The following is a 144179-nucleotide window of genomic DNA, read 5'->3' on the forward strand; positions in this document are numbered from 1 at the left end:
GCATACATGCAGGTCACATGCTGTGACTGAATTTCTTGCAAAAATAAAAAAAGATGCCTTCAGAAATAAGCAAGCTGGCTAGAAAAAGTATTTGATGTCTTCTGTGTTACTAGTAGATAATTGGGGAGGATTCCTTTAACCACAGAAGACTCAACCACAGAGACACTAAGACATTCAGAAAGGCCCAGTATTTTAGGAATGGACAGTCCCCCAAGAAGTACTGCCAACCTCTGTGTTATACTTTTTCTGCAAGAAAAGTTCTGTTGTTGCTGACTTCATGCTTAAAACACACACTCGATAGCAGGCCTTCTGAAACAGCAATTTCTTAGAAAGAAGAGGTATTAAATACACTGGACTGCTCACATGGCACAAGGAGGTGGTGTGAAGCAAAACAGGTCAACCCTGCAGTCCTTTTTGTTAAATAATGTGATCTCTAAGTGAGTTTTAAGTGCTAAAGGAGGGTTCATGGTGAGAAAAGGTAAAAATGAAAGAATGCTTTGGTAGAGCTTGGAGCCTTGGCTAGTGTAACTGTTGCTATCATTGTATCAGTCAGTAAGTCCTGCAGTCTGCAGCTGTTGTCTTGTAGAAGGTTGTGAATCAGAGGGTTGGTAATATTAATGATCATAAGCATGGGGGCTTACAGTTTTCAAAAATATAACCAAGGTTTTTTATGACATCTTCTCTCTTTAAAGAAGCAAAAACCGCTAGCTGACCTTAAAATTCTAGGTAGTTAAATGTCTCTAGCAAGGATGCAGTGAATAGATAACGATTACCTAATTAATTGTGGGAATAGACAAATAATAGTGAAAAGGACAAATTACAGGATAGGGGTCTATTGCTACATCCAGAATACTGGACAGATAGATGAGTGAGTGTTTGCCAAAACCTCTCTTCTGACAGAAGAAACAACCCAAACAATGGGCATGTTCCTGAACGATCTATGTTTAGGGCAGTAGGCTGAGACACAAAACCCCTCTATGTTTAAATTATAAATTAATTTATGAAGATTTTTAGCTGTATTGCCACAATATTTTTGTAAAGGGAATTGCATAGATATAGCTTCTGGTTGTTTAATTCTGCCAACCCCCAGATGTCACACCTAATGTCTTTTTCCATTTCAACAGAAGGGAGTTAGTGAAAGATTAAATGTATTCTGGGAATTTTTTACATAGAGAGGTTTTACAAACCACATACAGAACTATAAAAAATGAACTAATAATAAGGTCTATTTTGTTTTTTCAAAATAAAGTATAACACATAAGTAGATACAGGAACACTTGTTTTCTGAAATTAAGAGGCAAGAAATGGACATTCAGTGCAGATGTGAAGTTTGCAAATTGAAGACTGATGAAAGCTGTTGCTTTCTTAACTAAAAATGTAGGTAGCCTTTGGAAGTTATGCTACAGAAGGTTTTTGATGCTGAGAATATAACAACATTCATAAAACATTTGATAAAATTACTGAGTTAATAAGAACATCAGGGTTATGGTTGTTAGTGGTTTAAAAAAGATACAAAAAGATCAGAATGCTATTAAACCACATCTTTCTGGGGTTGAGACAGTATCTGTTATGAGACAGAAAGACACTTAAACTGTCTGATGTGGTATTTCTTATTTTTCCTCTGCAGTACCCAATGCTTGTCTGCTACTCAAAAAAAAATTATGCTGCCCCATTGGATAGATGCCAGACTGATTGATTTAATGATTCCTTTGCCCTGTGTCTCTATGTGTTTTATAATTTTCACATACACTTATTTAAAATGACACCTGAAACAGTTCAATACAGAAGATTTGAGTCCTTTTTCTTATAGGGGCATTTATGTATGGGTGTGTAATGTCTAGCATGTGATGTTCCTGTTAGCATATTGTTCTTTGCCAGACCACTGTCACAGTAAATCAAAACGCAGAGCTCATCTCATATGCAAAGCTTAGAGCAGTGCAAAACCCAGATGTCTGTCTGAATTGCTTTGGCCTCTCATTTCTTCTGTCTTTACTTCTAACAAATTCCTGAGAAATAATTGATTGTATGCTTTCAGTTATTTCATAGATCCCCAACTGCTATATAAATTAGTTTCTCGCTAATGAAAATAGTGATGAGAACAATTTAATGCTGAGTGTAAATGGCTTAAATAATTGATTTTATCTCTAAGACTGAAGATTTCTGAAAGGAGCCCCAGGTGCAAACATACTCTTCAGATGGTTCTGTACATTTTTATGGCTTTGAAAAACCAGTGAAATACAGTCTTAAAGTTTACAAAGCTGAAGCAGGGTCCACATCTATGGACTCTCACAATCTGTCTCTGCCTCTGGTTCTCCTGTGTCTGTGGGGTAGTTAAGAGCATAATTTCAAATTAAGACTATACCTTGTCAGTCCTGGATACGAAAAGTAATTTCCTGCTTGTTCTTTTCTACTCATCTTTCTGTCTGTTCCTTGAGGCATTTAATTATGTTTACCTGATTGGATTCTTCTGAATCCAGGACTTCTTTCAAAGCCCTGTTGCTGTAGGGAGGTCCCCTCCCACCCCTACTATAGAGACCTCAGTGTTTCTTGTTCCTAAATTTCAATCTTTTTGCAAGTTGTTGAAGCAATGTGCAGTGGGTCATCACTACTCCAGTGTTGTCTTTCTTGCAGGGTCTGTTTAGTTTGATTTCACTGACATCTGTCCTTTCATCTGTTGGTTCAATGCAAGTACACCTATGTGGGGCAGAGAACCTGGATGCCAGATACAGCAAGGGATAAACTGAGCATCCCAGGCTTGCTTTAAGGTGCAGCCGTGTTGCAGTTAAAATCACAGCGTGGAACCTGAGCCATGTACTGGTTTAGGAGTGTTCTCTGGCCTTACATTTCAGTCATGAGCAGCTATGGCTCTTGACCTGTATCTCCCACAAAAGCAACTCTTGAAAGGCTACGTTAGGCCTGTAAGTGTCTTCATGATCAGTGTCCTATAATATGAAGTCAGAGAATAGTTAGTATTTTGATTCATGAGGCTGACAAACCCAAGCAGTATGGAATTTACCATTTCTATTTGAATGCTGTCTTTGTCAAGGAATTTTTAATATTCTATAATTACCATATTCTTGCATTATTTCTGTTGAGGGATGTTACATCTCCAGCACAGTTAAGGCCAAAGGATTCCTCCTGCCCAGGCCTACCAGGTTTGTGTTTGTGTCTCTGTGTGTCCTATATGGCATTGACAAGGTCCTTGATCAGACAACCTTAATGGCTCGTAATCTTATTTGGCACCTTCCCAACACCCTTGCAATTACTATTTTTTTTTTCTTTCTGATCTCATCCTGTTAGTTGCAGAAACTGGCCGTTTTAAAAACTTATATAACACTATTATCAACTTAAAATTTGAACCAGGTCTTCAGGCAGATTTAAAAAACAAACAAACCAACAAGCCTGCTGATAAATGTTACAGTTTATTTTACAAATAATCAGAGATAGCTGCATAACTATATGTCAGGAAGTGGAGCATTAAAAATCAGTAAATACCACAAGAGTTAACAACACTGAAATGGTGTATCTCCTGTTAGTAAATACTAATATTTCTTCCTATGTTACATATACAAAGCTCTAATAGTTTTAGGACCATGCTCTTTCTCGCAGTACTGTCTGCTTTCATTCCCCCTGTCTTTTTTCAGAATAATGTTTTTCTCCCTGGACCACTCTGATTTGCAACACTAGAAAGCTGAGGCTCAGAAATGAGGATTCATTTGTGTGGCAGTAGAAGCCATATGCTTACAGTGGGGCCATAAATCCTCATGGCTGCTACCCGATCCAGAGACAGAATGTGCATGTTGGCGCTGACAAATGTGTAGGGAAAGGAACACAGAGAAACCAGCATCTCCTTGGCCTGCCTCCCTCTCCCAGCCCCTCACTACCTCAGGGGTGTCCTAGTGGGAGCATGAGGGGTGTGGGGGGATGTGTGGTCAGCACTGGGGCACCTCTTTGCACATGGAACTCCAAATTGCATCTTGGGTCATCTTGGGTACCATGTTGGGATATGAAGTCTCTCTACTTCACTATTCCTATTACCTGTTTGTGTCATACAGCAGTGCTGTTACTGTGTCTCTTTTTTATTGCATGCAGAAGTCTTCCACATTACTTCCTTTCCTCCAGATGTTTATTTCTTCCAGACCTGCTTTCACCAAGTTCTCACCCTCTGCTTTTGATCAAAGTCTCTTTGCATGATTTCTCCCTTGTGACTGGTCATTGACATTCGTCCCTGTTTAGTAACACCTAAACATGATATTTATGTGGTATCTCCTTTCTTCTGCTGATCCTAAATGCATACTTAAAATAAAACCAGACTTGCACTGAATCCCTAAATCTTCATTAGCTGTCTTCCCTGACCTCTGTAATTAGCTATTTATCATTACCCTTTGCTTATGCTCATGGAGTTTTCAGTCCACATGACTGTTTTCATGTTCCCCAGCCCACATTAATTTTACAAGTGAGTTATTGTAAGATAGATTGCTGTAATTCAGGAAGGTATTATTCTCCTGCATTCTTTTCATCCACTAATCTTGTATTTCTGACAGAAAGCTGTCACAAAGAAAAAATTAATGTAGTGCTGAAAGACAGAAGGTGCAGCTGAGTTGAAGATGTGCAGCATCAGGAACTCACAGAGTAATACAGTAGAAACACTGTTTGGAGCCGAGGCTTCCACTTACACGCAGGCAAAAGTGTTTTCCTTCTTCTATTTGTCTAAATACACTCTGCCTGTGTGAACTACTGCAAATATGCCAAACAGCAAGTAGAGTCGAGGAAGATTTATAGTTCCCCTTGCCAGATGGAGCAAGTATGTGTTTACAGAAAGGGGAAGAAAACGATGTAACTGAAGTTTCAAAGGTGATGGATGGATGTTGAATGGGAAAACTCTGGGCTTAATGCTGTATGGCAGGTCTTTTGGAAATGCAGAGAGTGGAATTATTTAATCTGATTTTAGAGGTCTCAGCTGTCACTGGAGAAGATAAGGATTTGGGGGGGAAATTAGATTTCCACTTCAGCTGAAGCTGAATCAGACCTGTTGACCCCAGGAAGTTGCTTGGATGCAGATGTCTGCATTTTATACAGTTGCTTTTGATCAAATGAAGCGGCTTCCTGATGTTATTAGAGATGAAGAGCTGGAGTTGCTTATTTTACCCTGTGCTATGCCAGAACAGAAAGAACAGGAAGCCTCTCATTTCTTAGGCCCAGGGATACCTTTCCAAAGGTCACTTCCCACATTAGGTAAACTGTTGGTAGTATTACAGATGTTGCTTCAAAGTGCTACCCAAGCCAAATAATCCTGTCATATTTGATGTGAGAGATGAATTGTCTTCTTGTCAAAATGCCTCTTCCTGTGCTGGTGAATGGTGCACGGTCTGGAGGGGCTGCTGCTGCTGCCACCTCCTTCATATATGAGTGTGAGATAGCTCTGGAAACGTATTTCCACAGGGTTCTGGCACAGAGCTGAAGCTGCTGTTGCCACCACTGTGAATGTAGTTAAGATTTCTCTTGAGGATGGCACAGAAGCAGGTGAAGCTTGGGAAATCCCTGTCTTCATGGTTTTGAGGGATGCCATTAAAAAGGAGTTTAATGAAAGCCTCATCACCAAGGAGAACACTGCCTTCTCCAACTCCTTCCCTTTTGCAGGGAGTGTTGCCAGGTCCTGCAGACTTAATGCGAGGGGGTAGACTACTTGACTTTTCTTTTAAAGCCAAGTTCTGATGCTGTTTTCTCCATCCAAAACACTCTCCCTGCTTTCTGACTGCTATGCCACAGAGGGCCACAGAGATCTGTCTTACAGTTTAAAAACAATTCAGCAAATCAAGATAAGAGCCAACTGTTTGTTACCGCAGAATGGAGCCAGTTTTTTCAGCTTAAGTGCCATGGGAGACTTTCTTTGCCAGAAAAAATTGTTGCTTTGACTCAGTTTATAAAAGTGCACATGACCTTCTGCATTTTTCATAGTTGATAAGGTCATTGCCAACTACACTGTTGTCTCAGTGGAAGGACTGTATTAATGTTCATTAATTAATCATGACCAGTTAATAACTCCCTAAAAACAAACATCACATTACCTCTGATATAAGCTCATTCCAGGCACCCTTGCTGCATGCCATAAGGCAGCCATATACAGCTCCTTCATCTTTATTCCCATTTATCTGCTTTGCAGGCATATATGGCTCTGTGGTTTTATTATTTTTATTAAGAATAACCTTTTTGGGAGAAAGAGAAGACAAATGCACCATGAAATAACATTTCTATATCTACTACTAACATTGTAATAAGATGCCTTTCAGTTTTTCATGAGTTCTCTTATGTGTGATGGTTGAGCACAGACTTCTCATTGTTTCACAGCTGTGACGCCTCCCTTTATCTATGGGAAAGGCACTTTGGGTGTGGGAACAGCTCAGTCCTCTTAATCTTTTTGTTCAAGCTGGCAGCACATTTCCAGTTGTGATAGTGGCTGGAAGATGTTGGTATCTTTATCTGCTGTGACTGAGATTTCTGTGTACCTCCCCATAACCCCTTCAAAAACCTGTGTCACTGACAGACAGTGAAAATCTAAATCCCTAAATGCCAAAGAAAGAATGAGCTCTGTGTTAGAGATCCTTGAGAGGTAATAATAATGACCAAGGTTGCAAAGGTAACACGAATTTGGCTGCACTGCATTTGCCTTGTATTTTTGGCTTTATAGTCCTTTTTTTGTCAAGGTAGTGATAAGGTGCTTTATGTCTCAGTCTTTCATCAGAGGACAGTGCCTGTGTGCAGCTATAGTATGTTGAACACTTAGTGGTTGTGTCCTGTACCATCAACTAAATAATTTGTTTTGACTCTGGGGAAAAGGACTTTGGCTGCCTTCCTCTCAGAGAATTGTGGTCCATGCAACTTAATTTATAGCATTTTATAATAGAGAATAAGACCATGATTTGGCACCAAGATTTTTTATAGATCACCCTTCCCTGACGTGCTTCACAATTGCCTGGATGAGTGTGGTACAGACAAGGGCAGGAGTCCACACTATCAAACCTAAATTCAGGTGGCATTGAATAAAGCCTTCAGTGGTAGGCAGTTTTGGTTACATAGAGAGGTACATTCCCAGTATAGATTTTGCTATCTGTACTGGGGCACAACACAGAAGAATGTGTAGATAGATTTAAAAAACCCGTCAGACTTGTATCTGCTCATACTGTTCAGATTTCATGTCCCTGCTCCCTCTCCAAGACCAGATGCTTGTTCTCAATGGGTGTCTTTGAACCACGACAAGGAAAACAGCAGCTGCCCAGCCTACAAGCAAAGCATGAGTTGTGGGGTGGCCTTGATCGCTTCTGACAAATGGCCACTGAAGGGTGGGTATTTATACCCAGGCTCAGTAGTTTGTTTGTTCAGTGATCTTGCTATTAGTTCTAAGGAAGGAATAAATGAGAGCAAACAAACATTTGGGTAGGAGATGCATTTTTATGAGGTTAACTCATCCTTGGGGAAAAGGGGAAGGCTTGGATCAAAGCATGGCCTTATGGCAGAAATCTGACTGCAGGGGTAGTTTTGTTTGTTGAGCATTCAGTCTCTAGCAGGCAGCAGCGCTGAATGATTTAAGAGACTGGCTCAACTGAAAAACAACACACAGGAAGGGGTTACCACTGCTGTGAAGTTTAATAGTTCTGAATTAAATGGGTTCATTTTCAAAGCAGGAAATTTACTACACTGTTGACATTCAATGCCCTCTGGCAAGAATGTAGTAGGTCCATGTGGTAGGGTTTTTTTTTTCCCTCCCTAATAAAAAAGGGAGGAAACCTTCTCTTTTTCTTTTACCATTTGCTTGTCTTCATCAAATCTTCAGCCCTTGGAAAAGATCACAAAATAGGGGAAAATAAGGGACAGTAAACAAATTATTAGGTCCGTTAATAGATAAGGAGGTGTCTACCCAGCTAGATAACTGGCAGAAGGGCTGGATCTAGAGCCTGATCTCCTGATTCGCTGCCCGCAGTGCTCTTTTCAGAACCACCTTTTTATTGGAGTTTGCTATTTTTAAAAATATCCTCACATAAGCTTCCCTGAAAGGATACTCAGTCACACAATGAGAGTGTACATAATCAATATTTTACAGTATTGTTAATAAAATCAATTGGGAAAATATTACTGTTGTATGTTTTCCTGTATTTGCATTCCTAATGATACAGATCTCTTTACCTGAAAAATTTTGCTGTGAAATTCTGTCTTTCCTGAAGTCAGCATATATTTTTTTCTATCAACAGATGAAGAAAATATTCAATGTATACTGCCTGCCTGAGGCAGGTGACATTCAGATACAATCTGATTGTGTTCAGAGTTGGAAATTAAGTCATCAGTCCTCATTATAAAAATAAAGTTTCTGGCATTGCTCTTGCCTGTGCACAGAGGAACATTTTCTACTTCTTTGGCATTAAACTCTGTAAGACATCTGTACCCTGTAATTGGCAGGAAGTCTTGTTTGCTGAAGAAGGGATGAGGTAATCAAGTAGTGAGTAAACAGCTGAATGCGCACCAGAGCAGGCCTAACAAGGCACATACAGAAGAAAAGCATATAAATAATTAGAACTAGTAACTAGATGAAAAATTGCTTAGTACGTAGAATCACAGAATGTATTAGGTTGGATGGCACCTCTAAAAGTCATCTAGTCCAATCCCTCTACAACAAGCAGGGGCAACTCCAACTAGACCAGATTGCTCACAGCCCCATCTAGCCTGGCTTTGGATGTCTCCAGGGATGGAGCATGAGAAGTTGTTGCTATATAGGGCATTCAGAAGCCTGTTCATGACCTTGCTGTTTGAATTTATTTTGATACTAGCATACCAGTGCGGAGTACATGGAGTAAAAGAACCCCTGCCCTCTCCAACTGTTCCCGTTTGCCCAAATTTGAGGACTTTCTCTCAAATGCTGAGGGAGACTTCCCTATGTGCCTAAAAGAGGCAACCTGGATTCCACCGTTCACTACAGACTGGTAAGTGTCAGCCAAATGCTGTGGTAAACTGAAACATCATTGGTCTATGATAGCTCACTGTGGCTGCTCTCTGGGTTCCTGTGAAGGATGCCTGTGAAGATAGGCAGCTTGACATAAGCTAAAATTAAGGTGCCAAGATTACACTTAGTGACTACAAGCCTGGTTGGCAGCCCCAGTTGTTCATGTACACTTTCAATAGTCTTACTCATTCACCAATGGATTGGCTTAAGAGCTCACAATATTCATATCCAGAATTACTAGTTTACACACGTTCACATTGCTAAAGATTCCTTCACTCTTTCTTTGTAAACCATCTACTTTCAGGCACTTTCAGAATGATTTATTGGAGGTCAGTGGAGTGGATTTGTTTCTGTGTTTTTCTGTGTTTCAGAAAGCACCTGAGAATCTTTGGTGGTTGGGGTTATTAATTTCACCACCTTTATTTATTTACTTTTCTAAAATTGCATTGACTTATACTGAGTTGCAGAATTCAGTAAATGCATTAAAGATATAATCTAGTGTAGTAAAATAATGTGGAAAAAGGAAAAAAGTAATAAAAACATCCTCTTTTTTTCAAGAGGACTGTTTTGCCCTAGTGGAACAAGTCCTCTCCAAATATTTAGCACATCAGTAACACCAGATGGAAATAAGTTTTAGCATATTTGGGACACAAAGCCAATGGAAAAAGAAATACAAGGCATCAGCCCTGTACTTTGCTGTGAAAAAGCCTTGAAGCACCAGCACCAAGTGAGCAATCAGAGATGTTTAATTGTGCAGAAAAACTTGTGAGTCCTTCACTAGCTTTATAGTAAGTTTTAATATGCCCTTTTTGTAAAATATGCTGCCAAAATGGTATCTAAAGTTGGCCAAGATACAGAGAGACTGCCCTTCCTATCCCTTTGGAAAAGGATTGGACTTTAAGGGAGACCATTTGTATCTTTTGCTAAGAACAGTAAAACTAATAAAGCTCTAGGTGCACTCACTGTTCTTTTAAAGACAGTTCTTAATTCTGCTACCTTTTAGTTATCTTGCATTGATGATATTAATGGGTTATTTTTTCACAGTTGTTTTACTTATAGCTTCACAAATTGTTCCCTTTTCAGTTCATATATGTTCTTGTGTTTGCTCAGGTGATAAAAAAGGATCAGAAGAATATTTTCAAAGAGCAATTAACAGTCCAGCTTTAATTTTGGAGATTTTATTATAAATAAGGCTTAAATTAATTATGGGTTCACCAGTTAGTCTTACTACACAATTTTTTTTACCAATAGCTAGGAGTGGTTATATGTATATAGAGCACAGGATTAAAAAAACTTTCTTTCTATAGTAAACTATATATACACCATGGTAAACTGTATATAAACTATAGCATAATAAATATAAACTATATATAGTATATACTGTAAACTATATGTAAACCATAGTAAATGACAGTGTTTACAGATTGCTTGGAAGAAATGTTAGTCTCTCCTTGGATATGCTAATGTACGTGTGTGTGTGTATGTGTGTATGTACCCTAAAACTAAATGGTTGTGCTTTCTACTCTGGAATATTTGTCTCAGTCCTGTTAATGCTGGTCAAGTAACCTAATCTCAACAGTCACATACTTTTTTGGACATTTTAGCAAGGAAATAATCAGTTGATTTGGCATGGAGACTAACCTTTCACCCCTTGGGGTGGTCCCTTCAGAACATGAGAGGCACATTAAGTGGATTAGAGTGTGGAGCCTTATGTTACTGACAGTGATTTCCACAAGCATCACATTCTTCAGGTTCTAGAAGTAATACAGTCCCACAAAAGTGAAACTATGCAGATACTTCAGTGTTTTGTTTTGTTTTTTTCCTGTCCTGTTCTGTTGTCTTTTCAAACTAAGGTTTTCTGCTGCATTTGTATCCTCAGTGCATAGTAAGATCATGTGAATGTGACTAATGAAGAGCAGTATCCTAATGGTGTTTAAAGCACTAATGGCCAATGAGTTGGCTATTTCCTGGCAGTTAATGGCCATCTGGAGGAGATCTTAATCCGTCTGGTCATTAACTGCCAGGAAATTATTGACTTTGAGGTTGTTATTGCTCTCAAAATGAAATGGGTTTTTTCCTTCTCTCTCTCCTCCCCATCATGCCACTGGCTTGCAGTCCTTAAATACTGTCTCCAATTTGAATTTTTTTCTTGATTGCAGAAGTCTTTTAGCTGTTTTTCCCAGTTCACAGAATCATAAAAATGTGACCCCTGTCTGAAGCAGTTTATCATCTGAGACATCAACTTTGCATTTGTATCTACACAGGGAAAATAATGAACTGGTGTGAAATTATGTCTAACTGAAGGAAGCTCTATGTGTAAAGAGAGGTTTTGATCTTTTGTATGCAATTGATTGTCTGCGGCCTTGGCAGAAAGGATGTCTGCTGCAAATGCAGAGAGCAGAAAGCAACAGGAGAATGATAGATGGCAAAAAAAAAAATTGTTACAATGATCTGTCTTAAGAAAAAGCAAAAATTAACATGGTCAAAACCAAGAGTTGGCCTTGGCTATCTTTACCTTCACCCTACGTTTATTTATCTGCTATATGTTTAGATACATTCTAGTACACTATTTCAAATTTTATCTTCGTTTATTGTGATACTTATTTAGGGAAATCTACGTTTCTAAATCTCTCCGTAATAACTTGTTTTGCCACATTATCTACAGCAAGCTTGACAATAACCTGAGGCTTTGCTGAGCCCACTGTCTATTATAATGAGATTGCCTTACTGGTTCTTTTACTCCTCCACTTGTCTCTGCTGATCTTTGTCCTAAAATAAGTTGAAGCCATGCTGCAAGTAGTTTAGGATTTACAGTCTTTTTGTTTTGTATTTGTACAGGATGTGGCAGAGTTGTGATTTATGGAGAGAACAGAGAGAAATTAAAAGAAAGAATGATTGTAGAATGCCACCTTAGAGTTACAATTCTTTGACACTGAGAAGAGAAGGGGAAAAGCTGGATGTGATGTACAACTGAAAAACAAAGATAGGCAAAGATATGTGTCAGGTAAAATAAAGTTAGTGCTGCTATAAGTGATTCAAATCAACATCACATATTATTATCAACATATTGTTTACTTAAAAAAAAAAAAACAACAAAAAACTTAAATAAAAACATTACATAAAAACATCTTTAAATATGATTATTAAATGGTTGTTGATACTTTTAAAGCCTCATGTTGAAAAATTTATGACTTCTCTGGTGTGAAGACCTCACTCTGTTTCAGCTTCTCATTTTTATTTAACATTTTTTTATTTAGGGTTAGTTTGGCAATAAAACAGACATATTAAAAAAGGCTGGTAAATAATTTCTGATCTCTAAAAGGGGAATTTAGTGTGGGCATGCATATTCTTGCCTTTCATACTTGAGGTAGAAACTCCAGTGCTTCCCTGTTGGAACAGCTGTAATTTCAATAAGCTGTAGAGCTTATGTGTGGCAATGTTGTTTTTTTTTTTTTTCTTGTAATTAAGAACACATTTACAAATAAAACCCAGGAAGGGAAGAAGAGAATGTTAGAAGGGATAAAATTAAAAGAGTTCTAAATGGAAACCCTTCGAAAGGCATACAGTATAATTCTTCATTTCAGAGAAGGAATTTATAAGTTTAGTTTAGTCCTGATCTATGTGTTTTGAGATTGTGCATTTGGTTACAGTGTGAGATGGCTTGCTAAGGGGCCAGCTCCTCAGCTGGTTCAGTCCTTAATTACAGAATTATCTAATGGTGATAACAGAGATTGGTAAAATTACAAGAATAAAAAGAACATCAAAGATACTCAGTTTTTAATACTTGCTTAGAAGGCAGCCAGCTCCCTCATTGTCTGCCTGGACCCAGGATACCCTGTGGCCTTTTCTGTTCCTTGGCAGATTCTCAAGCTTGAAGCAGTTCTCTAAGACCAAGGCAGACCAAAACATTTGTGAGTAGTGAAAAGTCTGTCAATCATCTTCATCCCAAAATAAATGCTCTGGAAAGTTTGTATGCACCACATGAGAAGGAAACATACCTCTGTATGAAAGGTGACCTGTAGGACCACAGCCTAATCTTCTGGTGTTTTCACTATAGAAGTTTTATTCTTAGAAAATACAAGTCTGGCTTTCTTTGGTCTGTGTTTAAAATTAAGGCTTAGGGTGTGTAATAAAATGTGTTAACCAGCCATCATTTTAGAGCAGACTAGGCTGCATGAGCATTAAATACTAACAGAATAGGCCTTTTCTATTTTAAATATGAATGATAAGGATATACTGATTTTCTGACTGTCACGTGTGCCAGAAAACAGAGATCAATTATTTGACAAAATCTAGAAATTCTCAGTTAAAAAAAAATGTTTTGTCAGGCAACTTCTGACATTTTTCTGTACCTCTGTATTTTGGGGTAGTCTCTAATCCTCTTCTCTGCAGGGCAAGGAATGGTTCTGTCTCCTGTCTTGTCTTATTTTGATGTCCTGGTATAAATGACCATTATATTAACTGGAACAGGTGGCCCAGAGATAATCTGGAATCCCCACCCTTGGAGATACATACTCAAAACATGACTGTATGTGGCTCACTGTATGTGGCTCTGGGCATTGCACTACCTGCCCTGGATTTGGGTAATCTGCAGATGTCCCTTCTGACCTCAAAGACTGATTCTGTGATTCTATTCTGTACTGTAAAGCAGATGTTCAGTATAATTCCTCCTGAGTTGTTTTGTTTGTTTGTTTGCTTGCTTTTTGTGTTGGTGTTTTTTGTTGGTTGGTTGGTTTTTTGTGTTTCTTGTTTCCTCCCCCCCCCCTCCCCCCCTTTCTTTATTGTTTTACGTTGTGAAACTTCCCTTTAAATGCATGTAGACCAGGCTCAGACATAAAACACCCAACAAAATGCCTAGGTTGGTACTTATGTCCTCTAAGTTTAGAATAACATAGCAGAGGTATATGCTGCAGAACTGGTAACTCAAAATGCTCCTTTCAGTAAGTGGACAGATTTTTAGGGTTATGTTCACAGGTGTATTTTTATTGTTTATTTTAAGAGAAGATGAATAACTTTGTGAAGGGTCTGTTTCTCTCCATCTGCTATAAAATACATCCGAAAGTTACTACTTCAGATAAGCCAAGCTATTGGTGTGTTTTGGATTGTTTCATTTAACTTTTTCCAACTTTTTTTTCCAAAGTTTTAACTATCATTTCTGCTCACCATTAGTGTCTGAACTTCACTTACTGAAAAAGACAGGTGAATGTTTTGTTATTAAAATAATGAAATAGCACTGTGCTATTTTTAGTAAATGCTCATCCTTTGAGACTCTGACACATAAGACCTTTCTGAAACTTCTGTTTTGTGTGGGCACTCCTTTTCTCATGGAAAAAGTAGACAGGTATAATACAGTTGTCCACATATTTGGAAATATAACAAACCCTACCTAATAGCACTGAAATGCATTGCATATATTTATTGTATGTTTGCAGTACTAGATTAAGTCTAAGTTTCACAGACCATTTCCACTGTGAATTTTAAGTTATATTCACTTAATTTTTAACTCATGTGTATAAATAAAGATTGTACTGCAGGCAAGGTCTACAACAAGTGCTTTGTTATTTTGGTTTTGTGATTTCAGTAAAGTTATCTCTGCAGAATTTTGATGAAATATTCAATGAAAAAATAAACTCAAAGCTACTGTGATAGAGTCAAATGCATAACTTAACTCAGAAGGTATATGAGTATAGTCTCTGTGAGCACAGAGGATGACAATGTTCCTGCTTCCCTGTCATCCGGGCATCTGTGGCCAGTTCAGTATCTGCTTTTCCTTGTTGCTGTGTATGATCAGAGTGTTATCTTGTGAAGCTTTGTGCGATCTGTGAAGAGTCCTATGAGGAAAATATATTGTGGGATAGCATAAAGATGAAACAGTAATGCCTTGAGTGCTCCCCAGAAAGTTGCATGAGTTTGAATAACTTTTAGACCTTTTTGGGATTCTTAAGAATTACAGTATTTCTCTATTAAGATAATTAAATTTGTCTTGAGGATATGATTTTTCTTTTGTTTTGTATTAAAAAAAAAAAAAAAGACGTGTTAAGCAGTAACTTTTCCAGGGATAATCCCTGAATTGTTAACTTTGAAAAGAAAAAAATCTCAACCAGAATTTCAAAGTGATCAGATATAGCAGCAGCATTCCACCGAGGAAAAGGTGACAGAAAAATGTCTGTCAGCGTTTCAAGCTAGGCAGTCTTCTGCTGACCTCCTAACCCTGTTCATTACTGCTGAAATGCCTAATAATGCCACAGTCCCTCCCAGTAACTAGCTGGGCTTCTTTTATTCAGCTGCAGAGAGATGAAGGCAGGAGTGCCTCAGGGCTGTTATACAATACTGCAGAAGTTCCAAATAATCCTCATTGCTGCCTTTTTATTTGGAGAAGGGAGAGAAATGAATGGCTTTTCTTATGTACATTTGGAATTGCCTCTTAACTAGAGATATTTCCAAATAAGAGAAAGCCAAGTAAACACCCACTGGAAAAACTGTTTTACTCTGTTGCTGTTCCTAGTGGATATTTTCATTGGTTTTGTTTATTCAAGTTTTGGTCACATTGCTTGCATGGATGACATTTCAGAGTTCAGAGTTGCTGTTGATTTCTATAAATAATTGTTTTTATTATAAAACAGTGTGATATAACCCTTTGAACACTGCTGTTTGCCAGTGAGTATCAGTCTAAAGGTGGCAATTTCTCTGGTTTCCCTGTAGTCTCTGAAGACAAGCACACCATTACCAGTAAAGTGTAATATTGCTTACAGTTTTAATTCTTCTCAGTTTCCCTTAATTTGCTTCACTATGTGAGTGGCGATAGCAACAAGTCATGTCTCTATTTATGCTATTAAATTTTTGGGGGGACAAGGAAAGTGTTAGAAGAAAAATGCAAGAAACTGGGTGTGATTTATAACAGGATAAAGAATTTCACCTTTATAGGGTGAAAAAATTCTTATTTTTGCCATGTTCTATCTCCTTAGTGTTTGGAAACATAAAAAAAAAAGGCAGTTTCCTGTTCCCAAATTCTGCTTCCTGGACAGAGCAGTACAGTGGTTGATGTGACCTGGGTTCCTGTATATTGGAGTAGAATATCTCTATTGATCTAAAATCTAACTCGAGATCAGATCAAATTCCACTGACTGAAAATCAGTAGAAACTGGAAGGTGTAATCCCAGCCTGGTAAGTCTGGCTTTGAGGTGTTGGACTGGAGAATGGGAAGATACTGGTTGCCATCTCAAGGAGACTTGTTTGGGAAGAACTTGATCCCTTGGAAGGGTACCTATGGATTAACACTGGAGCTGATTTTGTCAGGTTTGTGTTGCTTTCTGGATAATGAATTGTCAAAATATATCAGCAAGAGGATTGAATTTCTTTGTCTTAACTGATGATGGACTTGGTAAAAGAATAAATTTTGTATGCTTTGTAGAAAAGTATGCTTTTTTATTTCTAGGAATAACATTTGGGTTCTCTGACAGTTCAGAAAAGCTTGTAGTGGGCCTTTGATGTCTTTGGTGAATGAAGGCTCCCCAGCTACTGCTAGTTAAGCTTAACAGTTCCACTTAGTAGGAGCTAAAAAAAAAGAAGAACCAAAGTGAAGTTATAAGCTATATAAACTTGTAAGTGAGGAGGCATTCCAAATACCTCCATACATACTTGCTGTGTTAACGTGAGGGCAGATGAATGAGTAGGTATTTGGGATAAAGAATTAAACACAGACAGCTCCAACAGTACCATTTGTCATGTGGTATTTCACATATGTTAATTGTTCCTTCTTCATTTGGCTTCTGTAGATTTGTTAATCGTCAGGCTACAATTAGAAGATTAATTTACAGATGCTAATAGTAATCAGATATTTTCATGGATAAATCTACTACAGACTTTGAAAGAGAAACAGTGTAGGAGGAGTGTACATTTACTTCTCACCCAAGTACCAAAGTATTTGTTTTAGGTAGTAAAGAAAGACCTTCCCTACATGGAACATGTCTTTGGTGTCTGTCAGTTCACAGTATAACTACTGGCCAGTTTCTAATAGAGGGACTGAAGAGGTTGCTTACAAACAATTAAGCAAAGGGTAATGCAAGGCACGGATGAGGAAGACCCTCTAGTGAGGAAGATTGTAATATGAACTCAACTCTTACTCTCCCAGCAAGAGAGAGTGTTGTAGGTGCCTTAAAACCAGAGGGAAAACAACACTCTGAATTTGCACTTCAGCAGCATCAGATAGTTCACACAGGAGTGAACAGAAACAATAAATAGACAGTAGCACACATTCATTAGAGAGGATTTTTCAGGGAACTAGTTGTTTTAATTGCCTGGGTGATTCTTTTAATCTAGACACGTCTAAGAGTTAAGTGGCTGGTCAGTTGTTTTTGCACAGTGCTAGAGCAGCAGAAGCCCATCTGGGGATTTGAAAGCAGTATGTTCCAAGTGGCTTGGAGAGAATCTGGGGCCATGTCCTGCAGCCCTCTGCCATCTGACAAGCCCTCCCCTTGGGAACAGCTCTCCACACACCATGCACTATTCACAGCAGTCAAGGGTTGCTCTCAGGATTAGCAGAACCTCAGCACTGCACAGCTCTTGCACGTCTGTAATATGGTTACTTCCTGCAAGCTGCATGAAAGGGAAGTCACTACTACCTATTGCAGTGGTTTGATTTGTTTAAGAAATTGATCTTATTTCAGTACAAAACACAGCTCTTAGCTGCTTTCATGTAAAAAGGGTAGCGGAGGGAGAAGATAAAATCAAGCCCTACAAGCATGTAACAGCACCAATGAATTCTTGTCTTTATGGGCATAGGTTACAAATTACTTACATATTAGAAGAGTAATATAGGTGGGAAGCTGGGACTAGTGAATCATCCCAAATTACTCATTATATGCATCATACAGGTGTTTATGACTAGACCTGTGGTTGAGTTGTCAGGACTGTACTCAGTCACTGTAATCAGCACACCAGATCTTGACTTTGACTTGCTAGGAGAATGACCAGAGGTGGTCATAGCATGTGAAATAACGGGAACCTAGTGAGCCAATATGTTACATTTAGCAAAGGGCCTGACTAACATAAGTATCCACAAATGACCTGGTGTTGATGAACGAGTTAGGAGACAGTGGCTCTGATTTAGCAGATCACTTTAATCACAAATACACTTGCTTACCTCTTCTTGCACAATGAAATTTCCATGTACGTTTGCACATTGCACTGGAGTTTCTAACACAGCCCTCTGTGAATCTGCAAATGCAGTAAGTGGAGGTAGCTGAGTAGTATTCTAGTTCCTGTAACATAAGTAACTTTTGACCTGTTGTTTTAGAGGTAAGCTCAACGTCACAATGAATTTGGTGATTTAATATTACACAGATACACCTCATCTTTAAAAAAAGTCACACTGTGTTCCTTCTGTCTCTGCACACATTGCTTTAAAAAACCTCAGTGAGAATTGGTGGAATGTCTTACCTTAGCAAAAGCTAAAAAGTGAGTAAGATTTTGTTTAATTAATAGTTTCTTCTGAGATTCTTTTGTGTATTCTAAAGAAAACTATTGTTATTTGGGCTGCAATATCTTAAAAAGAAATTGAATCCAAAATTTTCTTTGCATTGCAACTTTGCAGTATAGTGATTTTTTTGTTTGTTTCACGAGAATTTTTTTTTTTTTACATTTAATCTAAATCTTCCCTGGCTGTTTTATCACTCTTGCAGTACTTTTGGCATGTTTGTTACTTTTGATAGTGGATCTGGTGTATTGAAGTGGAGAAGCGTTTTGCTTTCCATTTGCCACAAGCACTCTTCAGTAAGAAATGTCCTGAAAAACCTAGTTCAAGTATTTGAGCGATTTAAAAAAAAAAATTCTTTAAATGCAAAAAAGCACTAAACATGCTCCCATAAATTTAAAAAATTATGGAGATAAGACTTCCCTGCCTTTTTGTAGTCAAAAGATCATGGTTTGCAGTCATTTCAAATTGCAGGTAACAAAACCACAGATATAAGCAAATCCAGGTAAGGCTGATTTATTGTCATTACTCAAGGTGAGAGAAATGCAAAATCAATAAGCAACCTTGTGTAAAAAATAAATAAATGTCAAGTCCTTTCAGTTTTCATAGCCAAAAGTGCTGTTCATCTGCTAGGGAAAGTGGAACATGCTTCTTTAATCAGAGTACCTTTCTAAGAGTAAATCCTTTGGGAGGATGGGGTACTGTTCTGTAGAGTAATACCATCCTTGGAGAGCTGAGCTGACTTAAGCTCTTCAGTCACTCTGGAGAATGGTATCAGCCAACTATACCCAGCCAAAAGCAACAGTGTGCAGTTTGGCTTGAGGAGCAGGTTGTGTGGCATCCAAAATCAATTTGTAAGGTAAGCATGAAAGAAGTGGGTTAGACCTGATGTAAACAGATGTTCATAAATGTGGGATTGGGTGAGGGATTTAGAGTCTGTAGTGTTATTTAGGGATCAGGGATATCTAACTGCAGATGGAGGTAAGTTATTGTGAACGGCTGATGGAGGTTCTCCTAATTATGTATTTCTAGCCTTAAAAGGGAGCTGGGAAGCACTACTGAGTTAAGCCCTTCACTTTAATAGATGATTAAGTGGAAGCACAGAAAAATGGATGGAAGGGGAAAAACAGGGATTTGGAAGATATAGAATAAATTACATGTTTGAGAATTTCAGAGCTTGAGTACTTCACCTCCCTCCCCACTCTCAGAGGTGATTATGAAGAACCAAATGATTCCATGCACCTTGCACACAGCAAATGACCTGAATGTAGAAAATGTACTCAGTGTAATTCAGCGGGATTCCTATCAGCTGATTTACTGCAGATATATTTCTGATGTAGCAACAGCTCCCAAAAAAGAAATATGATGGCTTTTAACTTATTAGCAGTTAACCTGTGTGTGTGTATTATTAACATGAGTGTTTGTCACTGGTATTCATTGAAAATTTGGCACGCCAAAAATCCTTTCAGTGCAAAGTTATAATTTGGTAGCAATATTAACTTGGCTGCTTTGAAGAGTAAAGCATAGAACAATGTGTAAAGGGCACACCACAGTTAAGAATTTGATTAATAATTGAAAAGAACATATTTCTAAAGCCTTCTAATACTAGAAAAAAGTACACCACTTGTGGAACATTTGAATTTAATAAATGTGTATGTAATATTCAGTATAGCATCTCCAGTGAGAGTAATATACATCTGAGATAGTAAACCACATATTCTATTAAATGTTAATTAGTTCTCCCAGCAGTAGTTCAGCATAGTTCAATACAGAATGAAAGCTGTTTCCTTACTTTTAAGTAATCCTCACTGCAGTCTTCATAGTTAAGGTGTGACTGTGAAACAAATGTAGTTAATAATGGAGGGAAGATTCTAAAGATGAAAGCAGTATGTTATGCCAAAAGGAGATTGAATCAAACAGGGAGTATAAGCTGATAGAGGAAAATTCTTTCATAGAGGTTAATACTACATGGTAGCAACTAAGGCAGAAAGTGATAGGTATTTAAGAAATAGACAGCATGTCTAAAAGCCTAAGGGATTTGCAGAAAATCAGGCAAGACCTTATTTCACCTTGAGGAAAGAAGGACGTAAGGTCAAACGATTCTAATCCAAGCAACAAACCAAGATGGGAATTCTGTAAGAAGTGGTAAATCACTGGTTATTTGGCACAATAATTTAAAATGTTTCTAGGAAATTTACATTTACCAGGCAGAATACAAGAAGCAGAAGAAAAAGGCATCTGAAAACCACTCTGATTTTACTACATGGCTGAAGGACACCTGAAGGAGTTGCTTGCAAACCTGAGGACAGAATCCACCCGTACCTAAGTTGGTCACCCTGGACTTACTGTGGAATTAGTTAATACAGTCCCAGGTATCAGTAATTCTCTTGGATACTGTGTGATTTGGCTCAGCTCAAGGAGTTTCAGAGGCTAAGCTAAACTTCAGATTTTCAATGCACAGGATTGCTAGGCTGGAAATAATCTGGAAAATACATGTATTTTCTCCAGCATGCTTGTTGAGAGCATGTGTGTACATGCATATGGACACGTAGGCACAAAACCAAGAAGCAGCATAGAGAGAGCAGCAGTTATCTGACAGAGCTTGCTCACACACACATATGTCTCCTTACACTGCCTTTAAAAGAGTTGCTAGACTCTCCTGGGTAAGTTGGTCATTGTCAAAAATTGCCTTGCTGACTGCAATTGAGTTGTAAAGCAGCATTACATTAAGCATATCCTGAGTCTGTTACACTGCCCCAGTTGTGTCTGTGAAGTTGGAAATGAGATAATACCTCTGTAAATCTGTTCTGATTATCCATCACTCAGATGACAACTGTATCTAAAGCTTCCAGACATTAACCAAAAAGACATCTGTGCCTGAACTGCTCACTGTCCAAGTCTGTGAAACTTCTTGGCCCAGTTCAGTGCAATCATCTCTATACATTTATTGAAACTCTGTTCACTAACTTCCATTTTTGTGTCTCACTGTTTTTCAGTGCTGACACCCCTTATTCACACCAAGCCTGGCTGTGGATACATTGGTAAATCTCTGTATTCAATTCTCCCTACAGTTTCTGTTCAGCTTTCAAAAAGTGGCATTCTGGCAAGAGACGAGGTGACAAGATTCACAAATATGTGAGATGCTGCTCTTAATAAAAACAACAGAAGTCTGTAGTTGAGCAGTACAACGTGCTGGTGGATTGACAGCTTACTGCTTTAATTTCCTCTTCAGCCCTCCAGCTGTGCTTTAAAGAAAAAATTGCACAGAAAAGTTTTATATTCTGAGATTATTATTTACATGCTCCATGTCATCTATCAGATCTGTTTTGCCACCTGCTGGAACTGATTTAGGACCCAAAGATCTCCACCCTTTTATCTCGGTGGGGGCTGCGTGCCGGCACACTGCAAGGACCACCCATGGAGAGCAACCTGAGGGGAAAAGCTGTGCCCCTGACTAGGCTTTCCAGCAGTGACCCAGAAATGGTATTGCAGCATCTGATTGCTTAGCTCTCCTATACTTTCTAAGTAGTAAATGTATGATTAGGATGATTAGAATAGAAGGATACAGTTTTTCCACGTTCACGTCTGCAGTCCTAATTTCCTTGCTTAGAGATTTAGGACAACCCATAAGTCTACTCAATACTTCCAATCAAAAGAAGAATCAGTAACCAGAGTTTTAATACGTTTGCTGGTGTTTAATTGGCCTGGTCCGTATGTATCAGCATACAGGGAATTATTGCTTAATCCTCATCACTGGAAGAAGGAAAGCAGACCCAACAGGAATTAAAAGTAGTAGCCAATAAAAGTCATACTCTATGAAAATATTGCAACTATAAATGAAAGACAGCCTTTCCGGTTAGCTTTTACAAATGTTTGGACAGCCTAATCTACCCACATATTTAGAACTGCTATTTTCAGTGAGACCCTCATGAACTGTACTGTTAGTTAGCATACTTGGCCCAGGTTAGCAATGGAAAATATTTCTTATCTGATTTGGCAGTATTTATAAGTAAAAGACATGCAAAATGTTTTTTGCCTTTTGAAACTTCTTTGATTTTAAAAAACCCACAGGGTTCATAATGTATCAGAAAAATTGCTTGTGAACATTTATGTGGTTGTCTTTGATGCTGCTTTGCAACTCATTTGTAAGCATTTTTTTGTATGCAGAGCAACATATTTTACATATATAACCTAGGTTTATATAGCCCATTTTCTGCTGTATTATAAACAAGCTTCAATGTCTGGGGATGTAATCAAAGCTCTGCCATTCAACCACCAAGCCAGAAACTGAGAGATCATCAACAGGCCATAGGAGCTACATTTCTATTTGTATGCAATTTGAATTGATCTTTCATATCACAATGTTGCTGTTTCCATCCATTTCTTCAAAAAGTGAGGAGAGGAAAAATGATCTCATATAAATCAGAAGTTCAACACTTCGGTAAACTGGTACCAGTTCTGCGTAAATCAGAATTCTCAGAAAGAAGTCAGAAAACTAAATTTTCCAGGAAGCATATGTGCCTTTTATTAAAAGGGCACTGTTGATGTGTCCAAAGTGCAGATTGCTTCATATAAAATCCTACCTGTTGCTTTGGAATTCAAGACTTGAGTGAATCGAGCGACAGTGAGGGCCTTGTGGGACAGTTCTCTGCTGACAAGAACTGTATGTCATAAGAATGTAAGGTCTTATGTGAATGGGACTATAGAGATTTTACAGACTTTTATCCTTTGGATTGTCTTCTGCATTTTCAAACACTTTCTAGAGTATTTCAGCCATTTCTTATCCATAGTCCATGCAACAACATACGCCATCCTTCTTATCCAGTGTTTGAGAAAAGGCTGGCAGCACAGATCTGTCACGAAAGTGAAGGGAAAACAGCTTGCTTTCATGGTAGAAACATTCTGTGTCAACACTGAGAAAAAGTGAATCTGGAGGTGTTCAAGATAAAAGAAACCTCCCATAAGGATTTTAAACTGATTTTAAGAGAAACATAAATATTTCTGAGCAAAATAATTTTCATAAGTGTTTTGAAATAATAATTTCAGAATATAAAACTTAGTACTTATAATTTATTTTCACATTTAAATGTCTGTTTTATTCAAAGATCCTGACAGTGCTAAGCAATCAGTAGAAGTTCACCACACAGTATATTTGCTGATGGTGACTATTGAGTTTGAGAACAAGATAAATTTGCCCTAATTATTGGAGCCTGAAGAACACTTCTTGATAAGACTTCTGATGAGAGTTACTTACACAGTTGCCATCAGCTGTAACTGAGGGCACATCACCTTCCTTCTACTTTCCTGCAGCCTTCAATGTGCCTTCAAACATGCTCTCAAAACTTTCAGATTATAAAGTTCCTCAATACTCCATAATGCTTGTGCTTTTACTAATTTCTCAACATTTTCTTACTTTTCAGGATACAGAGCAGTCCCTCAAACTCTGCCTTAGTTGTGGCCAGGAGTGGCCACATCAGGAAACCTTTCCACTGATGTCAGCAGGAACAGTTTCACCTAGGCTGACCATTACTTTTAAATCCCTTTTGCAATTCTGAAAATTTAAGTAGTCCAGAATAAAGTTGTTATTTTTTCTCAAAATAGGGCAATGGGACAATAACAATAGGCCTGTAGTACACTTAACATGATGACTATTCTCCAGGTGTGTTTGTCTTGTGTATTGCCTACCTTTCCAGCTGCAGGGATCTTCTGGTGAGAGTGTAATGGGAAGAAAGAGTGTCTCTTTGGGGAACTAATGTAGTCAGCCTGAGCCATTATGACTCTTGATGATCCTACATCATGCTGGGATCCTCTCATCCTCTGTCTCCTCTGGTCTTTTGTTGTGTTCTGCTTTCTCTTCTGCTGAGTGCTCTTTATGTATTCAGAACAACGGTGGGTGGGGTATTATGCATGCCAGAGAAATGTTCTTAACATGGAGTCCAGCTTGACTTGAATTAATAAGTAATTATCTGTTGAAATGTGTTCACTGCATTTGCTTTTGTCCCTTGATAGCAGAAGACAATTAAAATCAGGGAAGTCAATGTTGCTGGCATCACAGGTCATAGAAGATGCAGATCTGCAAAAAACTTTCCTAACAGCATACATTTTCTAAGCCTCAGGTAGTGCCTTGGACTATTTGTATAACATTGAATAAAAGAAGGACAGAGCCTCTCCCTGAGTCAAGAGATTTATGTCCAGACTGCTTCAGGCCAAAAGGCTGGGCTTGCACTTATGAGCAGGTTGGCTGAACCTGGGCTATAGTGTTTGGCCAGACATCTCCTCTAAAATCCACATGATGTTCCTGTGGCTTTAGGTCATAACTATCCCTTTTTATGACTTTTTAAACATAGTTATTCTCAATTACTTCATTATTAGACCATAATTATGTATATACCATGCCTTGGGTCACGATAGAAAGACATTTGTACATGTTTGAACATGCAAAGCCTGCTTGAAACTACTGTAAAGCTCTGTGTGAGGGGAATCAGGGAATCCCCTTGCTACAGTCTTGTTCATTGACAAAGAGATCTCTGGAATGAACTATTGCCAGAACCATACCTGGGTGTTGCCTTGGAGTGAGCTAACCAGAATGGTCCCAAACAGGGTCAGGGAGGAAGCTAACCATGAATTAAGGTGGAGGAGCAGAAGTTCGATACTCAAAACCCTCTTGTTTCTTTTACATTTAATAACCTAGAGGTATCCTCAGTCCAGAGTCAATCTTGAAAAAAATTATTAAAAACTGCTTTTTGGATTAAAACATGTTTCTTAGTGTCTTTTAAGGAGTTTTGATAATTGTTTCTTTAAAACCTGAAAATATTTTACTGCATCTCCAGCTCTTCAAGACTTGGTATCTGTCAGATAAGGACTGATCTTGTTCCTGAAGAGCTTTCTGTCAAAGTGAAGGCATTACAAGAGCAAAGTTGAATATTAAGGTACAGTTCATGTATTTTTTTTGCAGTGTTTTAAAGCTTTTTAAAAATTTGATATTAAGTAACTACTGTTTTCTAACCTGTCACCGTTGTGATATATTCCCAGAACTTTTTTACCTAATTAGAGTTTAATTTCTTTTGGACTAGTGTCTGCCTACTTTTCTTTTTCCTTGGCACTTGTTATACTTTGTTTTGTTTTTGTTTCTTTGTTTGTTTAATTTCTTGCCTCTAATAAGTAAATGCCTTTTCAGAATCTTAATTAGTGTTCAGTTTTTATATTAGAAATACTCATATCAAATTTCTCCACTGTATTTATAGGTTAACTTAGCAGTTGATATGAGTTTAAGAATATCTGATTGTTTTACTTGGTTCCTGTCTTTTCCCTTTCCTTTTAGATGGTGAAGATTTCCTTGCCTTGCTGAGCCTAGAGGATTTTGTTATAAATAGCCTGGCCAAAAGGCAGTGTTAGAGGCTCTAGTTCATGGTATATTCATCAAATACCACCAACAGAGTAACCTCCAGATGGATGTGGAGGTATCTCAGAGCTTTAATGATGGTATAATATACTCTGTGTAAAATCTCATGATTTACATGGCCAAGTGAATTCTTCTACTCAAACACTGTGACTGCTGGGTGATCCATCAGGCTTTCGATGACAGCTGAACACAGTCACAGAATATTAACTTGGGAGCAGGTGAGGGGAACAGGAGGCAGTGGTCTGCCCATAAAAAAAAATAGGTCTGCATTGGATGTGAGACCAGCAGGCTCAGAAATGAATGAATGCCAGGGTACCCTCTGAGCTGCTTCAGGCCTGTCCTGCTTCTTGTCCTTTGAGAAGCTTTGATGGCACTGGGTCTTCTGAACCCTCACGTCTGCAGTGGATAGACATTAGAGAGTAGATTGTTTCACATAGGTTACTGACCAGCTGGTGGTGGATCTGAAGTGTTAATTTGATCTTAGTATTCAGGCAGACAGAGCTGGAGCAGCACTATCAACTTGGGGATGAAAACTCTTTACAAAAATCAGTGGGCCAGACCATTTTTTTTTTGTTTTCAATTGGAAATACAGGGTGAGACTGACAAACTGTGTTTATGCTTCTGCATTATTGATAGCAATGGGATGTAACAGACAGGAAACATTAATTTCTTGGAAAAGCACAGAAGTGCTTTTGTGTCTTAAGTGTGAAAAATCATCCTGTTAGAGCTACAGCTGAACTTTCTGATACACATACTTTGTAGTACACATTTACTTCTCTAAACATCCTCAAGAGAGAGATCATTAATTCTCTCTGTTGATGTTGATTTACCCTTTTATCAGCCCAGTGTTTGTGAATCTTATAGCAATGAAACCAAATATAAATAATAAATATTTCATCTCGAAACTTTGAGTTGCACCAGATGGGTTTTGTTTTCTGATCACTGAGTTGCTACTCTAATGTGTCCTCAAGTAGCTATAGGTCCTGAAATTAACTCTGTGTATACTCTCAGGGTGTTCACTGCAAGGTCATCTATGCTGAACCTTGTACTTATTCTCAGACCATCTATTGTGTATGCGTGTACTGCTCTAAGTTGTTTCTTCAGGGTGCTACAGAAGTAAACAGGGAAATCACCTGTAAAAAATAAATATATAATTCATTCTATTGTCATTCTCTTGCTGTCACACTTCCCGCAGTGTGGTTTCAGTTTGCTTAGGACTTTTATCAAACTTTGCTCCCTCTTAACCTCTTTGCTTTCACTTCTCTGCCTGTTATCTCTGACCTGCTAGTTGCCTTTATCAGTGAAATGTTGTATGGGGAGTGGGGGACTCAGTTCAGGAGAAATGATGTGTGAAGACAGTTGTTCCAAGGCATTTTTACTGTTGAAAGTTTCTGCAAAAAACTGCTTTGTTTTTGATGAAGATAGGGAGAGGCAGGGAGGGTTAATACAGGTGTCTTTAAGATACCTTGTGTGCTGGCTCGGCCTTGGAGTTCATTGCAAGCTTTGAGGAGCAGTATGTTTTCAGAGTTTACTCTGGCCATAGCCACTGAGTCAAGGGTCTGGAACTTGGGCACAGGAATTGTTCCCAGGGGGTTGCTTCTGCTTATTTCAAGGCCTCATCTCCCTGAAGAATGTCAGAACTAGGAAGCAAGAAACATCTGAGTCTTGGAAGGTGGCCAGGTGTTTGAATTTGAGTTATTCTTTATTACTTTTAACTAAGACAGGATATGGTTAAAGTGTTCAGAAAAAGGCCAAAGGCTCAGTTACATTTTGGGTAAATACACTTGGCTGTGAGACTCTTTTTTTTTCTGTGGTCCTGTTATAATAGACTAAATCATGCCTACAGTTCCATCAACTGCTTGTCTTGGCTAAGTCTGGCTTGGTGTCTGAAGTGCAAAGATGAAACTCATCTTGCGTTTTTCACTTCTATTACAAAACCTGCCTACCTCGAAGAAGAGTTGTGGTGAGTTGGATGAAGCTGTCCAGGGGCACTTGAGTGTGATCCTGCGGCAAGGACTGCTTCAGAAAATATCTTTGCATGAATCCAGTTTTAACTGACATGGTCTGTTACATGTATTTGCTCTTTGACCTCTGAGAACGCAACAGTCACTGGACTAAATGAGTGTTTTCTCATCTAAAAGATGTTTTATGATGCTATTTTAATCATAATAAGGCTGTGTCAGATCTCCCTGATGTCTTGTAACTGCCCTGCTGCTGCCATCCACCCAACAGCCACTTGAGTTACATTGCTGTAAGACTCTACAGTACTGAATAAGAAAAAAAGGGAATATATAAAGTATATAAAGAGCAACAAATCATGTTGTTGCTCTTCCACGTGGAAATATCTAACATCTTGTTGTAACCAGAGAGTAATTAAAGTGCTGCCTTGTCCATTGAGGCAGGAGTACAGATGTGTACAACAGGAGCAAATAAGGTTCATTAACTTGCTCAAAAGTCTGTAAGGTAAGGAGGTCATCTGCAGTCACATCTTTCTTTTGAGAAATTCTAGGCTTGATGTGCATAACACAATGACTGTGTATTCAGTTATGCAAATTGGTGCAAGCTGTGAGTGCTCTTAAGTCTCTGGGTGATTGTAACAATGCCATCTATTATAATTTTCTTCTTTACAAGAACCCACGAGTTTTGCTTCCAATCCATTCAGGATTCAGCAGTCTGGATAGTCACCTCCCTTTCTTACTGTACAGTAGTAGAGGATAGAGTGTCAGATTAAATGCAGATATTGAGCTGTTGATGTTGAATTATCCTCTTGTATTTGCTTCCTGCCTTGGCTTTGTGAGCTGTTCCAGACATCTGACTTGAAAAAGTAGTGACCCTCAGATGTACCTGAACACCAGCCAGGCAGTGTTTTGCAGTCTGGAAGCAAGGCCTTTGCTACAATAACAGGTGTGAAGGATGACATCTGCTCCCTGGTCAGAATTCCCCCTCTCCCTCCTCCTTTCTGTCCTTCTTTTTTTCCTCTCCCTGTCCATCCCCCTTTTTCTTCCCTTTTTTCTCCTTAACCTTGAGGCCTCTTTTATCTTTCTGATTAGCTTGCCTCATTTCTTTTTAGAAAGAAGTGAGGACTTAGAAAAGTCACAAGTGAAGTAAAGGTTTGTGAATGCTATTACATGCCCCTGTAATTAAAGTTTGATTATCATTGCAGTTTAGCCTACATTAACTGTTATGTAAACACAGTTGGATGTGAAGACAAGCAGACACAGAGCTCCATTGTTGTAAATAAATATGTATTACAGGAATACAGAGAGAGGTCTTGCTCCCTGGATCAGGAGTGGTGTAGGTCAGGCTCCTTAGAAGTTGGAGTTACACAAACAGATGTAAAGGAAGCACTGAAACGAAAGAAACATTAGTCTCTTCATACCTGGGCTAACAAGCCATGGCTCAGCACAGCAGCCATCTCCACAGTTGTTTTCTATTTTTCCAGGCATTAAGTATTGCAAATGTGAACTAGAGAAGTGTAATGAGGCTGTTGTGCTATTCACGAGGTTGGGGCAGAGCCTTTCAAAGACAGAGCAATTGAAGGGCGTGTTCCTCACTCAAAAGTTCAACCAAAATAGTTGTGATTTTTATCTGTCTTTTGCTGACAGCACTTCTCCTGCCTCGTGCCATAAACAGCAGTGTTGCTCCTCTGAGCTGGAACACAGCGCAGTGGCACTGAGAGATGAACCTGTGGAGGTTTAGATTGGTTATTAGGAAAAATTTCTTCACCAAAAGAGTTGTCAGGCATGGGGAACAGGCTGCTCAGGGAAGTGGTGGAGTCACCACCCCAGGAGGTATTTAAAAGACATGTAGATGTGGTGCTGAGGGACATGATTTGGTGGTGGGCTTGGCAGTGCTGGGTTAATGGTTGGACTTTATGAACTTCAAGGTCTTTTCCAACCACAACAATTCTGTGGTTCTGTGATATTGTGGTTTATATTTGCTAAAGGTGAGAGTATGCCAGCCCTTCAGTCAAGGGAGTGTTTGCAGCTTGTGTAGGCATTCCCTAGTGAACTTTGAGCTAGCTAGATCAGGTATGGATAGCAGTCTAGCCACTGCAGCCTGGAGTGCAGTAGAAGCACAGCACCCAGTTGGGTTGGCCCACTTCTCAGGCAGATTTTTCAGCCTGCACTGAGCTCCAAGTTTGCTGTAGCAGGTAATAAGTTAGGCTATCTAATTTAGAGTGTAGCTAAAGAGTAACCTTATGAGACGAAGCAGTGTTCTGGCTGGTGTGAGGGCTGGCTCTGGAGGTGGGTGTTTGGTGCTGCCCTCATCAGCCCAGTAGCACAGCTTTGACAAGAGTCTTGTCATACTTTGAATCTGAGACTCTGTATATTGGATTTTGAGTATTTTTCTAAATTTTCTCAATCCAGTTTAGCACTTAGTGTGATGTTGCAAGCATTCTGCTATTTGATAGAAATTTAGGATGCCAGTAGCTGTTATACTAAACAATGCTTTATTTCAAGAAGTATTTTTAATGTAATAATTACTTGATAATTAATATAACAATATATACTGAATGACCTCGAATTGCCATGTAATTGCTATGTCATGAATGTCTTCTTGCTAAATCTAAGTTAGATTCTTATTGGCAATATTTGAGATAATTGACCAGATTTTTCTTTTTCTATGTCATTTTCAAGAAAACAAAAGTTCCTTTGTGTGCGGATTATTTAGAGGGAATGCACACATCCGCTCATAAAATCATCTTACAAATACTTACTTGATGACCTTAATTAGGAATTATGCTATTTCCCTGAACATTTATCCATGCAAAAACTCAAAATTATGTGGAGTTCTCAAATGTAAAAAAAACTGGTGAAATGATACTTTATTTGAAGGCAATGAACTGCCTTTATTGATCTACAATTTTAACATTGCATTTTGAAACGGATCAATTTAATTGGAGTTTATTTAGGACATATCCTCACAAATCTTCTATGATCTAAGTAGTCCTATTGATTTATGGCTTACTCTTGTGTTAAAAGCCTTGAAATTAGCTTCATCCTGGCTCAAACCAGGACACTTATGTGTTTCATTCCAAATTAAGATGGTTTTTGTTTGAAGTGTTTCCCTTTTAGTTTTGTCTGGCAAATAGTGACACTAGGCTGGACTTATCTGCTGGTCTAAGTTATTTTCAGATAGTTGAAGGAATTTACTGTTTCACCTAAAAGAATTTCATCTTGAAGAATATGACTTGTTTGACATTGTCAAGGAGTTCTTCTGTTCCTTGGGTGTGTATGCATGCCAGATATGTATAAGTTAAAAAATGGTGCTGTTTTTGGTGTTGTAGTCATCTGTACTGGCTTTTTTTCTCTTTATTTGCTCAGAAGCCCAAGTATTGAACTTGCAATGAATCATGATAAGCAGTTCTGGCAATTAAGCTGCACTTGACCCGCATATTCTGTCTTGAAAATTAGTGGAAAGTTCCAAGAAAGTATTATTAATCTGTTCTTAGGAACATCTACTGAGTTCTGGGATTATATATATTCTCTTCCATCACAAAAGCAGAGTATGGGAATCAGTGAATTAGGGTTTCTGGGCTATGTATGTGAGACTGTTACTTTGGAATAAAGACTTAGAGGCTTAAACATTATTTAAAAAAATATACATAATCTTTGCAGATAAATAGATCTAAACTTATTTTCATCTGTATTGTTCATCCATTTGAGACACCAGTGTTGCTCAATATTTGAAACAGACAACTAAATTTTTGAGCTCTTCTTGCAAAGAGCTGACTCATTATCACTACATTAATCTATTAGCTGCTCACTCAAAGGTGTCATAAATGTTTGAATTCTCAGTTCATTTAGCTTTGTTGATGTCAATGAAGGTGCTTATTCAGCTACAAAGGTAGAATCATGTAAATAGTTACATCAATTTTGTTTAAGTACTTTTTTACGGTGTTACATTTTAAAAGAAATACAAATCTGGGCCCTATACAGAACTAAGCAGTCGGTTCTACACTATGAAAATGAGAGAAAACAAGAAACTAGAATGTGAGATTTCTGAACTTGTGTTCATATATTAAATGAAAACAGAGGGCATAGTCCTAGGAGGTCAGACAGAAAGGCTGTTCACTGCTGTTGCATGCAGTCTGCAGTATGATCTCAACATAGTTATGAGATCCTGCACAAAGGTATTTCAATTGTTCCCAGTGCAGCAGTAGGCAGGAAAAGTCATAAGAAAGTTGTGTGAGTAGCAGGGCTGATGATGCTGGAGGGAGCACTGATTCATATCCTGAATTGGAGGAGAGAGACAAGAGCAATAGGGAAAAGGATGGGAACAATGGCACAGGTGGTGAAAATGCTATTTCCCAAAAATCCATCATCAGGGTTGCTCTGCTGTCCTGTCAAGTGATTTATCTTGTCTTGCCTTTGCTTTCATTAATTACTTTGAGCTAGATTTAAATTCCTCTGCAGTAAAGAAAACATTTTTTTTCCTTCTTTGCTAGCCTTTGTGTCTGAGTCCTAAGAGAGAGACTAAGTACTTTTAGTCTTCCACCTGTAGCATCTAACTTGCTCTTGAAATTGAGTTGGACTCAGTGCCTGACAGTCAGTGCAGCCTTTCTGCCAGAAAAACCAATGAAGCCAGAGATGGGTGAATTTTTTTGTGATGAATTGTTTGCTTTGAGAAGGATGCAAGTTTGGTCCTTCCAGATGTATTTGTAATTCAGAGTTGAATTTGGTAAGTAACAGTGATAAGTAATACACACACAAAATATTACAGAGGTGTTTCCCTGCAACATTTCCAGAACAGCCTTGATTTTCTAGTGTTAGATTGCTAAGAGTCCCATAAGTATGATTTATGGGTCTCATAAGGGCAGAAAGGAAATCACCACTCTCATGGTGAAGCTGAGGATGTGAGACCCTTGGGTTTGAAATGCTCTCCTTCTCAATTTAGAGCAGAGACCTGAGCCATGCTCTTGTTCTGAGAAATGTGCCTTCCTTGCTAATTTGCAGAACATACCACCACAGATGTTCTCAGTCTCATTGAGGATGTTTTGCTTCGTGTAAGCAGTTAAACACCCACTAGGCTGATGGAAGAAATTCCATAGCTGGTTCTTAAAAACCCTGGTGCCTCTCCTGGGCTTTCCCTTGCTTCTGCCAACTTATGCAGTGGAGAGGTGATGCCTGTAAGAAGGACGGAAGCAGCCCAGCTGGTCTTCAAAGGGATGGCTTGCTCCAGATGCCTCAGCTGGCTGGTGAAGTTTTGCAGCAGCCCTGCCAGGGTAACAGAGCAGCTCATCCCTGAACTGTGCTGGAGACAGGCTATAGAAGTTTCCCACTCACCAGGCTTTAGGGCATGAGGGCACGTATTGCGTCTTGCTCATTTTCTGAAGCTGGGTTTTGTGTTTCAAATAATGATCCCATAAATGAGAGAAGCTGATGGCCAGGTGCATCCCTCCAGCTAACCACAGGTCAATAGAAAGTTATTATCATGCAGTCCTGGGAGTATAGTGGTTACTTTTTGTTTGATCCTTTATGCTTAAGCAGTGCATCTGAGGCTGAGGAGTATTCATCTAGTTTAGCAGGCTTTCATTTCCTGCAAGGGTATTAATATCAGGAAGGAAATGGAGACTTAAATGAGGTCAAAATGACTGCATGTAAGCATTAAATAATATGTTAAATTAAAGCAATTAATGAAATAGTTAAGGTATTTTAATGGTAAACTACATTACAACATCCCTTGTAGAGTGGGACCTGTGAAACTGTGTGAATATCACTGGCAGCCTGGCTGTGGGGAAGGAACCAGGGAGAGATGCAGGTACACAGGGAGAGGAGCTTCTTCACACCCAATTCAGCTGTCCTTGTACAAACTAGTGTGGGCTATGTGGGGGAGGAAGCCACCAGCTAGAAAAAAGGGGGAATTTCACGGAGCAAGTGGCAAAAGATTAAGATAAAAAATAATGGAGTTACACATATGATTTTAAAACGTAATGGCTCAGTTAACTGACAACGGCTGGAGAGTCTGGATTCAAATAATTTTGTCTCCAATGTTCAGTTGCAATGAACACTTAAGAAGAAATTATACAAGCTAATGATAGTTACAGAAGCATGACTTGTATTTAAGACAGCTACTGCTTAGAAGTCAGAGGTAGGACACCAGTGCTCTGAAATCTTAGGAACGTGTCTGTTTTATATTAACTTTAGCGTCTGATTCTGTATGTGAGAGCGGGACTGCTCCCCTGAATACAATATATTATATTACTAAAGCAAGGTAGATTCAACACATGTAATTATTGGAAACTTTGTCTATGTTACAATGTTAAATGTTAAATCTCCATTTTGGTTTTAAACTGTGGAAATATACAGAGAACACACATGAACATCCTGAAGCAGGAATAGTGATTGTGTTTTGTTGGAACAAAAAAATATTTTTTCCTTTAATAACTGGAGCTTCATGAGCTTGCATTAAAAATATCAAAATCTTATTTGTTGTAAAAGGTAACTTTTAAACTTTCTTTTTAAAATGTGCTCAGAAAACCCTATGCCACATCAGACAGAACACATTAAAGAAAGTCAGTCTTTCCCTTTTTCTTTCCCTCCCTCTTTTTTTTTTTTTTTTTTAAATAATTAGCTTAAAATATGTGTCCAGTGTAAGAATGGGGGCTGAAGTCTCATGTTTCAGGTAATCTTCTTTAAAATAATAGGAGTCTAGATTGCATCAGTTAGTTTAAAAACTGCTATGCTATTGGTAGGGACAAAACGGGATTAGAGCCAAAATTTGACTGTGTTACTGCCAAAGTCTGTATCAGATTTAAGACACATGCTTCTGCAAGCTTCCATGAAGGTTGTGAAAAAAGTTTTAATACAGAGTTGGATTACAGCTCTTGAGCTCAAAACATTGGCCATTACACTACCATCTTAAAAGGCTGCTGTAACACGGAACACAGAATTGAGCAGATTTCTTACATTTTCTGGACCACAGATGGATTTTGAATGCCTCTTTGTGCCTTGATGGAAGATATATTAACTTCAGTAACTGGAATTCATACCTGATCACTTGTGAGCATGTATGTGTATACATACAGATATATATCTATTTAAACCCTTATCATGATTTTGTTTCAAGTGTGTCTAAAATCTGCTCTAAGAAATAACATTTTCTAGATTAACTTATGAGTATTTTGAGCAGCAAAGAGCCAGATATTTACTCTCGTATGTGGGAATCCTTTGTGAGTTTATAAGAGAATTTCTGGGAGCTTTTTTTTTTTCTGTATTGCTGATAGAGAAATGCATTTTGAAACAGACACCTCTAGCTGTATGACGACGACTGCGTAGTAACCTGTGGGTTTTAAACATCAGAATGTACAAACCGTGGGCAACTGTGAATATTTTCATAGTTTCTTTTCTACATCTGCTGCAAGGATCTGACTATGAGAATGGATCTGTGAAGGTAAGTGATCTTTATTTACTGTCATTCTTAATAACCTAAATTGCCAGAATTACACATATTTAAAGGCGCGAGGTGGTGGTATTTTTGCTGTTTGGGTGCATGGGATTTTTCTGTGATGGTTTAGTTGCACAGATGTTTAGCAGCCACGGAGGAAAGATAATCTATAAAGAAGTTAAATCCAGATAGCTTTTTAATCTTTTATGCCTTTACTAGTTATTATTAAGTACTTGTTGTATACTTCGTTCTTAAATTCAACTTTTAGTGTCAGTAATTATAAACAAAAGCAAAATATAAACAAAAATACAAGTCAGAGACTTTAGAATATTTTTTAAATACACTTTTTTTTACTTCAGGTATTTAGAATTGCAGTAATTATTATCCTGGTATTGAAAATTTTCCTCTAAAAACACATGTTCATCAGCTGTTCACTTCTTTGCCAGAAATCAGAGGAAAGTTTTTCTTTTATTTTATTAGGAGATATTATCCAGGACTTTAAAATAAGCAGCAACCAATAATAATAGACCATATTGCCTGCAAATTAATATTTCTTCTGAATAAAATACATGCAACAAAATTTAAACTGAAGCCTCACCTTGAGAGTAGGATTTTTTTCAGATCTGTCTTTCTGCAACAATGTGAGAAAATCCAGGACAACCATTTAGAAAAATCAGAGCAAAACCTGGAACCAGTTTCTACATGTACAGTGTGTCCAAAAATGATTAATTCGGTGTGTGGTCCAGAACAAATTATTTGTTTTTCACTAGCAGAGCAAAACAAGCTAATACATTTGTTTTCAGTTCAGAAAGCTTCCTGCTTGCAAGAGATGACCACACACTAGTCTGTGAACTGCACTGCATGCAGTGTTTTAGAAAAGAAATGCTAAGTTCTGTGCTTAATTGCAGCCTGTTGCTGCCAGCACAAGGAGTTAGCAGTGGTGAGCGATGTGTGCCCCAGGATGACTAATGACTAACCCCTTTGCCTGCTCACCATTCACAGGCTTTTAATTTACAACCTCAGCTCTGGATGCATTAGGACCAGAGTAATCAGTATTGTATACATTACCTTTATGAACTGCATGGCAATTCACTTGTTTCTTACATGCAGGAATCACTTTATTTAAACCAGAAAGTGCTTTCTAATATAGAATACTAACCACTGTATAACTAGGAGTGATGGTTATTCTGTCCTCAGATGGCACACAAGTTTATTCAGCATAGTTGTGAACACATAGTCAGTCTTTTAATTAAATTTTGAAACCATATCCATGTGGACAGTTATTCACTGTGATATCACTGTCCATCCAACATATGTACATCTGTAATTGTTTCCCACTAATTTGCCCACCACTCTCAATAAGCCAGTCTAGCCACAGAGTACTGTACGTAATAATAATTCACTGTTAGTTTCCAAGGCTATCCTGAAGATACCATGTAGATCACACTAACAAGGGCTGCATTTCATATGCTTTGGTTACTGATTGCCACGGGAAAAGACTGGTTTTCCACTTGTTCTGGCCCTTTCTGTGTAGACAGAGGGTTTTTGGCTAAGCTGTTTATTATATTTCTTTCAAAGTTTTACATGGATTTTTCTTTTAATATTTTACAAGGTTAAATTTCTGGGTTCTTTTAGCATGTGATATGTATGACTTATGGGCTTTTGTGTGTTTATGCATGGGAATACCTCTCACAAAAAGTCCTTCATGTTACAGTGCTTAAAGTTATACAAGGCAATACCTATTCTTACTGCTTGCACCTTAAATTGAATCTGCAGAATACAGAAATGATGTATTGCATTCACCTACCATTCCTTATTTTTTAAGGGTTCTTTAAGATCAATGGCAGTGTTGCCTGGATAAAAACCACATGGTCAGGATGCAAGTAATATGCAATTAATGAGACCCAAGGAGGGTTAACCACCAGCAACCTCCTCTCCCCCCATTATATGAGTTAAAGTAGCTGAGCTCTGCCCAGGACACCTGAAGTTTTAAACCTGTTGATGGTTTATACCGTAAGGTAGTATCAGTCAGGACACATGAAACAGAGTTTCTGGATGATAAGGATTTAAATACTCTCTTAACCCCTTTCTACAAATATCCTATTAATGTTGTGGATGATAAAAAAAGTTAAGTACACACCACCACGATTCAACAATTATCTCCATTTTGCTTGGCTTTTCCCAGCCCTTCAGAAACACCGTCTCTCCATGTGCACACCAAGGCTGGTTGTCCCCTGCCAGTCAGGCCCAATTCCTCCTTCCTTTCTCCATTCCTGGCCTGTTCCAGTCGTAGAATTTGAGCTGTTTCCTCGCCTCCAGAACTCAAGGTCTTGGTTTCCCTACTGGGCTCCTGTTCATGCTCTCCATGTGCTAACCTCCTTCCCACTTGCTTCTTCCTAGGTGGGGATGTCCTGCTTCTTGCTCAGACCCTCAGGAGATCTGTCCAAGTACTTCAGAGACAGCCCTACCTAATTATTACTCTTTCCAGTTGTGTCTGACCATGATCCTCCCCCAGCTCCTTTCTCCATCCCTGCTTTATCACTTTGTCTTTGTGGTCAGGACTTCCCAGCTTTCCTTTTCTTGACCCCAGTTTCTAGTTCTGGTCTCCTGAGATGCTCTCAGCCTCCTTGGCCAGGTCTTCCCCTGTTCCATCAGCATTCATCTCCTTCCAGTTCCACAGACAAACCTGAGAGCTTCCTTTCCCTGGCTGTCCGACCCCGGCATCTGAGGAAGGGCAGGCCCTAGCTATTAACCCTAACACAGTGGACCTGCAGTGGCTTCCACCCACTGCTAGATGGGGTGGGATCAGCACAGGCCCCATCTGCTGGGCATCTGCTAAGCCCTGGTATGTCTCTGCTGTTGCTCTCAGGGGTTTTTATGTTTGGGTGGATTTTTGCAGATATCAGTAGACACATCTGGGCCAACAAAGGTTCTTCCTCAGGTGTCAAAACTTCACATCTGTGACCCACAGCGGGGAAACACCAGATGTTGGCAAAGATGAGGTTGCCAGAAAATGTTTTTGCATGGATAAAGAAGGAGGTTCATCCTCAACTGCGGTCAAGGCTTTTTGACAGAGAAAGCAAAAAAGTTATTCAAATAGTTTTGAGGCAGACATCTGGCGTGGAAAGTTTTAGCCCGAACATCTAATTTCTGCCAGTGTTATAAACAACTGGAAAAGAGTCTGAGGATGGGGAGCTGTGGGCAGCCTTTGGCAGGGACTGCACAGGTGGGTGGCAGGGCTCCTCACACCAAGGTTGGCAGTAAGCCCTCTGCCTCACACGCCAGTTGCTTGGTTCAGGATGCCAGTATAACACATGAAGTATTCATTCAACAATTCGATTTCCACATAGGTTTTCTGAAGACTATGCTTTTTCTTTTTTTTTTCTTTTTTTTTTCTTTCTTTCACCAGGAAACACTTTAAAAAATCCTTGTTGGAGTTTCATTCTGACAGCCCCTTATGTTTTGGAACCCTTCAGCTACGGGACCGCAAACTTCGCTGTCTCTTTTCCTGTCTCTCCCCCACCCGTTTTTCCTCTCCTTGAGCGATGAGAGACATAGGCTACTTTTTCCAGAATTTTAAAATTAGGTGCAAAAAAGCTATGTCCTATATTCATCAGAGCCGAGGCAACTTTTTTTGCCAAGAAAAGCCAATGATCTGTCAGACCTCCTCCTGCCTTCCGGCACTAAAACTGTCTCTCTAATGAGGCTGCAAAGTCTCAATCTCTGAGAATCTGAGACCAAACACTCCCTGTCCTATTCTGCCCCTTATGTTATTAATAAACTGTTAGGGGGAAGGCAAGAGAAAGGGATAACTAGTAATGTTCCAGTTATAACAGACTCACAGCATTTTCCTTTTGCAGAGATCCTCCCCCCGTGGTGAGCTCTCCTTTGGTTCATTAGGGAGAAACCCATAGCTGGTAGGCCTGTGGAGTATCCCTGAACTAGAAATCTGCTTTCTGATCAGAAGACTGAGGGGTTAGTTATGCTCAGTCCTGGAGGTAAACATGGCTTCGTTTCATGACATGCACTCCTTTTCCACAGGTAAACCTTTTACTTCTCCACTAAGCACTGGTACAGCTTTGAGTGGTCATTATTGCTCTAACAGATATGAGGGTGGTGAGACACTGGCACAGGTTGCTCTGGGATGTTGTGGATGCCCTCTCCCTGGAAGTACTCAAGGCTAGGTTGGATGGGGCTTTGAGCAACCTGGTCTAGTGGGAGGTGTCTCTGCCCATGGCAGGGGGGTTGGAACTAGGTGATCTTTAAGGTCCTTTCCAACTAAAACCATTCTGTGATTCTGAGATTCAGCAATCTTGCATTGCCACTGTGAGCTGGACAGAGGCAGAAGCCACTTTCCAAACACAGCTGGTGCACAGTCCCTGTCTGCTGGTGAGAGTGAGACAGCACTTTCCCATGATCTTTGGTCCCTGGACCACCTAAGCGGAGAATGCTTTGCCCCTGGGAAGGTATGGAAATACCAGAGAGCAATCACACTGTAAACAGAAGGAATTGGGAAGCTCTTTGCATCTTTCCCTTTCTAGAGCCAGTTGCAGTCTGTCTGTCTGTACAGCTGACACAGAGCTCTGGAAAGAAACCTAAGCAGCAGAGTTGGACACAAGCTTTTGTCTCTGTAATTACAAATGACACTGTTTTTCAGACAGATCACTGCTTTCTGGTAACTGCTTGCAGATGTTACTCAGTTTTTAGAAAACAGAGATTCTAACAAATCTTTAACAAATCACCTGTCTCATGGTTTATCTTCCTCAAAGGCAACACCTGGAAGTACAGCAAACAGCTCAACAGCTAGAAAAAGCAACTCTAAAGGCTGTCAGACAAAAAATTCTCTGTTTTAACTAGGCTTTTCATCCTCATGTTCAGCTTCCTTTCAAAGTTAGCAAACACTTTTAAAAACTGTAGTTTTCAGAAGTGTTTTATGATCCTAGCTTTGTCACTGCCACTTTGATCCTTTGTGATTACTGCCTCCAATAGGCATGATAAGCCAAAAATTTGTGAAAATGTACTTGCTGCGTTCCTGCAGAAATGATAATCTGTGCCTTTCCTTCAGGAAAGGGAAGCTATCAGGGGGCTGTAAGGAAAGTTTGTTCTGACTTGTATGCTGCTGCCTGACAAGATACAGTGAAGGATAAGAGAACAAATCTGTATTGTTGCCATACCACACGGCTTCGGTCCTTGGCTCTTATCAATTTGGAAACTCCTCACACGCTGCTGCTTTATCAAGAGCAGTTCTCATTCATGCGAAACAGCAAAAAAAATACCTCCCAGCTGCTGTTCCAGTCCTGTCCATCTCATCTGGGACTGTAATATCTGAACACAGAGCAAGCTCTGAAAACTACATCAGGCTGTCCAGATTAATCAGATGCAGCAATTGAAGAGTTCATTCTTTTAATCAGCTGTTTGAAATGAAGACAGAGCTAATTAGACTTTGACATCAGTTGTGGCTCACATCTGAAACTCTGTGAAAATAAAGGCAAGTAGAAAGCAGGTTCTGAGGGCAGTGGAGCAATTTTCTGTTAATTTGTGGTTACAAGGCAACTGAAGCAAGCAATCAGCTCAGGCTCAGCAAGTGTTGCCTCTTTCTGCCTTTACATAGCCTACTTATACCTATTTCCTCACAGACATTTGCTTTGTTTCTGACCACTGACGTGGTGCTACTGATGTAGGCTCCCACAGCAGGCAAACAGAAAAACAGCCTGGTTGAAAATGGAAAAAACCCTCAAACTGGTGCAAGCTCTGGCTTGTGAGACCTCTGCTCTTATGTCTGCAATTTTTGTTCTGCTCAGTGCTGTTCCTATTCCAGACTACAGCTGAGTAAAGTTTACTTTTGTGTTATCTCCTATGGACATCATAATAGTATTTGTGAAAAATTAATATGGTACAGTTGTTGTAGGTGATAACTCATTTATTCTTACTCCCAATAAAAATCTTGTACACAAGTTTTTATAGTTAATATAGTTACAACTTAATGACTGGTATCTGTGTTTCTTTTAGACTTTTCTCTTGGGGCAACTAAATCCAGTTACAGAATTACCCGTTGCTTTTTCTTGGGCTTGGCTTTGGAATGTACCTGCAGGTTTTGCTGGGGGGAAAAACTGACCCAAGATATTTTGCTGCAGGGAAGTAAACTCAATATGATATCTTTCCTAAATAAACCTTTGTTTCTTAGGAATTTGTTATTCCTCCCATTAAGTGCCAGTTCCTTATCTGTTTCTCCACCTGCTCCCTACCTCCCTAACCCATTCTGGAAATCTCTGTAGTCCTTGTTTGGATTTGGGGAATGGGGACAAAATGCTATGTGGCCCCACTACAGGTGCAGAGACCCCATTTGCCAATGGGAAGACCAAGCACAATTTGCTTTTTTTTTTTTTTTTTTTTTTTTATGTCCTTGTGAAAGAGCTATGTATGGCCTCCTGTGTCAATGACTAGCAGAACAATTGAATGAGGTATTTCAGTTTTCTTGCACTAAGAAAAATTCAGCTTCTTGAATTTTTCATCTGCATTTTTTTTTTCCAATTTTCCCTCAAAATGTGACTTAAGTGTGTGACCGGTGAGCCAGTGGTAGAATGCCATCTAGGCCCCTTGCCACTCAGCAGGGGTGTGATGAGCAGAGCTGATGTGAAATGTTGGTAAGCCAATGAGGTGTCACATGGGTTTGGAAAGGGGTGGCTGCGGTCTTAACTACCAGAAGGTGAGGATGACTTTGTCTGAGCCATGCTTTCAGGTGGGAAACATGCTGGGTTAGTTTTGAGAACTCATTGTGACTGACTGCAGCATGGTCACTATTTGAGTGCAGCTGTGGAGGGAATTCTATTTGGGTAGGGCTGAATTGCGAAAAAGTTGCATCATGTTACGGTATCATATGTCACGTTGCATGTAGAGAATGTGCTACACAAACAGGCAAAACTTTTTACTTTAATTAGCAATGTGACTCAGAAACCACGGTAGGATACTTTCCTGAACTGCTAGGGAAATATTACTTAAGAAAACTTACAATTCCAGGAAAATGTGTGCATGTGATTGAGGTAACATAAGTTCATTCAGTACTGGCAATGGCTTAGCTTTGTGAAGTGACATTTTGAAACTCAGCTGCCCAATTGGCTAGTCACACTTCCAAAACATTTATTAAAGTGTCTTGGGGCAAACGCAGAAACCAATGAAAGCACTGACTGAAGAAACCTTCATCACATTAAAAAAAATAATAAAGAAATTCAAATACTAAAATAATACATAGTCATCTGATTTCATTCAGGTCTCTGTTACTAAGACATTCCAAAATCAGTGTCTAAAGCCTGGTGACTTCCAAAGAACAGACAAACATGAAAAGAAAGTGACTACAGTCTGGACACACTCTTTGTAAACACATATAATAGGCTATTTTTGACAGGTGTACCCTGTGACAGTGTTACACTAGCACCTAACATTGTGGATGACGAAGTAAGTGTTACCTGATGTGCTCTATAGTGAGCATCATGGCTGCCTGAAAAGATTGCAGCAATGCAAGACAATGTGAGCAAGCATTCAAGTAAGGGCTCAGAAAATGTAAGACTCCCAAAGGTGACAGTAGTATTTGGGACATATCAATGAGTTTCCACCCCAGACATTTGTGACAATCCATCTTTGTCCTTTCACTGACCAAGCAAACACCACTTGTATGATTATTGTAGGAGGCACCTCAAGATAAAACCTCAATGTAGATGACTGATCTTGAACAGGAAGAAACTCCATGCCATAGTAGAGGTGCCCTTTCCTTCCATCTGCCCACCCAGCTTTGCCACCCCTGCCAACAAAATGATGCACTGTGAATGCTGTTACCTGCAAAATCACACTTCAGCAGCTCTGGGGATGTTTCCTACTAGAGCCAAAAGGCCTGGTTGTGAGAAGCAATATTTGTTTAATGACAGTTGTAGTTGATTCTCAAAATATTTGCTGGCTGGAAAAAAAATATCCTGCATTTCAGTGTAAAGATCTAGCTGGCTGAAAGCATGTAGTTGTGAGAGGTATTTAAAAAAAAATTAAGAGTCACTGATTGCTTTGGACATGAAAAAGAGTAGGAAATTTTCTGAGATTTATGCATTCACAAAATTATGTACAATCCTGATGTTTTCAGTTCTTTGCTTTGAATATTGTGTTTAATTTAAACCAATAATATAGCAACCAAAATGACCCATCTCTAAGGGTTTTGGTAATGTAAGCGTGCCACTAGAGTGCAAGAAGTCCAATTTGTGTTTGCTGTAGCACCACAAAAGACCTATTCTGGTTCAAAAGGCCATTCAAAATATAAAACGGCTCTTCTTTTGAAGCTATAAGGTAGCTAATATGATTTACTTGTGAGAACTTATCATTTCCAGCTAAAGTACAAGCTGTTGTGTCACCACCTTGACCACTAGGTTTAGGAAACAGGTAGTTAAGTCTCCTGTCTTGACTGGAAGTAAGGCTGGACCTCAAGGAGGGAGACTCCCAAGGAAAGGAGTCTGAAGGGACCTTTTTACAACACTGAACATCAGAGATGGAGCAGCCTAGAAGTTGCTTCTTCTCCACTTTTTGGTCTTGGTTAGATGATGTACAAGGTTTTAGCAATAGAAGCCCTCCAACATCACATCTGCATCAGTGAGAAATGTGACAGTCTCAGACGAATGTCTCCCTGTCAGTCCCCTGCCCGCTCATAAAACCCCTGGTCAAACTATTAGTGTTACTATTGGAAGCTCCTGCCAAACCCACATGTAACACATCCGTCAGTCCTTCTTTCTGTGTTCTGGTGATTTTACACTGCTCTTCTTACAAGACCAGGCTCTATGCAGTTTCTTTTTCAGCAGCCATGACACACAGGACTTGAGGAACAAGTTGTGCCATCACATAGTCGCTCCTTCCCAAGATGACACATGGCCAAGGCCACCACCACTCTTTCACTCTTCAGGCAGACAGGGAAGAGGTTCCCTTTGGGCTCTGGGGAAGCAAAAGTTTTTTTTACTGTGCCTGCCCTTCAGCTTTATTTTTTTTTTATTTTCTGGACAAGCAAGCACTGATGCAGGTAGAGGTGACTTTCAGGCTTTCCACTCAGAGTATCATTTCCCCACCCTCCACAGGCACTGCAGAAGGAGCTGTCTGGGTGTTGCAGCCAGGTGACGCACGTCTGATGTGTATTTTCGCTGGTCTTCCTTTGATGCAGCTGCTGAAAATGCTGTAGAAATGGGCACAGCTGCAAATATTAGTAGGCAAATCAAGACATCAGTTTTCTGAGGGGGCTTTGGAAAGCAAAAAGTGCTTCCCTGGCACTTCGCCTCCAAGTCCCAAAATCCTAACTTCTTTGACTAACATATTCCTGATGCCTAGATTTTTCTCAACTGTAACACTGTCCTCAGTAACTCCATATTTCAGGAAAGAATGTTGAGGCCATTTTCAACCTCCTAAAAAAGAAATTCAGACCAGTTGAATATTTTTTGTTATACATTAGGACAAAATATCTGTACTCTTTCAATACAATTCTCACTGAAGAAAGCACCCTTTTAAAAAAGTGACAGCTGGAATTCTGCCTCACAGGAACTAAGCTTGTCCCCCCCATAAGCAGCATGTCCCTCCAAGTTATTAACGCTGTAACTGTGATGATCAAGTGAATGTTCAGTCTGAATAAGGCAGTGCACTGAGAGAGCCTAAACTTTTTCTGTGTATTAGATTCAAGAATGTGTTTAAACAGTCACCCTTTAAAGATGGAATGAAGTAGTGCATGCTCCTGAAACTTTATTTGTGCTTCTGATGATGATGGCAAAGCCTGTAATAGTCATTAAAAATTCCCATCACCAGCCCATCTGTTTCAGAGGACAGTATTAGTAGAAAGTAAAAATATCTCATTGTTTTGTCTCTCTGTGGTCATGTTCAGTATAATCTTAAAAAAGCTTATTTGTGTACTAATAATGCATCGACAATCATGCTTCCAGAGGAAATATAGTCAGGGATGGGACTTTGTGTATCAGAAGTTCATAGCTGACAGAGAATCAAAATTCTGATTTTATTTGAGCTATTGAAAAGTAGATGTTCTTTCTCTCCTTAGAAATGAAATACTAGGGTGATGATAAAATTAGTGCAAACTACTATGTGTCAGACATCTGGCAGAGTTAGACACCTCATGCTAGATGCTTATAGGGTGATGCAGTTGCTTGTCGATAAGGCAGCAAGTGCCTCCTGTAAGCCTTCTGTTTTCAAGCTGCAGAGATTCTCTCCCTACTTTATGATCTCTTATGCAAAACTCCAAGGACAGAAGATGCTGTATTATAGTCACTATTTATTATGATAAAATTTGGCAGTGGTTGAGCCCCTGTCTCAAAATCATGGCCCATCACTCTGAGCAACATTTTCTGTGTTTCCTTGGTACTGACTTTGGATGAATGCCTTCCTCTGTTTTCTCTTTGGAATAGACACCAGCTCAGGGATCATCTCTTTATTTTGTGTTTATACCTCTTAGGAGCCACAATAATGCTAAAAATACTGGTAGCAATGAGGAAAATCCTCAAAAGAAGTTCTTCTTACTGCAGAGATTCCAGATGAGCTTGTCATCCTCACTAGGAAACAGTCAAACAAAAGACTTTCAGACACCATGTAGATCTTTGTTTTGGCCCCTCAATGGCAGGTGCTGCCCTATTTTCCTGCCAAAAGAGATCAAACACTTTTTCACAGGAACTCCCTTGTGGTGCCCTGGCCACATCAGCGTCCAGTCTGTGTGATGTGAGACACAGCATGGCTGGGCAACTACCCCATGGCTTTAGGTCTGGGAATGAAGTGCTTTCAACTGCCTAGGCTGCTGCCAGTGATGGCCTCGGTCCCAAGTCCTGCGGACCTTGGTGCAGTTGTACTTCCTGGTTGTTTATATTTGTGTACCTGAGGAAAAAAATTACCACTGTTCCTCATAAATTGCTTGTGCTTTGGACAAGGAGAGAGAATTTAATCTCATTTGCCTGCTCTCAGTTAAGCGAGATTCAGGTCACCTAACCACAGCTGAGTCAGTGTCCTGCCAACATCTCCTTCAGCATCAGTGGAGAGAAAGAGGCAGTTTGGAGGCAGAGTTTATGCAACACTCTTCAGAATGAGATGAATATGCACCCAATGGACCTATTTTTCTCTATCGCCTATGATGAGTCTAGAGATAAATAGTTCAGATTCAGTCAGGTAAATGATCCATAAGATCATATATATATATATATATTTTTATTTTTTTTTTTTTTCTTTTAATGATCATGGGGTGGAAGGGAGCTGTAGGCACTCTGCCTCTGCAAGATAAGCCCGTAACTATGATCAGCTCATATACTGTTGTAAAAGCACCTTGGGGAATGCATCACAGAAGAAAAGGAAATTATTTTCAAGTGTAGCATACATAGCAGCACATTTCCTTGGTGTTTTCATGTGGTGATGAATCATCTACTTAGTATTTAAACTGGTTTGAGTCTAGTTCTGAGAATAGCCTTGGGGCAGCAATGAAACAAGGGGAGTTCAACTTCTGGTTGAGCCAAGTCTTTATCTTCTACATGACTTTTCTTGAACTGAATGCAATTGCTACTGCTGCATTAAGCACACAACACGCACATAAAGGTTCAAAATGTCCTCACATGCAGCCAGTACTCTTTGGTCATGTCCAGGTGCCCTCACTTTGCAATGAAACTTCCCCTCCAGATGGGTTAATTTGGAAAGACTCAATACGAACTTAGTTTAAACCTGTTTGGCTATGTATGAGGTACAATGGTATTAACACAATCATCCCTCTGTGTTATGCAGCTACAATCTGCTTTCCTTGGCAAGATAAAGTTGTTACCTTTTTATTGCTTAACTGCTGGGATGATGGATCATAAAACAGTGCAAGGTTATTGAAAGGTTCCTCAATCATTTGTCCTGGCCTCAGACACAGTGATAATGTTGAAGATTTTCATTTATGCAGCACTTGCTACAATATCTGTGACCTTAACTCAGAAAAACGTTCAATTTCAGAAGAGCTCTTACACATTTTTAGCTTTAAACAGAGGTTTACGTACCACTGAAGATAAGGACTACAAGGCTGAAATTCAAGGAAAGCAGTAACCTGTGTAAGCTTTCAAGATGTATTTCTTGGGTATGTGGATGTGCTTGAGCAGAGTGAAATGCAAGCAGGACTTTCCTCAGATTGAGGAAAATATGGATTTGGATCAACCTTTATTTTTGCCTTCGCATGCACACAAAATATTACTCATCATGAATTTGTTTTCTTAAGTAAAAATACTGAGAAGAGTTAATTTTGAGTCCTAGGCATGTGTTTGGGCCATAGGTCCTCAAATAAATGTAGGACTTTAGCGGGCATCTTTCTTTTACTAATGTATTCTACACATCTTTCCTCTGTTGTTCAAAATACCTCCAGGAGTTTGTGAAACACATTATTAATACTGAGAACTTCAGGGTCAGGCTGGAAAGAGTGGCATGTGTTAAAAAAAGAGGCTCTTCAAATCTGGGTTCTATTGACTCACTCAGACATCAGATTGAAAATGGTAGGGTCATTTTTCTCAGACGAGAAACCTGGGAGCTTGTTGAGTATGAAGAAAAAGTCCAAACTGCTGAGCTGCAGCATCTGATAGGAGATTGTCAATGCTAATTCCAGTGAAGGGGCCCAGTCTGAACAATGCAGACTGTGTGTGGAACTGTGCATCTGTATGACATGATGCATAAGCCAAATATTTGGCTAGCATAAATCAATGGGGCAATTAGCTCAGTGTCTGATTTAAGCCAGTGTCCAAGGTGAGAGAGGCCACTGAATGCACCACTGTTTTTTATCTTGTTCCTTTCCAAAGCTAACTTCTTTTAGGGTTTTTCTGGCATCTGAGACTGCTAGGAAGAAGACAGATAGCCCATTATGGTTTGCTTTGGAAGGACAAAAGTTGTAATTATCCAAAAATCACAATGCTAACCCACGTTACCATTTCCTGACGTCTGTCAGTGATGTTTCTCATAGTCCAAATAGAGGAAAACAGATATTCTTGTTGAGTTGAAAAAAAGGTTTGGAACCTACGATAAGTTAGTGTTATGAAAAACACATACCTTCATTTAAATAGGAATGTGATTTTTATCTCTGGGTATGGAATCCATTCTTATATAAGATACTTAAAAATTATATGAAGACCAGCAGTAAGCTGCAGAGATAAGAACAAACTACTCTGATAAGAACTTACTACTTTGATATTTGTTATCAATGAGTTTTAGGCAAATATTTATTGTAGGCAATAGCATTACGTATTTGGTTCACTCCAGGGTGTACATTTATGGGTAATAAAAGTTTAGGACTTTGGGAGTTTTCCAGTGATATGATTCCACAGGTAATTTTTTCATTTTGAGAGCGTGTAAAGGATACTGCTCTGCTTCTTTGCCAATTGTTTCTTCTCTACTTTCTGCATTAATGTGTATTTTAAGCTTTCTAAGGCCAGATATCATTTGCTACCTATGTGAACATGCTAAGTGCAGTGACTCCTGCTCCACATCTAGGTTGCAGCCATTACAACCAAAAACTACCACAGTGGTGAAGGCTCATCTCAGCTGACAAATGAAATTAAGAGAAGTGGAAAGGGGGTATGGCAAGGAGGAAAAATGGATGTTCCTTTGCACCAGGAGGCTGAACAGCTAAGCCTGAGGTAGATCTCTTTAGACTCCCACCTGGCAGAATATGGGGAAAGGAGTAAAAATGAACAACATAAAAGCACAACGGGATCCAAGCAGTGCAAGATGATGAGAGCAGAGGGGAGAATGGGAGTGGAATCTGGAAAGAAGGAAGCACAGTAGTTATCAGAGAAAGCCTAAAAAAGAGAGGTAGGGGTATCTGACAAGTGGGAAATAGCATGTGCAGATGTGACTACAGTCAAAAGAAACAGACAGACATGAGTTCTGTTCCTCTTGCTTTTTGTGTGGAGCTGGATCTCCCAAAAATGTCAGTGAAGATTTGCTCTCTTTGTATGCTTCCCCCTGCTCTGTGGCTGAGTGGAGAGCTTCTCTCTTGTTCAAATGTTGATTTTAACAGCTGTCCACTCAGTGTCACTGTGAGAGAGGATAAAGTCTTTGATCATCGCAGAGCCACGAAGATGATTAAGAGAGTGGAACATCTCCCTTATGAGGAAAGGCTGAGGGAGCTGGATCTCTTTAGCTTGGAGAAAAGGAGACTGACGGGTGACCTCATCAGTGTTTACAAATATGTAAAGGGTGAGTGTCAGGAAGATGGAGTTAAGCTTTTTTCAGTGATGTCTAGTGATAGGACAAGGGGTAATGGATGCAAACTGGAGCACAGGAGGTTCAATGTGAATATCAGGAAAATTTTTTACTGTGAGAGTGACAGAGCACTGGAACAGGCTGCCCAGAAAGTTGTTGAGTCTCCTTCACTGGAGACATTCAAGACCCACCTGGACACGTTCCTGTGTGATGTGCTCTAGGTGACCCTGCTGTGGCAGGGGGGTTGGACTAGATGATCTTTCGAGGTCCCTTCCAACCCCTAGGATTCTGTGATTCTGTGATCACATGAGGGGTAGGTTTGGGATGCTGTTGAGCCTAACACCTTCCACCAATTCCACATTTAAAAATATTTATTCATATTTCTGTGCAAAGCTGCCCTGTTGTAAGTGGGGCTTTTCAGCTAGAGTATGTTTGCCTATGTGTAAACAAGGCTTGATTTTAAACTGCAGTACATGAAAGAAGTCTCCACATCTTCGTGGTGCTAGCAGCCCTACAGCACATCATCTATGGTTTTATCTGAGGCAGTAAGACAGTTCTGTGTTTTCATTTGATGCTGTCCTTTTCAAAACAGGATGATCAGAAATGAATGCTTCAGAAAGACATCGGAACCACACGCTATTGAGTGCTACTGTGCTGCATCAGGGGAGAGCCTGACTGAAGCCATTCAGTCTGCAGTGTCTGAGGCCACAGAGCAGTGCCCTCCTGGTGGGGTTAATGCCTTTTCCACCATGTTCTTTTAATTTTTTAGGCTTTTAGTTTTAACACTTTGAAGTTCTGCATAGCTACCTCTGTGTTCAAAGTGTATAAGGACAAGGGATGTCCTTCTAGATGGCGAACACTCTGTGCTATAGCAAGGGTTTAAAATAACATTTTAGTTCAGAATAATGTAGTAGTCTCAAAGAAGTCAAAACAAATTCATATGGTGGTATTCACTATTCACGTTTCAGCACTTAGGTAGACTGGAACAAAATTAGGTGCTTCTCTTAGGGTATTTAAAACCCTAGATAACTGCAGTGAGTTTTGTTTGACCAAAGTTCCACCACACAAATACCTCTTATAATCTGGTGAGCCTGAGCCTGCTGGGCAACCTGCAGGAAGACTTTCAAGTTGATTTCAAATGAAACATGCTCTGAAAGTGTCTATATTTCAATTTCAATTGTCTATAGAGGGAGCTGAAAGTGATGAACTCACAGACAAAATAGGCATCCACACGTAAGAATTTGTGGGATTCAGACCCCTCTTAAAATTTAGCAGTGCCTTCTGCTCACCATCTTGCCTCATGTCAGCAGTGCTCAGAGGGAGACTCTGTACTTCATCTCAGTGCTGTTGTTATTATGGGAAAGGGCATCAGGAAATTATTCCCTGGCTAGGGATTCCTGGGAAGAAGTTATAAAATCAGCTGTAAAACCTGCTCCCTCTGGGAAGAAGTAATACATATGAAGACATAATTATTCTGGCATTGTTCTGGTAGGCAACTGATGATCCTGTCAAACTGAAGAGCTTGGATAGGTGTTAGGAAACATGGAGAAAGCAGAGGCAATTGATTCGCTTCAGGGTTGAATAGCCCAGGCAACACTGAGCATGGCTGGAGCTGGTAGAGAAGCAATAGATCAGTTCTGAGGACTCTGTAAGTTTTGGATAATCATGACTTAGATAATTAGCATACATTTTTTATTACTGTATAGGGAATTCTGTAATGAGCACTGCTCCTTCCATTTTCTTTTACCTTAGTTCTCCAGTTTCCAATATATGAAAACAGTAAAAGAAAAGAAGGTACAATCTGCATGCATAAGCAGACTTTGTCAATGTCACTATGATGCACCAACATTTGAGGTACTTTTTTGAACTGCCATATTTAAAATCCCATTTGAGATGCATTTTTTGGGTATAAAAACTACTTTTACTACTTGTTGCTCTTTACATACAATACTAATTGTGAAGACATAGCATCAGTTAATTTCAGCGCATTCAGTCCACATTAAGGCATTTGTGTAGCTTTAAAAATACAAGACTCCTTAAAGCAGTACAAATTCTTGCTTTAGATTAGTCCAGAGATCTTTTCTTACCATAAGGAGTGATCAGTACTTTTTCTGTTCTCTCTCCTCTTGGGTTTAAAATTTCCTTTGCTCACATAATGATAATTAATAAAACATCTTGAAATGTAATAAAAGAAATGGAAAAGCTAGTCACAAACTACTGATCCATACAAGAAGTGCAGGGATATGTCTTCTAATTTACAGAATATGTAATTTACTGTCATCTCACTTTACAAGTTAACTATAATTTCATTCTAGCTTAGAAGTCTTGGATGTTGTTTCAGTTATAAATGTTTTTACCGTAAAGAGAGAGAAAAAAAATCTTGTTAATTATTAATAGAGTTCAGGTTTAGTATCTTTTGTCCCATTACCACACTAGCACTGGTCCTATACTCACATGTTTTGTAGGGTCAAGGAGACAGTTTGTGAATGGGAATTAATATAAGCTGTGGTTCTTAGAAGAAAAGTGTCTTGACATGATGACCTTAAGCTGAATTTCAGCTTTCTCCAGATCAGCAAAATTCTGGGTATCTTGTTTGTAAAGCTATCCTGAAATTCTGTTACTGGTGCTAAGTAGTCACATTCCTTCTGTCCTGTTTGTCAGTAAGCATTGAGATGGGGTTTCCAGCTTTCACCACATATGAAACGTATAAGAGATCATTCACCTATGAAAACCAGACATCTCTATAATGAAATATTAGAACACAATATAATGTTCTGTATGGGCATAAAAGAGGAGCAAATAACTTATTCTGAGTTAACTACACAGGGGATTTTATGTCAGTGGAAGGTAATTACCCAAAAACGAACTTGGCCCATATGCACAGGCTAACATCTGTATCATTGCAAAATAAATGCCACAGATGTTTTAATAACAAATAACAGATGCAGTCAGTGCCTGGGTTTCAGATCTCATTTAAAAATGTTCCTCTTAGAGGTGACCTTTTCCCCCACCTCTTTCCCAGTCCTATGCAGAGCACTCACTTGCTACCAGTTCAGACCACAGGCTGCTGCACACCTCATCACCAGCTTCCTATATTTCAGCTTTGCATTTAAGGACTGGTGGGTTTTTATGAGAGCTGGCAGCCAAGCCCTTTATTTGCAAGTCAAAAAGTACAGTCAACTGCATGACCAGAGAGTACAACTGAGAGCACCAGCCCAGAGCAGCACAGACGTCTACAAAGATAACCTTTTACTTGAGTTGGAGGCAATAGTTTTTGGCAGATCTGGTGAGTCAGTGGAAACAAATACTACAGCCTTGATAAGGCACAAACACAGATGTCAGAAAGCATCAGCCAAAGAAACCAGTATTGTTATGGGTTGCTGTGCAATATTAAGTTTCTGTTTAACAGGTATGTTTTAAGCAAGTAACGACTTTAAACTGATGGACTAGGCCTCTGTAGGGAGTGTTCTCTTGTGGGAGCACAGATGGTCACATACATCATGTAGGTGAAAAATGCAATGACTGTGCTAATGCTGTCACACAGACACAGTGATGAGGCTGGATTGAAGCTGCTTTGCCTGACTTGGGCATGACTCAGATGCTAGTTGGGATGGGAAACAGCAGATGCATCCTGCACTTCACGGCATATTGAATTTAGTGATTGCCTGTCATGTGGATGGGTCCCTGTACTCAGGGCGGCTTCCAGCTGTATCATCTACCTCTGCAGTGATGCCTTGTGGTTGGCACCAGGGGTTTTCACCTGAGGTGGCTGCAAAGGCACATGGGTTGTGCTCACCAGCTGAACTCATTCAGGTGGTCTACAGGGGTGACGCGGAGTTCACACTGGCATAGCTGGCCAGTTCAGGCACAGCAGTGATGCTATCCATGTCTGCCAGGTTCCCTGAGGTGACAGAATATGGGGAGCACAGACCGGATTTTCCAAATTGCTGTAGTGGCTGGATCGAAAGGCTGAGGAAGTGGACATCTCCCCTTCTCAATATATCTGGGTGCAAATCCTGCAGATTGGTCTGGCACCAGCCACTATCAAAGCCTGGGACACCTCTGTGTGCTCCTGTTTTTCCAAGTACTTTCAGTTGTCCTCAGTAACGTGCTGCCTTTTTCTAGAAGTGCTACATGTGCTGCACTGAGAGCAGGCTGTAAAGGTACCGACTCTCTGACTTCCCCCCTTCCTTTCCAGAGGACATCTCTTACAGCATGGGAGCGATCAGAACAGCAGATCAGGAGAGCATCCAGCCTGGAAGAGCTGCTTCGTATCACTCACTCTGAGGACTGGAAGCTGTGGAAATGCAGGCTAAAACTCAAAAGTCTGGCCAATTTAGACTCCCGCTCTGCATCACATCGCTCCACCAGATTTGCTGCTGCTTTCTATGATATTGATACACTGAAAGGTAGGTGAAGTTTTGCAGCTGAATGATCACAGCTTCAAGACCCGTGATTCTTAACCAGTAAAGTGCTAAGTACCAGGGGTTTCCTAGAAAACACACGACCCATACTGGAAACAACAGGGCATTCACGGAAAATTACTTTGTATGAAAAAATGTCAGGCAATAGCCTGAGTCTGCCTCCCTGTTTTGTGGCCAAATCAGGCTTATTCTTCTCTGTACACTCTCCAAAAGGGAGGATGTGTTCTGTATGGATTTGTCAGTTCACAGAACAGAGGGGAAATCAATGTGCAAAGAACAGGTTGGAATGACTGACTGAGAGGCTGGGGCTGGCCGGAAGCACTGGGCTACATCTCAGAATTTGCTTGGAGGCTGAAAGAAATGAGTTTTCCTTCAGGCATCGGAATAACATTTTTTGTTAAGTGTGTTCTCATATAAGGCACTGTATCAGTAGCAGTGTCTGGGTGGGAACTGCAGAGGAAGGAGGTATTGCTCTAATCCCAATCTATTTGAGAAAGTCTCTCTGGAGAGAGGTATTAGATCTTGAAAGAGCCAACCAACACCTGAATGCAGGGAATCACAATCTGTTCACTCAGCTAGAGCAAAAATGATTACTATTGTAATAAAATAAAGGATTAGATACTACACTTTTGTCTAGCAAAAGGATATCCTATAGCAAAACTATGCTGTAGCCTAACAAAGGACAGACTGAGCTATTCTTTTTTTGTTCACTCTGTACCCTGAAGTGATATGTTCATATCATTTCCCTTTTGGGAAATCAGATATCGCTGATCCTGTTGCAATACCATTTTTGCAATAACCACAGCCACATTTGCACACCATTACTCAGCTAAATTATGGTTGATCAAAGGTGTTAATTTGCTTCTCTGAGCCACAGAGCAGAAATGTAGACATGAGTGCCAGTCTGTCGTGGTTTGGGCCCAACACGACAACAAAGGAACAGCCCCACGGCTGCTCACTCAATGCCCCCCCCCCCCCCCCCACGCACATACTCTGGGATGAGGAGGACAAAGCTCATGGGTGGAGACAAAGGACAAGGAGGGATCTTCATCGTTTAAGGTCCCAGGCAAAACAGACTCAACTTGGGGAAAAAATAATAATTTAATTTCACACTAACCACACACACACAGGACACAGACACACACAGAGCAGGGCTTGCATATGTTACCCCACCCCTCCCTTCTTCCCGGGCCCAAATCCCTTTGTTCCCGGTTTCTCTCCCTCCTTCCCCCCAGCAGCACAGGGGGACAGGGGATGGGGTTTAGAGTCACTTCACAGGCTGGTGGTTCCTGCTGCTCCTTCCTCCTCAGGAAGAAGGATTCCTTACAGTCCTGCCCTGCTTCCCCACAGTGGGAGAGAGTCCTCCACAAACCTGTCCTTCATGAGTCCTTCCCACCACGTCCGGAGCTGCTCCAGCCTGGGCTTCCCACAGAGTCAGGGGCTGCTTCAGGAACAGCCACCTCCCCTGGCACCGGGGTCTTCCAAGGCTGCACAATCAGAGTCCACTGGCAGCAAAACCTCTGGCCACAAAATCCAAGTCTAGTGGCCAAGCTCACCCTCATGGCACCTTCAGGAAATGTTCCTCCATGAATGCAGGGGGACAGCTGCCATCTTGCCATGGGTTGCAGGGAAACTTCTCCTTGGGTACTCACCAACCACCCTCTCTGCTCAGGTGTCATATTCCTTTTTTCGTATGCTAATCACTGAGGCACATCTATTGTCCCTCAAATGGCTCTTTGGCTGGTTTTGGAACAGGGGGAGCTTCTCAGCTTCTTACCAGAGCCACTCCTGGGGCCCTTTTTCTGCTCCCAAAAACCCCACCAAAGCAAGCCAGCACACAGTCCAAGAAGGGTTTTAATGTGACAGGCGTGGTTTAAAGCCTCTCATAGAAATTTTGTACAAAAAAAAATAATCCAATATACATGGAAGAACAATTAAGATTAATTAATACATATTTTGTTTGCTCACTTTTTCACTCTAGAGTCCATAGAGCTGTTATTAAAAGCAGCACCCGGTGTCATATGCTGTAATTCTCGATTCACTGTTGCTCACTGAGTGAGCACCAGAATTTTTGAAAAATTAAAAGATTACTTTAGTCAATACAGGGAGAAAACAGAGGATGTTGTCAAGTGTTACTGAGACAGTGTATATTGCAATGACTTTTTTCAAGGGTAGAATAATGTAACTGTTCAGGTAGTAAAGTCAGATGACTACAGTAATATAGATGCAGTTTTCTCATAATTACTGGGAACAGCTGTTAGATCTTTTCCTACAAAGATGTAATTCTAAAAGCAGAGATGTCAGCTTTCTCATTCAAAGTCCAGTCATTGAAATTTAAGTTATAAAAGGCCTATTGGGTCATCTTCTCCATTCTTGCATCCAAAATGGAATTACCCCAGGACAGAGACTAATTTTGTTCTAGCATCTTAATGTGTTCAAGGTAGCAAAGTTCCTCTGAAAAAAAACAAGCCTAAAAACATGTATTTCACTCCACACCCTTTCCAGTCATTAAGCAATGGTCTTTTTGCCAAGGGCATCTGTTTTGTTTTAATAAAGTGTTCTGATGAGAAGGCTGGGTCAAGGCTCCTCATTGTTTCACTGCTCTACCACCTCCCACAGCACCCCAAACTCCAGCAGGGTGAATTCAAGACTATTCTTCCTTTCTAGAGCTTTAATGATGAATCCATTGAAGGCTCATGTTACCCCATCTAACCACAGCCTCCCCAAGCAGCTCAGCTCACCTAGGACTGCAGCGCTTTCAAGCTGGAGTCTGTAATGGAGCCAGATTTCTCAGCGTATGCCTTGTGCTTGCTCATGGAAAAGATCAGGTTAACCATGGTGCTTCTGAATGAAATGTGACACCCACTTCTTTGACCACCCTTTCCTATAACAGCCCTCTACTTAAGAAGTGGTTAATAAAGTGAGGATGTGTGCAGTTGGAAAGGTTGTCACTGCTTATACTCATTGGAGTGACATCTGAAGTGATTATATGCACATACCTTAATGAGTTTGGCAAACAGTTTATTTTCTATTTTAAGGCCTAGGATTGGATCGCTGTTTTGATGGACTAACATGGCTCTAGTAAATTCTATTAATTTTAATTATTCTTCTCTTTACTTATGTTGTAACATCAGAATCCAGATCCCAAGCTCTTATTTCTTGCACTTTTTGCATGACTGGAAGGTGGAGTGAATCAGTCCTGGGGAGGGACTTCACTGTAATAAATTAAACATATTAACTGTCAGTTTAAAAATAATAACAGGAAATTCATGTAGAAAACAGAGAAATAAATGCTCATCTGAAGACAAAGTATAGCTTCTAGATTAAAACTTTTCCAGAATTCTTGGGTTTTTAAAATTTATTTCAGAATTTCCCTGTAAATGGATGCACTACTTGCACAACTGTAGGGAGGTGGACTGCATTGGAAGAGAGTGCAATGTTGTTAACAGTTTAGAAGTTACTTTTGTTCTTTCAGAAGCTTGCTGGAGGGGGAGTAGACAGGATTTTTTTTTCCCAATTTTAAGAAAGACTGAAAATATAAGCATTTATGACTCTTCAGTAAATCCATAACTTGAATCTGATAAGCAAAAGCCAAAAAAAGCAGGACCACCTTTATAACAAGACTCAAGATAATATTATGTAAATGTCATTGCTTTCTCCCTCCGGTTCAGTCAGTTAATGCATTATTCCTTCTCGCAGTCAGAATTTGACAAATCAGTCTAAAAATAAATTACTAGTCGATAACAATTCAGTATTTGAAAGATGTCACAGTGTTTTGAATAGATAAATCATGCTTGAATTTCTGTTGTTCAAACTCAAACCCCCTGAGGGTCCTGAGGTGTAGGAGTGTTTATCTTGGATTTCCTTAGACATTTTGGAAATGGTGCTCGCTGGCTAACATTCAGTAGGAGTATTAATACCCTCTGACTAGAATCTGTTAAGCATTAATGTGGTTTTGCAGTGAGATCCAGGCTCTACTGAGTCCAAAGTGGAATACATGCAAAGAGAGGACAAAATGACAGTAAGGAGGTCTACAGTGGAGGAAAGGAGAACAAAGTACGGGTCAGCTTTTCCGAACAGAGGCTGTGGAGCTGCCTCTTGGCTAGGGAAAACCCAACTGTAATTAATGCACTGGTATTAACAGAGATTTTGGTCATCCACATTGAAAGCTAGAGGCATACAAACTCAGTGACCTCTTTGCCAGTGCAGCTGGTGTAAGTTACCGGGATAATTTTGCACTCAGACTCTCTCTGGCCCTTAGATGGATCCAAGTGAATGCAAATCGATCCAAGTAAGTGCAAATGGCCTGCCAGCACTTCATTTTTATTTATATAATGCTTCTGCCTCACTAATCAGAGGTTTAATTTGGCCATGACTGCTCATAAAAATGGTGTTTTCTCCAGTCATCGATGAGGAATGGCAAAAGACTCAATGTGTGCCAAGGGAAACCTGCGTGGAAGTTGCCAAGGAGCTGGGTACAACAACCAACAAATTCTTCAAGCCTCCCTGTGTGAACGTGTTCAGATGTGGAGGCTGCTGCAATGAAGAGAGTCTGAGCTGCATGAACACAAGTACAACTTACGTGTCAAAAACGGTAAATGAGACAGTTAATCTGCTTTCGTTTTACCCTGGCTCTCCAAGAGGGGAGGGAAAGGATGTTTTGTATCTGAGATCCTGTTATGAAATATCTGTCTGCACTATCATAATAAATAATAGAATTATTTTTTATCCATGCAGAGTGAATGCAGGCATGTGCAATAACATTTTACACTCATGGTGAATTATTAAAAATGTCTATATATTCATAGAGACAGAAAATCAGGCCCTGAAAAAGTGAGTACAGGTTTATGAGATGTCAAGGAGTTTAACCTTTCATTAAGGTATTGTTACTGGTACCGGGGACCTCTTGAGAGCATTGGCTCATGGCAATCCCCTCCACCAAAGTTTTAAGAGAAACTCCAAGAAGTTTTGTTGTGTGAGGCCAGGAGTCTGAGAGCTGTATTTTCAAAATTGCCGTAAGTGCCAAAAAGGCTGGCAAATAATTTTGGATATGCAGTTTTGTGAGCTTAAAAAAGAGACACTTTCAACAGGAGAGGACAGATGGTTTCAATTTGAATGTCTCAGGATCTGTATGTCCCAAATAATGAGTCACTTCAGAAAAGAAAGGCTTAAACCAGTGGCCAATTTCTGCTTAAGTGCAACAGGCAACTAATACCTGAATTTTAATAATCAGTGCCAAAAAGTGAGCACAAAGAGAGCATCCAGAGAACTTCTGTCTGTAGACTCCCTCTAGCGTCTGTCTACAGAGATACATTGCTACAGTGGGTGACTGAGCAGAGCTCCAAGTTTTATACTTTTAATCAGCTCTGCAGATTAAACCATCTGTATTCATTCCTACAAGAGCAAAGAAGTCTGGTCCTCCTTGACTGATCTTCACCTGGTGCATCCCTGCTTAGAGTTGATAAAACTTTTGACTTGGAGTAATATATCAAATTCCAGTTACAAAAAAGGCTTTTCTTTAAATCTGAATAAAGATTGAGGGCAGTTGTTTTACAAAGTATATTGAAGTCCTTATGGGGAACAGATCCAATTAACTGGTGTGTCTGTTTCAGGTTGGTTGGAATGTAATTCCACAGTGTCTGGTTGTACTGGAATATAGCTGGAGTAAAATAAATCAGGGCCTGTCCTTCTTGCGTCAATGTTCATTAATTGCTTTCATTCCACACCAGAAGGAGAAAGCTGTTGTGAGTTGTTGGCCAAACAGTAAAGACATCCGATCAGCTCAGGGAGCTAGGTCAGGCTAAGGAGTATTTATTTATTTATGTGGTTTTGGAGCAGCAGTTCATAAGTTTGTTGAAAAACTGCAGTTTTGCAGAGTGTAACATTCCTTTAGCGTCCTTCAAAATAAAGATTCCCTCAAAAGCCCCAAGCTAAATTCCACTCCTGGATACACCACCATCAGTCCAGCTATACTCCTCTAAAATGAATGGAATTGCTCCAGTAGTATACTTGGTATAAAATATCCACTGAAGGATATTCATGCCACCTAAAGTTAGACACTAAGACACACTAAATGTATATGTCTGAGCAGTCAGGTTTAGGAATACTTTTCAGCCCTGGCAAGTGGATGCAGCATTAAGCCAAGACATGCTGGCATGTGAAGACGAACCCTATTCTTTGGTTTCCATGAGAATGAAACGGGCTTGGGAGGCAGAGTGGGTATGGGTTGTTTCAACAGCTCCTGCATGTAGCTACTCGGGGAAACAGGGCTTCCACAAAGCTACTTACAGATCACCCTAATTTGGATGCACTGAAGGTGAGCCACTTGGTTCCTTAGGCTCCTGCTATAGTCAAGAGAGAGATGTTTCCAGGACGATGACCTGCAGGAACGCAGCTGAAGTAGATGATCTTGGATGTTTAATAGGTGGCAATACAGCACTGGGACCAGAATTTTGGCAAGCTCCTACCTTGGTGGGCATTTCTTAAGCATCACGTCTCTCAGTGCCCAGCTGCTTATTTACACCTATGGTAACTATCACTAGAAAAGAGTAAGGGTGGGGAAAATGGTGCCAAAGGATAAAAGGTCTTGATTTAAAATTCCAAATATTAACTGTATCATGGAAGCTAAAAATAAATGTTATTTCACTCACCTAGCTCTTTGAGATCTCAGTTCCCTTGACAAGTGTTCCCGAGCCAGTGCCAATCAAAATTGCCAACCACACAGGCTGTAAGTGTCAATCAAACACCCAGCGCCATCAGTACACCATCATACGAAGATCTGTCCAGTACCCAGAAGAAGATGGGTAAGTTCCCTCATTTACAAACTTCTACATGTGTTGTGCAGTCCAAAGTATGTAGAATATTCTTTTTTCAGGTTTGGTCATTAAAAAGGTCCCTTAACTTCCTGTTATCCCAGCAGATTTTCTACATAACTTGATTATCACTCAGGGTTACAACCTGGTGAACGGCCATCAGCATGCTGTATTTTTCTGGGTTGGGGGAGAGGTGGCATTTTGGCAAAGCCACTCCAGCCCTCACTTAGCCTTCTGGCCACTGTGAATCCTCTTCCAATGCAAACAGAGAAGAATCTCAGCCTTCTTCCTGAGTTCCTACCCCAGGGAAAAGTGGCTAACAGTCAAACTGGCCCCTCTGACCCTGCAAATGGTCCATTGTGCATCCTTAAACATGGGCAAAATTTACACTGGAGCTGTGCAATCTGGCACTATGACAAAACTGAATACAGTTGTATGGCATAAATACTGTATGACAAAGACTACCCTGGGTGGGGTAGAGAGGTTTTATAGGAAAGTGGAGCTGCAAAATTGTAGCTGTTTCCTAAGGATGTAATCTGAAATACCTGCTGTACCCTAGTTGATGGGAGCCAGACAGCTCAGCTGTATCAGCAAAACCATCCAGTCACAAGTTTTCTGTTTGCAGCAATGATACACACAGATACTGTACCTTCACATAGCAGACGTGGCAGGCATACCAGCATACCAGCATACCAGCAGGCTCATTTTGCCAAATAATGACACTGATGCTCCTATTTATTTATTTTTTAATTCTTTTTTTTTTTTTTTTTCCTTCCAGGTGCCCCTTTACCAACAAACTTTGCCATAATGGCTGGATCTGGGATAGTGACAAATGTGAATGTGTTCTAGATGTACAGCACCCCAACAGACGAGATGGTAAAGATGAAATTACAAATTGACACTTTTTTTTTACTATCCCCAGGCTGCTTGTGTTTTACTTTAATTTTGTTTAATTTTTTCACTGAGAGAGTTATAGTTTTGATTCCACATCCCCAGACAGACTTGGCTTATGGTGTAGAAACTCACCTGAAAATAAACACTCATATGTGCTTATCCCCATCCCATTTTTTTTGCTTGGACATTTTACTTCCTCTGTACTAGCAACCGGAACAGGAAATAGGAAAGTATTAAAAAGAGTTAGTGAAGCAGGCATGCTGGATAAATTTTCATTTGACACAGACCTTAAATTGTATGATGGGCATTAGGGAAAACTTTTGAACTATAGAAAAATTATACCCTGGAATATATTGCACAGGAAAAGTGACTAATCTATATTGTGTGAACTTAAACACGAAAAAAACAGGCAAAATCAGTCCTGTCTATAGTCAGGGTAAAAGACTGAATAACCTTTGAAAGTATTTTACTACTTTTTATTATAATATTAAGGTATTTAGGAAGTTTTCAAGCTGATATGCCATATATATTCAGGACTAAGCACAGATATCCCTCCAGGTCTGTGGAAGGAAATGGAAGAGGGTAAAATTCATAGAAGTGTGCACTGCTTGCCTTCTCCCTCTGCTTCTCCTGGAAAACTTTAATCTGTCAAAGTAACTTGCAGGAAATATTCATGGGCATAACTGCATACATTTAAAGATATTTATTAGCAGGAAACGTTAAAAGCAGTTAAAGTTTTTCCAAGTTTTTTTAAAAAAAGTTTTTAAAAATCATTTTTCTCAGGAAATCGCACTGGTCAAAATAAAAATATCACAGCACTAGAGCAGACGGACACAGAAGGAAGCCTTGCCTTTGTGGTTTAAGCTACATGCAGCAAGCAAAAGAATGAACTTTTCAAGGCAACAATAGAACCAAACTGGCAAACAATCCCTAGACCAGCAAGCTAAGATAAAACCAAATCACCTGATAAACTGGTCTGTTACAATCTCCTAATGTTAATAAGCAAGACATCAGTTGTGTAGTGGTTTCTGTAGGATCTGCTCTCATTCTGGATCAGACCATTTGAACATCAGGTTAGGTAATCAAGCTCAAGCTAGATTTTTCACTCAAGAAAGGATTAGTACTCTCTATTTTGGAGTATGTCCAAAGGACTGTGAATAGCCAGAGTCCTCCTAATTCTTAGCCTTTTGCAAGGTCAGCTCAGAGCATTCAAATTTGCAGCTTGTTGAATTAGAGCTTTTTTTGACATAGACTCAGTATTTCCTCATATAAAATGTCATTCTTTGAAGTACATTGTGGTTGGCAGTGACTGGGACAAAATAACTTAAAATCTGTCTTTGAGGTTGAAACAAAGTGAGCTCCAAATGTTCTACACTGCTTCACACATGCCAAGCTTCATCACCCCAAGGAAGGAGTTTGTCTTCCAAGAATCTGGGGCAGATTCCTTCTTCATTTCCAATAGGACTTGGGTTTTATTCTTTCTAGATATTGGTTTTCCAGCACTAAGATTTCTTTCAAGTAATGTGGAAGCCTTTTCTGGCCACTAAGATCAGAGTTCAGTCTGCACAGGTCGCAGACAGAGGCTACATTCCACATTCTGTAAGTTAAATCCAAGAGCTAATTGTAAAACTACAGGAAATTACCTTCCCAGTGACACATTATATGCCACGACCTTTAACTGGGGATGTGCTGCTAGCATTTTAATAAAGCTTTCACAAAATGTGTTCCCTTTTTGCTAGGATTAGCTTCATATTTTCCTCCAGATGTGCATTTTGAGGGAAGATAGATGAGGTATTAGACAAGTGCATTGCCTTGGCTGGGATTTTGTTTCTGAAACAAAGTATTTTCTTCTATTTTTAGCTGACAAATGTGCTTATGCTCCTTATTGAAGCGCTAGACCAGCTCACACTTTACCAGACATACAATTACTTTTGCAAAATTTCCACAATATATGGATAGTGAACTACACTGAGTGGCGAGTGTGACATTTTGTGTGGATGTGCATTTTTGTCATGGGTATAGAATTAATCCTTTTTGAGGTTTTATTTTTAAAACTTGCTGTCCAGCAAATATTTGTGCATTCCCAAACCTAATACTAGGCTTTTTTAATATACAGCCCCAAAATAAAGTATTTCTATGCAGGGTTCAACCCACAAGAAATAGCAGGATTAGAGTAAGTGAAATAATCAGCCCAATCCTCTCAAGTCCTTTTCTGCACTGTCAGTTACAACACAAATTCAGAAGACTAGAACCTATGAGAGAGTACACCTGTGAAGCCTATTGATTGTGAAGAAAGAGTTAGTCTGTTCAAAAGCAGGATTTATACATGTAAAGCTTACCAGTAAAACATGCATGTGCTGTTGCAGGACTCCCTTCCCTCGCTGAGCTGGCTATGTGTGGACAACATATGGAATTTGATGAAGAAAATTGTGAATGCATCTGTAGACAGAAGTGTCCCACAGATTTCTTTCAGAGTAAAGAGAACTGCAGTTGCTATTTGTGTAGGGAGAGCCAAGAGAGCTGTGCTCTAAAACACAAGATATTTCATGCTGAAACCTGCAGGTAAGTCTTCCTTGCCATTCATTGTCTATGCTGCAACATCGAAATTAGCTTGAAGTTTTTTGTTTTGTTGTTTTTTTGGGGGGGTTTTTTGTGTGTTGATAGTTAGACTTGGTGATCTCAGAAGTCCCTTCCAACCATGACAATTCTGTGTGATTCTGTGTGATGCTGGACATGCAAGTGCTGAATTACCTAGGAGGTCCACCCAGGCTAAAATACCTTGCTGTAGTTAGGGAGATAATAATAATAATGAGATGATATTTACAACACTTGCTTCCTAAAAGGAGTTTAATTTTTATTTATTTAATATGGTTTGAGAAATCTGGACAAGGTTGGAACAGATGATCCTTGAGGTTCCTTCCAATCTGGCATTCTATGATTCTATGATTCTATGCTATTCAACTACCAGTATTTATTAGGGTTTTTTTCATCTAATCTTAAGTGAATTATGGTTAAAATTATTCTACAATTGAAATTACTGTGTCGCATGGGATTTAGAGTGAGATACCAAGTCTTGCATTTGTAAGTAGGTAGAACCCATCCTGTGTTTTCTCTCACAGCTGAATACACGCCTGTGGACCTCTAGGGAGAGTAAGTTGGCACCCACACCATACAGCTCATTCCTTATTAAGTTTGGCCTCAGAACAAGCGATTTTCTAGAGCAAATGCAGTTTTGTACACATACAAAGCCACTCAATCAGCTCTGATTCCACTGAAAACCTGGAAAATTCTTCTGGAGCTGTTATATGCTGTGCGTTACCTTAATCCTTTTATGTAACTAGTTTAAGGTTTCTGTGGCAAAACTTTGCTAGAAAATACCATTTGAAAACACTCCTTTTTCATGCATCAGTTTATTTTCAAGATTTCCATCTCAGAAAGTCTTGGCTGCATGCAGGGTGCAGGAGTGTGCAGGAGCTCTGTCTGAAAGCTTACGAAAGGACAGTCAGCTTCCCTTTTCGCTGGGTGCCTTAGCAGAGCTGCAGTTCACTGAATGGTCACCCACAGGGTCCATGCTCATAGACTTCATAGGTTCATTCATGGAGATGCAGTTGTGGATGAAGTAACCTTTGCATCTTCAGGTTCAGCTTTGAAAGCACAGACAAGCATAACATAATTGACAACGAGTATAAAAATAATTGACAACAAGTATAAAAATACAATCAGCAGAGATGAAAGTGAGCATCAGAGACTTGTTCACTTCTGTGTTTCAGACAGGTGGGAGGGGATCAATGCAATCACTTGTTTACATGAGTTTGGCTTCTAGAAATTACTATAATCTGGACACAGGATTTTCATGCCAGATTTTTATGCCCAGTGTTCCTGGAAGACCATAAGGTATTTTGCAGAATTTGAGGGCAGCACTATCCATCGTTGACACTCTAGACTTCACTGCTCAAAAGAAATTAAAGCATTACTTGGGTTGTGACTGTGGACAAATGGACAACAGCAAGACATGTTGCTTTAGAAAAGAACTGACAGGCAGCAGTCTTTTCCCCCTGTGCTGTAGGGTGTCAGCACATTTCCAGACATTGCCTGGGGAGCATTGCAGCATTTAATGATCAAAAAGCTGAGGACTGTGACAGTGAGGAATTATCATATTACAATGCTTCTCTCTTTTTCCTTTTTTTCTCCTTTATCAAATAGCTGTGAGGACAAATGCCCACCCCAACCCAGAACATGCCCAACTGCAAAACCAATGTGTCCCAGGCATTGTCGTTGTCCAAAGGAGAAGAGAGGTTCTCATGGGTCCCAAAGCAGAGAAACTCCTTGACTGAGCTTTCCCTCTTCTCAAAAAATCCATTGCTTCGCAAAGTTGCTGTCACTGACTCTCAAACAATAGTAAACATGAACATCTTCCACATTAACAACAGAAGAATGAATCCAGTCTGCATTTGTTTGAGTAATCACTAACTGCAGATGAATTCTCTGGGACACTGGTAATTGTTCTTTAAGAGGTAACAATAACTGATGAATTGCTGGCTGTGTGGAAGACAGAGTGGAAAGTGCCAGTTCAATGTTACATTATGGAAGATGAAGCTGGTCTATTGGTAATTGAGGCATAGTCACCAGCCAGTCTTGTGGAAACTGAGACTAGATAATCTTAGCCTCTGAATCCTTAGCTAATGCAGCTCCTGGGGGAATTTCCTCAGAAATTCAGTGTACAGGATTTGGCTTCTAATAGGTTCAGCACTGAGTTATTTGATCTACTGTCCAGCTTTGATTATAATTTTGAGTTTATTGTACAACTACTGTCAGATGTGCCATATTTAAGTGTACATAAGAAAATAAATACATCAGTTATTCGAGTGGTTTTGATTTTTCTCTGTTATTTTAAAGCTCTGCCCCACAAAAATAAAATAAGCCAAAACCCAAAGCCATTTCAAGTACAACCTTCTTACATTTGTCCCACTGGGACTGGCTTATGCCCAAACTCAGGTCAAAACAAGGTCACTTGATCCAGTAGTTTCAGTAAAAAACGATAATTTTTCCCATGTCTGCCTGACAAGGATGTGTAATTTATTTATTTGTTCCCAGGGTAGTGAGTTAATCTCCCTAAGGGGATAACAACCACGCTAGTACTAACTGTTCAGTGATTTTTGGAAAGGCACAGTTTACTAAAAGATGTTTTTCCTTTTAACTTATCACGCTATGAAAATAGCTAATATGCACTGACATTCCTTTTACCAGTGTGAGGCCTGAGTAACAGTGTTTTAATCAAATCAAGTACAAGGACAACATTATTTTCTGAGCCACTGAAGTCTGAACTGAGCCAGTCCAGAGAAAATATTGTAACTATTAATACTGAACTGGAAGTGATAGTCTTGACGACTGAGTAGATTTTTCCTCATTAGTGAATTCTACAATTTTACACTGCACTGTGAACGAAGAGAATAAAACAAATGAAACAACTGCTACAGAGATGGAAAGGCTGACACAACACAGGGAATAGAAAATGGCTTTTTGATGTGCATCTGAGATTTTCTTACATTTATATAGGGAAAAAACCAAATTGCTTTAAAATAAAATTAGGCCCAAATCCTGTAAGATTGATTGAATTGTTGGACAAAGCACCAAACAATTTAACATATGTTTGTTCTGAGTAAGGCATTTAGCATTTGACCCTGGATGACTGCTCTGAGTGCTTCCTGACCTGTGATCAAGGTCTGTGAAAACACACTTGCAGGCTTTTTGTTACCTGTGCTGGGGGCTGGCCTTGGGATCCTCTCACCAAGCAACACCATCAGGCCTGTGAGCATACTGGGGGGAGGCTCTGCACCAGGGTTCCCTACTGGTCTGCACTGGGATTGCCTGCAGAGGGTTTTTCTCCAGAGCACAGGCCATGTGCAATGAGTATGGACTCTGCATGGACAAGAAGGGGAATGTGACCCCAGCTCAAAACCCAGTGAACCAGCTTGGCAGCAGCAGCATACCCTTACATTTCCCTCACTCCTCGCAGAGGACCTAATTTCAGACACATGTATATGGTGGGTGAAGTTCCTGAGCTATACAAGCATCCCTAATAGAGTGCACTGCCCCATCACTTCTTACCTATCTCAGTCAGGGCCACCTCAACCTCGTAGCTGGCTTGCTGACAGGCTACACCATTAGGACATTCCTCAGAAAGGCAGGGAGCTGCAGAGCAAACCAGACACTTACCTGGTGGCACTGGAGGTATATGGCATAAAAATGCACCTTTGTGCAAAACTATACGACTGTTTGTATAGATAAATTCTGTGGAAAGAGTTTAAGGTTTTGTGCTTCCTAGCTTTTCTTAAATCGAAGTTTAGCAACTGGAACCCTGTATTAATTATGCCTGAGTCTTGCCAACGTTGATCTCTAGGGGCTTCTTGGGTTTTCTGTCCTGACCAGTAAATATATTAACTATTTTTTTGCAAAACAGAACTGTTCCAAACTGAGAGACAAGTAAGTCTGCTTCAACTCCAGAAGGCTCTTTGATGAAGCAGCCATCAAGGGGCTGGAAACCATGTTCAAAATCTTTTCTCACTGAGGCAGAGAGTGATTTGAACACGAGCCACCTAATCCCCAGGAGAGTGCAATAGCTGTGAGGATACTCAGCTTAGGAAGGTACCATTATTGCCCACCACTCAAGAGTTTAAGCACGACACTGTAAATGCCACTGCTGTGGGGTGGTTTTGATTACCACGGACCCAAGATGATATGGAAGTTGCTAACATTGTGGCACTGCCATAAATCCTTTACCTAGAAAACCATAACTAAAAAGTGGTTCTGGGTAGAGATGGAAACATAAGCAGATAGTTGGAAGTTAATGAGGATTTATAAAAACTTGCAATGTTATTTTACTTGAGAAATTCGAGGTTCTTCGAGCCATAAAAAATATTCAACAAAATTTAAAATAGAAATGCTTTATGGTGTCTTTCATATAGATACATCAGAATTTAATAACAGAGATTTAAGATAACAATTGAGAATGCTTAAATGAGGTGTGTAAAATTCCTGGCAGATCTGTCTGTTGACTGATGTCATTAGCTCTTAACCTATGACTAAATGACCTTTTCAGAGGGAAGGTTATTGAGCAGAGGAACGTCCACTTTGAAGTCTGAAACTCCTTTTATCGCTGTCTTCAGCATGATTTGCTTTTTAAGCATATGGACATGATTTAGAACTTTCATAGCCAGAATAATAATGCTAAATCATTGTGTTACAGTGTGTCTTCATTTTTATACAGTCATGACGGCCTTTAATGTGAAATTTGGATCATGGCCTCTACATATTCATGTGTGTAATAGGAATCAGACTAGTTAAATAACAATTGTTAATTCTAAATAAAGGCACACAAAGTATTTTGAAACATTGGGCTTTACAAATAGCTGGCTTTCACTTTCATGGGCTTTTTGCAGGGAGGCAGCAGGAGAAAAAAATGAATAATTAGCAACGAATGCACATTGCATTTGAACGTCAGGAAGTCTTCAACAACCTGCAAAAAATGTATTTGACTTCTAAACAGACAGAGGCACACGATCTTACAAAATGCTGGTGACACTGAAGAAATTACAACAAAACCTGAAAGTGCTGCTATCATTTACTTTTAAAGCCACCATATGCCATATACTGTGATATTGCTTATAGCAAGCATTATTCATAGGAAAGTTGACAGACCATATATAAAACTTGTCATATTCATCCACAGTGCAAACACATGAAGCTGCATGTACCCTTTGGGCATTAAGTCCAGCTGACTCTTAAAGTAAGCCAGGAGTTATGCTATTTAAACTAAGAGTTATTTTGCTTTACAGTAATGTAAAAAAAAGGAAAGGAAAACCTTGAAAACTCAAAACAAAACTTCTGGAAGATTTTTCAGCTGACTATTTCCTCTGTATTTTCTAAATAACTGATAAATGTGTTTCAACTTTAAAATATCAAACAGGTTGCCACCTAATTTTGGATTAATGCAGTGAATTGGTGTCTCTGGAACTACAAGGTGGTTGCCAGGACAAGTGAATCTATACTCCTGTTTATTACAGTCTACATTAAAACCCAAAGAAGTCAGGGGTTACAAACAATGTAATGCCATTCATTTAATTTCTGTCAGACTCCTATATCAGCAGTTACTCAAAAATTTCAATAAAAACTTTTCATTTGGGGGCGGGGGGAGAAAGTCTGTTTCAAATTAAGTTAAAAGGAATCTACTCCTTTAGCCAATAAAGCAAAATGAGTACATAAAAGAATGCTGTCAGGACTCAGTCCATATTTTAATTTCTTTGCCATTAACACCCTTCTTTGTTTCCACTTTTCTCATACTTGACAATACTATTCAATGTGAAAGGTCCTCCAAGGCTGACAGCACTGAGGATCAATGATTGTAGAATGAACTGCTTAATTTCTTAAAAATCAAATACTATCTTTAAAATGTTTACAGCTGAACAATTAATGATTTAATTCTAGTCTGCATTACTGTATGCCATATATTTTAAAAGTAATAGTTGTTCTATAAAAAAGATCCAGTTACTGAGTTGGGTTAAAAAATTAAGAACCAAGAAAAGGAGGGAACAAAATATGAAGCATTCCGCCGAGTCCTCTGCCCCACTTGTTTAGCTAAGTGTTCTTTTCTTTTTTGTGAGACTGTATCTCTAACATGTGGTTTAGTATCACAAGTCCAGGTGAAACGATGACACAAGGTAACTACACTAACCCATCAGCTTCTGTAAGGTGGCTCATTGGCAAAACATCTACCCAAAATTTTCCCCTGACCTATGATGCCACTGTTTAGGAACACTCATGTACCTCCTTTGCTTGTCTTTTTTTTTTCTTGGGAAAGCATTTCTTGCTTCCTATGAATGGGCTAACTGTTAAGATTTGTGTATGCATACTTACATACGGTTGCATAGCAGTTATTTAGCATCACTCCTTAGAATAAAATAACCAATACAAGTGATAAAACACAAGGAAAATCTCAACACACTCACAAGAACTACACAACTCTTCTTATCAATATTGTCTCTGCAATAAACTGCAATATTTTCCTGTAGCTCAGTTACAAACACTTACAATGAAAATCCCTTTAAAGTCATCCAGCCTCTCTGATCTGGCATTTCCTTCTGCATCCCATTTTAAAACCACCCACAGCTCATTCCTAAAGTTTTCATAGCCAGTAATGCCTGTGCCTCTCTACCTGTCCCCTGGAGGCCAATCGCCTTATCACCTCACTCTGCTCTACATTAATTATACTCAGAGCATTTGTTTCCAGCCTACACAAAGCTTGAAACCTGTGGCTTCCATTTCAGACCTCAAGAAGGGTTTGCAGGCCTGGAAGCCTCTCTCAGTCTTGCTAATTCTGACAGTCAAACAAAAATTACTTTTTCCTCCATAGACCTTGCCTTGCTTTTATCTTAAGATATTCAAGGCTACAAAACCACTATCAATTTAAATAAACCTTTGTTTCATTTTATGGATTTTAAAGTGACGAATTATTCTTGCTTTACAGTTGAAATCTGGATTAAAAATTACCAAGACATTGGATAGCTCAGTTGTAGTTTTTATAAGAAAATCAATTTTATTTTAATTCTAACTATAGGAAACACTATTGGGTATCAGAGAACAGTGTCCTGGAGCGTATGTGTAGTAGAAGCATTAGCAGTAGGAAACAGCACATAACACATACAGGTTCTTCAGCTCTGCACGGAGAGTATTTTGTCATCTCCAGCAGGGCAAACGTTTTACGCTTCCAACAGCTCCATCTGCTGTTGCCATGGCACCTTTTTTTTTCCCTTCGCTGAGGAAAGCCCTACACTTGTTTCACTTTCAGTTAAACCCATTTTGTTAGTATTTTAATACTAAAACCCATCTGATAGTTCTGGCAGTTCAGTTTGTATTGACTCTATGACATAAATTCCAAGGATTTTTTGAAGGAGCTCATTAAGTACAGTGTTAAAGGTACAAACACAAGACCTCCAAGACAAACCTTCTCTTCTAACACAGCTGATGCACTAAAGGACTTTGATGTGGCCTCAAGGCTGCAGAAAGGGAAATTTAGATCTGCAACTAAGCCAACACTAAAATCTAGTAAAGCTGAGGGGAAAAAAAAAAAAAAAAAGTAAAACCAAGTCTAGTCTGGTCAACAGGCTGTGGCTTATTCATAATTGATACCAGATCTGTGTGTCACTGTATCTTGTTTGATCCAGATTAGATACAGGCACACGACTGCATTTCTGTGCAGTGAGGCAGATGACTTGTGGGGGAGCTGCTACTGGTTGTACACCAGCTGCAGGACAGATAAATAGGTCCTTCTAACTGACTTCAGATGTCAGGGAGAGCCCAGCCATCGTTTTGGACTGTGTGCTCAGGGTTTTTTTTTCTGCCTCATCCGGGGGGCCCTTAAGCTGGATGTGACTGAGCTGAGAGGCAGAAGGCAGCCAGCACCCAGAAGCTGTTTGCAGTGACTGCTCCTGCTAGCAACTGGGAAGGACTCTGAGAACCAGGTGCTCAGGCACCAAAATGACCCCCGAATGCAAGTGGTGAACAGTTTGTGCCAAGGTGCTGTAAAAGAGGATTATTTACAGCAACTTCCAATTGTTCTCTACTGGTAAGGACAGTGATGTGACGTGTGTGTGTATGCCCAAGAGGAACTGAAAACCCCTCCTGGTATACACACCCCAGCTGCTGCCAAGGCCTGATGCTCCTCCCCACTTTCACTGTCCTGATTTGAGGGAAGGGAAGCTCTGGGCCATGGGATGAGAGTGTTGTAGCACATGGAGGGTTGACTGAGTGATCAAGACCTCGGGATGTGCATGAGGGGCACAGGTTACATACAGAGGTGAGAACTAATGCACACAGACTTGCCAATCAACCTCACTTCTGTTGGCAAATTCAACTGCCACAGATTAATTCCAACCTGCCTGGAAGGGAGACATGCCTGTAAAATGGAAAAAAACCCAACACCCTTATTTTCTAGCTTCTAAGAAAGAAATCTAGCTTAAAGAAAAGAAACCTTTTTTTACAGTTTGTATTTATGGTCATTTCCTTAACAGACTACATTGCGGTTTGTTAACCTTCCAACTCAAAACATTTATTTTAAAAAGTACATTAACACGTCACTTTATCCAGCTTCTGTAGAATTTCATGAATATGAGGAGAAAGACCATAAGTAAACCCAGGTACTTGAATGAGAAACCCATGACTTTCCTTGGCTGCTTTGCAGGTGGTCCTGGAGCCAGATACAAGATTGGCTGTACGAAGCAGAAACCAGGCAAAACCAACCTTGCGAGGGTGCTATAGAAACCTGTTAGATCCTTTTAATTCCTGCCCTCCCTCTTGGCATGAGTCATAGGAGAAATGATAGGTTCTCCAGCCTTATCATATAACAGTAAACTAAATGGAAGGACAGTTTCTCCTTTTCTCCAGAACAAAGATTCCAAATACCAGTTTCCTCCTCATTTTAGGGCATATTTAATTCCAGCAGGATCAGAAAATGAAAAATCTGGTTTTTCAAACGTGTTGGGCTGTCCCTGGCTCTCTCCTCCTTGGTTTCACTCATCAGTCTCGCTCTGTGCTTGTACCTATAGGCCATGATTTGCCATCCAGCAGTACTGCTTTTCACTAATGTTCTCCATTTGGGGCTTCCAACAGTTTCTGCTTTCCTGGGTCCATGGAAAGAAAATGCTCTTTGTTGTTCACCTGCTGTGCAATCTTACACTGCTATTCCATGTCAAGAAATGTCTTTCACAGGGGCACTACAGCTCCCTCACTGTGCCATCAGGCTCTGGAGCACCTCTGCTTGGCAGCACTCTTGTGAACTACTTTGTGAACAATTAATTGCCTATTTTTGTAAAAGACAAATTATTTGAAATAATAAATGTGCATGCTTTAGGTATATTAAGTGTGAAAAAATGTATTAATACACCAGCTTATCACGCACAGCAAAGCCACATGACCAAACTGAGTTTTCACTCAAGATGAACATGCAACAGAAGCAACATCAACCACCAGGCTGGACATAGTGAACAAATGCAGCCTGAGAGGAGGCTGAGGGGGAGACGACACAGCAGAGTACCTGGTAGGAAGTTTTCCTGCCTTTTTGAGAACACTGAAGTGGTCTCCTTGAGGCAAGACAGCATCTGCTACCAGAACAAGCCCCACAGGAGCCTCTTTAAGTCTCCTCCATTCTCTCTCTCCATTAACTCAATTTATGAGGGTGTTTTAGGGAGCATTTGAGGACCAGGCTTGCAAGCAGTAATTACTCTGCTGTCACTGGTTTAATGTCTTTACTCTCTGTTTTACATTCCCCACAGTCTCACTCTGACCTTGTACGTGCTTTAAATAAGGGACTAAATGTATCGAGTTGAGGCACACAGAAGGGATGAAAATTTGATCCTTCTCAGCTGTTGGTCCCTTTTCAACAGCTTTACTTCAGATCAGGGCAGGACAGACTCTGGATCTGCCCAGGATCAGTGACAACTTTATGAATAAGCAGCACAACACAATAGCCAGTGAAAAGTGTGTGGGGTACCTCAACCTCATGAAACAGTCATGGACAGAAAATTTAGCAGGACCTTTGCAGACTTCAGAGCAGCAAAGATCACTGTCCTTTCCATTAAGGGTTTTCCTAGGCTCCTTGGCAGACAAATTTGAGTTGTACCACTGGCAGGTATGACATTAAGCACAACTAAACATATTTAATGAAGAACAGGAATGTCAGAACACCAAAGGTAACATGCTGAGCCAAAGGCAGGAAGGCTTGGCCACAATATTTTTTCCTGACCTCCTTCAGAAAGACTTTCAGAGCCTATGGCCAGCTGCTGAGAAAGCACTAGCTCCTCTCCAAAGTTCAGGAGGGCCAAAAAATCACATCTGTGGCATAAAAAGAGGTTTCTGAGATTAAGTGGATCCATCCTGTGGAAGGTTTTATAGGTCAGTGCCAGTATTCTCCATTTGTGCAGTGGTCAGTCAGCATACGCTTATGGAACTTGTCAAATCCCACTTCCTTCACTGAAGAGAGGGCTGCTACGTTGTATAGCAGTTTTAATGTGTCTCTGGATTTTTTAAGCTTGCATACCAAGAATTACAACTTCTCTAGACAGCACACAAAAAGAATTAGTCTAAAAACACAAATTAAAAAAATAAATCCAAATAGTTAAAATCATAAGCGTTATTTTTCTGACAGCCAAAACTGGATTGACTAGTACAGCTTGATTCTTCGGGGCAGCCTGACACCAAGGAGGACATCACCTTCATTTACCAGGGATCACATCATGAGGTGCTGCAGCTGACAGCCTCCAAATGCTTTCCTCCTTCTCCTGGTACTACTTTGGTTTTGTGGTTTTGGGTTCTTTGGTTGGTTGGTTTTGGTTTTGTTTGGTTTTTTGGTTGGTTGGTTTTGTTTTCCTAGATGTAATTTAAGGCAACTGCTCTACAGCCAGGCTACAGTTTCTTGAGAACTAGGATCCCTATGGTCCCCTGGTTCCCAGACTTCTTTACCAGCAGGATATCTGATGTTGTAGGTGAGAAGCCTCCCCACTGCTGGCCTCACACTCAGCTTCTCATCCTGAAATTCAGGTTCTTGCTACCTGGGAGGAGCACCTGAAGATGAAGTCAGATTTGCCAATACTGGTCACACCTTTCTGACCACAAGAGAAAAATTCAAACAAGCAGCGCTTTCCTTATTTAGCACAGTAACAACTTGATGTCTTTCAGTCCGCAGAATGAGGTGCCTGATTTCCTCTTTGGTCCTTCTCAGGATCAGGGCCTCTAAAGCAGGTCTGTCTTCGACCTGACCAGGAACCCAGCCAGCCCTGCACTGTCGGTCAGCTACACTGTCACGACACACACGCGTGTAGGAGTGACGGCAGAATAAAATCTGACAAATTTGTATCAGAACTCCTGCCACGGAGAAGCGGCCGCCAAACAGGATTTCGGTAACATACAGCGAAGGCACGAACAGCCCCAGCCTGGTGAGGCAACATCCCTCTTGGCAAACGGCAGCAGCTGGGTGGGTGCTGGAGATGCTATCAGCCGACTGCACAGCTTTGGGAACCTGAAATCCACAGCCAAGCGACGCCGGCCTGGCACGCCAGAGCACAACTCACACGGCTCCGTCCCCGTTCTCAACGTCCGAGCTTCTGAGCCATCAGCAAAAACCACGGCATTTTTATTTTCGCCCCCAGTTGCTTGTGGCGAAAGACTTGGAATTTCAGGGATTCCAGCTGCGGCCGAGCCAAAGAAGACACGAGGGACGCGTCTCACCCTGAGGGCAGCGCAAAGCCCTCGGAGCTCTAACGCGCTTCTACCACTGCACAGCGCGGGCAGACCCCGGGAACGACGCCCCAACCGCCTCCCGCCCAACCGCTCCAACGGCCACTGCCCAGGAAACCCGCCTCGCCCCGCCCACCGGCCGCTTTGCGTGCACCACGTGACGCGGCGGGAGGGCTGCCATTGGCCAGGACGCCGCGGCGGCGCGGGCGGGCCGGGGGGCGGCGGGTGGGCGGAGCGGCCGTGCGGTTGCCGTGGTGACCGGGCGGCCGTGCCCGGAAATGGGAAATGGCGCCGGGAAGCGCCCAGGGGACGCCGGCGGTCGGCAGGTATGTGCGCGCGCGCGCTCCCCCGCGCCTCGCCCCCCCCCCCCCCCCCCCCTCGAGTGAGGCGGCCGCCGGTTGCCCGGGTGATCGCCCTCTTAAAGGGCCCGCGGCGGCCGCCCCAGGAAGGGCCCGGTGATATGACCGGGCCCGGAGGCGGGCGAGGAGGGGGCCAGGGCTCTTTTTCGGAGGCCGCCGGCGGGTGATGGCGCCTTGTGGTTCCCTCGGCAGGAGCGGGCCCGGGATGGCAGCTGAGGGCCCGGCGGGGGCCGCGCAGAGTGTCTGCATGGTGTCGGACTTCTTCTACCCCAACATGGGGGGCGTGGAGAGCCACGTGTACCAGCTGTCGCAGTGCCTCATCGAGCGCGGCCACAAGGTCCTGGTGGTCACCCACGCCTACGGCCAGCGGAAGGGCATCCGCTACCTCACCAACGGGCTGAAAGTCTACTACTTGCCCCTGAAGGTCATGTACAACCAGTCCACGGCCACGACGCTCTTCCACAGCCTGCCCCTGCTCAGGTACATATTTGTGCGGGAGAGGGTCACCATCGTCCACGCCCACAGCTCCTTCTCCGCCATGGCCCATGACGCCCTGTTCCATGCCAAGACCATGGGGCTGCGGACGGTGTTCACGGACCACTCCCTCTTTGGGTTTGCGGATGTCAGCTCGGTGCTTACCAACAAACTGCTGACGGTGTCCCTGTGCGATACGAATCACATCATCTGTGTCTCCTACACCAGTAAGGAGAACACGGTGCTGCGAGCAGCTTTGGACCCTCGGATAGTTTCTGTCATCCCCAATGCTGTCGATCCCACCGACTTCACTCCAGACCCATCGAGGAGGGATGACAATACAATAACCATTGTTGTTGTCAGCAGGCTTGTTTACAGAAAAGGTAATGGGGGGTACAATGTAAGTTTATTTTGGTGATTTTTTCTTTCGGGTGTGGTAAGGTTAGGTACCTCTTATCTGTGGTGTGAATTGGTTCTTAAATGGGAATGCTAAGTTGATGGTTCTGAGCTTTAGTGTCTGTGCTCAAGAAGAAGAAATGTACATTTCAATTTGCACGTGTTGGGTTCAGAGGTGTACTTCTTTTGAAATACTGAAGATACTGAAAATGGAAATGGTTAAAACAGAAGGTTTGTCTCATATTGCGGATATGATTTAGGCCCTAATCTATATATTCTGTTAAAAAAAGCTTTAACTTTTTTTTAATTTAATCAAGCAACAGCAACCTAAGAGGTTTTTTTTTCATATTTGTCACTAATAGATCACAAGTTGTTTTTCTTTCTGACTTCCGTGTAACTGTCTTCTAGAGACTTTGTTTTTCTTCTCTTGAGTAGAGTTATAACAGTAGGTTACATCATGATAAGTTTTCAAATCAAATACAGTAACGGCTTGCCCTGAATTTTGTGCTCTTAGGTATAGATTTGCTTAGTGGCATAATTCCTGAGCTCTGCCAGAAATACCCAGAATTACATTTCTTAGTTGGAGGAGAAGGACCAAAGCGCATCGTACTGGAAGAAGTCCGGGAAAGATACCAGCTACATGACAGGTTTGTTCTGGGCATGTCTGTGACCCTTCAGTATGCTTTAGGGGTGGGAAAGACTCTTTCTGCCTGCTCCCCTCCCGTAAACAAACTCAAACCCTAAAAACTCGAGGCTGGATAAGATGAAAGCTATTGAATACAAGGCAGGTAGACCAGACACTAACTGAAGACTTAAGCAGTTGGACTATGATCCAGACCTGCGATTTATAGAAACAGAGCCTCTATGAGCTTTCACTCGAGTCAGAGAAAAGATCACTTAGATGTAAGTTTTATCATATTCCTCTCTGAAACTGCAATGTTTGTATCACATCCTACAGTGTAGCATAAGGTGTTAGCTACTTGATGTCACTGCTGCCTGTAAGGATGACTGCTAGTTAAGTCTTGCCTCATTTCAGTGTGGGGTAGTGCTTATCTAGTATGTGTCCTTGTGGTACTATGAATGTGTTTCTTTAGTGCTGCCATGTTACCAAAATGTTCCTGTGATGCAAACGTATTTGTTTGTAGTTCTGTTGTTATTCAAAGAGTTTTGTGTGGCAAAGTTCTTAATTTTCCATTTCCTTGGCTCTGTACTCTGTTCTGTACTTCACTCTGTGATTCCCTGGATGGACAATGAAATTTGAGTCTTTCTTATTTCACCCTTTTCTGTTTCTCAGTGTCTATTCAAAATAATAGGTCCTGATCATTCGATCCTAAATACTTTTTTTTTTTTTGTCCTCTCCCTAGACATAGGGATTGATCAGGCTTCATACTAAAAGTTCAGATAATACAACTACATTTAGAAAGTACGACAAATCGTAATTAACTGCACGAAGGTATATTCTGTTACAGAACTAAAAAGCTCATTATCAGTGTTTTGAAGGCACTTACTACTAAAACACAGCAACTTCTCCTTCAAAATTTATTTTCTTAAGTTTCTTTTAGTGTGAAAATAAGAAACAATGTCTTCTGTTTCTTCACTGCTGAAAAAAATTAGTGAAAACCCAACAAACATGTCTGTCTTTCTTCTTTCTCTCTGAAAGTGTGAATGATTGGTACATTTTTCAGAATGTGTAGCATTATGCAACATTATTACAGTCCAAATCTAGTGTTTATCTATTATAATCTTTTTCTTATATGCAGGGTACGTCTCCTAGGAGCCTTGGAACACCAGGATGTTAGGAATGTTCTTGTTCAGGGGCACATTTTTCTCAACACTTCTCTCACTGAGGCCTTTTGTATGGCAATTGTAGAAGCAGCAAGCTGTGGTTTACAGGTAAAAAAAATAAAAGTATCTCAACTATCTAGAACACATGTATCCAATTTTAACAAAGTTCATGATTAAATAATAAGTGCTTGTAACCTTTGATTTAATCAGGCTCTGTCTTTGCAAAGGTGAGCAAATATTATCCCCATTTACAGATCATCTGGAAGCTGAGACAGAAGGGTTAACAGAAACTGTTTAAGCCCCCAGAAGACACTAATGCTGAATTTGGAATAGCATGTAGACCTGCTTACTCTCAGTTCTTTGAACTAACCAGGCTGCCTCTCCAAAATGCTGTTTCGTATGTACACATTTACGAGAGTTTTGGGGTAGTTGATGTTCATGAAGGTTCACTTTGACATTAAGAGTTGTAGAAAAGTGTTGCATGAGCATGGGTTGACTTTGGTTAATCAGGCATACTGAATTGCCAAACTAAACTATTGAAAAGCCCTTTCTGGTTAATTTACAGCTCAGCTCAGCAACTCTAAAAAGTTAAACCAACGGATACAAAGAACTGAGACTCTCATGTTAAAATCTAAAGAAACTTTTTAAAAATACAGACTGATAAGAATATCTGATATACAAAAAGTCTAGAAAATGTGAGGGATTTTTTTTTTACCTTCAGTATCTTTTGATAGTTACTACCTAGTTGTGGTAGTTGCTCCCCCCTCTTCATTTTTCCCCTCTAGAGGTTGGGGAGTTCTGCAGTTTTCATATTGTTGCCTGCCATTTAGAGATGGTTGCGTAACCTGAGTCTTAGTTTCTGATTTCCCTTTAAAAATAATTCAGATTAAAATGACTGAACTTCTAAAGAAATTCTTGTGAATGTGAATAGCACAGAAGGGATTAACTGAAGGCGGATGTGGTAAAACTGTCCTCTCCAAGTAGAAGTTACTGTTTCCAAGAGGGGCTATGAAGAAAAAACATCTAACCACTAATTGTTTAGTTGTTGTTTTTTCTGTTCATCTAAAGTGCTGCATCTTAACAGTGCAATAGCAGTGCTGCCAGTATTTTCTTGTTATGCAGCATGTGTGCTGTTTCTTTTGTTTCTTTCAAAGGTGGTCAGTACAAGAGTTGGTGGGATTCCTGAAGTGCTTCCAGAGAATCTCATTATTTTATGTGAACCCTCTGTGAAATCTTTGTGTGATGGATTAGAAAAAGCTATTGCCCAGCTGAGATCAGGAACACTTCCGTCTCCAGAAACTGTTCATAATACAGTAAAGACATTTTATACGTGGAGGAATGTAGCAGAGAGAACTGAGAAAGTATGTATAACTACTTTTAAATTCTCTTGAAGTACATTTCTGAAAGAGCTGCTTTTTTGACACATCACTGATTATTCTCTATGTAATCTTTCATTATACTTTTTCAGTGTGTTTCCTGTCCAACACACATGGTTTAAAAAGGTTCAGAAAATACTTTTTTACTTTTTTTTTTTTTCCAGATGCATCCCCAGATAGGTGTTTCTTTCTATTTGCATTTTTTTCTATGCCATAACTGCCAGTAAATATTCTGAAGAACAGCCTAGATATTTAGTTACTTTTCTACTTGTGTTTTTTCCAGTCTTCACGTTAAGTAACGTTTCTGGCATAACTGGAAAACATGCCGTATAAGAGGTATGAAAAGGAAAAGACAGAGTTCATACTGAAGTTTTGCCTGCCACGTGCTAACGAGTGGTTTAAACTTATAAGAGATAGTTTAATGCTGGCAGGCTGAACATAGCTGAAATTATGTAAGCTATGGATGTAATGAGGATAAATTACCACACTCCTGAAATAATATTTCAGGGTTAGAACTGTGTTTCATTGTAAAACTCTGCCATTAGTGAAGAATGTTACATGCAATGTTATAAACGCCTGTGGAGATCTGTCACTTCTGACTTTGTCCCCTTTGTTTTAGGCAAAAGAATAGCTGAATCACAAGCCTCTTAATTACATTGTAGTGTACTCAGATATGTATCTCTTACAATTCTCCCTGAAGAATCATGTGCAACCAGTTTCTTTTGTTGTTGTCAAGTGCCATGAGTACAATTCATGTTATGATTTTGTAACTGCAAGCAGCGTTTCAATGGCAAAGTTTTTATGAAAGTTAGTCTAGATTTCAGTTTCCTTTGTAGCCCTTTCTTAAAAAAAACAAACACAACAAAACCAGCCTTGTTGAAGGAAAATGTTAGTATAACTGGAAGAAGTAGACATGGAACTTATTTCTATTTAATGAAATACTCTTTAGGTCTGTCAAAAAAGTAAAATTTGCCTTAATTAAATTAACAAAATTTCTAGAGCAGTTCTCATAAATCAACATTTATGATCTGTAAGACTTGGTTGGGTAATATTTCTCCCATCTAGTAGCTAGGAATAGGTAATTTGTTTTGCATGCTGACAACAAGGTACTGCCTTATTTTTGAGGTAGAAGCAACGTAGTTTTAAGATCTTACTTTCTGTCTCTTCTCCTTTTAGGTGTATGACAGGGTTGCAGATGAAGTGGTTTTATCAATGGATGAACGACTTACCAGACTCATGTCTCACTGTGGCCCAGTGACTGGGTGTATTTTTTCTCTTTTTGCTGTTCTGAACTTCCTTTTCTTGGCATTTCTGAGGTGGATGACTCCAGATTCCATTATTGACGTTGCAATAGATGCCACAGGACCTGAAGGTGCATGGACTAAACAGTATTTTCTGGGGAAAAAAAGGAAGAGTTAAAGAAGAACTTCCAAGCTCCTAAAATGCTCAAATGGAGACAGAAAGATGCATCAGTGTTCTAAAGGTTTTAATGCTTCTTGATAGAGACATTATTCTGAATATTCTTTCTGGAGCTCTTGGAAAGAGACTTGGTTAAATGTGCTACCTCAATTAAGGATTATGTTTTAACTTAGTTTTGGATTCATGCAATTTTTGGACCTCTTTTTTGCACTTAGAGCCGAGAGAAGAATATGGATTTTTATATGTGTAAAAAGCCTTTGAGACAAAAAGATTTTTCTCAAGAACCTGAATATTATAGAAAGTGACTATAAACTTTAGCAGTATTTGGGGAAACTAAACACAAAAACTATTAGCTTGCAGTAGTCCCTGCTGATTCCTAATATTTACTGTGATTTTGATTTTGAGACCTACTTAAAAATACTGAGTTAGAAACCCAACAAAACACACTTTTTTCTCCTAAGATGAAAATGGCACTTGAAATTAGGCATGAAGTCCATTACCACAGCAATTTCAGAGCCTTATTAGCTGTGTTGTTCTAGTGACAGTGTTTTGCCTCCATAACATTGTTAGTTTGTTCTACCCTCGTCAAAATAGGATCATCCTGTTGCTAAATCTAAACTTCATAATTAATTTTTGATATTTTCAGAGGTGCTAAATTTCTCCTGTTCACTTACATGTGTGAAAGCCATGTCAAGCTTACGGTGTATTTTTAAAGTATATAGGGGAATAAATTACATTATTTAGAGATAATGCAGCCTTCAGAAACAGCTCAGGCCTGACGACTCCTCCAGCAGACTATGCCAAAGTGTGAAGTAACACGTGTGTGCACATGGGAGAGAGACAGTAACCTATGAAGGGCTTAACAAGCATCATTGTGCTCACTTGCTCTCTCTCCCCTCCCCCTTGTTTTTCTTCTTTTTTTGTATTCTTTTCCATTCCCCTTTCTTATGACCAAAATGGCCTTTGAGTCCATCTCTGGGAGACACAGTGTTTAATGTGCGTGATTTCACCTAGACCACATCAGAGACGCTGTCAGGCAGGTTCTGCATGTGAAATCTTGGGAAGATGTCACTTAAATGGAAATAATCAATAGCTATTCTTTTTGTGGAGAGAGAGAAAAGGAAAAAAAAAAAAAAGTGACTCTGCATCTGTTAGCATGCCTAAGTAATCTATACCTGGGACAACAGGCAGCACGACTTAAGAATGAATGTATGAAGGTAGTCATCTTCTTTATGCCAGCCACCTCTAAAACTGCCCTCTGCCTAATGCATTTGGCTAATTTATTTTTCAAGCATCACTGAAGTCTAAAAATCTTATTTTGTGACTGAGTATTATGTAGTGTTGGACACTACTAATATTAAACCTGTGCAATATGGAAGTACTGTTTTCAAACCCTTGAAAGGCAGTATTTAAAGAAGACTTCTGTCAATATCATCTTGTTTGTGTAGAGCTGTAGTTATTCTAACACCTGACATTTTATAATTTCATTGAACATATTTTCATGAAATACAGAAGTGAAATAAATGCCACATACAAAGTCTATTTTCTTTTACTAGAATTTTTAGTCTTTACTATATAACATGCAATATGCATTGTATTACAATATGAGTTTATCAAATTCTGCATTAGAAGTAGAGATCAGCTAAAATGGTGCCACACAGATTATGGATAAAAGGGTGGAATTAACAGTAACATGTTACTTTTCAGATTTACTTGAAAAGAACAAAAAAACTTTCAGGTTTCTAACAACCTTTTAAAAAATACTGATTATCATTCCAGGGAAATCATATGTGTGTGTGTATATATATATATATACACACATCTTTTGTTGATTCTGGTTTATTTCTTTTTGGTTTCTTGCAACATCTACAACCACAGAGCTAATTTTCAATGGGATTGTGAATCTATTAAAATATTTCTCTCCTTTTTGGAATATTGTGTACTTACGAATAACATAATGAAACATTGTTACAGTTTTGTTTGTAAGACAAATTTACAAGTTTATTTACCTTTCTGTGAAGAGTGGATATTTTCCGTTAATATGTGGGAACAAACAGTTAGAAAGTACAGACACATAGTCCATATTGATGCTTCCCATCACTGATGGTTGGACTTCTTACGAAAAAAAATAAATTAAAAAACATTTAATTAATATATTTATTAAATTGTGTCCGTAACTGGTTTAACTACAAATATACTGTTTCTCAAAGAATGCAACTTGTATTGCTTATAACCCTTTGTGGGGCTGATCAACTTACTGGCCTTGTGCAGTGGAGTAAGGGATAATGTCACTCAACCAGTCACCATTTAAACAGCATCAGTGGATGAGTTGGAAAAGTTCAAATAAAATAATAGCAATAATAATAAAAAAACAGAGATAATGAGTGTTTTTTATGAATAGGTATTTAGAAACTAATAAAATAACTACTTAAAAAATCTAAAATACTTCAGTTGTGCTTGTAGGTAACATTTGATCATTGTGAAATGCTAAGGAAATGTTACCAAAGAGAGTGATACTGAGTAATGCCTTGCATAGAGCAGAGCCTCCTTTGTGGAGGAGGAGGGAAAACACAAAACCTTCCATAAAGAAGCTCACCCTCTTTCCTGAAAGTGACCATTCTTCTGACATTCCACCCCACATAACATAAGGAGAAATTGTGTTTCCAATACATTATATGCAGACACTGTGATTTAAGGTATATAGACAGTGTGTTGATAATTGAAAATTGTGTGTTAAATGGAAACAAGTATCAGGTAAAGGATGAATATGAGTCATCTTTCAGATTGTGTATAAGGGGATGTGGACAGATCTGTAAGAAGGTAAACACACTTTAATGTACTTACTTTTGTGGTAAAGGTTTTCTGCATCTTTTAAAATAAACTTATTTTTTCCCCTTTTGATATTTCTCTTCATTAGTCTTTTTTAATATAAACAAATTCTTGCTTATAAACAAATAATTGTAAAAAGTGCATCTTCTTGATGCTCCAGGAAAATACAGATCTTACGTAAATAGACACAAGAAGAATCAACCTCAAAATACATGGTTTCACAGACTTTAAAAAATGTAAATATTTTTAGTGTTTGATTTGCTGTCATTAAATTACACTCATCATATTTGCTGCATATCTTTTATGACACTAATTAGCACTTTAACTTTCACATTTTTCCTAATTACTTAGTTGGATAAAAGGTGGGTATTTTTTGTGAAAAGGAACAAAAACTAGAGGCAAAATGTGTTCATAGATCCGAATTTACTATTGCACTGAAATAATGCATTTTTCATGTAAAGTTAACAGGCAGATTGGGTAGTTAGTAGATTCTGACCTGCTTTGACACTGGTATAACTTCTGCAGATTGTTTGTGTGGGGTTCACTGAACTTTAACTGGTTGTCTGGTAGACACTAATTCTTTAAGCTGATTGTTTAACCGGGAGGGACTGATGACAGGCTGCTGGAGAAGTCATGCCCTGCTAGCACAGGCGTTGGAGGCAGACGGGGAAATTAATTTCCTGCTGGAACTGGCTGTCTTCCTGCCCAGGCAGCAGAAGCAGTTTCAACAACTAGGCCTTAGGTGGTGCGATGGGTGGCCGACGGGTGAGAAGAATCCCAGGTCTGCTTGTGTGAGAGCAAGCAGTGAGTCACTATATACATCCCTTTGTTGAAGCAGGAGTGTTGTAATTGTGCTGACCTAAGGACACAAATGAGGCTAGGCTTGTATGGGAAGTAGTGTCATTTATTAGATCAAACTGACAGAAAAAAAAAGGTGACTAAAGATGTGACTCCAGCACATCTTTGTTCAGATCTCCTCCCTTTGAGATAAGGGTTTATATTTTCTTGTTTATTTCCCAGTTGTCTTACTTCGAATATATTTGTTGTGCAGACTTTCAACCATACACATTAGAAGTAGACTGCTGTAACTTGAAGTGTCTAGCATTAGTATAGATGAATAACTTAATTTTGTTGAGAAGAGGATCTTCTTTATTTAAACAAGAATAAAGAATAAAGAAGTAATCTTTACTTCTTTGCCAAATTCTGCAGGTCACACCTGACATTTCTCACTATTGACTAAAGTTAAGATGAACCATAGTGAAAATCAGTTGTCTTCTAAGCTGGACTGTCTTTTCTTATGTGCTTATTCCTTGCATGTTTGTAAATTAAGGATATGTAAACATTAGGTTTTCCATTGTGCTGTATCTGTTCTGTATCTGCATCTGCATTATGTTGCTCACCTTTCTTTAACTTCAGAAATATCAAGTTTTCGTGAGTGATCACACCAGATCCTGCTATGTCTTACCTGACTGCCATCTTCACCAGTATTAATGCTTCTCAATTTTGCTGTTCAGCCATCTTCCCATTGTTGTTTTGGGATTTTTTCTTTCTTAATCCATGGCAGCAATTTTCCTAGTGTTGTACACTACAAGCAGATTAAGAGATTACATGAGCTTTTCTCAAATGACTCCATAATTTAACTAAAAATCTTTAGTTGTCTTGTTCTGAAGCCAGGAGGGTGATTTTGCTCCTCACAAATAGAACTTGTCCTTTTGGAAGACTCACATTCCTGTGACTGCTTCCAAATGGTCAAACTTCCTTTACAGATAAGAAAATCACCTCATCTCCAGTTTCTTGTATTTTTCTGAGGGTTGTGGACTTCTACAATTCTAAGTACTATCTGACAGGCTGATTGTGAATAAAGGTCTGTTTTCTATTCTGTCTCTTAAAAGGAGCTGTTTCTTCTTCCTTACACCTTACTGAGTGCCAATTTTGTAATCATACATGAAAAAGATTTCTCCCCATTTAGGCTGACAATGTATTTATAACAAATTTTTTTTTCTGTTTGCTCTTTCTTCTTTGTATCCTCTGTTCTTTACACCTTTTGCTATTCCTCTGGCTTCAGAAGGAGTGTTTTTGTTATCTCATGTTTTTCTAGGGCTAAATGATCATCCCTTTTTTGGTCCATGTTTGTTTGCTAATCTCTCATTTTTGTGTCCCAGTTGAGCAAACTTAACTGTTTTTGCTCTTGACATGTCTTCCGTGTCTTCAGCTGTCTTGTCCTGTGGCAAACAATACTAAAATGACTAAAAATAGGCATTTTTCCTCTTTTGGATTCATAGATGTTGTAGTTTCTACAGGTATATTACATTGTTATTATATTATATTCATACTGTGCAAAGAAGGGTATACATAATATTTATGTAAGGTGTTAAGTTATTGGTAAAGATGTAGTATCTTGGTTTGATTAAGAATTTTAGACGAATCAGTTCACGTGAATAATGAAAAGATAGCTTGGGGTGTTTTTTCAGTCTGTCTGCATGTATTTTGTATATCATTCTAGTGCATCTGGGAGAGCAGAGTGCTGAAGATAGCAAGGGACTAAGCCAGCTGTGTTGCTACAAAACAAAACAAATTGCATCTAAAATGTCCAGGGAAATAATTTGCTGTAAAATTTCCTTCTGCATATCCACCACCTTCTTGGGATCTCTAAGACATGGGAGTCATCCTGCTCCTTCCCTTGACAAGTGCGAACATTGAAGGGTAAGAGAACCTGGGGAAGGAGGGGTTTCAAATAAATAAATAAATCTCCTGCTGTGCATACAGGAAAACAGGAAACAAGAAAAGTTTAAGTGAAAAGAAAATGGTGTATTCTACACAGATTCAAGTAATTACATGCCGAAAAAATACTTTTTTCCCTATGGAAGCCATGTGCCTTCGCAAAGGTAAAAGGGCAGTTAAAGAAAGGGTGCATCTTCAGCTCCAAGTCTTGTACTTCTGAATCCCTGATGTATAATGTAAAAATATTTCCATTATTTCAAAGCAGTAAGATGCTGTTTGCAAGGGATATTAATCAAAACCACTTTTTATCCCTGAGTGATGGGAAACACCAGTATGTTATCATGTGTTTCTGATTAGACACTTTGAGTGTATTTTTCCCCTCCTAGAATAACTTTGACTTCTTAGCCTTGGCTTTGAAAATATGTGGGTTTAGGTCAGATTCTTTAGTGATAATGCTTTTCTTTGATATGCTTGCCTTTGTTCTGCATGAGTACCAGCGTGGCCTGTCAAACGATGGGAAAGATAGAAAAGTATTCTTCCTGCAGTGTCTTTGAAGAATTTTTGCAACTTTACCTATGCAGCCTTTGTAAATGGAGCTGCTACATCAAAGAATAAATGTCACAAGGATGTATAGGCTTTCAGGTGGGATGGAGAGCATCTCTCTGAAAATTTATTCTAGCTCATGTGGGCTTGGGAAACACTTTCTTTTTGTTTCCTGTATAGCATGGGATGCTCAAACTATCTTATCCTTGGTCTTGTTACTTAGTATCAAATAGCCCATGCCAAATGAAACCAGAATGTATTTTTGGTAACTGAGGAACAGCAGGTTCTGGAGGGTTTAAAATAGATGACATATCATACCAAGAATAGCCCAGTGCTACTTCACTGACCTGTGAAACTATTCAAAGAGCAAACCAAAATGGAGGGCAGTTCTATACTCCATGCTTTCACTAACATTTATTTTGCCATTTTTGCTTTGTTTTGCTTCAAGCTTTTAATTAAGATTTCCTTGGCTTTGCTGACCCATTTCTATATTGTTAAAGGCAACAGAAAGGAGGCTGCCAGGATAGCAGAAGAGATCTATGGAATAGTCCCAGGTAAAGTAAAAATATTGACACTCTAACATTTAAATGTGTATTTGATACATCTTTGTAACCTGATTATTTAAATCATAGAGTTACCATAAAATGAGAAACCTGTTACTAAATGCATGAGTGAATGTTTTAACCTGAAGTGCCTTCCATTTCTGGGGTGTTTGCAGTGTCAGTATGTGCTGGCATGATTTAGGTGTGCAAAATTTGAGACTCCCAACATTTACCCAGATAGAACAAGGACAACATTTGCTCAAGACACTATGATAGTTAAAATGATTGTTCTTGCAAGCAAGGCATTCTTTAGCTGGGGTTACAGATGACTTCACTGAATAGCTAGATTTACTACTAGACAATATTTAGGGAGAACTGTTAGCATGTTGATTTTCTGAAAGGACATGCAGGAGGATATGACTTTATTAATCCAAGCCAAGATGCTTGTTAAATCAGATGATAAAAATGAATACAGCTAAAATTATTCTGAAAAATACATAGCATGGGAATATATTGTATTTAGTAGGCTATTTAGTAGGGCAGTTTGGGTTGTGTTTGTTTGGTTTTTTTGTTTTGTTGGGGTTTTGTTTTGTTTGGTTTTTTTCCCAAGTGATTTTAATCCTTCACATCACTGCCATAATAATGAGCAGACGTGTTTGCATGCCCAGTAATTCCACTAATTAAAATGACACAGTATTTAGAATCTACTACTAACTAAGGCTTCCTTTCCTACTTTAAGATTCTTATCAGTGTTGTGACATCACACTTTTGGAACTCATTTATTGGGCACTTGTTTCATTATGAACAGTGGTGCCATGAACAGGCACAGGAATATGAGGGGAACATGGGTGGTTCGAGATCTCCACCCAGAGCAGAGAGATTAAGATCTGGCCAAGAGGGCTACTGCGGCAAAGCATTTTTTTACAAAGCCGCTGTATACATACATGTCTGGGTTATTAATTTATGTATTAGCCTCCAGAATGTAATTCCAGTCATTAATTAGTGTCATTTTTTTTTCCTATTGCCTTAACGCAACTGTAGTCAGATACAGATAGCAGTTTTTCCTTTGTGCAGGTTCTTACTGAAGTGCCTTGAAATTTAGCAGACCACCTATTTTCATCTGCAAGTTGCCATTTGCAAAAAGGCATTACAGATAATCTTTCAAAACATGAGATCATGTGGTGCTCTTGCTGAGGCACTGTATTGGATTACAGGCAGATCTTCACAGCCTTTGCCTTTGCAGTGAAGTAGCACAGCAAGAGGGCTGCTTCATTTACCTGGAAACATTTTAAAAGACACTGTTTTCAGACATGTCACTCCCAGCTGTGAAGCAAAGATGTGCCACATATGGGAACTATATTTGCCACATGTTTCAGGGAGGTAGGTTGCTGTGGCTGGCATGGAAATGTGCAGCAGCATGTTTTCTCATGATGAGGTGTCTGAGTGCATACATGTGCATTGTAAATGCACGTGACATGCACTTGCATGTGCTATGCTATATGCATAAAAGGAAATGTAGCTCTGTCGTCTGAGTTACTTCTAAATCTTCCTGCTGTGTAAGTGTCCTGGTTTCTGTCACTTGCAATGTCTTGCCTATTTTAGTTAACAGTATGATGAGGGATGTGGGTTTTTTTTATATTTTTAGGCAAATATTTCTCAGTCCCTGCCTGATTCCTGGTGTGTCTTAGTTGGTCCTTAGAAGCCTGGTCACATATTGTGCTGGTTGGTCTTTGCCAGCTTTTTGCCTTAGCAGACCAGGAATAGCTCCTTAAATGGAAACAAAAGTAATAATTATTGTTAAAACCATAACCCTATAAGCTGAAGTGCACCCCCATTCTCAGGTAGTAAAAGGAGACTCCCTTGGCCAAGGCTGAAACCTCTGCTGCTTCCTCAGGTCCCCAGGGATGCATCTGTGCCTCTCATTGATTTCTCCCTGCCTTGGGTAACAAGTGAAATAGAGATAAATCACCCTTCCCATTCTCTCTGGTGTGTGGCGTAGCTGAAAAAACAGGACAAGGGTTTCAAATACAGTGCTCATGGGGTTACTGTAGAACAGAACATGAATACAAGTACCGGTATTGTTTCTGTCCTGTGGCACTATACATGCAGCTGGCCTTTGGAGAAATACCACACTCTGTGTCATGATATGGTTATGAATTTTAGTATAGGACATGAAAATATGCTCTCTACTTGACTTGAAGGGATTTAGCCTGGGATGACTGACTATGGCTGTAGGTAGTAGCTAGCCTAAACAATTTTTTTTTTTCTTGGCACATGAATCAGTTAAAATGAGAAAAAGGGCAAGCTAGATTACGTAAAGGAGTCTGAAAAGTTCAACAGCTCAAATTTATTAAGGACAAAAAAGTAAAGCCTCGGGCAGAATTTATTTTTCCATGTCTTTTCCGAAACCTTCCAGTGAGGAGGAGGATGAAACCCCTTACCTGGTAATCTGAGCTGAAGGATATTAATGATGAAATTATCTGTTCAAGAAATAAAACTGCCAGGAACATAGTAGAATTCATTTGATGGACAAGTCATGCCCACATTTCCCTGCTATGAGAATCTTAATGAAGTGCAAGAGAAGCTGGAATATGATTTGTGACAAAAGATCCCCAGGAAAGACAGGCTGATACAGTTTTGAACAGGAGAATTGCAGGGCTCTGAAGTCCCAGGTTGAGTCCCATCAGCACTAAACTGATGGTCTTTACTAAAGCATGTTTTTAGCTGTTTTTAAAAGTTCTGCCGAGAAGCTTTTATTTAGGTCCCTTAGCGAGCAGCCAGCTTTCTCAGGAGTGTTGAGCCCTCAGCTGCTCTGCTGAAATCAGTTTATTGAACAGCTTCACTACTGACCCCACATTGATTTCAGTCCCAATTTGCATTTAAAGGCAGATGTTTTGGTTTTTTTCCCTGTTCTGCAAGGACCTGTTTTTTTCTGTTTACCTGAACTGCCTTTTACGCATTTACTGTTTTAGGCAGCTGGGCAGACCGGTCCGCTCTTCATGATGCTGCCTTCCAGGGACGCCTCCTCTCTTTGAAAACCTTGATTGCACAGGTAAAAGCCCACAGGTAAAGAAAAAGTTGGGAATGCAACTGTAGTTTCTGTTGAATCGCACTTGTGAGTTGGTGAGCTGGTAATAGACTGCAACAGGGCATAAGAAACACAGCTGTATACACAATATATCTGCATGCACTCGTTTCCTTAGTTAGGATGCTGGGGACAAGCCCAGAACAAAGATTATTACAGCTTGTAGCTTGCTGGATGATAAAAAGTTATCCTTGGGCTCTTTTTCAATGATAAACTAGGCAAACTAGGCTTGAGAATAGGGACAATACATACACATCAGCTATTTTAAAATTAAAACATGGCATAAAGCTGTAAAAGTATATCTTGCTTTATAAAAAAGCAAGGATGGTCCTAAGAGAGAGCTGTCAGCCTGAAACCCTCTGATTCACATGAAACCAAGAGTTCAGGTGAAAGAAAGAGAGGAGGAAAGAATATACTAGAAAGGACAAGAAGCTGGGCATCAAAGTCAGCAGCTGCAAACGGACAAGTTACAGTTCTTCATGCTTTGCCAACCATCTTAATGTCTTTGCTTAAACTCAGAGTCCTCATCTGGCACGAATGAGCAACTGTTCCCCTCATCCCTCCAGGCAAGACAGCTGCAGGGAAATCAGTTCCCTGAGTGTGAGTTCTGTGATTTGGCCATCAGACTTTTTATATTCAATATTTTTACCAGTGAGGCAATAACTCAAATGCACAACATCCTCAAGGATGGAGCTGATGGCATAAAATTTTCCACTCCAGACAGCTGCAGAGGCATGCTGATGGCTAAAAAATGTTGTTTACATCTGGTTCCTCTCCTCCCATTTCCTTATCCCTCTTTTCTTTACCTGCTGATATCAAATCATTTCCTGGAAAAGAAAGTGTTGGAGGTCAGAGATCACAAGAAAGTGGGCTCATTCGTTCAGGGCATTGCTGATTTTCTGACCAGCATTTCTCCATTGATGCTGACCTTACAGCATTTTATTAGTGAAAGGCACACAGTGTTGTCGTTATGCACTGGTCATGGTTCTATACTGGAGAAACATCCAGTGTTGTGGTTATATATCATTAAATTAATCTACCCTTCCTTGTTCTCCCAAAGACACTTAGTTTGGGGAGTGAAGGATGAGGGTCCTTGCTTATTAAACCAGATCAAGACAGCAATGTCTGTAGAAAGTGAATTGCAGGTGATTCATCAGAGCTTGGTAAATGTAGGGATTAAAGTGTTCATGGAGCAGCATAATCATTGCTCCTTGCTTCTAATATAGTTACATTTGAAGCCTAAAATTAAACATGGACATGCACTTTAGGGTATATGTGGGGCACTTAGAAGTCTCTGCCATAGGACCATAGCTTTCAAGAAAGCCAGTGAGGCTTCTGCTCTGTGGGGGATGCCTGGAAGTAAGAGAATGATGGAGCACTGGAGTTTTAAAATAGCTCCAGAAATCAACAGTGTGTGATCGAGCACCAAAAGAAGAGTTTGGTTTTTCACATATACTGGGAAGAGTTTATAACCATCTGAAAACAGGGTTTAACAGGAACAATTTTGCAAACAGCCATAGTAAGATCTGTAACTCAATCTTCACTTCATAATGGAAGGGATTGCTATTTTGCTTGGGATATCAATCATTCTTTCACTTACAATTACCCAATTTTATGTTTTAAATATATATATCTGAATAATGATTGAGAATAGCTTTCCTCTTCTTATTAGGACTATCTGGAACACACATATTTCTTAAAGAAATATGCTGTTCATTAACCATGAAACATCTATAAAAATAGAAAATAGAACAATCTCAGTATTATTTCCAAGATTTTATCTCTTCCTCTTGCACTGATATAACATATGGGAACTTTTTTGTTGACATCTTTTACAGTAATAATGCTTTCATGTAACTGAGTAACAGTTGTTTGTTTTGTTTTGTTTTTAAGAACATAATTTCTTTCTTAAAGAGGTTACAGTTGGTTGCTTTTAATGCCGTTGCATGGAGACCAACTGCATGGAAAGACACCAGAAGGGAAGGAAGATGCTGGAGATCAGGCTGTGGGGTGGAAACGAATGCCAATAGGCACTCAGGAACCTTGGCCACCAATGCCCAGTACTGGTGACTGGAGCACTGGCACAGCATGAACTAGAACAATTTTGTGCCTGACCTTGGAGCAACATCCCTGCAGAGAAGGAAGCTCAAGATGTGGGAATATAGACAAGGCGGAGTGAGGGAATGAGTGTGTGGGATGATCAAGCAAGATGAAGGATCTAATCTTGCTGGTTCTTAAATAAAAACCAGCACCCATATCCACTATGGGTTGTAATTTATTTTATTTCATTTGCAGCAGCAGCAGAACAATTTCTAGAATATATTTCTGGAGATAGCTTTTTATTATCTCAAGATTTTGTGGAAGTAACAACAAAATGCATCAGTACAGGCTAGGAGGTGATCTGCTAGAGAGCAGCTCCGTGGAGAAAGACAAGTTATCCATGGGACAACAACGTGCCCTTGTGGCCAGGAAGGCAAATGGTATCTTGGAGTACATTAAGAAGAGTTTCTCCAGCAGATCGAGGGAGGTTCTCCTCCCCCTCTACTTGGCCCTGGTGAGACCTCAGTGGGGGGTATTGTGTCCAGCTCTGGGCTCCCCAGTTCAAGAGGGACAGGGATCTACTGGAGAGAGTCCAAGGGAGGCTAAGAGGAAGATGAAGGGACTGGAACACCTGCCTGATGAGGAAAGGCTGAGAGACCTGGGGCTGTTCAGTCTAGAGAGGAGAAGACTGAGGGGGGATCTAATTAATGTCTATAAATACATGAGGGCATCAAGAAGGCAGGGAGAAGCTCTTTTCACTTGCGCCCTGTGACAGGATGAGGGGAAATGGACTCGAGTGCAGGAAGTTCCACCTCAACATGAGGAAGAACTTCTTTACTGTGAGGGTTACAGAGCACTGGAACAGGCTCCCCAGAGAGGTTGTGGAGTCTCCTTCTCTGGAGACTTTCAAGACCTGTCTGGATGCCTTTCTGAGTGATCTGCCCTAGGTTTTTTTTTGGTCCTGCTCTGGCAGGGGTTTGGACTCGATGATCTTTGGAGGTACCTCCCAACCACTAATAGTCTCTGTGATTCTGTGACTGGTGGCAGTGTTACATCACTCACAGATATTTCTGCACAACGCGTTTGCTCCTGTGTGCCAAAAAAGTGCATTGCTGCCATCTTGTGATCTGCCGGGCTTACAGCATGTCAGGTAGACACCAACTATGTTACAAGACCTCAAGTGGAAAATTGAGCTGCTTCCAGGTCTGTTCTCACAAATGGTTGTGAAATCTTACCAGTAGATTTAGCTGCCTTCTGAAGAAAACACATAATTTTTTTGCTTCCTCCTTTGCTATCATGTCTGGTTTCCACTTGGGCAGGAACAAGTGTAAGACCTGTCATTTAGACAAATACCTGTAATGAGGCATTTAAAAAATCACATTTCTTTCCTTCCCAGAGTAAAATGTTCCCTGGGTGATCATATAAGAGGCCCACCAGGTACCTAATGAAACACACTGGGCAGCCCATATAGTCATTGGAAGTATGTTTAGGACACAGCTTATCTGATCAACTAGAAGCAACTGCTTTAGCATAGGATGAGTCATATCCCAGGGGTGCCTGATTCTCCCTACTGCAGGAGCCGAGGGCTCCAGCTGAGCTGCAGGTACCTGTGCCAGAGGTGTTCCCATTCAGGGATGTGAATCCCACCAGCTTCTGGTGCTGCTCTTATTGGGAAGTTAATATCACCCTTGTAAGACAAAGAACTGCAATACCTTTCCTGTGACTGACCATGCACTGTGAAGAACTAGAAATAGCAGACAGTGTGTCCTTGCTTTGTCTTTAAATCTATCACCAGCTCCTGTCTTTGGGGACTAGCATGGAAGCACTGGATAGCATTAACCCAACCCATGCATCTTCCCTGGACCCTCACCCAGCTCTGTGGCACTCCCTTGCCACAGTCTAACCACCCTTTGTGCCTGTGCTGTCCTTGGGGGGTCTGCATGGCTCAGGTAGGGCTTTCCCCTCACACCCCTTGCCCTGCTTTGCAGGGTTTCAACGTGAACCTGGTGACAACAGATCATGTGTCGGCCCTCCACGAGGCCTGCCTGGGTGGCCACGTTGCCTGTGCAAAGGTGCTGCTGGAGAACGGTGCCCAGGTGAGTCCTGGGGATGTTGGCAGGGACACAGGTGGTCTCTGCATCAGTAAGGATGTTGGACAGGCTGCCCACGGGGCAGGGCCAGGCTGTGGGTGGGCAGAGGCATCCTAGACAGAAATGGGGAAAAATAAAACAGTGCTCTTCTTCCATGTGTGATGGGTTTGCTCTTCCCCCTGTGACTGCTTGAGTCACCCCATTATTCCATTTTTCCACTGTATGGGAAACAGAGTCATGATTGACAGAAATTGAATGAGAGGTAGTAGGTGAAAACAAACTTCAAGAAAATTACGTTTTCCCCCCAGTAATGATCACTGGAATTGCCTCTAGTTTTCTGTGGCATGGTTTGGGAGTCTCATGTAAGTAAAAATGAATGTGTTTAAAGCAATGAAAAAAATGTATCTGTTAATTAAATGACACTTCTCCCAGCTATACCTATGGTAGAATATATGTTAAAAATACAGGAATGGATGAAATATATAAGAATGGATTTTATTCAGCTAGGTTTTCAAGTACAATTTATATGACAGGAAACTGAGCAATATCAGAACTGAAAATCAAGGTAACAAATGCATTTTCTTTTTCAGAGCATTACTTTTAAACTGTACACCAGTCTTCAGTCCCTTAGAAAGATTAAAGGAAAAAGCCTGTCTGCTCAGTTTTACTTGATTTTGACATATTGACGGTATTGCCTTTTTATAACACAGAGAATAATTCCTGAATTACCAGTTGCTTTCCTAAGAAATCAGCCTACTCCTGGTATAGTATATAGCTCCAATGTATTTTGGTTTTTCCTCTGCTCTCTCATCATAAGTGAATTCAACAGGCTGTTGTCTAACTTCTGGGAGAAACTGACATTGTGCTGATCTCTTTTATTACTTCTTTATTTCCATTTTATACCAAACCATTTACCCCACAACAGCTGTCTTTCCTCTTTTACCAGTTAAACCAATGGCCAGTGGAGAAGAAAACCGAACAAGCAGCTTTTCAACTTTTCTTCTTAACTTACCTCCTTACTTACCCTTGGTTATCAGGTTGCTTGAATTGCTGGTCCTGTTATGAAATTATGGTGATAAACCCCCAGCACCTGCAGAAGCTCCAGCCACATGTGCCTGATGAGACCAGGTGGGAGGTGGGCAGCAGTGCTGGGTCGCAGGGCTTGCAGCCCGTAATCTGTCTGACATACAGGTGCCCCCACATTGCATCTTTCTTTCTTTTTGTTGTTTTAGAAGCTGTGCAGGATGAGGGGTGTTTTAGCTCAGCAATTAGTAGGACAGGAGGAAGATTAAGGAATAGACTGGGATCTGTCAAAGTGATGTCTTAGTGGGAGCCTTCTGATTTCAGGAAGAGCAAGCTGCATTTTGGGCTCCAAAAGCTGAGCAGACATATGTTCCTCATGGTACCTGGTATGTTCCCATATCATGCCAGCTTGCCCACCTTCTGGCCCTGTCATTTTCCAGCCAAGTCTGCTCCCCCCACTGGTTTTCCATGAAGGTGAGCAAGCAGAGGTGAGGGGCACCTCCTCCAGTGCACCTGCCTGATCTGCAAGTGCGGCTTCACGGGGAGGAGTGTAGTCTTGCCCTGGCTGCTGCACGTTGGAGCCTGCTGAAGAGAGCAAGAACTGAAATGCTGGAAATGACAAGGACCAGCTTGTAATGGTGGGAAAAGCACCTTGTCGGAAAAAGTGTTAACTCACACAGCATCATGAACACATCAGTATTTCAAATGAACAAGGACAATCCTAGGAAGGTACCAAAAGCAGGTAGTTCACTGCTGAACTACCCAGGATAAATCAATAGGTTCTTAAACTTCACTGCCTTCCTCTGCTTTAAAGGAAAAATATCTTGGTAGTTAAATCGTGTGAGCTGAAGTATAATCTACCTTTGTGCTCAGCCCCCTTTGTGATGCAGCTCCTTTGTTTGCACTGGTAGCAAAGACCTCCAACTGCCCTGGTGGTCCAGGTCTTCTCCAGCTCTTCCTCTCCCATCTCTTTCCTCCTCTCCTTTATTTGGAAACTGCACAAATGGCCATGTCTTTGCATAATCCACAGAATATCACAGAATCAAAGGCATATAGATTTGCTGCATAAAGTGCCTCTGAGGGCTTGCTACCTAGTTAAACGTGGCAGCTACGGTTCTGTGCCAAGCACAAGGCAGGGACTGTGCTGTTCCAACAGGGAGTGAAGGGGGTTGATTCTTGCCAGGCCTTTATATTCAAGGTTGAGGAAGGAAATTCTTTCTCTCTTACGTGCACACACATGCACACACATGCATATGAACACAAACTCTTTAAAGCTCCTTTTCTGTTTGGGATGAAGACTATGTTTCCATGATTTTTTTTTCTTTATTTTTTTTTTTCTGGAATGTGTTTTCGGGTGAAAATATTAAACACGATGTAAATGTTTTCACTTTAAAAGCAAAGCCATTTTAATCTCAGTGTATTCAGTGTATTTAATCTCAGTGTATTCAGTGTATTTAATCTCAGTGTATTGGGTTGGTGCACACTAGGCAGTCATGAAGATATTCAAGTTCTCCACATAAAAATATATAATAAAGACTGCTCAGTTTCTGAGCAAATCTAAAGGGAGCATTCATAGCAGGCAGTGTTGCTGCCTTATGGCACAAGCTATCTGGGATAGAGGGCCTCAAAGGAGAATTTTATGTATGTTGTGCCACCGCAAATAACTCCAAGTTATTAACAAAATAAATTCTGAAATTAAACAAGACAAGTGCCTTTACTCTTGCTTTTCTGGTGTGCTCCTGAGATAGGCTACAAAGGCATTCCTCTTACATTGGATTATCCTGAGTGTGTCTTGCTGTTCCAGGTCAATGCAGTCACCATTGATGGGATCACTCCTCTGTTTAATGCCTGCTGCAGTGGCAGTGTGGCCTGTGTCAACATGCTGCTTGAATTTGGAGCCAATCCACAGCTCAGGAACTACCTCGCTTCACCCATTCACGAAGCAGTCAAGAGAGGTAACCTTCAGGCTGTGAGTGAAGCTAACAATAACTAAGTGAGAAGTACATGTTTTATTGATGTCCAAATATTTTTCAAAAAACCCAGCTTGTCCTTACTGGTACAGATATATATGCTTGGCTTATTCCCAACTCTTGTGCCTTATTGGTTATACCTGGGTGTATTCTGCTCTGCAGCGCTTCAGTGACAGCACTTCCCTCCACAGGTCACAGGGAATGCATGGAGATTCTTCTGGCCCATGAGGTGGACATTGACCAAGAAGACCTACAACTTGGGACCCCGCTGTATGTGGCCTGCATGTACCAGAGGACAGACTGTGTCAAGAAGCTTTTGGAGCTAGGTACACCTGGAAAAGAGGCTGGGTGAGAGCTGTGGTAATGTGAACCAGGGCTGCTGGTCTCTCTGTACTGCCTCTCAACTCTGAACATCATGTGTTATTTCCACAAGAGACTTTTAGGCAGCCTGAGTCTCCGAGACTTGTTTGAGGCTATTAAAAAACTCACTTGCATTCAGGAAGAATTTATGATTTCCTGAATAAAAAAACCCTCTAATTACAGAGACCTCCCTGAGACTTTCTGAATGCAAAACTAAAATACTTTTAGTTTTCTAGAATGGTAACAGGAAACACAGGCTAATATTAGTGACCAAAATCAACTTTTGATTATGATAAACTGCCATGCTAAGCATTAACTTCACCTGCTTCTCAGTGGATGATGAAGGAAACAGCAGTAAAACTGCCTGAAAAAGTAATCTTTGCAGATCCAGGCACAGCCTATGAGCTAGCATAAATTTTTGCTGTCAGTGTACATGAGCTGACTTACACCTGCAAGAAGTGTGGTCCTTCTGTGTCTCAAAAGCCCAGGGCAAGCATTTTGATTGCCCTGCTCCCAGAGTTCTTGAAATGAGGAACCTAAAGCATCTTTTCTTTTTCCCCTGGCTATTAAATAACATATGTTAGATTTTAGGTTATTAGCCAATTCACTGAGCATTTGATAGGCTTTGAACATTTATTGGAGTGAAGGTCATGCTCCTCAGTTCTGTCCATCACAGACAGGGTGAGGGTCAGAGGATATTTATGCAGCAGGCATTTGACCTGCTGAGTTTTGTGCTGCTGCTCTTGACAGAAATGAGAGAGGCCTGGGTGCCATCCTTCCCCTTTATTTATTGAGGCTACCGGTGGAAAACAGCCTGTGTCATGCTGGTTTGGACAGTTCCTGCTTCCTCCCGGATCTCACCATGCACTCTCTTTCACTCAAGGAGCCAACGTTAATGTGGGGAAGCGATTAGACACCCCCCTTCATGCAGCAGCAAGGAAATCCAGCGTGGAGATAGTCGTCTTGCTGACAGACTATGGTGCTAACCCAAAATGCAGAAATGCTGAATTCAAGTGTGCCCTGGATCTTGCCATACCCAACAGCAAAGTAGAGCAGGCACTTCGGCTTCGGGAAGGTAATGGTCTCCTTTCTTCTCTTTTTTAAGTATACAAGTATTTATTTCCTTTATATAAGTACTTTTTATCAACTGCTTTTAAAAGTAGTACACTATGTAAGTTGTCTTAGCTTCTCTATTGATTTCAAGCCTGCAACACATCACACAGAAAAGAGTAAGGGGTATCTGTTTTGCTCCTGTATCTGCCACCGAGTGTTAAGGATTTAGAAGGTGAATGGGTGAGTTGTTAGCTGTTCTGTCCTTTTGTTTCCTATCTACTGAAGGAAAATGATACTTATTTACCTATCTGGACTCTAAGGGCTAAGGATTAAAAGTTGCTGTGAGAGTTTACTAATTGATAATATTATAGTACCACCACCTTGTGTTCAACGTTGCATGGTCACTCCATGTTCTTCTTTTTGCCTAAAAAGCAACATGAGTGTGTATGCCTTTGGTCACCAGGAGAAGGCAGAGCTAGAACCAGGTGGTTCCATGTGGTTCCTGGGGCCACATTTCCAGCACAAACCAGAAGTGCCCTTTGCAGTTTAATTTCTGTCTCTCTGCAATATTTTGGACTATCTTTCCAGTCTTCTGGAAGAAACGTCTCAGCAGGAATCAATCTAGATCCTCTTGTGCCACTTTCACTTGCACCACACGCAACTGGAACTTGGTGGATCCAATAGCGATATCCCTGTAGCATGGATGCACTGAATTAAATCCCAACCTCATCCTCTAACCTCCGTGTTTCCCAGCTCACTGGTAAACTCTTAGTTGATCTATGCTCCCTGGGGCTGTGCTTGCACAGGGGGTGAAAGCTGCTTCTCCAGGCAGGCAGCTTGCCCATCCTCCCAAGATTGTTCACCCTCCCAAGCCTGCTCGCTCCTTACCAAGGAGCAAAATATGATGTGCACAGAGAGCCTTCTTCCAGCTGCAAAATAGCTCTTGGATGGTAAATTAATATTGTCAATACTGTGCATAGGCTTTGTGCTGGCCCTCCACACACTGCTGGGTTTTACAGAGGAAATGAAACATCGGCTTAATATCCTTCTGTCCTGCTCCCTTTCTCCATGGCTTTTCATGCAGAGCTTTAATTTGTCATGTCTAAAGCCTTCTGGGAGGACTTTTGCTTGAATGCTTCTCACCTCTTGTGACTTCTGTCTTCATATTTGAGGTATTCAGACCTTAGCAATGGAATGCTGTGTGAGAAAAGGCAATGCCTGCAGCTGTCTGCTACAGTTGCCCTGTGTGATTGAAAGTTTATGTAGAGAAGAAAATAGTCCAATATTAATAGTTTTCTCTTCCTGAACCTTCTTTTTGGTTTCAGCTTATCACACTCTCCTTCCTTGCAGTCAGAGAGCCTATAGGGGTGCTTCAGCTCCTGCCAGTTCTCCACATTTCAGAAATAAAGTTTTCTCAGTTTTCTCACCTTTCCCTTCCATCCTGCTTTCAGATACTTTGCCTTACATAGCATCTACAACTTCCTTTTTAACCTACTTCTTTTGTATTTTCTGAGGTCCTTCTGCATGATATAAGGACCACAGGGACGTATTTTGAAGAGTTTTCTTTATACTCCTTCACTTTTCTGCTGTGGTTACTTAGATGGGTCCTTTTAATTGCTCGTCTTCCTGTGAAATGTAAGATGTTTCTGCTTTCTTCACTGCTTTGGGAGATAGTAGCTTCTTTCTTTACTTCCAGTGACAGTAGTACAAGTGCTCTTTCCTAAATATCCCATATTTTTCTATTAGTTTCTTTTCAAAGGGGCATTATCAGCCTGTTTAGGCTCCTAAATTTTCCTGTAGGAAAAGCACAGATTCTGAAGCTTATCTGGAAGATATAAGAACAGGCTTTTAAGCATATATCTTTATCCCTTTCTTGCCAAGCACTGTTGTGATTGCTACTGTTTGGCCAGAAACGAGAGGGGTAGGGCTGAGCCAGGGCTTGAAAACTAAGCATCTCTGAGCAGGAATAAAGATTCAACCTCATGCGGCACCAGAAAAAGGAAAGCGAAGAGGAGGCAGGGACATGTTCACTAGCAAGTTGCATTTATACATGCAAGCATGTTATGTTGGAAGCAACAGAGCCTCATTTCCAGTGGGTTGGTGCCTGGTGTGCCACTCACCCGATCCCTAGGGGGTTGGGTTGGGGGTACCTGCCTTGTCACCCCACGAGGAAGCCACCAGGGCAGCAGCACAGTGTGTGGTGTCCAAGCCAGTTTCACCAATGACCCTGTGAGACCACCAACATCTTTCCTACCAGTGGACTCTCCCGTGTTTAACAAGAGTTTTTCATATGTGGCAACATTTCCCTCAAGGCAAGGGAAGGGCAAATAGGTCTCTCTTCTTTTTATTTATGTCTCTTTTAAAATTATTTTTAGAAATGTTTAATCCTGGGTGCCTTTTTGCACAAAACTTTTAAGGACTTTCTGTCTTCAAGATGTTTTCTTGTCTTCCAGTACCTGAAGGGGGCCTACAGGAAAGCTGGGGAGGGACTTTTTCTAAGGGCATGTAGTGATAAAACATGGAATAATGCTTTTAAAAATGGAAGAGGGTAGATTTTTATTAGACATTAGGAAGAGATTCTTCACTGTGAAGGTGGTGAGACAGTGGAACAGGTTTCCCAGTGTGGTTATGGATGCCCCCTCCCTGGAAGTGTTCAAGGCCAGGTTGGATGGGGCTTTGAGCATCTTGGTCTGGTGGGAGGTGTCCCTGCCCATGCAGGGGGGTTGGAACTAGGTGACAAGGTCAATTCCAACTCAAAACATTCTGTGATTCTATGATTCTGTGATATCTATGATATGGTAGGTCTACATTGAGCATCTCTGGAGCACCCTGTAATCCCTCTTGTCTTTTCCCTCATAACACTGCTGGGAGTTGTCTTGTTTCCTGAGCAAGGGCTATGCATCCTGGTGCTCCCTCTTCAGTGCAGACACCTTTATGATGTTTTAAGTAGCCATTCAAGAAAAGATGCAGAAAAGCCTAGCCATGAATGCAGAAAAAGGTTTTTAGTGCTCACAATTTTCAAATTGCTGAACCAATTTTGCCAATATAAGTTCAACATGAACAATAATGTATTTAGCTCTCACTGACTTCAGCAAGTCATTGTGTAGTGCTTGATCTGGTTTGTAAATCTTGCTCGTGTTTGTCACTTTCTCACTTCATTTTTTTTTCAGGTCCAGCCAGCCTTGCCCAGCTGTGCCGGTTGTGTATCAGAAAGCATCTGGGTCGGTCATGCCTATATACAGTCCATAAGCTACACCTACCTGAGCCACTTGAGAACTTTCTCCTTTATCGTTAAGTTGGTGACTATCTTTAAAAAAAGAGGAACAAGTGGTTGTTTACTCCAAAATGATATCAAAGAGACAACCAAAGACATCACTTACTGTCTACTGTGCATACCAAATATCAGCTGCTATGTGATAGTGCAAATTGAAAACACCATTTTACAGACAGTGAATGGTCTTATGGATACAGTTCCCTCACAGTCTATTGTCACATCCACTCATGCCAGTCTGAGAAGTCGTATTACGTGAAAAGCTCCCTTGGCATGATGCACATGCTCACATCCACCCTCCCGCAGAGTCATACTGAGAGATTTCCCCTGCCTTTAGTGTCATATTTATTCTGGTATTATTTGTGCATCTTCTTCCTCTTGTCTATCCAGTCTCACTGTCAAAATCAGTGTAGTGGCTGTTATTCTTCCACTAGGGTGAGAATGAAAGCCTTCAGTGCCCAACATCAGCCATATTTAATATATTGCAAGTCATTTGCCTACTTTAACTTTACAACCTCCACCTGTTTCCCATGGTCTAGTGGAGCTGTGGCAACTTCCAACAGATTCTGGCTGGCCAGTCACTGTACGTCCCCTTGTCCTAAGCCCAGCTTCCCCCAGTGCTAACACATCTTGTCCTCTGAAGTGCAAGTGATGTTATTAAGGCAGGTGTGGGGGTTTTGAGTCAGCATACAAAAATGTGTGACAGTCTTAAAAAACCTGTCATCTCTTCTAAAAAAAAATAATTAAAAAAATTCCTACTAAGCTATATCCCCTGAGATCTGATTGTATTTGTTAAGTGAATAATTTTTCTTAGCTGAATTCCAGGGCAGAACTGCAAATATTTTCACAGGCACAGTAGGTCAGCTTTCAATGTTTGTCCTTTGCAAGGTTTATAAATAAGCAAAGGAATGAGTTGCTGTTCTTCTTTTGGGCTTTATGTGCTTTGATGTTTCTCAAGATAAGTCCTTGGACTGCAGAGCAAGAGAGAAGCAGGGCTCCTAAGGATGGTTGAGGTTCACTAGAATGTTCTCTTTGATGGATATTAGTCACCAGAAGGGGCACTTTGCAGGCGTGTCTGCTCCCTTATCCCTACTGTGGAGACTTCATCACCTTCCTGTGAGAAGGGATTTTTAGAGTGTAATTACTTTGTCCATTGTGGTATTAGTTTAAATATTGTAAGGGCTAGTAGCTTGGAAACAGTAGAGCTAAAAATGTGCACCTCTTTGAGTTGAGAAATGTGGGATTCAGTGACTGGTGCAATGCCTGTGTGGTTCTGTAAAGGTCTTTTTTTTTTCTGTATTTTTCCTTGTAGGTTGTTCTGAAGGGAGAAATGTTTATTCAAACCTAATTTTTATAAGCTTCTGCCATAAGATGGTAAATGGTGTTTCACTACTTGCAGTAAATAGAAAGTAGAGGTAAAAGGAGAGTCTGTCTCCGCTTAGCTTAACTTCAGAGGTCCGAGAGACTGATGACACATTTGCAGGCTAGAAGATGAAGTAGTTGGTTATGAGCTATGCATGATGGTACCAGTTTTCATTACCCACCCATCTCGAGTCAGAGGGAACTGGCTTGCTGGAGCCTGACTAACAGGAGCCTGACTTCCAGCAGCTTTTGAACTTCTCTCCCTGCTCCTGCAGCACCACCTTCTCCAGTTGGATGCTAATCCCTGAATTTCACCATGACAGTTTCCCTCTCTGTGACACAGGTCTAAAATTCCCCATACTTTTCTTACCATTAATTCAGCACAAATAAGATAAATTATGCTCTCAACAGTCCATGAGACTGGCCCTGCAATGTTACTACCAAAAATTGATGTAGTTTTAAGCCCACATTTGCACGTATTGAATTCTACCCAACAGCAAGAACTATTGCCCATAAAGTTGTCAGTAACATGAATGACCTTGTATAATACAGTATATAATGAATCTCAGAGTTGAACTCTAAATTCTCAAGAGCCTCTGAAAATCAAATACTATCAAGAGAGAAATATCTATATTAATCTGATGTCAGCAGATCTTAGCTTTCCTGCCAACTCACCTGCTCTGTTTATAAGGTGGCAGTCAGAGGACCATCTGCTATCTAGAGAGACAGAGCCTCAGCTGTGTGGGTTGTCAGACTTGGATTGCAATTAAGGAGCTATGGCAATTTATGGGATCTATTTCAAAATGTGTAATGCAGAATTGATTTCCTACTGCAATCAGCAATGAAAGCAGTATTTCACTTGCACAGGATTTTAAATTGAAAAAATATATCTTTATTAAGGAAATGCAGGGTTTGTTCAACCTCTCTGAAAGGTTTATGCCAGGAAACAGCAGAAGTTGCCCTATATTTATTGCTGATATTAGCTTCCCATAAAAAAATCACCTCATCTTAGCTTCCTCCTGCAGACATAATTCTTCCTGAAATTCTGTATCTCAGAGAGTCTAGAGGGAACAGAGCCTTAATAAATTGGAATAGAAGCTCAGAAATCCTGGCATTGACATTTCATTAGAAACTCTACCTAAACCTTTTTGCTCTTATCTCAAAAGATTAAGTTACTTATTTAATTTTCATTGGCTATGTTTTTTGTTGTAACAACACATAGAAATATTACTGAGGAAATAGCTGGAGGAGGTATTAAATTTTTTTGCAAATATGCCTGCTCATGTGAGGATAGGGGAGGACTGGGGCAGTTTTCTGGGAGACTATAGAATCTTGTTAGTGATTTTTCAGAATGAGTTTGAAAAACATCTATCAGATGGGGTACAGCTGTTTTTCCTCAGGCAGGAGACAGGCTAACTAATCTCAAAATGTCACTTTCCCTCAAAATGAGTGGCCTCTTCTCTGTCATTCTATGATCATTGACAGAAATCAGTTATTTGGGTAAAATATGGTTTACCTGGGAATACAGACATTTTTCTGTGCTGCAATATCCATTGCTATACCACATCCATGTGACTTCACAATTAACAACTGCCCATACTATCTGCCTCAGTGAAAAGTACTGCATAAATCAAAAGGAATAATTATACAATATCCTGACCATTGAAAACGTATTTCTGAACCACAGACACTTCCTGATACTGAATACAGACCCTGATTCGCAACATAAAGTACAAGCAAGCTTGGACTATGGATGTTTGCTCACCATAAAGTCCTTGGTCCTGAGTGTTTTGTTCAGAAGTGGCTTAAATAGGTTACTGATGTGCCATAAAAACCCAGAAGACTCTCTTTTATAGTTCTCAACCTGTTGAGCCACTTTTCAGTTTTCTTATCTACCCGTTATGACAGATCCAGTATGGACTCAGAAATGCCAGAGATGAGGACCTCACAGATCTCAATCTAATCAGATGGTGACTTGAAGCCACCATTCATTACCTGGTGTATCTCTATCTTTACTCATGATCCAAAGCAAAAGAAAATTAAATGGGCATTGTATCAGCTCAGACTTTATCTTTAAAACAAGCAATCTTTGTATCAACATTCTCTCTACCAGTATATGCATTCCCATGACTCCAAACACCTCTGATTTTTTTTGTTATTTTTTTTTTTCCCACTGTACCTTTTCTCACACCGCTAAGCTTGTGTTCATAAACATGTCTTTCCTGATCAACTTTCTCCTGGATTCCCATATTTCTCCTCTGTCACTAAGAAAATGGTTTTTAGTTTTCTCCTGGAGAAGTCTACCTCTTCAACAGCCAAAATCTTACCAAGGTCAACCTTTCTCCTTGTCATCTGTGTTATTTCTATTGCTCACCAGGCAGCTGTGTTGCTCCCTCACACACCTTCTTCTCCTAACCTGCACATCTCAGCCCTTCCTAGCCCTGGTGGAGGGCACTGGTGTTCAGAGAGCAGTCCTCCCTATGGCATGTATCCTGCTCACAGGCTCCTCAGCTGGTGTGTCCTTGTGTGGGAGGACTGTACTGGTCACCATGTTCATGCAGATCTGAAACAAGGCATTTTGCAGTTCTGGATGCTGTCTGGGGTAAGTCCAGGCAAAGTCCCCGTGCTTGCTGGCCGCTGGCTGCACATAAACGGTTTTCTCTCTGATCACAGCAGAAGACATGAGGCTCTTCTTCAGTTTGTGTGAGTTTATAGAAACAGTCATGGCTGTGCTCTTCTTGTTGTCCCCTTCTTCCTAGTTCAGCACCCTGGCTCAAAACCTGGCTCCACAGGTTTCCTTGTAGCTTGAGAGCTCTTTTTCCCAGAGGCTCATGTGCAAGCAGTCTGGCCAATCGGCTACCTCCTCAGGGATGTAAAACAGTGAAAATAAATAGATCAATATATTTTGAAAGGGTTTAAAGAACAACGCTTCTCATGGTAGGTATGAAAAGAAAAATTACTTTCTAATTTGGCTTCTAAAAGATCCCTGTTTTGGTCCTCTAACCAACCTATTAGCTTCAAGCTGCTTCTAGGAAATCCTCGCTCAGTTTTTCATAGCAGATGTCCCTGATTTTCTGGCTGTGCAACTGCATCTCTAGTTCACAGAGTGAAAATGAAAAGGCGGGTAAATGCTAAGCAGGGGAAACTTGAGATCATACTGTAGGAACCGAAATTCCCCATGTCTGCCTTCAGGTGCACCTTCCTGGGAGGATGCAGGCTCTGAGGAAGGCTGTCCATCCCTCTGTCCATCTGCATGCTCCTTCTTCTTGTGTGGGGCCATGCCTGTACCACGTTGGATGGGGAGCTGGGAGCTCATCTCCTCCCAACTCTGTCGTCCCTCACGGAACTCAAGCCTTGCCCACATCCACCTCATGGCATTTAGACTTCTTCTCACCCTCCATACTAGAAACTAATGCTGTGCTCCCCTGTGCCACCCCTGGTGAAGGGAGGCAGCCCCTCTCTGTTCCATTTGCCGTGTCCTCTGCTTGCGGTCTGCTCTGCAGGGCGAGAGGCTTGGGGGCTGCCTGATACATTTCTGGCCCAAACCTGATCTCTGTCTCCTGCAGTGCAACCCTGCTCTTGGCACTTATCAGACCTCCAGTCCTTATTGGGTTGAAAAATCTTGTAATATGTCCCAGCAGGGCATTAGGGCAAGACTAATGAAAATTAAACACATTCACTGTTTTTTACCAAAAAATCTGGCTGGCCTATATGCTGGTCTGACAGTTCAGGATGCCTTTGTGTCTTTTTTTTTTTTTCAGAAATTAACTTTTTTCATATGCCAATTGCTCCTCACTGTGATTTTTTTAATGTTCTGCAAGACACGTATTGTATGTTAATGTCAAATATAGATTAATTCACACAGACCTTCTGTTTAATTTGGTTTCTATTTCTTGAATATCCTGTTATCCTTGAATTTCATACCATTTGTAGAAACTCATTAAGCACATTGCAAGCAAATGGAATACTACGTCAGGTTTGGAACTGAAAAATCTTCAATAAAAGACACCAAAAATTGTGGAGGAAAGCATCAGTTGTGTGTTCAGTTGAGAATAACATCTGGAAGGGAAGAGAGAGAGAGGAATTAGCAGAGCATTTCATTCTAGAGTTCTGTTTAACAAGTCAGCCAAAGCAACACATTAGTAAGCAAACTACTGCAATCAATGTGTAAGCTTACAAGCCATGGAAAAAGTCTTGCATGTGTGAAAGACTTTGAAGCTATTTTTCAGTGAATTAAAGTTTTACAGCCAGAACTTTTGTTCACAGAAATCAGAAAAAAAAATATTGTAAATGCCAAAACCCAGCAGATAGTCAACAGAGCAATTTCTGACATTATGCACCTTGTCTATGGTATTATCTTCTACAAGTTTGGGTTACCAGATTCACAAATACTAGCTTGGCTCACTTTCACTGAGTTGCAAAACTGAAGTCTGAGAAATACAATTATGTTCCAATTATGACAAAAAGTAAAGTGATTTTTGTATTTATGGTAACAAGGTATTTAATGCACTTAGCTACAAGATGCACCAAACCCTGCGGTGAGTAAGAACAGGGGAAAAAAAATGCTACTCCTAAACCAGTGTTTGTGGGGAAAGGAAGATTTGGGTTTAAACCAATTTTTTTTCTTTTTTTTTTTTTTTTTTCCTGAAATAACCTACTGGAATAATATACAGGGCTTTCTAGTTTTGTCCTTTCCCCCAGATGCAGAGTTTCAGTGGAAATGATCTGAAGAAGATGGCAGAAGAAACATACTGCTCTTGAATAGCTTTTCAGGCCTGGAGGCTGTGGCTGCTTCATCTGTTCTTTTCTGTGCCTCAAGCACAGGACCTCAGCCAGTGACTGCACTAATCAGGACCATGCTTTGGGCTACAGTGTATTTTACAAAACATGGAGGTCAAATAGGCTCCCTTGCCTGGCCAGCTTCCCCGGGAGCTGCTCTGCTGCCATTACAGCTCCAGCCCCTGGGAGGTGGTGGAGAGGAGGTTTGCCTTCTCCTATCCATAGGTCGGTTCTTGCTCAAAGCCAGAGCTTGCTGCCTCTGCCAACAAGATGGTGTGCCATGCCAGAGGGTGGTGCCAGCCCAAAGCCAGCTGAGTGAGCACCTGCGATTCTGAGTAACCTAAACTTGTAGAGTTTTTTTGGTTGGAAAAGACCTTTGGGACTTGCCATGTCCACCACTAAACCATGTCCGTAAACATCACACCTACGTGTCTTTCAAATATCTCCAAGGATGGTGACTCCACCACTTCCCCAGGCAGCCGATTCCAGTGCCTTACAACCCTTTAATGGAAGAAATTTTTCCTAATATCTAAACCTTCCCTGGTGTAACTTGAGACCATTTCCTATGTCCTGGAACTTGTTATTAGGGAGAAGAGACCAACCCGCGCCTCGCTGCAACCTCCTTTCAGGTAGTTGCAGAGAGCTAGTAGGTCTCATCTCAGCCTCCTTTTCTCCAAACTAAACAGCTCCAAGTCCCTCAGCCTCGTAAGACTTGTTCTCCAGACCAAGGTTGAGGGAGCTGGGTCTCTTTAGCTTGGAGAAGAGGAGGCTGAGGGGTGACCTCATCAATGTTTACAAATATGTAAGGGGTGAGTGTCAGGGAGATGGAGTTAGGCTCTTCTCAGTGATGACCAGTGATAGGACAAGGGGTAATGGGTGTAAATTGGAGCATAGGAGGTTCAAGGTGAATATCTGAAAAATTTTTTTTACTGTAAGAGTGACGGAGCAGGCTACCCAGAGAGGTTGTGGAGTCTCCTTCACTGGAGACATTCAAAACCCACCTGGATGCGTTCCTATGTCTCTAGGTGACCCTGCTCTGGGAGGGGGGGTTGGACTAGATGATCTTTCAAGGTCCCTTCCAACCCCTAGGATTCTATGATTCTATGATTCACCAGCCTTGTTGCCCTCTTCTGCACTTGCTACAGCACCTTGATGTCTTTCTTGTAGTGAGGGGCCAAGAACTGAACATGGGACTCATGGTGTGGCCTCACCAGTGCCAAGTACAGGGAGACAATCACTTCCACAGTCCTGTTGGCAGGACCCAGCACTTGGCCTTGTTGAACCTCAATACAACTGGCCTCAGCCCACCAGTCTGACTTAACCAGATCCCTCTGTAGAGCCTTTCTACCCTCAAGCTGATCAACACTCAAAAGGTAATGTGAAAACAATATCTGGGTGCAACCTGCTCACCTTTTCAAGATGGAGAATGATTATGAGAACTCTTGTTTTGTGGTCTACACCAGCAGACGACTTCCAAGTCTGCTCTGAAGAGTGTGGGCTTGTGGAGAACTGGCCCCTCCAAGCACTCTGAGGTGGGACTCAGGCTGGGAAGATGTAGAAGTGTGTTGGTCTTCTCCCACCTGCAGCACTGCCAGGAGAAGGGCTGGGTGAAGAGCTTTTCCTCCCCACAACCAGCCAAAAGGCAGTTGGGGTCCTGGCAAGGCTCTGTTGTTTCTGGTCTGGGATGTGATGGACAACAGCAGGACCTGATGTGGAATGACCCACGTAATAGGTTAGATGCAGCCTTGGGAGAGGTAGGCTGCATGCTGTCATGCACCAGAGATACCCCCACAGCTGGAGAAAGGGAACAGGCAGCCAGTCCTGCCACACACTTGGGTCTTTATGCTTCAGCTTCAGGTGAACCTTGCACTTTGTACATCGGTTTCCAGAAGTCGTTTTTCTTCTTCCACAATTTCAATTATTTATGCAAGTGACCAAGCTGGATGGATGGTAAATAGGACAAGCTTATAAAGTTGTCACTGTGCTCAGATCATAAAACTTTATGAAGGGAAACTCTTATGTCTACAGTATCAACATTGTGAATCTACATCCATTGGCTGTTTCTGAGGATTTTCAGAAAAAAAAAAAAAAAGTCAAGGTGAGCTTGGGGACAGCAAAGGAAACATCTAGCAAGGTATGCTACTGCTGTAGGCAGCTGCTTATTGTAGTCCCAACTTTGCGTTTTCAAGACAGAAAATATGGGTAGCTCCTGATCTGAGCAACTATTCTGTCCAATACTAGTTGTGTGGATTTCTTAAGACTGAAGATAGCATTGGGAACAGTTCAGATCCTATTGGTTTGACTTAGGCTATTCCACAAGCCCTCTTCTCCACAGTACTGGATGCCATCTTCCAGGAGCAGGGCAGGGAGATTAAGTATGTTATTCAGGACAGCCTAGTAATTACTTCAGTAATTTGCTCATAATCTTTGCCAGAAGAAAATGAGAGCACCTGCTATGCCAGCAGGATGCTGGAAGGAACAGAACCAGATACAAGGTCCAGGGGCATTTTCTTTCTCCACCCTCATTGCCCAAGCAATGAGCTGGCAGTGTAGCTTTCTGCAGGCCATTTCTTAAGCCAACATAAGCCCCAGTTCAGGACAAGTGCTCACGGGATCTTGGGCTAATTTTTGTACAAGCCCACAAATAGCATTTTGCAATAGTGACAAGGTGTTACTAACTTTCCCCATGAGGAAGTCTTGGGAGGCCACGCTTGTGAGAACAGCTGGAGCATGCTGGCTGTTCCCACAGGAAGAAGTGTGGAAAGATATGTCACGTGAGGGAAATTTCTAGAGGTAGGCTCCAACAACGTCTGGAAAGCAGCCCCATGAGTGTGAGTGGCAAGCCTTATTGCAATGCAATGTGCTAAATGAACAGTGAGCATCTAAACCCAGCAGAAATGAACAAAAGAGAACCACCAGAGCAGAAGAAACCCTTAATTAGATGCCTCCATCCCATGAGCCTTTTATCATCCTCCCATCTGCCTTTCTTATACTCTTCAGCCCTTATTGCTGTTGCCTCCTGGTACTGATAGGCAGTGGGATGAAAGAGTAACTAGAGGGAGATAAGGAAATTGCCTTAGTTTGGTAAGACCCACTATGGGCCTTTAGGCTCAATAAGGGGACACACTTGGTGGCAGTCTGCATATTAGGGGACATGCTCTGAATGGAACCTGCCACCATGAGGACTGCTCAGCAAGGGCCAACTCAGCTGACCTCTGTGGCACTGAACCTGCTGGTGATACATTTGTTTTTTTCTCCATGCTAGTCTAATCACTGGGATCTTTGGAAAACTATAATAACTATTGTAAAAATTTTTTTCAATGGTGATTGCTTTTTTTGATGAAATATCTTTGTGGAATTTATTTTGGTTTCTTCAGAAATGGCTATTTTACAGTGGAAGCCAAAGAATTCCCTCTTTTTTTTTTTTTTCCCTAAAAAATGAGAAGTTAGAAAAGGGGAGGAGAGAACAATGTAAATCTGCTCTATGCCTGGATTTGGCTTTCCCTTAAATTAGGTATTGGGTAGAACTGCCTTACAATTATCCAGGAGATTGTGGTAAAAAAACCACCACATCTCTCAAGTACTAGGTTACACCTGCCATCTGCTTACTGGTATGTACTGTTGACATGAGATCATTTCACCACACCAGTAACCTGGCAGTGCTGAGAAACCAAGATGACAACCCATGAGAAGGGACAAAAACAAATATCAAGAAAGACTTGGAATTACAATGATTTGAAAAAAAAAAAAACCAAAGCAACAACTTTCAGTGTTTGGATTCTTTTTGCATGGACTGAAGAGTAAAAGTTTTAAAGCTGGTTCAGAAAGAAATGTCAAAACTGATTTTGTAGCATACAAAGAAACTTATGTAGGTGTTCACTGAGAAACAGATGGTGAAAAATGGAGTGTTGCCACTCTTCTCTCTGTGAGGAGGATGCCCCTAATCCCCTCTTTGTCACAAAGAAAATACAAGAAACCCGTGTGCAAGCTCTCATATTAAGTTTGTCTTGCTCCCTGGGAGATCTTGGTGCTTCTGTACATCTAAAATGAGTAAAAGCGTGGGTCCAGGTACTACTGACACTGAGACATATTTGCTACTTCTTCCAGCATTTGTTGGCTTTGATATAGAGGCTCTGTTGTTAGGTAAAACTGCCAACCTGCATAAGGGAATAACAGTTACTTGCAGAATTCTGTTTCCCAACCAAGCTTGTGGGATGTTTGCAAAGGGAAGTTTCCGTGAGGGTAAGAGGAAGGGAAAATCAAAGCACTGCAGAACAACTGTAAGAAAAGGAAAACCTTTGGAAAAAAAGTCTTGTTTTGAGGTAATTAGGAATACAAGAACTGGACAATATTACTATTTTTTCCAAGGGAGAACTTTCTCTTCATTCTTTTTCTAAGCAGAGATTTCACAGCAGCTTTCCAAAGAAAGCCCAGGAAACTCAGGAAACTGCTGGTGATTTAGCACTCCTGTGGACAAGTTCTGGCAGATTTAACTGCTGTGATTTAAAATGTGGCTGTCCCAGATGTTTACCTTGCTTGCTGGCTGGAAATTACTGCCTTAGAGGAGAATGTGACATGTGCTAGAGTCTCAGGGCTCAAGTTTACAGGTTGGAGAAGAAAAACTGCTGTTACGCGGGTTTTGAGCTTACATAACAGACTGTTACTAAACCAGTCGTGGCATCAGTTTGTGGCCAGTGCTGCCATCCCCTGCAAGCGTGTGGGTAATCTCTGATCAATATGGAGAACAGGGCAGGAGGCAACAGCTTAGACCACTGCAGCTAAATCTGCCAGAGCCGCCTGTCAAAATCCTCCCCTCTGAGGTGTAGGAGCCCCAAAGGCAAGGTTTTGTGGTTCAGGCATTGGACAATGCTGACATCTAAAATAGATCAAATGAATCATGGTCTTAAAATGCCTAATTCTCTTCATTAGCTATAAAGGAAAGCTAGGATTTCTGGCTCTGATTCTGAAGGTAAATTTAAAATTCCCATGGTTTATGTCCACTTTTCCACTTGTTTTCTGTAATTCCATGGTTTGCATCCTCACAAACCAATGCTGAATTTGCATGCCATGACAGATTTATCAGCAGAGTTTTCACCGCTTGAAGCAATTTTTGTGATCATAATAACAATAATAAAAGTGATATACTTGTCCAAAATAATAAATAATAAAGAAGTATATTATATGATGAATAATGTGCACAATTTAGCAACTGATTAACAAGTAGGAGAAAAAAAAAAAACCAAGGTAGTAAAACATTTCATTGAATGACTTATAAAGATTTAAATTTTTGAAGGAGAAAAAAAAGTGGTTCTGTTTATAAGGTAAGCTATAAAGGTAAAAAGTGATACTGAGTGTTGTAGATTCAACTTTACCGTGCACTTTCATCCACGGAGGATGGTCGCATTTGAATAAAGATTAAGTGATTTCTGTAACTAGCTCTGTTTATGTAGAACATAGGGATGTAAGTGCTATTTAAATGGAAAATAGTATTGTAATGACTAAAAACCCTGGTGCATCTCCATGTTGTGTAAGCTGTTTCGGATTTGTATTGGAAGTTGTGTGCTCTTTATCTTGAGATCCAGGTTGATGTTAAAACATGTTCCCTTGTTGCTGGAGAATTTTTTCCTTGCTTCCAAAAAAGATTTGCAACTAAGGAAGTTAAATAATTTAAATCGTTCTTGCATATTCCTGGCATACAACAAGGCTGTATAGACCCTACTGGAATCTCCTAACTTTGGGATGTTTTATTTGGGGAATTTCATTTAGCTTGATGATGGTATTGGTATCAAAATGATGCTTAAGATACAAATGGCTCTAGATGATAACATTATGTTAAATGATGTTATTTTACACATCAGGACAAAGCCAACACACCGTCTCTGTACCTGTATGTCTGGGTTACCAGCTGAAGTAAGAGCTCAAAAGACAGTTGTTGTCCATCAGACTCTTGAATTTACCTGTCTTCTGGCTGCTTTCTGCTGCAATCTAGCTGCAGATTGACATACAAGTATCTACAGTATGATTCAAAGGATCTTGATTCTGGGTCAGCAGAGAATGTGACTACACTCCCAGCTCTGAGCATGCCCCACACTTTCAAATGAAGTGAAGGAGAGCTTGGGCTCAAAATAAAGCGATTTTTTCAAGGCCTGAACCTTCGCTCTGAAGCTCTCTAGAGCTCACAGCTTCAGAGACTGTGCTTTGTCACAGGCATAATCAATATGGCTTTGATTCTGGGAGAGAATGGTATTGTGTATATGTATATATATTCAGCTTGGAGAAGAGGAGGCTGAGGTGTGACCTCATTGCAGTCTATGGCTTCTTCACAAGGGGAAGAGATGGGGCAGGTACTGATCTCTTCACTCCTGTGACCAATGACAGGACTTGGGGAGATGGCAGGAAGCTGAATCAGGGGAGGTTTAGGTTGGATATCAGGAACAGGTTTTTCACCCAGAGGGTGGTTGAGCACTGGAACAAGCTCCCCAGGGAAGTGGTCACAGCACCAAGCCTGCCTGAGTTCAAGAAGCATTTGGATGATGTTCTCAGGCACATGGTGTGGTTCCTGGGGTGCCCTACATAGGGACAGGAGTTGTACTCGATGATCCTGATGGGTCCCTTCCAACTCAGTATATTCTATGAGTCTATGATTCTATGTGTCTTATAATTGAGGCTTTGGGAACCTTACATGTTTATTTTATGGCTGCCTGTGACAGTAGTGGGGGAAATCTCAGCAGAGAGAAAAGAATGTAATTGTACTATTTGGAAGAAAAGTGGCATTTCTTTTTCACTCTGTTCTCTGTGTTGCTTCCGCCTTTCTACTCATTGTGCCTCTACTATAAACAGCAGAAACTATAACTAGGCCCTTTACAACTGTACTTTTTAGTGCAGGTGGCACAGAAAATTGCTACAAGGTGAGACCTGGCCAAACAGAAAATAATGCTCTGAGAAAGTGTGCGTGTGCTGGAGACAGGTTATGATTGACACTGCACAGGACAAGTGCAAAAGGTGGAGAGAACCAGGAACCTGCATTTTCAACAAGGTCCAAGAAAAGTACTGATGGCCCTATGATTTGAAAATAAGGTCTTGTTCCTCATGGATGAGGACAAAAAAAAAACATTTCCAGACGTGTCAAAGCCTGGCAACTGCCCCTGCAACCACCAATTGAAGAGAGAGAGCATGACCCTACGTTTCCTACCTTTCATAGAATCATAGAACCATTAAGGTTAGAAGAGACCTTAAAGATCATCAAGCTCCAACCCCCCTGCCATGAGCTGGGAACCCTACTACTAGATCAGCTTGCAAAAAACCTCATCCAACCTGGCCTTAAAAACCTGCAGGGATGGGGCATCAGCAACCTCCCTGGGCTTCTTTGGGGTCAGCTTGTAAATCCAGGTAGACCATCTTGTCCCTTAATAAGTGTAGAGGAAATTGCGCTGCTCTGGGTGTCGGCTAAGGTGTTCACTTTTAATAGGTCCCTTAGCAAGTACATTTTCCTGCTCTCTTACCCTGTGATGGGAGAAAATTTGTTTTAAATGAAAGGGTAGAAAATGTAATTTCATTGTATTTGCATACAGAGACCTACACATGCACGCATACAGAAACAAGTATACATATCTATCTGTATGTACACACACACATATATACATACATACACACACACTGATACAAATATACAGTATGAAGTGAATCCCCAACTTGGGCAGACATCCCTGCCCCACCTAAATCTTAACAGACAACAGGAGCTGTGCTGGCCTCCCCCACCACTGTCCTGCCCCTGCCAAGATTACTGTGCAGTGCAGACAGGTCAGGCAGGGCTCATGGCAGATCGAACCATGCAGCAGTTCCAGGGACTGCAGCATTTCCTTCAAATGGTGGCTTTGCCATCACTGAGGACATAAAGGTAATAATGTCTTTTCATCACTTATCCATTCCATGAATTTCACACCTAGTGGATAAACATAGCCTATGCCTGTAAGCCCTTTAGAATGCAAAAACAAGGAGCATTTTGAAATAAAAACAGTATACTTGTTTGAAGACTTTGAGTGTAAATTTTTTAATCTTAGGAAATTTCTGTAGTTTTGAAGCTACTAGCTATGCTGTCTTCTTATCTCATACTTCTACCAGAAATAGTCAGAGCCAGCTGAATGTCTAATTTTGGTTAGAATGGTTGCTAAGACTATTAATACCTGAAGAAATTCTGCTTGCACCAAGAAATGGGAAGGCTACATCCCAGGTAAGGGTCACTCTTATCCAGATTTTTAGCAGACAGGTAGAGTTTTGTAACGTAAGACATTTTCAGGCTGGAACAAAAATGGGGGAATCATCATAAGAACTGAAAATGCTCTGATTGAGGAAAGACTTCAGAACCAGCCCAGGGGATGTTATTTTAGTTATTTGAGAATATACCATAATTCAAGGGAAGAAACGTGCCCAGAGAGTGAAACTATGGAGTGTGGTCCTGTAGCCCTGAAAGGAGCCCCAGGTCCGAGGAGTGGATGTGCAAATGGGATCCTGCCATCATTGTGGTTTTGCCCCAGTCTTTACCTCTCTGGTACTGTCAGAAGACCAGAAACTCATTTTGTGAACACTGTGTCCATTTACTCCATGAGATACAGTTACACACGGACCAGGACACAAACACCCCAGGGCACAGTATGTCTCTGTGCTACCAACATGCTGTGAGGATCTCAGAGGCTCCCCTTTCTGAAAGGGTGATGGAGAGCAGGGATGTCCACCTGCATGGGGAGGGCTGCAGGCTCATTGGACCTGTTAGGTGCCCTGTGCAACCTTACCAACCTCCAGGAAGACCAGGCAACAGGTCATCTGTCAAGGCAGAGGTTTATGTAGCACAACATGACCAAAATATATGCAACCAATATCAGACTGTTCAAATTATTTCCCTATACAGTCAACAGGTCTCTCAGTCAAAGGACCAACTGGCCGAAGTCTTCCTATCTGTGGATGACTAGGGACTAAGGGATTTCTATAGTTGAAATGAAAGCTCCTAGCTAGTGCTTCTTCACTTATAACCTCTAATATTGCATATTTGGATACACAGGCTGATTCTTTTTAATGTTGAAATTGCTGACATGTTTTCTAATAACATGAAAAATATGATTAAATGTAAGATGTGGTAACCTAGCCACTAAACTCAAGCAATACTGAAGGGGAAAAAAATTGTTTTAAGATCCCTTATTTCACATGTTAATAATCAAAACCAATATTTATACCACTTTCTCCATTTACACATTTTTTCCACAACATTTTTGATGCTGAAATTTCCATGGCTAAGATATAAATTTAGTTTCCAGTCAGACCACAATGTCAGCTTGCATCTAGCTCCAGGGTCCAAATCCAGGCTCCAAGAGAGCATTCATCAGGGAGAGCCTGGAAGGGGCAGGCCCTGTCCTCACCCATATTTCATCATCAGTTTTGTGCCAGCTTGTGCCCAGGTTGTCTTCACAGGTTTCTTGCTGGCAGGGTTTGTGGATGAATATTCAGCTGCTCTTTGAATCATTTAACTTAACTTATTATTTTTAAATACATGGACGAAGAAACTCTAAGTATTATTCCAGATCTCTTGCATATGTTACAAATAGGGATAAAAATTAAACCCAGTTGTTTAGTCTCAGCTGACTTAGTATCAGAATTAGTCGAGGATTAACCACTTTGTATCTCCAGATATCTCCACAAATATCTCCAAATATCTCCACAAGTGCTCTTGTAGACAAATTGAAAAAAAACAAAGAAACAAAAAAAAACCAAAAAAAAAACCCCCCCAAAAAAAACCAAAAAAAAAACCCACCAAAAACCACAGAAGTTGCACAGTTGCACAGAAGTTCTGCCTGCTTGCACTTGTGCACAAATGAGCAGTTATTCAGGGACAGAAAAAGGCTTTTCAGCTAGTAAATTATACTAATTTGGGAAAGAAAAAAATACAAATGGAGATCATCCATGAAAACAGAATTTTCGCAAAAGGACTCAGAGAAATGAGGCAGGGCTCCTCCAGGAAAAAACCTTGCCATTCATTCACCAGTGGGTTAGCAATATTTGGCTTAGACCAAGAAAATGCTTAAAAATAAAAGGGCACTTCTCAGACATGAAACTCCTGGTGTGATTATGTTTCAGTGAAATTGGTCAAACTGCAGCAAAAACTCCGCACGGTGCTGAGATTTCCATGTCACAGAGACAACCCAGGGCTTCCTGTGGGAAGCACAGCTCCTCAGACATGTGGTTTCAATATCTGTAGGGTATGGAGTGAGCAATGCTGCATTTCTTGCATACCATCATGAGCTTGGCAGGTAAGGGGGTTGGTTTTGCACAGTGTACAGCATCCAGGGAGGCGTGCGGCAAAGTTGCCCACAAACAACTTGCTCAGGAGCAGTGCAGATCTGCTCACTCACCCTCGTACCTCTGCAGGTTTTCTTTGCAAATCCCCTGCAGGCAGAGTTTGCTCAACTAGTCGAACTGGCTCCTTCTGTCTTGTTTTTTTGGCAAACCAAGAGTTTCCTTCCTGATAAAAACGGACGGCAGGCGCCCCGATTGGGTGCTGCGTTGGAGAGGATGTGACATCAGGCACATCTCTCGCTTCGCTGGATCGCTGGCTGCCTCCCAAAGCAGCCAGGGAGCTGCTTCGTTAAACCCCAACCCAGGTACTCAAATTTCTGTACAAAGTGCTGCCAGCACCACATCCCACTCTGCTGCAAGGTCTGTTTGACTTGTGCGTGCAGAGTCTGCTTAACAGATCATTCCCACTGCTGGGGCTCACTGGGGACGATGGAATTTGAACTCTGGAGACCGACCACGAAGTGAAAAAACAGAAAGTGGACAGACAGGGCTGAGATGGATGAGGAGGGAACAAATCAAAATACCAGCAAATTGCAAGGAACCGGAGGCCAGGCATCTGCAGCATCTCTATCAAACCCATTGATGGGGGGTAAGTAACTCTCCTCTCTCACTGCCAGCCTTTGCCTCAGCCAGCAGCTGTGGAGGCAGAATGGAGAAGGCAGGGTCAGGCTATGGTAGTGTGCTCCACCTGATGTCCCACTTCCAGGGCACATCTGCAGTCAGTCCTCCACAATGTCCCCATGCCCTTGCACTTCAGGAGGGATTTTAATAAGCTACTTCTATTGAAAACTGAACATTTTGTTGGTCTTTTTTGGTGTATCACAGAAAGGAGTGTCTGATTCTGTGCTGCAGTTTCTACAAGAGAAAACAAATGCAGCACATGAACCTCAGCATGCTGAAAAAGCAGTTGCAATGTGGCTTGTTTTACTTAGGTTAGTGCCAGCTGGAAGCTGAGCACTGGCTCAGTTCCTCTTTTCTTTTTCTTTCTTTTCCTTGTTTCCCTCCTTCCTTTCCTCCTTTTCTTTCTCCTTTTTTTCTTCTTCTTTTTCTTATTTTAATTTTTTGTTTTTCCTTGTATTTTTTTCTTTCTCTTCTTCTGTTTCTTTTCCCCTTTTCCTTTTATCCTTTTCCTTTTCTTTTTTCTTTCAGATGAGCAAACCTAAGCCTTGTTGCCCAGGCTGAGTCACCAACCCCTACCAACTTCTTCTGCAATGGTCAGGGCATTGTGGTCAGTTGTCACCAATGCTGTTGTGGTCACTGGTTATTCACATGGTCTCACTCTGATCATTGCTCTGTTGTCTGACCTGGAGCCACTGAAAATGTGACATGGTAACAAAAGACAAGTAATTTAACTTCACATAACAGTTTAGCTACATGTGTTCCCTTCATCTCTGTTTTCTGAGAAGCTACTGCTTCAGCTTGTGGCGAGTCCAGCAGGAACGAGGAGGTAAATTAAGATAATTAATCAAATCAGGTAGCAGTGGAAATGAGCTCCAGCAAAATGAAGACTTGAAAGATGGGATCCCACATGCCACACTGCTGCACTCAGATCCCTTGGTCCTTTGAAAACAGGACAAGGGGCAATGGACATAAACTGGAACACAGGAAGTTCCATCTGAACATGAGAGAAAACTTTCCTGTGAGGGTGACAGAGCACTGGAGCAGGCTGCCCAGGGGTTTGTGGAGTCTCCTTCTCTGGAGATATTGAAGACATACCTGGATGCAGTCCTGTGTAATGTGCTCTAGGCAATCCTGCTTTAGTAGAGGGGTTGGACTAGGTGATCTCTAAAGGTCCCTTCCAACACCAATGACTCTGTGATTCTGTAACATCAAAGTTCAGACAGTTCCTCTTGTGTCTGCCTGCTCCATAGCAGAGTCAATAAGCTCTGTGGGTGACTTAGAGCAGGAATGTATTTGGCTCAGGCTACAGATATTACAAACTTCAGGGGAAAAACTTAGAATATGAAAAATACCATTTGCAATACTGTTATATATAATGCCATTGGCATATATGTATGCAAATATGTATGCAAGAACATACTTCTGCCAAAAGGATTTCAAAGCCACTTGTGCGCTGCACCAGGCAGAAGGAAAGCAGCCTGGGGACAGGCCTGGAGTGTGCAACTCTCTCCATATGGTCAGAGGTTGGAAAAAAATACTTTCAGCCATTGTCACAAAAATGAGCGCTTTTCTAGAAAGGTTCTGTGCATGCTCTGTTGTCCAGAGGGAGCAGTCAGGGTTTGCATATTTGTGTTGTCATTGCTATAAGGTTCCCTCTGCATCCACCACCCTGCCAGTGCTCATGTGCCTGAGTGGTGGCAATGCAATCAGGTATGACCAGAGGTTTAATGTAATTTTCAGTGGTGAAAGGAAAGCTAGGTGGACCAATCCCACTGAAAGCCAGTAAGTTTTAAATGTCTAGATGCTGCAGGTCCTGAGGTCTGACTCAGCTTTCCTGTGGACTAAGGTGTGGGTAAATTTCAAATTTGGACAAATGACTGTATTCCTCTTGGAGAGTGCAGTTTTGCGTCTTTTTGGCAATAAGAAATCCTTGTTGCTTGGTGGTACATGCAGTTAACACAGCTGTGCCACCGTTACACACTGGCCTTGCTACTTCATGAGCTGCTCTGGTGGGCAAACTGTTTTGAGGACTTTCCTGAAAGTAGCTGTTTCAGGATTTTAAAAGTCTATGGCCAGTGAGCATTTCCTTAGGCTTTAATCAAACGCCTGTGTACAGTATAAAGATTGATCATTTGCCTCAAAGATGATCAGAGGGGTGGAGTACCTTTCCTATGAAGACAGGCTGAGAGAGTTGGGGTTATTCAGCTTGGAAAAGAGAAGGCTCCGAGGAGAACTTATAGTGGTCTTCTAGTACCTGAAGGGACTACAGAAAAGCTGGGGAGGGACTTCTTACAAGTGTGTGTACTAATAGGACAAGGGGTAATGGCTTTGAACTGAAAGAGGGTAGATTTAGGTTACACATCTGGAAGAAATTCTTTAGTGACAGGGTGATAAGACACTGGAGCAGGCTGCCCAGAAAATTGAGGATGCCCCCTGCCTGAAAGTGTTCAAGGCCAGGTTGGATTGGGTTTTGAGCAATGTGGTCTAGTGGGAGGTGTCCCTGCCCATGTCAGGAGCATTGTTGCTAGATGATGCTTAGGGTTCTTTCCAACCCAAACCATTTTGTGATTCTACGATTTGTATTAGGGACGGTGTGCCTCCTGTGCTGTGCAGGATAGAGGAGTGAGACTCCAGCTGCAGCCTCCCTGCTCCTCCTGGTTAGAAACTGGAGCTCCAGACTGGAGCAGGCAGGAAACAAATTTTGTGATCTGTTGGAGGGTGATACGCTGGTTGCAGGAACTTGGGGAAATTTGTCTTCTCCTGCAGGGAGGCTGCCTCCCTGGCTTGCTTCAGAGTGAAGGTGTTTGCTGCAGATGGAGAGATGGAAGCTTGGGGCTATGCTGTCCAAGACAGCAGATTTGGAAGTGCACCATGTCAACAGGCCTTTAAACCCCCTCTTCCCAATGTATCCAAGGCTGGTGTGAAACTACAGTAGGCTTTTATTTCCATTTAGGATAAAAACCTCGGTTCCTCTCCATTACAGAATTCCCAGCTGGATTGTTGTGTGTTGGTGCATACCTCATTTTGTTTTTCACTGACATTTATTTTTGACGCTTACATAGTCAATCTTTTAATTAGTAGTTAGACATGGTAAAATTGCAAGCTAATGGTCAGTTCAGAGATGATTATGGTCTGGCTCTTTTTCAAGTACTGGTAAAAACCTGCCTTTTCTCAAACAAGCACTGAATGGATAAATTCTGCACATGGGTGTGATGGCATGACGGTGCACCTCCCTCTTTGTCACCAGAATGCTGACATGTTGATAGAACAATTTGGTAGTTTGCACAAAACCCCACCTGTATTAGTATGGCCAAAAAAACCCATCAAGCTGCAGCTAACAAAACTTGTTCCTCAGTCTAGATTCTTAGAATTACTACAAACATTTTTCCCTTGCAACTCACATGGTTTGGGCAATGGCATTGTTTTCTAAATGGGAAAATCAAAAGGTTTTTACAGAGCTTTTGTATGTGGAAAAGCAACCAATGGTAACACAGGCAGGATCAGCAAGAAAAACAGCATGGTCAGATAAGCATCAGTTGATACACATCACTTAAAGCAAAACTATTTTAGTCAATCAAAACCACTGTCTTTTAATAATTGTAGCATAGTTTGGCTATCCTGAGACCAGAACCACAGCTTCTGGAAATGGCTGTCCATTTGCTAAAGGTAAAAGATGTCTGTGAACTTAATGGATTGTATGTTTGTTGTGGGACATGGCCCATGGAACACAGGAGAAGGCAGGCAGAGCTCAAATGATGCTAATAACAAATAACAATAACAATAAACAACAACAACAACAACAACAATAATAATAGTAATAATACTTTTATTTAAAAGCTCATTTATGTTCATTAACCAGACATCCCAAGTTAATCCCTCTGTTTATTACATATAGTCAGTGCCACCCATAAAATTGTATTTGGGTTCTAGTTTTGAGGCTTGTCTCAAATATGAATCACAGCTGATTAATCTTTCTGTGCCTGTGAAGTCTGAGTTGCTTCTCAGTTTCTCAGTTTTTTCTCTTTGACTTTTTTAAGGAAAGTAAAACAAGCCTGGAAAAGATCACTTGATTCTTGTATTTTCTTGTTAGTGATTTCTACACTGCTTCATAAAAGAGATTGAGACCATTTCCATCTTTAGACGAAAGGATGCAGGCTGACTTGCCTTCACATCTTTTGCTTAAAGCTCAATGTTGAGTTATGTCCTGGCTTACTTGACAGTGTCTCATAGTCACAGGCAGCAATAGGAATAGATGGCAGATTTCAAAGCATCCACTAAACACCTAGTCTGTAAGCCATGGTTAATAGGTCACCAAACACCTTCCCTGGCAACAAACTTATGATCCAAAGGAAAAGACACAAACTCATAGCTATAACAAATATACATCAAGAGCAGAAGAAAACACCAAGCTTTCTCCACCAGGGAGAGTGCAGGAAGGAAACGGTGCCCTATGCTTGGAGAAGGCACAGCCCCAGGGCTGATGGTCCCTCACAGCCTGTTTTCCAAGGCATCTCTCTTTCAGAATTCACAGCTGATTGCTAGCCATATTAACTGCAGCTAAGAGCAGAATGTACTGACTGGGTAACAGAGGCTCCAGCAACCAGATCTGTGTCCTGTCTTTAGTCATTGTCAGTCTATGGTGAACACAAAATTAACCTCCTTTCTGGTCCCAAGGAATGCCCAGTGATAGATTAGATTAAGTAAATATAAACCTGGCATAAACCAGTGAATGATGTAGCACTTTATACAAGCCTTCCCTCTTTTTCTTCCCCTAACTAGGTCATAGTCATAGCCAGAGACAGGGAAATGAGGAGTAATGGTGAAAATACTGAATCAACTGCTTGTCCAGTCAACCTAAGGACATTTTTCCACAAGCTCATCTCCCTTGAGATTTCAAATTCATCCTGAGGTTATTCCTAGGATGTTACTGGCATTGTCCTGTGAGCCAGGAGCATCCTGGGGCTTTGTTAAGGAAGGATTCTGACAAGGTGAAGCCTTGATTATTCTGACAGATTATTATTATTTTTTAAGTACTTCATTTAAATAAGAACTATCACAGGGACCAGTTGAGTTCCTGCTTGTGATGTGTGTGACTTTTACCAGTATGACTAGCTACTCGTTATGGTGACCCACATTTTTGTTGTCCAAGAAAGGAATCATTAACATTTACCCTAGTTTAGTCCATCAGGGAGCCATTATTCAATGAGGGTAAGATGCAATATGTATATATTTGCAAAAGTGTGCTATGCAGATAAGCATTGTAATGATCATCAAGTGGCTCAAAATTATGTATTGTAGTAGCAAAAATATCCTTTGTTTATATAAACAACTCTAGATAAATGTATTGCACAGTCAGGAAAGGCTCTTGCAAGAATAACTATAAATCTAGAGCTCCACTGCCACTAAACTGGCAGAAACTCAGCCACCTACCTAACATAGTTATGCAGGCAAAGATATCCTGTGTGTGATAAACAACACATGTCAGAAACCACAGGTCACAATTTACTTAGTGTAGAATTTTTCAATCACAAAACCATTGTAAGTCTCGCTATACAAGATCTTATCTTGTTTAAATTTGATATCCTTTACTGAGCACACTCAAGGGTGAGAGAGCAATAATCCAACAGGCTAGAAGATGGTTGACACAGTTGGTTATCGCCCCATTCAGGCATTCTGTGGCATAACCCGAAGGGGCAGGACAGTGGCCTTGAGCGGTTCAGTTCTCCCATGCGTGTTCATAGCTGAGACAAGATCTGTGGATCTTGTATAAGCACTGACATCATAAAATAATCTGTAAAAATTATTTTAAAGAATTATGGTGGCTTATTAGGTTTTGTTGCTGAAAATGGACTTCTCACTGTTAAACAGCCTGTTCCATGCATGTGGCCTAGTATCGTCCCTAGAAACCTCAGCAACTTGTCATTGGGGTTTTCTCTGTAGTTAGTGAAAGGAAAGTGGGACATCTCTAGAGAGCAGCAAAATATATTTCCAAAAAAAACCTGGGTGAAATGTCCTTAGGAAACACTTCTCTTCCTTCCCAGGGAAGAACCTGGGCCACTGACATAGAACAGACACTGGGTTTTGAGGCAATTAATGCTGAAGGAAGTAAATGGCTTCCAGAGGGACTGTTGTTGTCAGATAGCTCCGAGCCATGAACTCTGTAATACTGAAGATCCCTTTCTAATATTTGTACAGAACATACGTGCTGTACCTCACTTGGTGGTTTCAACAGCACAGAAAATACAGCTATTACTTAAAGTGATCTGCTGCGCAAGCTAACACCAAACACTGAAAACTGAAAGGCAAATTGACAGGTAACACAATTTATCCCCTTGTACTTTGGTACATACTCCTGTTAGGTATTGTTGATACTAGGCCAGCTCTGAGCAGAGGTGAATGACTGAGCAGACATACCCTCTTCAAAACGTAGTCCTTTTGAGTTAATTGGTGTAACGAGCTTGGGAAAACAAACACACTGGAAATAAATCAAAGCAAGGGACAAGCTCAATCAGAGTAAGGTGATGTTCTGCATCTCTCATCTTCTGAAGGGGACCACAGCTGCTCATTGCCAACACAGAATAAGTTCAAAACACACCCAGAGTGAAGCCATCCTCTTGTCTCACTCAGTCCCAGCAGCTGCTCCATGGAAATCTTGGCAGATCATGTAATAAATTGGAGACCTTTACGAGGGTCACACAGCTGAAGTAAAAAACACTAATTAAACAGTCCACAGAGCAGTTAGACTTTTCCCTTCTTTCTCTTTATACAGACTTTGTGTCAGACTGGTCTCCTTTACATGATGCCTCTATCCATGGGCGTCTGCTTACTCTGAAGAAACTCATCAAACAGGTACTCCTCTGCTGGGTTGATGTGATCTCTGCTGGGTTTGTTCAGTTATTGAATGCAGGTTGTGCTTTATTGTGAGACCCCAAGGGTGAGGAAATCATGTTGACAAAAATGCAGTGAAATCTGCATGTAACATATATTTTTTTATCCTTGTGGTTCCTTGCCTAGCACAAGCTCTATGCACTTAGCTGATGATATATTGAAATATTCTGGGTCATACTTTAATTCTGGTGCAGGCAACAGGATATCAATTGCTCGGATCTCTGGGTGGCTGGGGAATTCCTTCTGCAGCTAATGCACCTGTGAGCAGCATTTTCACCCTCTTAGTGCCGAGCAGGTCTGGATCCAGGCAAAGGTCTCATTCAGGCTTCAGTTCAGTCACCCATATATCTATTTTTGAAGTGCCTGAGGGTCTGTGCTCCAGCTGCAGGAGGACATGGCAGGGTTAAGAGATTTCTGAACCTCACTGCTCCTCTTATTTGAATTTTTTTATTTATTCAGTGGAGGAATTGATTGAAAAAGAAGGAGTAATCAACTCACTGAACTTAACCTACTGGAATACCAAGATTGCTAGAAACAAAAGATCTTGTTGAACCAAAACAATGGTTTCTAGTGTGGGAGCTGCCTTTCCTCTAGAGTGTGCCTCACTGCAAAGAGCAAGAAAACACCTCATAAGCACTTTGAGATTCTATCCAGTCAAACAACCAGACTCACCTGGCAGGTGGTCGGAGGGTTTATAAAAGTGTTGTAAAAAAGCAGCAGGCAGGACTCTGCCAAAAAATCTAGTTGTAATTTTTCATCTTTTTTTTTAAATTTCATATTTTGTTATTCATGGTGTATTAGAAATAAAATCATATTTGAGTTCCTGAAAGGTTGTCTGTATTATCCCATTGGACAGTCCACTGCCTAGAGCTTTCTGCACCGATTATCAGCATGTACAAGGCCTGACCTCTGGTATGATGTGCCAGAACCCATTCCAGCCAAAACACTACAGCCTCTTGGTCTGCTTACCTGTTGAGATGAGTAACTCCAGGCAGTTGAAGAAGGCCTGATTCCATAAAGCTTCAAAGCTAGAAAGAGGGGTTTTTTTGTTTGTTTGCTGGTTGGTTGTAATGATATCTTCCCTTACTTCATCAGGGGAGTGATGTTAATCTTGTCACAGCAGAACATGTGTCTCCTCTCCATGAAGCCTGCCTAGGGAGTCATGCTGCTTGTGCCAGTGTCCTATTAAAGCATGGTGCTCAGGTGAGTGCCTGATAGATGGACCACTGCCTCTTGTGTTAGTAATTTGTATTATCACATTTTAATGCTAGGTGAGGTACTATTTCATGTCAGCATGTCACTGTGATTTACACACTAGACTTAGCTCTGCTTTAGGTACATATTTTATAAAATGCACTCCTTACTAAAGCAATCTAAAAAGCACAGATATAAACAACAATTTTTATTGTTCTTTAGATGAAGGTATAATGTTCTCATCATTTACTGAAAGAAAAAAGGCAAGTTCCTCTTGCACAGGGTTTACAATCCTTCAACAGTTAAGGGTGTCTTTTATTTTCTGCACACATTAATATCATTGATGTCAACAAGCAAGATCCAGAGTAGAGATGTAGGACTGTTAGGGCTCACTGACCATAAAATGGGGAGAAAATGGAAACATCATGCAAGTAAAGTTGTGAAATGGGTGTGCCTCATGGCCTCTACTTTTCAAGCTAATGTTGAAATTATAAAGAATAAGAAAATTAACTCATTATACATATATTACCCTTCAGATTAAAATGTAAAAAAAAACAACAGGGGGAGGTCTGCACACTTCCAGATAAAAATTTACTGTTTCAGGAGAGGGATACAGGCAGGTGTGTTTTGGCTGAGATAATTGAGAAACAGGCACACACTTGGTAACTCGTGAGACATCCTGGAGCAGTACTGGTTAAATGTGAAGGAGAGACATGGGACAAGTTTTAAAAATATTTTTTGTAATGATCTTTTAATAAAAACCTGTAATCTTCAGAAGCAGTGAGCAGTTTTTACAAGTAATTAAATAAACTGTATCGAGAGCCCTATTTTCTGTTGAGAAACTGGATAATTTTAATCAATTTTGAAATACTGAGAAGACAAAAAAAAAAAAAGCAAAAAACCAGCCTGATTGTGTTATTTTTCCCCCAGGTGAATGGAGTTACTGTTGACTGGCACACGCCGTTGTTCTGTGCTTGTGTCAGTGGCAGTGTGGCTTGCTTGAATTTATTGCTGCAGCACGGAGCCAGCCTGCACCCGCCCTGTGACTTGGCATCCCCCATCCATGAAGCTGCTAAGAGAGGTAACCCCATGGATGTCTGAATTCCTTTTCATGTTACTAGCAAGGTGTTGAAGTGGAAAAGAGAGAGAAAGAAGACAGTTTTCTTTATTTGGGTCATGTGAAATACCTTCTTAGTTGGTCTCATCATGAGTGGGGCTGTTCTTGCCACTGCTAGTGCTCAGAGAGGGCAGCTCAGCTGGGCTCTCAGGGCCTCTGTGTTCATGTGGTGACACCTGGAAGGGGATGTGTTGTCCAAATCATCTGCTGACAATGTGGACATCTGAGGGAGTCATTTGGCTATCTTCCAAAGCAGTGGAGAGAAACATGGCCTGATTTATTTCATCTTTGGTAGACATCTCAAATGAGTCAGATAAAATGTGAGGGCTTTAGCTTCTTTGCTGACTGTGGCTTTCAGCTCCTATTTTCTAGGTTGGAAACAGTAGCATGGATAAAAGTATTACACTACCATCTCTTGAAAAAACATTGAATTTTTGCCAGATTACACCACTGCAATAGATAATTTGGACTGCTGAAAAATGCCTGATCTCTGTGAGTTTACTCTTCCTTTATCCTTTTTAAGGTCATGTGCAATGTGTTGAATTCCTCGCGTCCCATGGGGTAAATATAGATCACAACATCAAGCATCTGGGTACTCCACTTTATTTGGCTTGTGAGAACCTGGAAGTGAACTGTGCCAAGAAGCTGCTTGAGTCAGGTAAAGAGAAAAATAAAGGATGGGGCACTTTCATATCCTGTAACATCTATCTTTGGATTGATTGTCTTTGTAGCAAAGATTTAGAGGAACTCCTGCTCTGGGACCTGGAGGTGTTCTGCTCTTAATGGCTGCCCTGGGTTGAATGGGATAGCAGGGTAATATGGGTCTCCCTAACCCAGGAACTCAGCTTTACAGCTCCCAACAAAATCATGAGTAATCCTGGATTTCACACAGCTGATAGTGCCTGGAACATCCTTTCCAATGTTTGTGTGATGCTGCAGTTATTTGAAATAGGCAGGATGATTATTTTTTTTTTCTTCCCTCTTTATCCAAAATATGTTACTCATTTATTTTTACACAGTATTTCTGCAAACATGTTTTAATTCCTACTGAGTTCATAAAAAAGTTTGAAACATTTCCAACACAAAAAAATGTTCAGCTCTATATTCTTTGCATCAAACCAACCTATCTGTAAATTTAAGCAGTTGGATAATACAAGACCATTTTTGTTATCTACAGTAGTGTATCTCTTCTAACCAAACGGGTCATATAAACTAAAGTAGCCACATAGCTGGTACAAAAATGATGGACCAACGAAGTCATATTGGGGTGGGGCAAGGGAAAAGAAAAAAAAAATATAATAGATCACTTTATACATTATTTAGTATAATGAGCTTTTTTGGAAGAAATCAAATACAATTTATAATATAAGTCTTAAATGTTTGGCTATTATTTTCAGGTTTTTTGCTATTTTACTGCCTTCTATATGTAAGAATGTATTCCATAAAAGCATTATAAAGAGTTTTGAGTCGGTTCTGCAGCTCACTCTTCTTGTTGAAGTAGGTCCGTTAGCCCAGGATAATGGATAAGAGCACACTCATCAGGGTGCTTGTTTGTATCCTCCTCTACCGAGGACCTCCAGAGCTTTTTCATCCTCACATATTTACCCCGACTGATGATTTGGCATCTGAAAATCTCACCAGCTTAAGACTCCAGTTCAGAGCATATTGAAACCCTGCATGTATTTTAAGAGAAGGAGCACTGAGATGGGGAGCAAAGGTGGGCCGTAGTTGTACAACTTTGTGCTGCTTCAAGATATCCAAGGACTGGACCATGGATGAAGGTCTTCATGCGCTGTTCCTCTGGGATAATTTTCTTAGTGACTACACCACTGCTCCCCAATCAGTGCAAGTTGTGCACATGAAAATTGTGCTGTCAAGCCCGAACACCTCTGAGTGGATGCTACAGCATTCATGGATTAGTCAGAGAAAGAACAACTAGTGCAGGAAATAGGCTACTGTGTTGTCACTATTGTTTGTCATCTCTTTGTGTTCAGGAGCAAATGCGAACAGTGGCAAAGGCCTGGACTCACCTCTGCACGTGGCTGCCAGGAATTGCAGTGTGGAGCTGGTGATGCTGCTGATTGACTTTGGAGCAGACATTTGGATGAAGAATGCTGAAGGCAAGAGGCCAATGGAACTGGTTCCACCTGGCAGCTCTGTGGGAAGATTATTCTTGCAGAAAGAAGGTGCCCCTTAGCACTTGTTTTATTTGTTCATGTGGGATTCATTAGACAAAAAATCACACAAACTGCTGCAAAAGGCTATGCTATTCCATGCTACAAGAGCTACAACACTGAGGATAACTAAACTTACCTCCATTCACTGATATTGGCTCTATGTCCTCTAGCATCAGAATATAGTGTAACACTAAGAGTAATCATGATAACAAGAAAAACCCACCTTTTGTCCTCGTGGTTGTGAATCTACTGCATCAGGGAGCAATTACATGAAGTTTGCAATACCATGCAAAGTAGACTTTTGAGAAGAAAAAAACCCACACAATTCTCCTTAGAGATTAATGGTGGGTTTTTCTGAATAACTAAAAGCACTGAAGTAAGTTGAACTTGATCTTAAAGGTCTTTTCCAACCAAAACATTTCTGTGATTCTCTAAGTGGGAGTCTCAGTTCCCTTGTGTCTGAGACAGGAGTAGATTCAAGAGTGTTACCTGGAACATCCTGACAAACACAGGCAGAAAACCACCTCTGGTGGGTGTTGAGGCTAGCTGGTGAGCATTAGGATTGGAGTCTTTGGTTTTACAGTGTCCTGAGGGCCAGGTGTGTGCCAGATACTGATTTATGCATAAATGATAAAAGTTGCAACCAGAAAATTTTAATTGTATGTGATATTGAAAAAAAAAAAATAGAAACACTAATCTTCTTGCTCTTTGCCCTCCATTTTTATTTCTTGGCTAAGATCTTACATAGGTGCAAAGTATCTTTAAAATTTAAGACTCTAGAGTAGGGTTTTTTTGTGAGGATTAAGGAAAACTGAACAATAATGACACAATGAATATAAATAAATGTATACAAATTTATAAACTAGGCTTTTTTTAAAGGCCAACCTTATGTGCTGAATAATCCAGCAGTATAAAACTACAGACTTAACCCTTAGAAAGTGCTTATTCTGTAACTGTAAATGAAATATTTTCAGATCCATTTTATTTTTTTGGTTATGAATACTTTAATGAATTACAGACAGAAATCTTACTTACCAGTCTTGAGGAAAATTTGAATAATTTCTCTCATGTCTAATCATTGGTGTACTTGTGTTCTTTAGAAATTCTCATTCAATCATGCATATTACTAAATAATTTTCATTATTTTAAACAAGTTGCTGATGGTGTGTTCCACTACTTCATTATTCCAGTTACACATTCATGTGATTGTTGTAATGAGGAGATTTACACCAAGGTAAAACTGGAATAGTAAAATTATGGATATAAGGCCCTAGTTGAGATAGTAACATGAAAATAAAAGCATGAAAACAACTGTGCTGAGCATGTTATATATGAGCAGTGGATATTTGTTTTGCCAGCCTAATCTATAGTGCATGGAGTGGTGATCTTTTTGAGCTCTAATCCCTCTTGTGTTCAACTCCTGACTCACGTGGCACCACATGTGTCCTGTTTATTTGAGATAGAAAACCATTTCAGGCACATCCTGTGGAGCTGGCCTGAGAATGGCTGCGCTGGCTGAGCTGACAGCTCGACCTGTAAGGAGCTTTCCTAAGTGAAATTCAGCAATTAAAATCAGAAATTATAAATGTCACAAGGACATTTTACTGCTGAGTATTTTTTTTTTTTAATGTTCTTCAGCATTCCCTTCTCTGAGTAGGGACATGCCTGATGGGCAGATGATGTCTAATTTCTTTGGCCAGCTGAACTGTTGCAACCTGGGGTAGCAGTGCAAACATTAACCCTTTGGTCTCGTGGGGGGTTTAGCAATCAGATTCACCCTGGCAGTCCCATTGTCCCTCAGCACCAGAGCTGCTGCTCTCCTGCCCCAATCCCGCACATGGCTTCTCTCTCTGCACACTGCAGATGCTGGGGGGCAGCAGCTCCATGCCAACAGCCAGGGCAGGCTGGCAGGAGCATGTTTTGCCACCAGAGACAAGTTGGTGAGTGTGCTGGCCCTGCGTTGCCCTAGCAATAGCCCAGAGCAGCTGTAGTATCCATGGAGCCTGCCCTGTTTGTATTGCAGGAAGAGTCCTATGTGTGGGAGAATTAGCTAATGATCAAAAAATTCCATCCCACCCTCCTTTTAATTTTTTTTTCAAGAGTATGCTTGCTGTTGCTAAATATTGTAATAGATTGAAACTGAAACAGGGCAGATTTAGCTTAGATATCATGAAGATTTTTTTTTTGTATGAGGATGGTGAGACACTGAAACAAGTTGCCCAGAGAGGTTGTGGATGTCCCATCCCTGGCAGTATCCAAGGCCAGGTTGGATGGAGCTTGGAGCAACCTGATGCAGTGGGAGGTGTCCCTGTCCATGCAGGGAGTTGGAACTAAATGGTCTTTAAGGTCCCTTTCAACCCAAACTATTCTATGAGACCACATTTTTCAGCATAGTGAGCCTGCTTGTTTATAGAAAATTCTTTAGGTTTTGCGGTGTTTGGTTTGTTTGGGTTTTTTTTGAATGGAAGGTTTTAAAATGAAATCTTTACAGGAAGGGCAGTTATCTGTGTGATCAGAGTGGTCAAACACACCTGCAGTATGATCCTGCAATAGCCACTCTCACTTGCCTCATATCAGTTTTCCTTTTTGTTTTGTACCCAAGGACAGGGCAAACTATGCACTGATTCCTAGCAGGAGGGTGCAGCCCTTTGCACAGGGCTCTTCAGCCTTTCAGAGCTGCTGGAAATGACGTGGCCTGAGTGAGGGAGGGAAGACTCAAAAACTGATTAAGGCTTCCACCTCACCACATTTTTGCTGCAGGCTCAGTTCCTTCCTGCTGCACTTCATTCATCCACCAGCACTAATCTCTGGTGACCACAAATTTACACCCAACAGGGAGGCATGGCAGGTGACACCTAAACTGTCCCCTCCCAGCTCACATATCTCCCTCTCAGCTTTCTACAGTGCCTCTTCTTATCTCCTCCCTGCCCCCAGGGCCTTTCTTATCTGCCCTCCCACAGCTCCTCTGTGACCCACCATGTTTGTCACACTTGCATGTGGCACATCAGGGCACAAATGACGTGTCGGGTTGAAGGCTGAAAGGTGCTGCAGTTAAAAGCGCTGCACAGGATCTCTCTCTTCCTAAGATGGATAAGTTCCCCAAGTAAGACTATAAAGCCATTATACCTAAATAGTAAAAAAGAAGCACCACAGATTCTTCAGCAGGCTTGCATTTACCAGCATAAGAACAGTTGATCTGGAACGTTTAAATAAAAGCTTATATAATATGTCTTTTGCTATGTGTTTGTCACTATTATGAAACATCTCAAGAAAGCAGTGGGCTGCAAACTTGGTTTTGAAGTAAGCTTCAATGATCTTTTCTCAAACAATGCAGACCACTTCACACTCATGCAGCTTAAAATGGAAAGAATGAAGCTGCCAATGCTAATTGCAGCTGTATAATGGCAATGAGTGACTAAGCTTGAATTTAATCGCATAGACTGATGTCCTTCAGTGGGTGCAGGTTTGGCTTTTCGCTGCTGAGGGTCCTGGGGCAGCACAACCTCTGTGTGGGGTGGGTTGCAGGAGGTGAGGGGAGTAGTAATGCACAGCTGCTGTTTCAGCCTTACAGTTTTGGGGTGATAACGCTGCATGAGTAAGCTTTTCTCTGGCTCTTTCTCTAGGGCCGCTGTCCTTGATGCAGTTGTGCCGCCTGAGCATCAGGAGGTGCTTTGGACACAAGCAACATCAAAAGATAGCTGGCCTTCTTCTCCCGGATGAGCTGAAACATTTCCTTCTCCACATTTAAGCTTTTCATGTTCAAAATGATGCCTTTAATAACACAGCAAGGTTTGTTGAAGAAAGACCCTTTTCTCATCAGTAGTGTTACCAACACCTGCAATGTTAATTTGGACTTGTTGCTGGTCCCTATTAAAGCCCTGGGTCCAAGAAGCACAGGGCTGACCAACTGGCTCAATCCTTGCTGCCACCACCCCTGGAGAATCCATCATTTGGAAAAGAACGATTTTGCATGGTTGCATACTGAAGCTCGGGGGAAGACCCCCACTAGAAAGTGTAGAAATTGAACATAGAATTTTAAAATAGATCTCTCTTTTGTCTGTATTCTGGCACAGCTTCAGAAGTCTCATGATTGCCAGCCCCTTACAGAGTAAACATATATCCCAGCCCAGCACTAGCAGTACTTCATGTATATATTAAGTATAGCTACACTTTCTCTGTAAGCAACGCTCATGTGCTTGTCACCTGTGAGGGCTGCACCCACACCACAGTATGGATAAGGAAGGGGAATCAAACTGAACCTACAAGCAAAGAAAGTGAGAGCCCTGGCATGTTATTTATTTTCTAAATATATCACACTTTGGATAGATGAGCACCAACCAACAATCATCTACATTTAGGCCACTATCTGAAACATGGGCTTCTGCCGTGACATCAAGTAGGTGACTGCTGATGGCAGCTCCCCACAGTGCCATAATAGTGGGGGAAAGTTTTTAATACAACCATTAAAATCACTTCTTCCTGATGCTTTAAAATGTAAGAGCCATACGTCAGTACTACACATTTTCTACTTTAAACATATTATTTTCCAGGACACAGGCTAACATGCTGTCAGTAGCAGGCATTGAGTGATCCCCTTTATACCCTAGAAATTAGATTACATTTCCTAAGCAATTCTCAGTATGCACTAGGAAAACAACAGCTTCTATCCTCTTTCCCCACCCAAGAAAACAGATAATCTTAAGAGTGAGATAGCTTTTTTTTCTTGGAGAGATGTTAACTCCTTCCTAGCATTTTCTGTGGGAGCAGTAATAATAACACCTCTAATGTGTGGTCATAAAACAAACAATGAAAATACTGAAATTAAAGTCAGTTCCAAGTTAAACAGGTAATGGATCATTTCTGCCCTCTGCTTGGTTGCTGAGCTGCTGGCTCAGTGTATGCCTCTCTCAAACAAGTATGGCATAGTGGTTCTTATTCCACTGAGGGCATAGAAACAAATTAGTTCCTTCAGCAGAACTTTAACACTGGGTCTTTTTCTTTCCCTCTTTCTTTCCTTTTTTTTCTTTCCCTTTCCCAGTATCCTGTTGCCAGAAACCAAAGCATGGTTGCGACTGGTCTGTGCTTTCCCAAGCTGTCCTTTGGTGATAATGGCTGCCTGATACACCTGGGATCACACTCTGAGGGGCTATTGCCACATCACCTGCACTGGGGAGGCAGATCACACGCTTTAACAATTTTGGAGATCCTTTCTTCTAGACTTCGCTGTGAAGACTCCTGCAAGAGTGGGCTTGGTGTGCAGAAACTTCGATGACATCATTAATGTCATTAATGAGATAGACAGAGTCCTCATCTCCTATGCAAGAGAGAGAGACTGGCAGCATTCAAATACACAGACTTATTTTGATGTTTACTAGTGTGCCAGTGAGTGCACCGCAAGACTTCCTTTTGCATATGGGAAGTTAAAGAGGCTGGATCAAATGCTACATGGATGCTCATATTTGATGTAAATTACAATTCAAATCCTTGGCTGGACAACACGACTGCTAGCTATAGGTATCCAGTATGATGGTTTGATTTTTTTTCCTGCTGACCAAACAGAACAAGAGAAGTCTTGTTGGTTTTGTGAGACATTAAATTGTATTCTAATGGGACCAAGTGAAACACTTGGGTCTGTAATTCCCCCTGTGATAGAAACAGCTAGAATCCTTCATATATCTGACAAAATTAATTTCACAATTTGATCATGTAAAAATGCACTGGATGGTTTAACATGGCCTTATATATTCCTTTGTTCCTACTGGGAAGAAAAATAGATACCTGCCTTCATAAGCTGAATAAGGACAGGCATCTTGGATGTGAAAGGTGGAGCCTAATAAAATCAGTAACTTTGTTAAGCTGAATCTGCATTGATCTGGCAGGCAACAGACAATGAACATACGCCTTGAATTTTGAAAAGAGAAGAAAACTTGCTTTGGTGACACATTTGAAAGCTGAAGATTTAGCTTATTGTATTTTAGATGAAAAACCTTTTTTTAACACACTAGTTTGTCATTTACCTTTAAGCCTCTTACTTTGTAACGTCAGCCAATAGGTTTATAGGAATAATGTTAGCACCAGGGAAAATTGCCCTGGCAAGGTGGTAAGAGTGTTTTTCTAGATAATTTTTCTTCTGGAAATTTCATAGTCTGACTCTGTTTACTTGAATCCCTCTGATCAAGTGTATTTAGGGTTATTTCTGTATGCCCATTTTGTATCATCTTAGCATGTTTGTTTATTTATTTTAATACAAATTGTGATCAACACTGGCAAATTACAGCTTTATGCATCAACATTTATACAGTTACGAACTGTAAAAATTGTACAAGATGCAAACTGAATAAGCTCATTATAAGTGAGGTCTGGACCTTTTTCTATTTTTGAAACCATTCCAAATGTAATGTAGGACTTGAAAAAATTGTCAAGAAGATATTTTATCAGATTCTTTGTTATTATTTTGTTAGCAGTTTAATGATAATCAATTCACAATTTTATAGGATATTTGCTCAAAAAGAAACATTTATACTCTTTTAAAATTTGTATTTATTTTTAAAATGATAATGCTAGGTTTTATATTGTCTGATACTATGGAGTTTTCAATTGAAGTCTAGTTGTTTGCAATGCTGCCTATGGGTGAGCACAATACAGAATAATGTGTTTACATAGATCTATAGTAAAGATAAGACTAAGATGCAAAGACTGTGCACATCTTGTCTTTTGCTGAAGTTTTAAGGTAGTAATTATTTTTCTACTAACTTGAGGGTTAGTGAAAAGGAGTCTGAAATTTCATAAAGCAGGAGAAGATGTATATCTTTAGTATCTTTGGCTTGGTTTGGTGGTTTTAGTTTTTTGGGTTGTAGTTTATTTTTTTGGTTGGTTGGTTTCTGTTAATTTGTTTTGGGTTGGGTTTTTTATTTGTTTTGCTTTGGTTTTTGTGGTTGTTTTTTTTTACTTATTGGCATCAATTTGTTTATCCTGTTTCCTCACCAAGAGGCACATTTAATGATCTAGTTGCCCTTGCTTGTGCCTACATAACAGGAACTCTACTGGAAGTGAATGTGTAGAGATCCCTGTACAGCCTGAAGTCCAATGCATGTCTGCCTGCATCCAGTGGGTACACTGAGGTCTGGAGAGACACAGGAGGGCAGTAATTCCCTCTTCATGAGATGCATCTCTGTGAGTCCTTGCCCAAAGAAAACAGCTGAAAGAGAGAGGGCAGTGCCAGCAAATTGCTTTATAAGATTTTGTTCCTGCTGGATACAGTGCTGCTTATGGGAAGTTTAACTAAGCAACAAAATCTTAACAAAAGAGGACAACTAATTTAAGCAAGAAAATTCTCTTTTTATTTACTGAAAGATGTCTCACGCAACTAATAGATGCAAAGTTATTTTGACTCTGCAGCTGTAGCTATGTGAATTCAGCCACATTCCAGGACTCATTCCTTCATTCTACAGTCCCATGCAAGTGTCCACTGCTGCTCTGCCCATTTCTAGTTGTTTCATTATTTTCTCTTACCTGGAAGTCGCAGACATCCTAATGCAGTAAATGTAATAGACAACTTTGGAGCATATGCAGTCAATGTCCTTTTGCATCTCCACTGACATGAATTCATTTCAAGATGACTAAGAGAGAAATAAATTGAATGTTACTAGCTTAGCAAAATGGGACAGACCAGCTGGAAAATAACTTTAGTGCTGCTAGAAGAGAAAACAGAGAGTACTTGTACCCCTAAACATGAGATATACTCAGTTTCCCCTCAGACTCATTTTCTTGAGACCCACAGGCTCCTAAAGCCACTTTTTCATGCTTAACATATGCATTTTATCTGTCAAAACGGAGACTGCCTTGTCCTGGCTGGCAGTCCCAGCCAGAGCCCTGCTGGCTTTGGAAAAAAATTCCAAAGGTATTATTTCTTTGCACATTGAGTGATTATTTGTCATTCTTTGATACATTGCTCAGCTCATCTGCTCCAAGGGATATTCACTTTCATGCACACAGGCAATATTTGATGAAAAAGTGCTCTCTAAGATGCCTCAGGGAGTCCACTTTTCTTTAAAATGACAGCAGTGAACTATTGCTGGGAAATATTTCAAATTCGTATATCCTCATTCAAGATGTTAACCCTTATTCCAGCCCTACCTAAGTGTTTGAGTAGCACACCTGGACTTATCTGGATTTTGTCACCATGCAACAAGGTCTTGTTTCTTATCTATGCCAGATGAAGGCAATGGACTAGATTCATGGTTTTAGCACCTGTAAAGTAAAATTGAGTTTGTAATCTGTCATCTGTCTCGCTTCACAAATTAAACTGTGGAGTCTCTGCCAAGTGTGGGCTTCTGAAATCCCTACAGCTTTACTTTCTGTGGTTGGAAAAACACAGCGGTAGCAGTTGAAGTAGCTCTGTCTCATGAAAGAAAGCTGACTGAATCCTGAAGGTTCACACAGACCCTGGGAAGATGTTACGAGTATGACAGATACAGGATTGTCTTGTTTATTGAAATTGCAGTTTTTATGAACTTATTTTGAGGAAGAGGAGTGGTCTTTGACTAAATCACTGTTAGAAAACAGAAACTGTTGGTATTGTGAGCTTCTGCATGGACCAAAGCTCCCAGCAGCTGCATTGCTTACCCTGGTTACCCTGGTTGTCCCTGAAGGCGCATCATCCCTGGGACATGGCTCCCTTTTTGTGCCCTCCTAGTGAGCAAGAGCTGAGCCATTTATCAAATGGCTTTTATATAATTTTTCCTATAAGCTGGTAGGCAGCACCTGTGCCTTCCCAAGTCTCTTCCATAACAACTATAGAACTCCCTTTCCATAACAGCTGCACTCATATTCATGGGTTCTGAAGAAGTGATGAAAGTTTTTCTACTCCTGAGCTCTGTGGGTGAAAGGTATGAGCATATTTTGACTTCCTTGGAGTTAAGTCTGTGAATTCATCCCACAGAAAAGGCAAAGCAGTCCCCAGGCCCTGGGAGTACCCACTTACCCTCTTTGCTCACTAATCACTGGAGGGGGAATGCTTTGCTCATGGCTCTCAGTCGTTTTTTTGACCAGACAGAAATCCCACTCAAAACCTCTTAATCACAGAGCAAAGGTTAAGAAGTAGGTTTTTCTCTCTTCCAAGCTATAAATACTTTTATTATTCCTGAAGCTAGAAAATAAACAAAGCCAGCCTCAAGCAGTTCAATCCAAATCAAGGAAATTGCTCATTTTTCTTGCAGGAATGAAACAAAACATATAAAAAATGCTACCCACCAGGTGGCCTATTGGGACGTATTCTTTAGAGATGATGGAAGAAATTCACATCTCCTCCTAGAATGGAATAGAATCAATATCTTTGCTATCACTGGTGTTTTGGAGATAGATTTTCCTCATTTTATAGTGAATCTAAGCCTCTCGCTCACCCAGTTTATCCAGTATGACTGTCTAACATGAATTCACTAATAGTTTCTCCATGATAGTGCCTCAGTACACAAAACAATACACCAGAGGTTTGGATTAGGGCTGGGGGGCTGACAGGGGGTCCTGAGCCATGGCCAGGGTAGGGGGAGTCCTGCAGGGCTGGAATGGGGCAGCAAAGGCTGGTGGTGCCCTCAGGGTCTGGATGTCTGGGTAGTCCTGTAAACTGTGTTACCCTATAAAGAAGAGATCTATAGCTCCACCACATATTTTGTGTATGGCTAATTCTTCCCAGTTCTTCTGAAAGAATTTCCAGCTAATTTTTATCTGAGGAACAATTGGTCCTTACTCTCTTCTTGGTACTCATTTGGTAGTTACACAGAATCACAGAATTTTTTGAGTTGGAAAGGACCTTAAAGATCATCGAGTTTCAACTCCCCTGCATGGGCAAGGACACCTCCCACTAGACCAGGTGCTGAGGGTGCTCTCAATGCCATTGTCAGTGAAGATAATAAACAACACTGGGCACAGCACTGATCCCTGAGGGACACCACTTGTCACTGTTTTCCATCTGGACTTAGAGCCATTCACCACTACCCTTTGGATGCGACCATCCAGCCAGTTCTTTATCCACTGAACAGTCCACCCATCAAACCCATATCTCTCCAATTTAGAGAGAAGGATGTTGTGAGGAACAGTGTCAAAAGCATTGCAGAAGTCCAGATAGATGGCATCCACTGCTTTTCCCTGGTCTACTGATGTAGTCACTTCGTTGTAGAAAGCCACTAGGTTGGTCAGGCAGGATTTGTTCCTGGTAAAGCTGTGCTGGCTGTCCTGGATCACCTCCTTGTCCTCCACATGCCTTACCACATCTTCTAGGAGGATCTAGTCCGTGATCTTCCCAGGCATAGAAGTGAGGCTGATAGGTTTGTAATTCCTCTGTGTCATCACTCCTCATAGCATCTTTTTTCCCCAGCCTAAAGTCTCCCAGCCTTTTTAGCCACTCCTTGGACAGAAGATGCAGGTCCAAAATATTGTGATTCTATTAGTAAATAAAGTATCCTACTCACAACCCCTTCCCTCAAAACAAAAGCAAAGAAAACAAAACCACAACAAAAAAAGAAAAAAAAACCAACCAACCAACAACAAAAACAAACAAACAAACAAAACACCAAACAAAAAAGAAAACAAAAAGCCCCACCAAAACACCATGGCTATCTAATGTTTCCTGGCTGCTTTCCTTGTGTTCCCTATATCTGTTTCACAGATACTTCTCCATTCCTGGGTTGTGTAATCAGACAAAAGAAATACCTAGTGAAAGCACCCTCAGCTCAGTTCCCTAAAGGGTTTTACACATGCTGTCTCTTTCCTTTTAGTTACCTCATTTCATAAAATTATCTTAACTATTTTGCACACTTACCTGGGCTTGAAGGTGGAACTGCTTAGTGCAAACCTCCAGCAAAGGGCATAGCACAGAGAGATCTATTTTCCTGAGTTATTAAAAAGGGATTGTGCCTGGTCTCTGCACACAGTCTGGCATTTGTGTCTGCTCTTCCATGTGCCCGGGAAGCTGAGCAGAGAGGTGGTCAGGTGAGGCATCTCTTTCCTGTTAAATGTGAAGATTAAAAGCCTTCAAACCCCCAGCTCTTATGAACTGAAAGCCAAAGACATGCGGATTAGAAGACACTGAAAAAATTTCTGGTTTGGGAGGCCGAGATTAGGATTTTTTTGCCTGTCACAGAGGTTTCGTGGGGCAAGCTGGCTGCTGCCCTAGGAACGGGAGCCCTCTTGGGGCAGGAGGGCGAGGGGCAGAAGGGGGGCTGCCAGGGGGGCTGTTGACCCTGCTGCCTTTGCATGCTTCTCTGGCTGGTGCTAGGTTTAGCCAGCAGATGGTATTGCTGTCACACGCCTCTGCTGACAAGTTTTGCATGAGGAACAATCGGGGGACAAAGTAAAGTTGTGGTGCTGGGAATGAATGCAACCTCAGACTCCATGTAGACCCGGGGATTGTTCATTGTTACCACTTCCAGCTGAAATCCATGCAACTTTTGGCTTTTACTGTTGACAAGATTGTCTGCATTGATTGTCCAAAAGTGAGATTCATCAGGTTGCATACAATGCACAGGGTTTTTCTTAACTGATGGATTAATTGTGTGCTTTATATTTACCTTCTTTTTATGCCAAAGACTAGCATTTTTACTGTTCACAGACACTGTGAAGAAAGCACTGGAAAACACTGGAAAAAATGAACAGAAATGCTCTTGCTTGGTGACTGGTTGTTAATGTGATGGCAATTAGAGGTACCTTACAGTGCTCCCAGTCTTGGTAAGGTCTACTCATTAACTTATTATTTTACATAGAAGTTTTCTTAGGATAAATTTCCCCCAACATCCGTGAACATTTGATAGAAAAAAATGTTGATTCTAGAAAAGAGAATATCCATGTCTACTGAAATTACATATAATTGACTGGTTAGACATAGAAATCTGCCTCAAGGTACAGATAAGTACTTACTGGAGTATAATACCCTACAGAACCCCTTCTCTCTTCTAAGGAAATAGTTACTACTACTGGCTTCCAAATTTCACAAGCTGGCTGTTACTGCTTTCTAGACAATAGCTCCAGGCAACAATCTCTACCGTAATTTATTTTGGGTAAGAATGCACCTTGGAGCTCCTTGGAGCCTTCTCCTAAAAATCATGCAGCACAGGACTTTACAAAACCATTTGGTGTCACAGCCAGGACCCGTTAACATCTGTGCTCCATATTCTGCAGTGACTCTGATTTCTTTCCATGTCCTCTCTACAATTTTATTTTATTTTTTGTATCACTTTCCATGGTCTACAGCCCAGGAGATGTATGCATTGCATATGATGATCTAATTCATCATCATGTCTTAGAAATAAAAGCCTTTCTATATTGACTACATGTAGACTGGGCCTTTTAAATGTGACATATGTCGTGAATTACTATCTCGATTTTCACACATCCTTCTAGGTAAGGTAATTGAACAAGAAATATAAACCACTTCCTGAAGATGTGCATTTGCCTTGTGCAAATGGAGGCAGTTACT

General features: G+C 40.7%; 4 protein-coding genes across 12 annotated transcripts in view; all 4 read left to right on the forward strand.

The window, feature by feature from the left end:
* Window positions 1-34646: 34646 nt before the first annotated feature.
* On the forward strand, window positions 34647-66471 carry VEGFD (vascular endothelial growth factor D). 2 transcript variants are annotated; one of them, XM_051607985.1, is made up of 8 exons: window positions 34647-34879; window positions 35096-35262; window positions 53675-53885; window positions 58304-58494; window positions 60555-60703; window positions 61491-61588; window positions 63973-64168; window positions 65810-66471. In XM_051607985.1, the coding sequence occupies exons 2-8, from the start codon at window positions 35173-35175 to the stop codon at window positions 65934-65936; spliced, it is 1062 nt and encodes a 353-aa protein (XP_051463945.1). In that variant the 5' UTR covers window positions 34647-34879; window positions 35096-35172; the 3' UTR covers window positions 65937-66471. The 2 variants fall into 2 exon arrangements, with proteins under 2 accessions (XP_051463945.1, XP_051463944.1); XM_051607984.1 differs by having other exon boundaries at window positions 35116-35262.
* Window positions 66472-76177: 9706 nt separating this feature from the next.
* Window positions 76178-84602, forward strand: PIGA (phosphatidylinositol glycan anchor biosynthesis class A). Of its 2 annotated transcripts, none has more exons than XM_051609074.1 (6): window positions 76178-76218; window positions 76444-77108; window positions 77636-77768; window positions 78882-79014; window positions 80061-80267; window positions 81459-84602. In XM_051609074.1, the coding sequence occupies exons 1-6, from the start codon at window positions 76178-76180 to the stop codon at window positions 81699-81701; spliced, it is 1422 nt and encodes a 473-aa protein (XP_051465034.1). In that variant the 3' UTR covers window positions 81702-84602. The 2 variants fall into 2 exon arrangements, with proteins under 2 accessions (XP_051465034.1, XP_051465035.1); XM_051609075.1 differs by lacking the exon at window positions 76178-76218 and having other exon boundaries at window positions 76359-76731; window positions 76954-77108.
* Window positions 84603-88135: 3533 nt separating this feature from the next.
* Window positions 88136-108457, forward strand: ASB11 (ankyrin repeat and SOCS box containing 11). 2 transcript variants are annotated; one of them, XM_051609076.1, is made up of 7 exons: window positions 88136-88348; window positions 91309-91388; window positions 95450-95557; window positions 98379-98529; window positions 98736-98870; window positions 99788-99979; window positions 103128-108457. In XM_051609076.1, the coding sequence occupies exons 1-7, from the start codon at window positions 88171-88173 to the stop codon at window positions 103250-103252; spliced, it is 969 nt and encodes a 322-aa protein (XP_051465036.1). In that variant the 5' UTR covers window positions 88136-88170; the 3' UTR covers window positions 103253-108457. The 2 variants fall into 2 exon arrangements, with proteins under 2 accessions (XP_051465036.1, XP_051465037.1); XM_051609077.1 differs by lacking the exon at window positions 88136-88348 and adding an exon at window positions 89592-89716.
* An 11378-nt stretch (window positions 108458-119835) lies between these two features.
* ASB9 (ankyrin repeat and SOCS box containing 9) overlaps window positions 119836-144179 on the forward strand; it is a 28168-nt gene continuing 3824 nt past the window's right edge. Inside the window, exons 1-8 of one of the 6 annotated variants that reach the window (XM_051609083.1) lie at window positions 119838-120302; window positions 127104-127183; window positions 128318-128425; window positions 129347-129497; window positions 130057-130191; window positions 131528-131719; window positions 132901-132944; window positions 135334-135435. In XM_051609083.1, the coding sequence (XP_051465043.1) occupies window positions 120209-120302; window positions 127104-127183; window positions 128318-128425; window positions 129347-129497; window positions 130057-130191; window positions 131528-131719; window positions 132901-132944; window positions 135334-135348 (819 nt within the window). In that variant the 5' untranslated portion in view covers window positions 119838-120208 and the 3' untranslated portion in view covers window positions 135349-135435. Of the gene's footprint in view, window positions 120303-127103; window positions 127184-128317; window positions 128426-129346; window positions 129498-130056; window positions 130192-131527; window positions 131720-132900; window positions 132945-135333; window positions 135500-136748; window positions 138405-143315; window positions 144030-144179 lie in introns of those variants that run through there. The other 5 variants (XM_051609078.1, XM_051609084.1, XM_051609080.1 and 2 more) reach the window with 5 other exon arrangements.

This window comes from Apus apus, chromosome 1, assembly GCF_020740795.1.
Source record: "Apus apus isolate bApuApu2 chromosome 1, bApuApu2.pri.cur, whole genome shotgun sequence".
NCBI lineage: Eukaryota > Metazoa > Chordata > Aves > Apodiformes > Apodidae > Apus > Apus apus.

What these genes read in the sequence shown, in the direction of transcription:
- VEGFD (XM_051607985.1), top strand. Translation starts at nt 35,173, where the DNA reads ATGTACAAACCGTGGGCAACTGTGAATATTTTCATAGTTTCTTTTCTA. An exon ending in TGATATTGATACACTGAAAG is followed by an intron (nt 53,886 to 58,303) that starts GTAGGTGAAGTT and finishes TGTTTTCTCCAG; the next exon opens with TCATCGATGAGGAATGGCAA. An exon ending in TTTCATGCTGAAACCTGCAG is followed by an intron (nt 64,169 to 65,809) that starts GTAAGTCTTCCT and finishes TTTATCAAATAG; the next exon opens with CTGTGAGGACAAATGCCCAC.
- PIGA (XM_051609074.1), top strand. Translation starts at nt 76,178, where the DNA reads ATGGCGCCGGGAAGCGCCCAGGGGACGCCGGCGGTCGGCAG. An exon ending in GGGACGCCGGCGGTCGGCAG is followed by an intron (nt 76,219 to 76,443) that starts GTATGTGCGCGC and finishes TTCCCTCGGCAG; the next exon opens with GAGCGGGCCCGGGATGGCAG. An exon ending in AGATACCAGCTACATGACAG is followed by an intron (nt 77,769 to 78,881) that starts GTTTGTTCTGGG and finishes TCTTATATGCAG; the next exon opens with GGTACGTCTCCTAGGAGCCT.
- ASB11 (XM_051609076.1), top strand. Translation starts at nt 88,171, where the DNA reads ATGGAGGGCAGTTCTATACTCCATGCTTTCACTAACATTTATTTTGCC. An exon ending in TCACGAAGCAGTCAAGAGAG is followed by an intron (nt 98,530 to 98,735) that starts GTAACCTTCAGG and finishes TTCCCTCCACAG; the next exon opens with GTCACAGGGAATGCATGGAG. An exon ending in GGCACTTCGGCTTCGGGAAG is followed by an intron (nt 99,980 to 103,127) that starts GTAATGGTCTCC and finishes TTTTTTTTTCAG; the next exon opens with GTCCAGCCAGCCTTGCCCAG.